The sequence below is a fragment of the Plectropomus leopardus genome, chromosome 17, assembly GCF_008729295.1.
Source record: "Plectropomus leopardus isolate mb chromosome 17, YSFRI_Pleo_2.0, whole genome shotgun sequence".
In the NCBI taxonomy this organism is placed as follows: Eukaryota; Metazoa; Chordata; class Actinopteri; order Perciformes; family Serranidae; genus Plectropomus; species Plectropomus leopardus.
The window spans coordinates 13,698,147-13,829,466 of NC_056479.1; the positions used below are offsets into that span (position 1 = coordinate 13,698,147).

The 131,320-nt window shown below is 39.4% G+C and overlaps 3 protein-coding genes across 4 annotated transcripts; 2 read left to right on the plus strand and 1 right to left on the minus strand.

Annotated features, from left to right (window-relative positions):
- Positions 1-12,195: 12,195 nt before the first annotated feature.
- Positions 12,196-27,590, minus strand: usp31 (ubiquitin specific peptidase 31). The gene is made up of 16 exons (XM_042505379.1): positions 26,440-27,590; positions 25,752-25,886; positions 25,288-25,382; positions 25,103-25,195; positions 24,379-24,514; positions 23,586-23,733; positions 23,306-23,486; positions 23,100-23,211; positions 22,757-22,851; positions 21,692-21,769; positions 20,590-20,719; positions 20,047-20,166; positions 19,005-19,230; positions 18,730-18,888; positions 17,912-18,064; positions 12,196-16,533 (listed from the first exon to the last, which is right to left on the minus strand). Exons 1-16 carry the CDS (start codon positions 26,962-26,964, stop codon positions 15,047-15,049), a joined length of 3,873 nt encoding a protein of 1,290 aa, XP_042361313.1. The 5' UTR covers positions 26,965-27,590; the 3' UTR covers positions 12,196-15,046.
- A 7,315-nt stretch (positions 27,591-34,905) lies between these two features.
- On the plus strand, positions 34,906-77,603 carry baiap3 (BAI1 associated protein 3). The gene is made up of 34 exons (XM_042505409.1): positions 34,906-35,043; positions 45,068-45,210; positions 54,592-54,679; positions 56,293-56,376; positions 56,551-56,658; positions 57,126-57,185; positions 59,004-59,070; positions 60,146-60,359; positions 60,585-60,629; positions 61,779-61,856; positions 62,597-62,702; positions 62,856-62,963; positions 63,054-63,146; positions 63,985-64,088; positions 64,179-64,296; positions 64,473-64,597; positions 65,999-66,089; positions 66,266-66,322; positions 67,137-67,234; positions 67,345-67,396; positions 67,513-67,664; positions 67,804-67,927; positions 68,859-68,999; positions 69,133-69,228; positions 69,493-69,708; positions 70,683-70,751; positions 70,845-70,924; positions 73,108-73,216; positions 73,740-73,811; positions 75,748-75,831; positions 76,143-76,263; positions 76,699-76,822; positions 76,904-77,109; positions 77,300-77,603. The coding sequence occupies exons 2-34, from the start codon at positions 45,077-45,079 to the stop codon at positions 77,401-77,403; spliced, it is 3,528 nt and encodes a 1,175-aa protein (XP_042361343.1). The 5' UTR covers positions 34,906-35,043; positions 45,068-45,076; the 3' UTR covers positions 77,404-77,603.
- Positions 77,604-115,810: 38,207 nt separating this feature from the next.
- On the plus strand, positions 115,811-128,032 carry gpr146 (G protein-coupled receptor 146). 2 transcript variants are annotated; one of them, XM_042505200.1, is made up of 2 exons: positions 115,811-116,068; positions 122,436-128,032. In XM_042505200.1, the coding sequence occupies exon 2, from the start codon at positions 122,479-122,481 to the stop codon at positions 123,478-123,480; it is 1,002 nt and encodes a 333-aa protein (XP_042361134.1). In that variant the 5' UTR covers positions 115,811-116,068; positions 122,436-122,478; the 3' UTR covers positions 123,481-128,032. The 2 variants fall into 2 exon arrangements, with proteins under 2 accessions (XP_042361134.1, XP_042361133.1); XM_042505199.1 differs by having other exon boundaries at positions 122,439-128,032.
- The last annotated feature ends 3,288 nt before the right edge of the window (positions 128,033-131,320 follow it).

Below are 131,320 nucleotides of genomic sequence, written 5' to 3' on the forward strand. Positions count from 1 at the left end.
ATAGACAGCATGCTGGCATCATGGAATCAAAAGAGGCTTGACGGGCACGACATTTAACACAACAGCGTCGGCATCTAGTGTGACATAAAACATATACACATCAGCAGCTTTTTATATAATATGTCATCAAAATGTCACATTCGTCCTGTCCATGGTCCCATGCTGCCGGCTGTCCTGTTCAGACATCGTTTTAGAACTGTTACTACCTCCTATTGCAGTTCAAAGGCAAGACAAATCTGCCCCCCCATTCCGCAATCAGACCAAATGTACAGGACGGTGAGGTGCCAAAATGATGCAATATTACCGCCTTGAACAGGCAATGTAATACTAAAAATATATATATATAAAATACCAAATACAAAATAATAATAAAATAAAAATTAATATTTGCTATCCTCACTCAGTAAAATCCGTTTGCAGCAGCCCCACTTAGGTGCACGCAGGGAGGTTTCTAGGATTTGAGGATATTTGGATCTTAGCCCAGATCTCTGTGGGTGGCCTGGCTATTTTGTTTTTAGAAACATGTTCTATTTTGATGCTTTTTTATAGACTCTGGCACCTTATTTACATTCAAAGAAGAAGAAAATCCTGGTTATTTTCATTGTGACTTGGTTGGGCCACCAAACACCCTATGGTGGGCCAAATTTGGCCCACGGTCTTTAAGTTTAATATCACTGCTGTAAGCCTCGAAAATATCTCCATGCAGTTGTATTTGAGTGTCTTTTTACAAAATCCCTGTAAGAAACTCCAGTGTGTGCTTTGTTGCCAGATAAGCAGGCTTGGAATCACAGACAAGGTCACTTGTTGTTATTATCATCATTTTGTTTACTTTATTTCAGCAGGATAATCCACTCAGCGCTGTACTGTAGCTACAGCTGCATTTGTCCAGGTAGTTGAACAAACACGTACACAGGTTCACAAACATAATCTTCATGTTATATTGGTGTTCCATAAATGTATGTATATATACAGTGTACATACAGCATATGCAAATGGAGCACCCAGGTATTGACCTGGTCACTGATAGGTCCAGGCATGTTTTATCCCACTTTGATGGAAATGTTGCCAAACACTGGATTGCATGTCACCTGAATAACTGAAAATACACAGAAGACATCAGTGGAAATATATTGAATAAAGGTTCATTACCACCTGTCTGATTCTGATCCTGCAACTGTAACAAAACAGAATGGGATATTTAATACATACTGCATGCTCTTGTTGTAAAACAACTGGAATTCAAAGTCATGCCAACACACTGACACACACTGTTGAATTTAAAATATTACACCATAGCTTGGTTTAAAATAATTTGTTTGTATTCTGCAGTATCTTTTGAATATTTATTAATATTATTTTGATATTAGATAATTGCCAATTATTAGATAATGTCACATCATGAAAACATAATGGCTAGTGTTCAGGCAAAAGTGTTAGCATTATACTTTTCTGCACCACCAATATGTTACAGTTGTATATTCCATATGAATCATATCAACATTTCTGAGGCGACATAATGTTTGAACTGATTTCTGTCATGAGGAGGTGAAAGGGATGGTGGATGATGTGTCACCTAAGCCTGATGCATGCCAAGCTACAAACCACTGCACACAACTTTTCAACCTCATAGTTTGTTTTTGGCGACCCTGTGCAGTATTTCCAGTGGTGTTTGTGGCAAAGTTATGTCTCACCCTTGAGCTGCCCTATGGGGCAAACAGCACTCCACCACTGATCCACAATAAACACAAAAACACCTTAAAATCAATTAAATCCATCGGATTTATTAACATGAGACATGCAAATGAGACAATCAAATCCCAGGCTGAGAGACAGCAAAGCCAGCAGTCCCAACAAACAGAAGCGTCTCTCCTCTGCTGCTGGAGCAGGAGCTCATCAGTACCTCCTTCCCAGTCGTTAAGCATTGCAGCTCGTTAGATGATGCAGCACACCTGTGCAGAGCTGCAGGAGAGGTGACAGCCATAACATTATAATGTAGATATGGCAGAAAGTAGGCCAGGAAAGGCACACACTTGTTCGAAATCACTATTGCATTATTTCACTAGATGCTTTTACAGCAAGTTTCATTTCATAGGTAAACTATGCTATCAGGAAAGATCACTATTGAAACCTGGTTATGGATGAGGTTTTTATACCTCAGCACTCAGGTCTAGTCTGTTCCTCCACCCAGGGTCCTCATCTGATGGTGGTATGCAGGTCTTGCTGTCACCACTGCTGACAAACCTCAGACTGGACACACAGTCACACAAATCTTCTTATGGTTGAAATACAAACTATTCAACTTTCCTGTAGACCCTTCAGGGTTTTCTAGTTAAGCAAGCTATCAGTCAATGTAACATAAATTACATGTAACTTCTACTAATACAGTTCCAAGTTAATGTTGCTCAGTCTAGCATAAATCTAATAAGAGGGCATAAACTCTGTAAGCAAACAAACACCAATAAGGGTTTTAATTTAATGTAAATGCAATGGAAGGAGGCTACATAAAAGAGTCATGTCAGGCCTACTTATGCATTAAATTTTAAAACTTACCAGTGAGTGAGCCACATGATCATTGAAAATGAATGGGGCTCAGCATTGAAACTATCCGAGCCACGTTACTTCCACATTCCACAATTACAACAGGTTTCTATGGAAATGTCGTAACTCTCTATGCACATTCTATTGTATTTGTTACATTGTGATATTACCAAGATACACAAGTAAACACTGAAACTCAAATAAGCTGTTTCAGGCAGCTTTGGAGCAGTGCCCTCTGAGGGAGACAGAGCTCCCTTTGGCTTGGACTTGGGGCTTTATTAGGAGACCTTTAACAAGCACAAAAATCCTATACAAAACAATACATAAATAAAAATCCAAAAATCCAAAAAGCATATATAATCAAGTGATGAAGTGCTGTAATATAACACTACTAAAGTTACTATCTAACATTACCAGCACAATCAATAAGGTTGCATAACTTTATTTACCTATGTATATGTTCTGTTTGTGATGCCAACTGAATAATGTTTGCTTTGTGGTCATTAGGTTGCCCTAGTTAGAGCAAATAATGTTACATTTCACAATAATTTCACAAAGTTAATTTATTCTGTGTGAGCACTGCAGCCATGACACAATGTCTTAGCCCTCTGCAAGCAGTGTTAACTTAGCTGACGTTACTTGTATCACCATGTCAGGCTATGCAGATAAAAACTTGTCACTGACACACACATGGATAGAGACTGACTGTTAATGAAAACTTATTGTGTTTTGTTATTGGGAACCTTTTTGTTAATATTTGTTAAGTCCTTTGTTAATATTCTTGACCCACTTTTGGCGAACATCTTGGTCCCCTGCAAACCCAGGGAATATCTGTAGATTGTACGGTCTCAGACAGAAGCACTCTTCATGAAATAAAGCCATGTGAATTTCACATTCTTCTTTTTTTTTTTCCAGAGTCGAAGTTTGCCAGTACCGCTGGAACAGCCAAGGACTGCACTGTTTCTTCCCAAACTCCTAGACATGTTTTCAAAAGTAATGTTACACAGAAAGTAAAAGTAGCCAGTTGTTCACTTTTGTGTCATTGAGTAATGGTGACTTGTTTACATCCGGTACTTTCCCATTCATCTATACAGCCATAACAGGCACCGAACCTCACATCACAGCATTTTCCAGCAGCTTTTGTGTCACCAAATGTGGGTGTTTTAAGCCAAAACATGAACCTTTCCTAACCATAACCAAGTTATTTTTATGCCTAATCCTGACTGCAAACTTCACCACAGTGTTTTTGAGACCAGCAGTCCCCTCAACAGAGGCTTCTCTCTTCTGCTGCTGGCACAGGAGCTCGTTAGCAGCTCCTTACCAGGCCAGGTGCACCTCACCAAGCAATGCGCATCGTTAGACAATGCGGCACACCTGGGCAGAGCTGCAGGGGACCGAAGAGGGACAACAGTCGGGAAAAATATACAGCTGTAACAGGCCCCAAACCTGAGTGTTTTTACCAACACATCTTAGTGATTTCCAGGAGCTTTTATGCCACCAAATGTGGGTGTTTTAAGCCAAAACATGATCCTTTCCTTACCAGAACTAAGAAATGTTTAAGCCTAACTGCACCATCACTACAGTGTTTTTAGAATTGTTAAGTCTGAATGTACCCACTGCAAAATAATGTACAAATGTAACGTGTTTTGCCACAAGAGTCCAATGGAGATGCATAGACAGATGCAGTTAAAAGTAGTCCTTGGCTTCCTGAAATTTTGGATATAATTTGTCACAGTGAAGCCATTCACATCACAGTCCCACCATTCCTGTTTACGACTCCACATCAACACACGTTTCCATACAAAAGTAGCAGCCAGTGCTTCACAAAAAAGCCATAATTGTAAATGTGGCTTGTCTCCGCCTCATCCTTGACCTTGTTTTCATCTGCTCACTAATTTTCTAACTTCCACTACACATCAACTTATGAATTGAACCATAAACGCTGACTTCAGTGGTCTCCATGTTTACTTTCGTACGAAGATGTGGTGTTTGTAACATCTTTGTCACTGTTCTTTTGCACATGCAGGTCAGTCCAGAGCTGTGCCTACATTTATTGACCACATTAAAAAAACAATGTGAAAACCAAAACCAAAACAAAAAAATATCTGAGCAATAAATCTAAATTGAACCCTTAGGCTTGCATGTAAATGAGGCCAATGACGATTGATGCAATCAATTCCATTTTCAGTAACAAGATACTTGCTGAAATCTTGTGAAAGAAAAGTAGCCTAATATTTTTTGGAACAGATACATTTCACCTCTCTAAAAGTATAAGACGACCATGAAACAGTGTTTAGACCCCCAACACACACACACACACACACACATATGTAGAACCTAAAATGAAGCATGACCCCACCACACAAATATTAACTCCTAAAATGGCTATTGTTGATATGGAACAAATAACTTTTTTTCTTATGAAAGTGTTATTTTCATGAGACAAAAAAAAAATAAAAATCCGTGCAACACCGTAACAGCATTGTGATTGGATGTCTGTGTGTGTGCACATCTATATTAAAATCAACTCACCGTACGGATAGCTCTGATCACAATCAGGAGGAGTGACGATTTCTCTCAGTGCTAATCTTGGTGTATTTGCTTTGTCTGAAATACTAGATAAAGGAGGAAAGGAAATGACAGCAGGGAATAATAAAAAATCAATAAAGAAAACAAGGAACAAAAAAAAAGGAAGTAAAAAAAGATTGCATTTTCTTTGAAATTTCACTCATCCTCAACCACTGATGGGTCCCCAGGTGCTTAGATCTGAGTCTGCAGGTACTGAGTACCATTCAGCAGTCCTGGTGACGGGGGGGGGGGGGGGGCATGGCCTACAGCCAAACGACCACACAAACATACACATACACTCTTTACTGAGAGATACACCACATCTGCAGCAGCCCCACCTCCACCCCACTCCGCTGGTGCCTTGGATCACTGCTCTTGTTGTCCAACACTGTTCCGCCTGGGAAAGATCTCAACTATCAATCTCCAAGCTGTCAGCCACACTGACCTGTCGGACCCCGGACGAATCCCGCAATAGAAATCAAACACTCCCTTCCTCTCTGTAGTGAAAGTGTGTTGCTGTCTTGTCCTGCTTTGAACATTAGCCTGTGAAGGTTGATTGAGTGGTGTAGGGAGAAAAAAAAGGCATAACAAACAAGCAGTGTGAAAGTGAATGTGAAATGAAGCTCAGCAGCAGACAGAAGAAAAACAGGCAACTAATTGGCTGATACAAGGAGGAACATGACAAAGTAATACTGATAGCGAGGGAGCTGATTTAACAACAGATCTGGTATTTGGTACATTAAATCCCACTTTACAATAAATGTCAAAAACAACTAAATTGTACAGCATTCATGAGCTTTATCGCCAAGAATCGCCCTGCTTATAGGAAGATTCTTCAAGAAAATTATGTCAAAAAATCTGGCTGCACTTGAACACACCTTCCTCTTTATGGATTAAAATGATTTACAGTCAAGAGGCTCACTGCTGCCATTATTCTTATCTTATGTGTGAGACCTCAGTAGCTGTGAGGCCTACACACTCCATAATCTGTTGTTACAGACAGGTTCATGTTGGTGACCTTTAGCTGTGCCAGCACATGCATATTATGCTTAGGGTCTTGCACCTCTCTGCTAGTACCTCTCCGTCTCTGTCTTCCGCTGGTTCTCCCCTTGAATTCCAACCGCTTTTTCCTGCCTCCCAAAATCAATGATTATTGATTTTTCTGCACTCTCTGGGGTGGAGTCAAAAGAGGGGACAAAGGAGATAAAACCACAGGCGAATTGCTAAAGTAACTCCACTGTACCGTGGGGGGACTGATATTATCGTGAGAGAGGAGTCAGATGCTAGTTTTAAAGCACCACTGGAGAATGAGAGGAGATGGCATCCTCTGCTTACCAGGAAATTTCAAATGATTCATGAGGTGGATCTCAGCCAAGAGCTGACTGGCTGCGCTGTTTTATGGCATAAACCAACGTGCTGATACAGAGATAGAGAGAGAGCAGGACTAAAACTTTTGTTCAACAGCTGCTTTAAGATGATCCGTTGAGTGGAATCAGCAGGGTGGTGGGAGGTGAGGACAGATGCTACAGCATTTTTAATATGTTTGCCAGATGATCTGGTTATGTACTTACAATATTATCTCCTGCATTAGACTGATCTAAAAATAAAAAAGTTAGACAGCTGTCCATATTTAATGAGGAAGAAATTATTCTGGCCTCTAAAAGGTCTTTTTTTTAAGTTGGAATTCATCCTATAGTGCTAAAATGACGATAAATAATGAATTAGTTTATCTGAAGAAAAACACTGATGACTTCTTAATCGCTGTTTGACAGTAGTGGAAAGTAATTCAGTACAGTTACTCAATTACTGTACGTCATTGCTTCTTTAAGATACTGAGTGTTTCAGTTTTATGCCACTTTGACTAATTACTCCAATACATTTCAGGGGGAAAATAGTACATCTGTCTGACAGTTGGAGTTACCAGATACAACTAAGATTTTTCTATGCAAAACACAACATAATTTCAGAAACTGTGATGTATCACTATTGATGAAAGTGCCTAACAATTCAATTGATTAAATTTGCTCCAGCTCGACAAGACATCAAAAATAAAAACCCACATGTATAAAGAAATCTCACTGATAAATTTTACTGGTAAACATTTACTGATAATACTTACTACCTGACTAGCAGAGACGTGATTAGGGCCTGGCTGCTATAGCCACAAGACTTTTATCTTTAGGCAAGGGTCCTAGCTGGCACCAGACGTCAATATGAGGTCAGAAAGACGTTGGGGTCAAAACCCTAGATACACCCCTGTAATTTAATTACTTAAGTGAAGATGATGAGGGATTTTTCCACCACTGCTGATTAACATTTAGGTCACAGTTTGCAAATGTTTGCTGGCTGAAGCTTCAAAATAAGTAACTGAAAGACATTGTGTCAAGTGACAAGTGCTGCACTAATCACTTGTCATGACAGTCTTTCTTTTTTGACGTTTTAGTGCGATGTTCAATTATTAAAAAATTAAATGTTGATGAATCATCGTTGCTTAAAGCTGGTTGTTACAAACAGTCCAGGAATTTGCTTTAAACAGGGCGCTGTGTTGTTTCTCATCACTTTTTATCTCCAGCCTGATTGAAAGAAATCTATCTTGTCTGATTGTTTATTAAAAACATTATGAATCTAAAATTCACTTTTTTCAATCGAATAAGTGAATTTTTCACTGTCTTCGCAGCAGTACGTGCTGCATGACAAGTGGACGCCCCTCTGAGTAAAAACTGAGCCCAGACATGCTTGCATCTGCACATCCCTGCTCCTGCCCTCTCTATATTCTGCAGCCAGGAAAAGCTTGAAATAATAATCCTGCCCAGAAATTTAGAGGCACTCATGTATTGCACAGCCTTAAGGTCCCACATAATACACAGTCTCTGCAGCAGCGAGACAATGAGCAGTAGATTTCTTTCTCATACACAGGATAAAAGGGGAATCTTTGAACATTAAAAATAAAAACACCTTCAAAATGTATCTCACACTGCTACGGTACAACTTCTGACAGCCGAGAGAACACAAACGCTTTTATGGAGACAGACTGTGGACAGTCTTGCAGATCTGAGCCCACTGTTGAGTGGTTACACTCGTTACTGGCTCAAGGTGAGATTACAGGGCTTTTCTGACATGAATCAATATTTAATTGTTGAATCGCAACATCCTAAGCTTTGTGTAATTTTAATATGAATTCACGAATTATTTTTAATGCTGCATCAGTGGGCCTCTATAAACCAATGAAATCCACCAGCTACATGTATTATGGAGTAATGCTTAGGGAGAATTTGTTAGAGAAACGCTCCCTCTAGTGTTGGAACAAATACACCCACACATTACAAGACACCACTAGAAGTTTCAAAATTTTTAATCTGATTTTTCAGTTTGTACTTGCATGGGTAAACCAACAAAGTATATACACATTTGTCCTTTTGAAGAAATAAAAAAAAAGCATTAAAAGTGCATACATGTTAACAAAAAGGAGAAATAAATTAACACAGAAGACTATGACACAGTCTAATGAACTACTGAATGTCAAAACACTTTGCTCAACTCTTAAAAAAAAATACAAAAATGAATTTTAAAAAAAGTGAAGAGGTAAATGCTGGAACAGAGGCTTGAAAATATAAAACAAAATGTAGCGCCTCGTGAACCAAGTACAAGGAATACAGTAAAAGAGCCTTAATACATGAAAAATCTCAATAAATGCAACACTGTATTTTACAAAATGCACTGTGAATTAAAAAACAAAAGACATAAAGGTCAAAGGGGAGACGTGCTACACATTTTGCACTGTAGTGTTCTTTGTAAGCTTAAAAAAACATTAAAATGAGACTCGTGACATTCATTCATTACACAGCTCCTTGGTTTCATCCAGAGGAAGATACAAACTATCCAGCTATAACAATTTGTTTTGCTTAAGGCTTCTGAAAAGTTTCAGTATCATCTGTTCGTAGTGTTTACATCAAGGGTTTACATAAGTCCAAAAACAATTTAAACCCAGACTCACATGTTGAAGTTACTTATTTTGAGTCCTTCAATATAAAGGACAACACACAGCTGTATTGTTGTACAATATCTGCATAATCTTAAGTCTGTGGCTCAAATGGTGGATTTTGGTATCTTTGTTTCAGTGGTTATTGCAACTTTGATTCAGTGATAAAATTACACAAAAATGTTGCAGACAATGTCAGTAATTAATGGTTTCACCTTTAAAAAGTGGAACTTTTTGTGACTCTGTTAACAACAAAACAGCCGTGTCACAACATTAACTCAATGCAGGATTCTCTAATCTTAATTTATGCTATATGCACTTTAACAGCTATAGTGATGTTTTATACCTACTTCACCAGTCAGCAGAAAAAATGCCTTCAAACTACAGTAGGTAACTTTCAGAAAAAAAAAACAAACAAACTTTTTTCATATTTGTCCAAGTGTCACTATATCCTGACAGCGGTACATGAGCAAGATAATTACTGCCCTAATGACACTGACAAGAATCCACTGCGCCTGAACAAAAAAATAACAATCAGAGCCAGGAGAAGTCTCTAACGCAGTGTCAATCTCGAGCACAACAAATTACATAGCAAAAAAACAAACAACAAAAAACCCTGAAAAGACAGGCAGCAAAAATGCTTTCACTTTCACAGAGGAGGACCGTCATGTTGTCTTTGCTGTGAGTTAGAGTCTCTTTAGCTCTGATTGGTTGTTTTTGTTCAGGTGCAGTGGATTATTGAAAATGCCATCAGCGGCATTAGGAAGAGCTAAAAAAAACATGATTTTTTTCAGCAGATTATCTGTTTTATGCACTACTGTCAAGATATAGTAACAGTTTCAGAAAATTCTGCAAAAAAAGCATTACTTTATGACAGTTACCCAATGTAACTTTAAAAGCTTGTTTGGAAGAAAGATGTCATCTGTTTCCTGTTAACCTGCCTGTTTCAAATAATTTTAAAAAAAAAAGAAAATCATGATTGCAATGAGCGATGTGGCATATATATTACAAAATGAACTGAACATTTACATTTTAATGTCATTGTTCATTATATACTGTTATATAAAACTACAAATTTACTATCTTTCTTTATTGCATTTAACTATATATATATATTTATTCGAGTTGCCTTTATATTAATGACTGGCCACATCTTTGATGCAGCTGAGGGGATTTCAACAAGGGTTCACAAACTGTTATCACTGAAATAATGGAAGGCTTTTTCACAATACATACATACATACATACATGAGGCTATTTAGTAACCACATAAAGATTATCGCATCCATAGTGTTATCTCTGCTGGTGTACAACAGTAAATATTAAACATCTTGTCAAAAACAAAAGTAACTGTAACCTACCAGTTTGGTAGGAGCACCCAGAGAGCACAGATCAGCAGAATTACAAAACAAAATACCGTGGAAAAAAATAAAGATATATAAACATTATGTGGCAGAATGCTTAAAGAAATTATGGCATTAAATAGTTGGTTGTTTTTTTTTTTTAAGTTGAATGCTTTTAACTCTACAGATGAAGTGTTTTGTCATTTACAATTTCTAAATATTGGAATGGTGTGCAAATTAAGCAATGGAATATAACAGCCATGCTCTGCTTTCTATTTTACACAGCTGCAGACTCTTGCATAGTTAATGAAATACATGCATTAGCGTTTTCATGCAATACTGCATTCCTTAATCATTCCCAACTCTGTACATTGACAACAAATCAAAAACACAGACAATAACTGCAGTGGAGAAAGCTAGAGAGGAAAATTAATTCTGTAAAGATGCTGATTTTTTTTCTTACATTTTACATGGATTTTTGACATCTTGTTTCAACAGGTATGTATTTGGATTGATATACTGTATATGGTGTACAGTACGTCTCTGGTCTTTAATGGCCCTTTGAGCTCTCAAAAGTTAGCCATGTTGCACTTTTTTGGTAAGGAAACCTCAGTTTCCTTAGTCCCACTGATGAGAGATGGTTATTGCTCTAGGCCTACTAAAACTAAAAAAGTCATCAGGGTTTTTACAACAGAATTTAGACTGTACAACACCGCCAAACTGCTCCTAAATAAACACAGTGTAATGAACCATCATGTTTCCTCTATATCTCACATACTGTAAAAACAAATGTGTACTGTAGGCAATGTGGTGCTGTAAAAACAGTTGTTATGCATGAATAAAGAATGGCTAGTAAACAAGGAAATGGGCTGCAGCTTACAGCTTTAAGTTCTGTACAGAAAAAGAATTCTGTCATTAGCCTAATAAAAAGTTTGGCTGATGATACAATATGATCCAAAATTATGACCATATTCAAATATCTTTAGCAATATACAGAACGACTACCATTATATACTGATGCTTGTTTACAATGTCCCCAAAACTAAATAAAAATGTCAAAAATTCTGATGCACTGGGTTTTGGCTACATGAATGGATCCGTAATCCAATAAATTTCTTATTTAGCGAGTGGAGGAATGGACAGACAAGTAAGTGTAATGGCATGCTCCAGCCTGAAAATGCACACAAGCCACTTCCAACTTAATTACAGACTTTGAAACAGGCAAACAAGACGGTGAAAGCCAAAATTACATAAAATTGTCCTGCCTTTATCCAAAGTGCCATGCACAGGTTCCTGATAGATTACAATGTTAAGTAGAAAAGAGCAGCTACAGGAATACCAACACGTTTTAACAGCAGTATGTTATTTTGATGGCCAGTGACAGTTTGAACACAGTAGCCACTGCATTTTGTTTCTGATGGTTGGACATTGAAAAGGTTCCACAAGGTTTTGGGAGAGTACGTTTGACTGCTGCTCAACTTACACAGCTACCGGTATGAGCAAACAAATACATTAAGAAGTAGGGATTTAAAAATCCAAATAAATATTAGAGAGCAAATTAAGATATATATTATATATAGTATAAATGCTTTTGAATCTGCTTTTGTTTATTTATGTTAAGTTTTTGTTAAAGGTAGTTTCATAAGTTCGTATAACTTACTATTGAATTGGTTATACAAACTCATGAAACTACCTTTAATAAAATGACTTTTAAATGGTGCCATTATTTCAATATATATATTTTTTGTTGCCATGGCACAAAAGAGAAGTAAATAACAACAAAAAACAAATAAACACAGGTATCAGCTATCAGCCAAATTGTTATTTTTAACATCTGCACGGCCTCAGAATTCCACAATCGGTGCATCCCCATTATTAAGTTTGCCATATGTTTTCTTTTGCTATTGCCCACTTTGTATTTGTTATTAATGTATTTGAGTTAAAAAATCTCACGGTATAGTCATTTTACCTTTCAAAAGTGGACTGATAAAGAGCTTGTTGTGAATCTCTGAGACAAATAATACAAATAATATCTCTGGTTATTTTGAGTACACTTCAACCCACTATCCAACTTTTTCATGTCACCACAAAAAGATGACACAGCTGTGTTGCAATGTCAGAAATTCAATGCCAGGCACATTAAGGCTGCTAATTTGCTCAAACCATGTACAGGCCATTTAAATAAGGTACATGCTATTTTAAATTGCATGGTATTTCCTCTGAAACCATCTGAGAACCAATGTAAACCTGGTAGATGCTACAGGGAAACAGTTGAGAGAAATACTGTAGATCTCTATGTAAAGTATTATATTAATGTTTTAAGTAAAACAACATACTAAAGGTTGGATGTTAATGGCATCTCCACATTCATTCAATAAAAACATACACCATGCTGGTATCTAATGTATGAATATTGCGATTACAGGTCAGGTACTTCTACAATGATAATGCAGATTGATCAAATCATCATCATGACCGCTGCATTGACAACATCCTACCTCTGCCTTTGCTTTCGTCATTTTACTGCAAAACAAATATACCAAGCATTGCCTGATAGTTGCGAAAGCCTACATATTTGAGCAAATCAAAGTCAATATAAATGGAATTCTGCGATAAATTAAATGGCTCATTATCAATTTTTCAGCCATATGAAGAAAGAAATGGCATTGTCTTCTCCAATGAGGTACCACAGGTTATGAGAATTGCTGCCAACAGTTTTCTGGCTCACTGAAGTGTGTGGTCACAGTTCTGAACATCAGCATTTGAAAATATGCTCATTTTAAGAAATATCAGTGCCAGAGGAGCATCGGTCTGTTACAGCACCAGGTGTTGGAAGGGGGTGATTTCCTAAAACGACCCCTAAAACATTGAGATGAATGTACCCTTTCACCATTACAAATCTAAGGCCTGAAACCACTTTAGGTTATGTGTGGAAATCATGACAACATATTTAAAAATGAGATAATTACATTGCTAAGTTAGTGTGTGTGTGTGTGTGTGTGTGCATATATATATATGACTGTTCTGGGAAAAAGAAAACTACTTTATCTACACAAAGTGCGAACAATACAACATTCCTACTCAGTGATGCATACAGTAGTAGACTACTATGTTGCCAAAGGCAATTATTTGTTTCCATGTACAGTATTGAAAGGCGCTTAAGATCATTTTCATCTTGCTCATGGAAAGGAAAAAAAAATGGATAATATTCTATATTTTGTCAATATCTGTACGGACACATATATATATATATACATATATATGGATTCATATACTTTGATTTTTAAAGGGTTTCATTCCAAAACACACTATCCCTTTGAGAAAAAAAAGCTTCAATAAGCATTTGATAAAATACATTTCTATTGAAAAAGTACTAGTATTAAACAAAAATAAAGATTTTAAATATTGGAAAACTTGTCTCAATGTGTGTACCGATTTCTTTCTCACCTCAAATAATTTTCGGTTTTGGTCCAGGTCCTGCTGTCACCTCTGCATTTCTATTCTTCTCATGTTCGTGATCTGGACGTCTCTTATTTGTCTTTTCAGCTTTGAATCTTAAACACTCTCAAGACATGAAAAATTAAATTATCAGCACATAAAGTCTACCAATGACATTTCCTCATGAGCTTTACACAAAGTAACCCTATTAACCAATTAATGAGGTGTTTGGCGATAAGAAAAGCAGGTTTTGCTCATCAATGGTCAATTTGATCGGCTTAAAACAATGAGAACTACTGCAGGCGCTTAGCCACTATTATTTCGGAATGAAACTCTTCTGTATGTGTGTGCATGTGTGTGAGCATCAAACCAGTTTTGGGTTTGTCCAGAGATCATTTTTTGATATTACGGTTCTGTTCTCACTGATGTTGGGTTTTAAATGCTTAGAGAGCAGCAGTGAGGTTTAAACCAGCTTAATTCCATCTGAATAATGATGAAGACTGTTATTCTACAAGACAAATTATGCACTGTTGGTGCATTTAAGGTGAAAAAGCTTCTTATCCCATTAATTTCTTTTAATGTATAAGCTGCTGCATTTTAAATGGTTTCGCCGGCAGGATGTTTTGCAAGCAAACTGAACTTACTGTTTGCAGCGTCTCAGAGATATCACAAGCCTCTTGTCTGAGGGACAGATAATTGGATTTCCAACATTCCAACAGGGAATTCTGTCAGCTGTCATATAAGCCTCCTGTACACACAATCAAACAGGTGTACAGCTGAATGCATATGGCACGCTCACGTACACACCGTGCCAGAAAACATCTAACGTGTCAAGCGATTGTCTCACACCCATCAAAACTATAACTAATGCTCAAAAGGTGTAATTGGGAATATTACGCACAGCTTTAAAAACTCAAACTGGCGGCATGCCAAGCAACTTTTTGGCACCCAAATATGCAGATGGTGTACAGTACTTTACTTTTATCCAGAACAGCTAAAATTATCCAAGCTGGCTGCCAATATTTGTAATTCAACGCCAGCGTATATATCTGATACCGGTGTACAAAAACCGTAACATCCAAAAATGTGTCTCTTTTCAAACACATCTGGCACTCACTGAAACTTAGGCACAAAGAAAATAGCTGCATTATGTAAGTTCACTGTAACTACTATGGATATATCATTGAGGCCTCTTTGTTGTACGTGCAGGAGATTGCATGCTTGATGACAGCTTTCGGGAAGATGCCATCCGTTCAAGAGGCTTCTTCCCGTTAGAGGGAGACTTGAGACTTACTTCAGAAGTGGAAGACTTGGACTTGCCAACGTTTAATAGAGTGCGACTGAGAGAACTGGGGGGCTTGGAAGACTCCTTTGTTTCGGTCTCCCCTCCATGAGTCTCTGTGGACGTCTGTGAAGACACAGCGTCTCCATTCTTTCCAGTATCACCACTGATGTCCTTGGTTTGTCCATTCTGCTTGCATGTCCTCTCTGAGGCCTTTTTTGCAAGCAAGGTGCTTTTTCCTAAATCAGCCGACCGGCGGCTTTCCCTTTGTCGGAGGGCACTCTTGAAGAAAGACAACCCTTTTTCCTCAGATTTGCTGCCGCGCTGCAGGTCTCTGGCGGATACGCTGGGCGAGCGCAGGCTAGTGACAGAAGAGCTGCTGCTGGAGCTCCTAACAGATCTCCTCTCAGGCCGGGTGCTGTCCCCACTTTTGGACAGCGAAGAGCGGGCTGCCAAGCTGCCTCGGAGACTGTCTACCAGGGGACTAGTGTGCATAGAATCTCTGCTGTAGCTCCTTTCTACCAGCCTTTTCCGTCCACTTGTGTTGTTTTTGTCAGTGATGCTGGAATTCTTCTTTGCAGTTGGCGAGGGAGAAGCTGAGGACTGAGGTGTGGAGACCACAAATGGCTTCCTTTGTGGCGTTGCATCTAGAGGTTTAGCTGCCTCCTTTGTTTTGGAGGGAGTTCCACAGGGTGTAGAGGTGCTTTTCTTGGCAGCTGCATTCTTTTCTTTAGTATTGCTCACTTTTTTGCCTTTCACAGGTGTACCGGAAGACGTCTCAACCGAGGAGGTCTTATGGGTTGAGCACAAGCGTTTTTTGGAGGTTTTCTCTTGCTCTGCTTTGCCTGAACTTTTTGTGGAGCCTGTGCTATCTGCCTTTGAAGTGAATCCTCCAATACTGCTCTTACGCTTCTGTTCTTTGGAGGGAGTAGCTTGAGCAGGTAAAATGTTTTGGTCTATAGCTGTGATCTGGTTGTTATTTTCAGTTGCCTCATTTTTGGTGCTCTTCTTTTCCACTGGAGTGGGAGCCCTGCAGTACATCATGTCTACGAACCTTTTGTTGTTGTCCTGGTCACTGTAGTTGCCCTCCATCATAGAAAGGGGAGTCCTGCTGCCAAAGTAGCGTTCATGTCTACTGTAGCTGCCAAAACAGGACGTGGAAACTTTGTCATCACAGGCCTCTCCTATCCTCTCTAGAGGAGGAGAGCATCGGGAGTCAAGGGAGAAACGTGAGGGTGAGTTGGATCTCATGTGCAGCTTCGCAGAGAGAGACCAAGAAGGCTTTATCCCACTGTCGCTGAAGGCTAATGGGCTAGCGATGGACGACCTGGAGGACAAGCTCTGACGCTGAATGCTCCTCACAAAAGGGCGGACAGAGAATCCTCCTAGAAAACAAGGAAATATTTTAGAAAGAAATGCATTTTTCATTAAAGACACAAAACTAGACTCAGGCCCTCAGGCACCTTTAAGCAGCTTTTTTATAATTGTTTTCAAGGAGAATGAAGCTTTTGGCTCGCTGCTTTTGCATTGTCCAGCACCTCATGTTTTTGCAGGGGCACCCTGAACACCTCAAGCTGAAAAATGTAAACTCAAAGCAGAGAAGCCCAACGTCTTTTGCATATTTTGTCATTGTCCAATCGGATGAATTTGCATGTTGCAGGTTGCAGAACACACGTCTGATCAGGCCATTAAAGTGCTGATGGAGGCCTTGAATTAATCAAAAACAACAGCTGTATAGTGCTAGTGTGTTCATGTACTTTCATAGACTACAAAAGCCAAAAAAGTACATTTACCAACTACATTTTGGAATTTATGAAAAGCTTAAGTTAAGTGTGTAAATAAATGTAATAAATTAGTAAATAATGACTATAAATAATGAAACAATCCCCTGTATTATGATAAGTATCAATGCAACAAAAAATGCGCAGGCACTCAAACAAGTAATAAAAAACTGGTTAAAACTGGTTATAAAACATTACATAATGGGGAAGCATTATCCATGAGATCTGTGAAAGTGGTAGTTAAATACCAGTTTGCCTGGCCAACATTTTTGGGAACTATGCTGACCCTGTATTCTGGAGGGTTAAACATAACCTACATTTATATTAACCACAAACAGCAGCCCAAGCCAACATCTGTCTCAATTTGGATTTACCCAGTATGTGCGGTTTCCCACAGAACAGAGCTCTGTCAAGCATGTTTTTGTGCTCGTTCCAGTCAGATGTGACACATGTCGTGTCACGTTCTGCCTCATTCCTGCAACATACTCCCTCTTCAAAAAAAAAAAAATGATGTAATTTTGAAGTTGCTGTTTGTGAGTTCAGGTGGGAGAGTTCCTGACTGTAAAGAGCTCTGGGAAACTTTTGTGGTATCTTTTGATTCCAATGGAAATATTGTCAATGCGTGTTGCATGAAGGTTTGTGTTGCTCATTTTGAAAGGTGGAATACAAAGCTGTCCCTTTGAAGCCATTTTCATTTGTCATTTTGGTTTGCAACTGATGGTTTTCCACATGTGTTCTGTTTTATATTGGTTTTGGTCTAAACTTTAAAGAGTTTAGTGTCATATCTTGTGGGTGGATGTACTTTCCAATGGCCTTATTCTAACATGTTTTGCTTCTATAGGGATTAAAATGAAAAGCCAACTCTGCTTTTGTTAGAACTGTGACTATGACAGGAGATGCTGTGTTGGAGGACAGGAAAAATGTAAAATGGATTGATTCAAAATCAAATAAATTAAAAAAAGAAGCACAAGGTTTATCTTACCATCATCTTCACTGCGTTCTCCTGGAAACTCTACTGACTCGGCCAGTGATGCCAGAGAGGTGCGTCTGGATGAGGCTCCAGAAGCCAAGCTAGCAGGCCTACTGCCAGGTAACCGGTTGACCCAGTGGTCACACAGGGATGAACTGGTAGAACCTGCGTGAAACACCAAAAAAAAAACCCTCTAGTTTCTCTCAAAGATTCAGAGCCAAAGTGAGACATGCTACCTACTAATTTTCCTCAATTAAAATGGCAATTTCCCAAATAGGTCTGACCTGACCTTGGAACATGCACATTATAATCAAAATGCTGAAAAACCAGGGTAAGGCTATTCACCAAGCGGTCCTGTTCAGTTCAGTTCAATACACATAAGAAGAGTTATTAACAGAGCCGCTCTATTCCGTTCCATTTTTCCTTCATGGCTCTGCTAATGTACCTATCCGACTGATCAGATAGACAGGATCTTCACTCTTGCTTGTCAAGGACTCAATACACCAACACGCTATTCTTTATATCCTGTCAACTGCATCAGAGACTCTAAACAATAGAGTTTAAGGGCAGGTCTATACGGGTTATGCACAGGTCCTAAGGGTACTATACCAAAAATGCTAAGTGGAAACACTGTTTAATTAAAATGATTGCATTGGTCGTGTTTCACATCCCCTCCAGTATTCAACAACACCCCAAACCTTCTGTCTCAGTGGAACTGTGGCTCATGCAAATATTGCAATAAAACTACACTTTATTTTGACTTTAGTACAATATGACTTGAAATGTAAATACAGCAGATAAATTAAAGACAGTAGGAAATGAATACTGACCGGCAACAGAGCTGTTGGCTGACCAGGAGGGAATAACTGTCCTCCGCTGGTAGAACAGAATGTAGGCCGTCTGCTGACACACGTCATCGTCAGCTACTGGTGAAACCTCACTGTCGTCAAAGCAGTACCACTGACCATCAATGGAGTTCTTACAGTACGCTGTGAGTGCAAAGGGAATGGATCAAAACGGATGACGAGCACGTAACCGTACAGTCTAATTCTATATCATGACAATTCTCACATATAACTCTTTGAACTGGAACGGTTGTTTTTACCGGTGTAGTGGCCTCCGTGCATGTTCCCATGGTGGTTACACACAGCATATAGGTCATACAGGTAGTCATCAGGGTTTCTTCCCAGGCCATATGGGCGTCTCCATGGCGACCAATGTGAAGGTAAACTCCAGCTACTCTGGCTTCTCTTCACCACATGAGGTGCCATGTCCATGCCCATCAGTGGAAACCTCACCATGTTCTGCATTTTCACCCTCCGGTCCCCCTCCTGAAACAGAGGCCAAGATAAACAGATCAGCATTTGAAGAACGAGTCCGTCCAAACTATCAGTCGCAGCTTATAGCATTTGTGGTAGAGTGATACGTTATCCGTAGAGTTTCAGTTTATTTGTTTCATGAAAAATACACAGTGGTTACATCTATTACTAAGGATTTTTAACAGCTTTATTAGTTGTTTGGAACACTAGCTAGTTCTTTTAGTAAATTCAAGATTGATTTAGTCAAACATTCAAAGAATGCGTGCTTCAGAAAATACCATGAAATATCTTAAGAAACACCCCAAAAAAGGGCGGCTGATTGTTTGTTGTTTCAATATTGTTGCCGCCATGATATCCGAGTTCCAGAATCAATAAGAAATATTTTTTTCTAAACCTTACAGTGCCTTGAGAAAAAGAAATATAAATAAATGAAGCCATAGATCTTAAATTGTAATTGTTGTGTAAACACGAGCGTCCATACAATAACTTTGAGAAAATAAATAAGACAGTTAGAACTATCTGACCAAAGAAAAAAATAAACAAAACTACAAATTTGGCTAGGTATTTGATGCCAGATTTTTTTTGGATAATCAGTGCTAAAAACATATTTTAGTCAATGCTAATAAGAAGTTTTGACATTCACACCCATCCGTTATCCTACGTACCTTATTTTTAAAATCTGAATGCTCAGAATTCCAACATCAAGTCCAAAACAAACAAAAAGAAAAGCATCAACTTGATGCAAAAAAAACAAGAGTGATTCTTTCTCTTGATACTCAGAAAGTAGATATAGTTCCATATTTTCTTAGTATGGTTGAGCTGAAATACCTGTCTGAACCTCTTGAGATGCAGTATGAGTACATCCGGCAGCGTCCACAGGCTGAGCTTAATGCGGCCCTGCTGCAGCTGCTTGCAGTGGGGACAGCGCCAGGCGTCGTCTGGGGCCAGCTGAAACACACACAGCCCAGGCAGCAACCATCAAGGACAAGCTCCAACCACACTGCTTATAAAACAGGCCTCACACAGGATAAGGCCCAGAGTTTTTCTCCCTATTCTCCTGCAGAGCAATCGCAGGCAAGTCAAACCACAATGTGTATGTAGGCCCGTGCTCAGTTTATTCCAAACATAGCATTAGGAGTCAAATACAAAAAAAAACCACAGAGTGAAAGCCTTTTTGTACTTTAGCAGAGGAATGATAGACCAGTGTGGAGGAGACAAACGTGAGGTTATACTTCAAAATATACTTACCGCTGTCGTTCCAAGGCAAGTCTTATTTATTTTCTAATGTCAAACTACTGACTTTGCAGTAACTGACTGTGTAATGGTAGATTTGTGTGTGTATAGGTGCACCAGCTATGTACAGTATGTTACCTGCTCCTCCTTAGTGTAAAGCTGAAAGCACTGAGCGAGGGTGCAGGCCTGCGGCTGATGATGCTGTTCCCTGTGCAGATACACACTCTCAGCGTCAGGAATGTACTCCTCCTCAGTGTGTCCAAACAAACTGTGGGAACACGAAGCAAAGTTCATTTACTCAACAGCACAGTCATGTAGGGATCATGAGATGTTCCTTGAGATTTTGGTCAAACTGCTTCCAAAATGTTTTTATTTTAATATTATTCACACAGTTGTTGTAATCCTTCAACTCATCACAGTAATCCAGTTTTTCTTTGATGTAATATTTGGCATAAAATACTCCTATTGTAATTTGTAAGTAACTATTGGATCTTGCCCAGGGGTGCAGCAGTATTGAAAAAAACTTGGAACAGCTTCACAAACAACACCTACACAAATATTAAGGACAGGTTTGAGAGTAATCATTCAACGTCTTGCAAGAATTTTCCATGTTTCTCAAAGACTGTTACTAAAACCTGGGAAGCTGATGAACTACATATGACTTCTAAATAGGATGTGACTTCTATTTGACCAGCAAAGGGTGTGTATATGTGTCTGTGTGTGTTAACCACACACAGTATATAGCTTAAGTAAGGAAATAAGAGCAGATGTGTTGTTGATTGTGTCGGCGGACCTTCAGACTCTTGTGTTTACTTGTGGTTTAAAACCACATCTGTTTCAAATTAAGCACATTTGTAAAAAGATTAAGCAGGTTTATTTTGCACAAAAATAGCAAATAATATGATGAATACCAAACGCACCAACATTCAAGTCCTGTAAAAAAGCCCCCATTATGTTAAAATAATAAAATTACAGTGAATTTCTCATTTGAGGTCATGTCTACAAGGTTGATTATTAAAGTGAATGGTTTAACCCATTCTTCTTTATATAAACACCATGGTTTAATGTCGTCTGAAGTATGCAATCTAGCTTTGTGAAATCCAACATATTGTTTCCAATGACAATTACAGCAAACAAATGTCAAAACCTGGCTCCTTTCCATTCTGTGCAGAATAAACACGCTGTAGATAAAAATCAACAGACCACAGAAGTCTAGCAAATATTAATCTGTTTCACTCACTAGTCCTTGGTCTCTTTGTCCCACTCTACCACAATCTTCACATGTGGTGGCCCTCCTTGTCCACAGGACTTGTATGCTCTATGGTGGAAACAAAAATAGTGAATCAAATCAAATACGTCAGCAGGTGAAATTTACACATTGGTTTTATTCATGTCGCTGTAGGCTGGTGTGAAAAGCTTTTTCTGGGCGAAGCTGTATGCCACATAATCCCTGTGCGATAACATGCTATTTTAAAAAATGTGGTCAGTGTGAAGGAAATGTCTGTAGATGGTAGTTCAATTCAATATTGTAACTCAAATCATTTAATCATCTCAAAAAGCAGACATAAGTTAAAAGGTGAAACATGTTTCTGCAGTTATAAAACTATGTGCAAAACAGACAATATTCAGAAGAAAATCTAGTTGTCATGACAGAACCTTCTGATCAATCCCAGTAATGCCCGAACAACTTTGATTCATGCACTTCTATTGAGCAATAATGTGTGACTTGTTTTGTTGTTGCAAAATAATGTAGGTAAAAAGCCAAACGTGCTAAACTGGCATTTTAACAAACAGTCAAAATCATGTTTGGGCATGTCACCTCTGCAGGCCTATGAGAGGAGGAGAACTAATGGGGCATGTGTGCAAATAAAACATTAACAAGACAGATGTAAATTTAACGTCACGGCATTACCTTAGATCATGTGTCTTTACCTTTGTGTGCATTATGTAGGCTACATGCAGTGCTTGTTTCGAAGAGGTGAAGATAAAAATGGAAACATGGAAAATCTCTTCCAAACATTTGATTCACCTAGCTTAATTTAAATCTTATTGACTAGTTTATCCAGCTTTTCAACATGAATGGCTGTGAGAGGACCTATTATGTCAGTAGGCTGAGATTTATATAACCACATACTGTTTGCACAGATACATGCTGCATTTAAAACAGGCGCATCTGTGTGATTGCAAGACTTAAAAAATCACAAATTAACATATCATTCCATTTTAACTGCAACATACATAGTTGGTTATAAGAGTCTGTCCTAATTAAGCAGCAAACATATGTTGCATGAAAGGCAGAACTGACCTTTCCACAGTTGGGTGACACAGTGGTCGTTCATCTTGAGGAAGGAGGTAGGTGATACCAACAACGCCGACCACCCGAAGACTGAAAGGTCCAACCTATACAGAGACAGCACCATCAGTACCGCTGTGAGACAAGTACATCCAGCTTTTTGACAAGGTGTTATCAGAAAAACAAACGGGCTGCCAATTAATAATTCCACAAAAACGTCACTAATCTAATTTCCCTTACTCTGGAGGCTCAAACACATTTTTTAACCATCTGTCTGTCCAATATTTGAACCGGCTTGCTGTGTGCCGCATAAACTTATTTACTTTACAGACAAACTGCTTGTTATTCTTCCTACCTGAATGTAGACCCCTGGTCTCAAAAGATGACGCATTTTCTCCAGGATCTCTTTCTGTAGAGCATCCCAGGTCACAGTGCGCTCCATGTACAGTACAAAAGGTAGTCCAAACCTAAACAAGAAAAGAAATAATGTGTATTTTTGTTAGCTATTAATTTGTCCATTAAGTTAACATCACAGAACACAGAATGTTGTGATTATGGTACCTCTTTCCTTGGTGGCCGGTGCAAGCCCTGTTACACACCAGAAGGATCATTTTTTCTGGTCCCAGGTTTTTATTGGGTGATGCAGTTAAAGGAGTCAGGGCCCCCTGCATGAAAGACGGAGTCCTGCTGATTTCTGTCCCGTACTTCAAGTTGTTATGATTAAGGTTTGCCAGAAGACTACCTGTGAAAGATACAAACAAGTATTCTATAAATTCCCCTCTTTTCACTTACAGCAAAAAAACGTGGAGTATTTATAAAAAAAACACAAAGCGTGGTTTACCTCTTTTTGTGCGTATGTTTTCCAGTTTGAAGGTCTCTGGTGTCTCAAAGGCAAATATGGAATCGCTCTCTTGAATGATGTCAAGATCATCGTCATCATCACAAAATGAACGATGGAAACCGTCATAGTACATCTCAGTCAAAACGAACTGAAAGAGAAGAAAAGAGCACATTTTAAAATTTCTATCACTACTGCTAATACGTTTCTTTAAATGTTTTATACCGTTATTGTAAAAATAAGTCATTACGATATCACTTTAGGCCTCCTTTACATTTACTCTTGTGACATTGTTATTCTGCCAACTTAATCAATAGCCTCTTTTATTACAACCTGATCAAGGTGGGAATGTTGTGATGTTATTCTTCTTTCCCATTTTGTATAAAATATACGATCACAGAATGGGGGGAATAATGTGGTTCCCCTGTTAAGATGGCAGCAGAGGTAGTAACTGATGCTGTTGTGTTAAACATTATACCTCTTTTGCTTCTAACTACACTAGAGCAGCATTATGTCAGCATTGTTTTTTTAAAAAAAAGCCAATCTGACATTATGGCAGATTTTTTTTTTTTTGCAAAATCTGATTAAAAAAGCTAATGTTAACACTCAGTTGCTGCAGCCTGAAGGACAACTGTGTTAAAAATATCCTTCTCTGTGTATTGAAGCCACTTCATAAAAGACCTGAGTTTATGAAACATTACTGTTCAGACGCAGGCCTGGCTTTAGCTAACATTGTGTGACTGTAACATAGTCTGACTGTGTCAGACCCTGAGCTGATAAGAGACAGGAATAGCACCTGGTCCATTGGGATCTTGGTCTCACGTGACACAGCATCTCTGAGGCGGTAGACAGTGCTGTTGAGAGGAACAGCGACTCCGATCCTCATGCAGTGAGAGTACTTCCCCTGATAGACCACTGTCACATACAAGGGCCTGGCAAAACAAATAAACAGTTAAAACAAATACACATTATGCTATACTTTAACACACTACGCGTGCAGGGTTTCTCAGCCCTTGGTTTACAATTATTATAAAGTGAAAATATGTTCGATTATTTCCCCCTCTTTACACTAAATGACATGTATTTTTCCAGTATGAAGGAACACACTGTTTTGTCTGAAACTCCAGACTCCCCTCTCACCTGTTTGCTAATTCGCCTACACCCTCAACCCCCCCCACACGCCCCAAACACACCAGGTTACATTCCTTCTTCTGTAACAACACATCTCTCGTAAACTTGTCAACACACACACAGTTCAGTGAAACAGTGTCATCATCCCTTTTCGAAGAACTTAAAAACATTGTGCTTGCATACATGGTAGAAAAACAGGCAGAACAACATTTTTGTAAACTCTTTAAAAGGATGTTTTGTACCTGGAAACATTTACTTTAGTTATGCACAAGTTACTTATGTATGAATCTTGTCAATCAGTAATAACTAATCATGAACATGTAAAAACCTGCCAGCACCAGTAACTGATCACGCTTCCTGCTGTAGCACAGCTCAAGAAAGTAACTCACCGTGTGTGTGGCAGTGGGATTGGTAAGGAGATGCAGAGGAAGGGATCAAATGTATTGCTTTGCTTTTGACAATGTGGGCAAGTAAGAGATGACCTGTGGAGAAAAAAAAGTTCTTACATAAAGTGAAAAGATCATTTGGCCATACTAGGAAAAACATGGAAGACTAACTGGACATAAAAGTCTACCTGTACTGAGCCTGGAACAGTTCTTGTACAAATGACCCAGCAGAGAGGGGAGGAGAGGGCCCCTCTAAACTCTGGTCGTCTTCTTCAATAGGTGGCTGAATGAACACAAACTGGTTTTATTCAACAGATTAATTAATAAGTCGTAAATAATACAAGTTTATCAGGGTTCATGAGCTATTGTGAAAGCCACACAGGCTGCTGGTGTTAGTAACTAGTTCATGGGAATCAAACGGGAACAAGATCAGGCAAGCCCAGCTTTAGCAGGACTGTTAATGCAACCTAAGTGGAAGATGCACTGAGTGACCAAAATCAATTAAACAACTGCATGTTATAATGCAATGTAGCAAAACAACCCTGCAAGGACTATATGTGGCTGAGCAAAAAAAAAAAAAAGTGAAACTTGTCACATGCAACCATTGCTCTTTCATAAAAAACACCAACCACAACGAGCCGTCTGAACACACCTTTATAGCAGGTCTGCTGTTGGGGTTGGTTGTGTTGAGGTCCTCGTGTACTCTGTCCAGCAGCCACAGCAGAAACTCCTGAGCATCGTGCTGAGCGTTCCCTTTGAACTGGGTGGCATTTTTTGACACAGCATTCTGCAACCAACAGCATGATGGTCCAAAGGTTACGATGCATGCAAGGTCAAAATCTCAACACCGTTTATCCTTCAGTGAACTTAATTGTGTTGGCCATGAAGTTTCATTAACTGATAAAAAAGTGGGGGTGGGGGTGTTGCAATATTTTTATGTCTAGAAATATCATAGACACAAAGACCAAATATTGATTTTTTTTATTTACTATGTATTAAACAAACTTCTTATTACTTAAAATAAATGCTCACAATGTTTTTTTGTGGGCATAATCTGCCGTTTAAAAAACCTCAATAAAAATTGTATTGTGACTTCAGTATTGTGATAATAGTACTGAAGCAATAGTACTGTACTTATGTTAGTGTACAATTTTTAAACTCCATGTGCCATATATATATATGTTTTTTTTTAAATTTTATTTTACTTTTAAACATTGTTATTACTAGACAGCTTTATGTAGCAGTGATTTGAGTCAGTACTGGCATTTTCAACATGCTTGGCAAGGTAATTTTGTTCCCACAGACTGCACAAGTAGGATACATATTGACAATGAATTTACCTTAAAATCCCTGCTATGCTGTGGAGTGTACTCAAACGTCCATAAAGCCCGCACAAGTCCTGACAGCTGCTCTGTAACTTCTCCTTTGGCCAGAGGACCCTTCTTCTGCAGAAGTACGCCATTTGTCTTTGGTTTGTCCTCATCCAGGTCCTCGCCTTTGTAGTGCTCCAAAACGAGGTACTCAGCAAAGAGTTCAGTGTTGCTGAGACACTGCAGAATTGCATTCATGAAGCAGGTATTCCCGTGGTTTTTAAGACCTGACACTCCAGGAACTCTCTCTCCAGACAGAAACCCAGCGAGGTCCCCGTCTTCCATGGGCACAGCTTTACTCCCAGATTTAAACGTGGAAAATCCTCCATCATCTTTGTCATCTTCTGTTTGCACTTCAGAGCCAAAGTGGGATAACGCTGTGAGTGTCCTCAGGACTCTGCTCATAAAACTGCCCACAGAGCGCACAGAGCCTCGCCTGAACAGCTTTTTGCTGAAGCTCGGCTTCTTGTCCTTGGTTGCGGCTTTGCAAGACATGATTTCTCTTTCACAGGCGTCACAACTCAGACAAATGTGTGATAAGCAGCCATCTCACTGGCTGCTATCTGCTGCTCCATGTTAAAACTTGCACACAGCAATAGTTGCTGGCAGCTTCAAGTGTGTTAGCTGACCTTAGCTAGTAATATCATTTTCACTGAGGTGTCCTCCTTTAAAGCATGCAACTGTAACTTTGATGTTTGTCAAATAACGTTAGCATGCCGTGCACTACAACCTTGCCTAAAATATTGGCTAATGCCAATTAGCTAATGGGTCAATAACATTAGCATCGCTAATGTCAACTGTTGGAGTCGCTTAGTTACTCCAGAGTTACCTTGCTTTTGCGGTTCACTGCCCCGCAGCAATGAATCACCCTCGGTTGTGCTGAGAGCGAAGACAGCAGTGTGAGCTAAATTAGCTAACGCTGGCGCTAGCTACAATAACAACAAGAGCAGCAGAAACAGCAACAGTCCTTTTTGGCGGAGATGTCCATGTCCAACAGAAACTGAACGTCCGCCATGGGTTGCAGGTAGTGGCAGTCAAATTAGATAGTGTGTCCGGAATTTAGTAAACCTCACATTTGTCACAATTTCGGAGGCACATTTGGGCTAAGCTACTAAACAGCAGAATCGTTTTACTTCTATTTCTTCTTCGTCTTCTCCTTGTTCGTGTTGGCAGCTGGTGAGCTGGTTTACAGCCACATGACCGCCACCTACTGGCCTGGAGTAGGAGCAGCAGCCTGGCAGTGAAAAATAATTCTGGTAACCCTGTTTGTTTTTCGTAGGTAAATTCAGACCTTGACTTCCATTTTAACTGCCAATGAGGCTATTGCACATACTGACATATAAAGACATGCTCACCTTTAGTAATGGCTAAAGGCTACTTTAGGAAATCGCAGCACCTGCTCACCAAAATCAGGACAAATTTTAATATCCTATCCACAAAAAATAATCCTAAAAATCTAAACTATTATACATACAGATAGCCCCCTGAATATTGTCTTATTTTCAGCTGCAGGTATAAAACATGAGGTTGATACTGGTGGAAGTATGGGCCTTGGGTTGAAACCCCTTAAAAAAACACTGAGCATGCCTGTTTTCCAGGTGTATCCTTGCCCTGGGACTTTTAACTGTTCGTGTATCACTCCGCTGTACAGCTGTTTTAAATAGTTAATTCGGCCTTCATTAACCGTCTGTAGCATTAACATTACTGTAGCCTTGTGTCACAGACTGCTCTGGAGGCCCAATGTTTGTCCCTCTGAAGTGTCCCTCTGGAGTGTCCCTCTAGAGTGTCCCTCTGGAGTGTCCCTATGGTAGGAAAAGTTGTGGAGGGAACTTCCTCTCTCTGGGGGGGCTCGTGCAGGTGTGGGAGTTCTGGTTTAGCAAAGTAAAAGGACAGCTGTTGTCGTTGGAGCTGCCACATCGTCTTCCATCCCGTTTATTGTTTTAGTAGTTGTCCATTTTAGGCGAAGCTGGGACACTCAGTTACATTGGTCGCAGCAGTATTCTTCAACACGCCGTGAGGACCTGTCTGTGGCTGTGTGGAGCCGTTAGCCATGCTGTTGTTTTTAGCTTAGCTGCTTCAGTATAGCTAGCTGGCTAACCCCAGCATGGTGCTTCAGAACTGTGCAAAACTACATTACGAAGATGTGGCGCAGAGACAAGGACCCTTTTAAACCTGGCACGGAGATTTGACCTGCCTTCTCCGGCCATGAGGGGTACCAGTTTCCTCAGCTGGATGAAGCAGCTGGAGGATACCGAGACCTCTGTAAGTCAAGAGAGACACACAATATACAGTAGTCTGCTGTGGTTAACTGACTATTATTTCACTGGAAACACACCGATAAAAGTACATGATACTACGCAGCTGCCCTGCGCATAACATGCAGAGCTAACTAACACAAAGTACCTACTTCTAAGGAAAAAGTTTTGTGTTGCTAGGCAACAGCGGTAACTTCCAGCGGTTGCGGAACTGTATATGTTGGCGGAGCAAAAAAACAAAACCTAGCGTATTACCAGCAATACGTCCATTATTACCAGTCACCTATGAGTGACTGTTAAAATTGTGTTTATTGTGCTCTCCATATCCTTGTAAACTGGCCTTTGTAGTATGTCTGCTGTAGTGCCCCTGGAGGCCAAACTTTACTCTGACTCGCCTCATCATTATTGGAATTTATTTCATTTAAACTGGAAAGAAAATTATAATTTAAATGCGCCACTACAAATTCTAAGTGCCTGTAGCTGCTCAATATACAACTTTGTAGGACATTTATTTCTGATTTTCATATCCTGTACATGGGGGTTGTGACTCACTCTAAATAGTTGTTGGTGCTTTTTGCTGGGTTTTTTTTTTTTTTTTTTTAACTTTATAGCTAAATCTGCATCCCTTTTTATAGACTCAAATTACCTCATATTCTGCATGAGTTGACTAGAAAAGGTATTCATGAAAGATCTGATATTAAATCAAGGATAGCCATTCATTCCAGTCATTTTGTTACTGTACTTTGTCAGTTCACTCTTCTGCCTGAGGGAGGCACAATGAGTCTAAATATCAAGTAGATGTACCCCAGAAGTTAGTGTGTGCGTGTGTGTGTGCTCGCAATATGTGTGTATTTGTATTTGTCTTAAGCGACTGACATAGTGATGAAGTTTAAATGCACTACTCTATCAACATGTCCACGTCTTTATCTTAAGTTCTTAAGTGAGAAACAAATGAAATAAAGTGGACTTGAGAGGGAGAGTGGAGCCACTGTGAGTCAGGAGCTAATGCATAGACGTATTTTACTCAATATGAATCATCCTTTTGAAAAGACAGTTTTCCTTTCCAGGTGGGTGGGTGGAGAAGATGAATAAAGAAATACATTTAGATATAGCACTTGTCTTTTATGAGCTACTTAAGGTCTGGCATCGTATTGAAACTGTAATGTCAAAATATTATGTGGGGTGAGTAATATCAGTTTTACTCCTCGTCATTACAGTATAGCTGATATGAATTTAGTGATTGAAAAATAAAGGATTAAGGAAATTGTCATTCTAAACCTTAGGGAAGAGCGACCACGTTTTAAGTTTAACATATAAGTTACAAAGTTTAATTCCCTGGGAGCTCCGGTTCCAGTGACTTTCACCTTCTGCAGTATGTTTGCAAAAATCAGGTGTGCCTGGTGCTAAAACAATATGTGATGAAGATACTGTAAGCATGGGTGGATTATGAGATAGTGGGATCCTGGGCACAGATATGCAAAAGGCCCCATCACCCCCCCGCAGGAGCAAGACACACAACTTTGTAGTTGTTATGCATCCTTTTGTGGTTTTGTGTCCCTCTAAAGTAATTTTATGTCTTTTTTGGTCAATTTGTGTCTCTTTGAGGTTGTTTTGCGTTTTTTTGTCAATATCTTGTGTCTGCAGTTCATTTGCACCTCTTTGTGGTCTTTTTTGTGTCTAGTGATTTTGGGCTCCTTTTTTGGTCGGTAATTTAAGTGACATTTTGCATTAGAAGGCCTGGGGGGCCCTTGGGCCTGTGCCCAGTTGGCCTCTTCAGTAATCGATCCATTGATACAAATTCTTGTAAATACGTCTATAATGTCAAGATGTTCATGATAGCTGCTGTTGTATCAATATTTGTTCTGTGTTAAGTCATCAGAAGCCAGCTTGAGTGTGTGAGGTTGAACTAAAGTGTGACGCTCGTCATGTCAATACCCTTCACATTTTCCTGGAGATAGTAGGTTTTGACTTTTGAGTGACAATTGTTTTGTGTTGTGCTGATGAGCTGCTTGTTCTCACTGATGAAGAGATCTGGATACTTTAAACACTAAGTAACACTGATTGACACACAATTTTATTGTGTAGAGATGAACCACCATCACATGTCGTTGTGGGAGTGCTCTAACAGTCTTGGCATACACACCGAGATCAATACAGGTCGAAGAAAATTGGATTGATGCGTGACAGTGGTTTGTGTGTCTCAAAATCAAACCATATGCATTTGTGCTGTGCATCACAGAAAGCTCCATGACAGTGTGTGCCAAATACTGAGGGTTCAGCACATATTCACTACTCACTACTGGGTGGCTGATGTACACACATGTCAAACCATCTGTCGTTTATGTGCTGTCACTTTTAAAGACTTTGAAACAGCTTTGTGCCACTCATCATTAAATAAAGTGGGTCAAATCTGAGTGGGAGTGCTGGAAACATGTTGCTGCCTCCATTGTGCTGTTTGCAAGTTTGGGGCTGAACTCTGATTTGAAAGGTGGGATCAGCAGTTGCCCTGTCTTGATTTGTAATCTGAGCGATAAATGCTGATGAACGTGCCGCTGGGAAGTATGCAATGTCAGTGTGGCTGCAAAGTCAATCAAAACATAAAAGCCAGACAGCAACAGATGTAACTACTCACAGTGTAATAACTGCACGTAATGTAATAATTTAAATGCAATGAAAGCTCACAATGTAAAAAAAACATAACTTAATAACAGTTTTGTGCACATTGTAATGAGTTGTTACATGATGAGAAAATGATTATATATAAACAAAGCAAACATTTTTTGAATAATAGATTTAGCACATATTGTAATAATTTTGAAAAAGAGGACTCTCCTTGTCTTCTTAAAGTGTCACAGCCCTGCTAGTTTTATGTGGCACTAGTAAAACTTTTAATTAACAGCAGCTAAACTTTGTCTGTTTGGCTATATTTTCATCAATCAGTAAATGGAACAATTTTTTTCACATGCTAAGAATCACCCAGGATACTAAATTCGGCATCATCACTGAATACGTCCCTGGATATCTTGTAGTGCTGAGTCCTGGTTTTGCATTCTTCTTCTTCTTCTATTCTAACAAAAAATGGTACAATATCACAAGACATAAACGCAAACACAAGTTAAAAAAACCAAAATAACATTTTCCAATGTATTTGCCATAATTGCTAATAATGTCACTCATATAGGACTTTATTCAGATTGAGTCTGTTTTTCCTTCACGTGTTATTTGCCATCAATACAAGCAGTTGGGGCCAGCTGGGGAAGTCCTCTAATGATGTGTCCATGGAAACAAGGCAAGGGGTCACATGTGTCTTATCACTCAGCACAAAGCCTTCTGTTCATTTTCTTGTTGAAATTTTCAAAATTATGTCAAAACACATCAAAATCAGAGAGGAGTCTTGCTTTTCTCTTTCCTCATTAGTGAATTAGAGACAGTTTCTGATGTTGTTCTCCAGACTCTGTTTTCGGTGTTACTTCCCCCTCGTTCCCAGCTCAGGAGGCACTCACAATCAGTCATAAGAGAAAATTCCCTCTCTTTAACATCCATTTGTGAGAAAACACCAAATAAAGTTAAAAAATGAACAACTGAAGCCCTTAACATCTTCAAATATCCAATCAGGATCAAGTATCAAGCTGTAAAACAATGGATGTAGGACTAATTTTGAACACTTAACTACAGCTATTATCTCCTTGGATGTGTTTATGTTTCCCGATGTATAGCTGAAGTGTTGCTGAGTGTGAATGAGCTCCAAAATGGCTTTTTAAACCTTTCTAGCAGTTTAATGTTTGCAGTGAGGACTTGCAGTCAATTATTTCCAAATAACAGATCAGATCTGATTTTATGTTACCGAGGCATAAAAATCAAATTTCACTCTCTCAAACTGATTTAATGGAATTGTCCCGCATGACATAATGAAAGCATCAGAACTGGCTCTTAGATTACTGTAGGAAAACAATGATAAAAAGGAAACTCCCTAATCGTAGGATGCCGATAAGCTTTGACTTTGTTGATGCTGCCGAGGGGCTCCATTGGTGAATTGTCAGTACTGTATACGCTACAAGCTGGTGCCTGACAGCAGCTCCTGTTATAATGGCCATGTGTGAAATAATTTCTCCGCTTAGAGAGAGGCACCTCGACCCTACAACCGTATAATTAATGTTCCTGTGTCTATTTAAAGCTTTTGTGCACATATCCTTCCGTGTATGTGTCCTCATGTGCAAACAGAGGAGTTAGAAAACGCCTGACGTGTCCGACAATACAAAGGCTTTAAAGTGCTGGTAATCATCCGCTCAGCCTTATTATGTGCTGTATATATTACTGTTACAGTGTCTTTCAACCAAGCACAGACACAGTATTGGAGTCAATTTAGCATAAAGGACATTATGTTTTATTTTCAATATGTACAAATGAATCTCATGCCTAAGAATCTATTGATCACTAGGAAATTATGTAACACAGAACACAGTTCATGGTAGACCTATACAGTGAAACAGCAGGCTTTTGGGGAGTGACTCTTGTTCCTCTAATCTGTTTATTTTTAATAGAAACACACATGATTTAACTGACATTATGTGTGGCTATGTAGTGCCATAGGCTATATGTATAATTTTTAATGTGGAATTGAAAAACAAAACATTAAGCTCTGTGAAGGAGAGGAGGGGCCTATATTTTGGCTACTCTTGCTTTTAATCATCGTTAATATGAAAAAGTAAGAATATAAGATTTTATTGAGACATTATCATAAATGGGATTTTTTTTTCTGTTATAGGGACAGACACTTAGACCTCATGACCACTATGTGAAGTCTGCTATAGCCTTCTGTTCCTGTGAGTATTTTAATATTAAAATCTTATCAAAGTGTCATATTAAAGCATTGGATGAGCTCATTAGGCAGAACAAAGTAAAAGTAGGCTGCATGAATCCCCATCTGGTTGAGAGATGAACCTGCTCCTTCCTTCGCTGAGGGGATTTTTCTCGGCGACATCCCTCAGCAACAGTCAAGTGTTGCCTTCAGGTGCACTTCGTAAAATTCTACTTTTCATTTATTTCAAGTGCCTTGTTTTGGATGTTGGTCTAATTAACTCTATCATGGAAACCAGGCATGAAAAGCAAAATTCCTATCAATGTGATTTAATGACACCTAAAATTACCACGTAGTTTATCTGAATTTCATACTTTTATTTTATTTACACTAAAGAAGATGTTTTCCATGTTTTTACTTGATGTTAACAAGTACCTTCAAATATCAACATTGAGAACTGAGACAAAATGGACAGAATGGAAACTTTGTGCTCTGTGAGAAATGCAGTATAAAATTTTGAAAAATTGCTTCCCTTGTCAAAGGAAAATTACCTGTAACTGATTTTGTTTTAGGTTTAATTTTACCATGTAATATACCTACACATGAAAAAGACATAGGCCTACGATTTTGCGTTATGTAGCCTATTTGTAGTTAAAAAAAATGCTCTTATTATTTACCATGTGGTAACAAGTTCTTATCAAAAAAAAAAAAAAAAAAAAAAAAAAAAAAAAAAAAAAAAAAAAAAAAAAAAAACAATGACTTATGTATACAAGATATTATATATTTAATCTTATATTTTATGTATATTATTTTTTTTATAATATGTTGGGATTTTATGGACTCTGTAGCTTTGTGTTTCTTTTTGCTTTTTGTCACATTGAACTGTCATACATTTATATAACCTCCATTTACACTGAACAATCAGACTATAGGGAATAAAACATAAGTGAAGCGAGTTTAATTATGTGCACTGACAAACAGCACATTTACAAATTAGCTTGATCATGTCATTAAAAAATGTAAAAACAGCAACAAGTAGGACACACACAAGTATACAACTAACAATGTGAAATATGGATTTAACAATCAGTCACGCCTCCCTCATGTCAGGACTAAAGGTTTTCTTAAAAAAAAAAAAAAAAAAAAAGACAAAAAAATCACATTCCCCGTGTTGCATTTTGTCTCACCTTTTTTGGTTTTTCTCGTCCGTTAACTCGTAAATGTAATTTTTCCGACAGTAGTCGAGAGCAGTGAAGTATCTCCGCACTTCCTATGTCCATATTTGGGTGAGCACCGGTGGAGCGTGAGCTCAGGAAGCATTTCGAAGGACTAAAATGATCTTTTGTCTGTCGTCTATCGCAAGAAAAATATTCAAACGTTGTTTTCACCGAAGTTGATTGCGTCTCATTCCCAGAAGAAAAACAGCGTCCTGCTGCAGCGACCAGAGCTTTATTTCACAGGAACTCTGACTCACACAGCCGCAAAAAACATTTCAGACTAGAAAACTGTCAGGAGACACAGGTGAGCTGGATTTTTTTGTATTATTTTACGGCATGAAAATGACCTGTTGGGGTTAGATTAATTAAGGCAAAAAGATGCATCAGCTGTACTAACTCACAGTGCCATTATTAGGGAGGCTGCTTGATTTGCACCTGTTGATCTGAATTTCCTGTAGTTGAAAATCACTTAAAATGAGCCTTTTATTGAGGATAAAGTTCTGTTGATTCCCAGATAATATCAGCGCATTAATGATGAATTATGAGCTTAAATCTGTTCCACTCGTTTTGTGAGGGGGAAGATGACAAAATGCTGCACTGTCTGCCAATATGGCCAAAAGTTCCCCTTCTGTTCACTCTAAATATCTCAAACACAATGTTGAAAACCTGATCAATTGCTCAAGTTGTCTCCACACAGATTTAAGTAAACAAGCATTTTGGAAATCCACTTCTTTAAAATGTTACACAATGTTAGCTTTACCAAAACTTGACAGTTGGATAAGGTGGCATGGTTTTATTACTCATTTATTGTTTTGCCATTTTGTGTCTTTTTGTGACAACAACTCTCTTGTTACGCATCTATTACTCTGCACCTTTCAAAAGCTAGAAACGCCTCACACGCATCAAGAATCAAAACACATACAGGTGTAACAGAGCAGCATCACATCAGATAAAGAGACGGCATGAAGTTGCCACTGAATAAATGTTATCCTTAATGCTTTTTTTTGCACATTTGTGAGCTTGTGTCGGGAAATGTGTTTTATACACTAGTCTCCAAGTGTCATGGAAGTAAAGGGAGTTTTAGACCTCTTGAAAATGTGTTTTTAACCCCTTCAGCAAGTGAAACATATTATGGTTGCTGACCTTCATACTGTGCATAAATACATTTTGTGGTTTGGAGACGCTCCTGGGGTGAGCTCGCTCTCTCACACACCCAAAGACATTTCAGCTAGAATTAAATTTTTCCCCCAGTGACAGCAGCAGCAATTCTGAGCCTGTACTTTACCTGTGCTTTTAATATTGACAATGACTACATGTCTAGCAGATTAAAAGTGTAATAATAAAGTATTGCACTTCATTATTCATCAACTGTGTGAATAACAGTCTTATGGAAAGAAGCAGAACAAAATTATTGTGAATGTGTGGGTTTCTCCTCTTTTCTTAAGAAACTGCCAGGTGCAGGTCATAACTCCACTCTAGACTAATCATTATGAGTCCATTAGTCATGAAATTATAATTTCCTCTTAATATTATACAGTACAACTGTGGTCAGAAACCTGACTATAAATAACCGCTTCCCTAGTGTTTCCCTTCTGCCGCACATTCAAAGAGACATCATAAAAGGCTTATGGTAATCATTTACCAATACAGTCCTCAGTTGTTGTGTTCAGAAGTGTGGCGTTAATTATAGTAATTTTTCTGACTTCAGTGCTTCACTTGTGTTGTATAGCACAGCGTCTTGATGCAGACTGACATTTGTGCAAGTATGGAAGTGGCATTATTGCCTCTACATAAAGACTCAATGGCTGCTATTTTGGACAGCAGTGTTACTGCTGGAGTGAGTGTTTTTCAGGGTGACAAAGGATGCATTATCCATGGTACAATGCGTAAGCATTTATGCCATTGTTTGAATTTTTATATTTTGTGCGTGGCTGTCAATGATTTGTGGCTGTGGTGGAGTCAGACGCCTTTTTACAAAAGCTCACAGCCGTCAGTTCCTGGGATTTTCTCTGGCAATCAATTTCCAAGCCAAGAGCTCGTCATGTGCCTTGACAACACAGACACACCGGGAGCTTCTGGGAATAGCAGACTTGATGCTCTGTGCTTCTTTGGGACCACGGCACTGGCTGGGTTATAGATTATGTGTTATCTACAGGTGCATACAGTGATGTCCACACTTTTCACACATCCAACCCACTGGAAGGCTTGTTAAAGATTTGACATGGAACTGGCAGCTTGATCTCATACTGTATGTCCCTGAGAGCCAGTCACATAATAACATTGATGGCCAATGATGAGGCTCTCCCGTAAAGGTCATGATAGTCATGCTTTTTAACATCAGCGCTCCGGAATAATCTCTTTAATGTTATGATTTGAATGTGCTTCCCCTCTGGCTGATGGGAATTAAGTTCAGAATATGTTCATCTTTTTTTTTATTCAGTTACTTGAACTGTCTATGTCTTCATTAAAGGAGATGGTTAATATTTCCCTTTCATTTTGGTGACTTCAGGAAAGGACAAAATGAAATGCAAGCTCCTAATTAGGGATGCATAATATTGGATTTCCGATAATATAGATTTTAAATAATATTTTCCAACTAAATGACAAAAATCTATGCACATGTTTTTTCCCAGCTAATCTCAGGGATATCAAGTCTGTGGCTAAATTAACTTATTAAATTATAATATTATTATGCCAACTCTTATCGTGGTGGCCTACTGATAGCAGATGCAGACATAAAATACAATGCATTTAAAAACGCACATATTCACAGGGAAAAATAAAGCCCCTTTCCCACTAGACAAAAACCACTAAAGGCTCATTTATGCTCAGTGTTAGACAGAAAGACGGACAGAGCCGTTTGTTTGCACTTTGCATTCATTTTGTCCGTATTTGTGCAGGCTTTCTGAAAGCTTACAGACGAAAGGGAGCAGTACCTAACACTTCCTAACATCTGACTTTTGTTTTAATGGGAAAAGTCAGCGTTCACTCCTGAAACAGATAACTCTACAGTAGTCATGGGTATGTATCGGCTCCAGCTCCAATTGGCTCTGATCAACAAAAACGGAACTACAAATCCTGGGGGGCATGTGATACAGTGATGTGGTGCCACATACTACCTCCATCTCCATCCAGGCATTGTTCAAAATCTAGTCGCGACTGAGTGAGATACAAAAAAATTTGGTAGTTAACACCACCATTTTCACTGGCCTCCATGCTGCTTTCTGCTATTTACTAAACTGACCCATCTGTGATATCAAATGTTACACACAAGAAAAAAAACAAAACAAATAAATCATCTCCTGCAGGGCTGTTTACTGCTCACGTCCACTGGCAATAGGAAAGGGTCTTTCCGTGTTAAAAAAAAAAAAAAAAAAAAAAAGGCAAAACTCCTTTTTTGGTGGAAAAAAGTATGATACAACTTAGGTTACATGTTAAACATGCCTTACTGCTTTTCAAGCAAAACTATCAAACTGATCTGACTTTAACAGGCTTGGTTGATTTGATACAATCATGACAATTGCTACAAATTTGAGCTAATTTGACTTATTTGAATTCTATTAAAACTTAATCTTGGCCTGTCATATTGCAGAAATGTAAACTTTGGGCCTGCTGATGATGTTTTGATTTTATCCTGGATCCCTACTCCTAATAACATTGATTGTAAGACAAAGACGTGTAGAAAATAATAATCCCCGTCTCCTCTCTCTCTCTTTCTCTCTTGCTCTCTTGCTCTCTCTCTCTCTGGCACCCCATTTGAAACACAAACACTCTAAAAGATGACGCTTTCACGCTCAGACAGACATTTGGAGAAGTGGTCAACAACCAAAGACTAATGGCTTAGAAAGGTGCGTTATTGAAACACCACAAAGACTAATCTTGAAGCATCCATTCACAGCTGCATATAACCAAGTGGTATTGAGCACACTGTAGACCTTGTTACTGCTTTGATGTATAACTGTAGTCTCTCTTGCTGTGTTTTGTCTGACTAGGAAACATTTCACAGGAAAGAATTGGGAAGTAACAACGGTAGTTATGTGTAAGGCCATGAGTCACATTCAAATATAATCCATGACTCTGGACTGAATGACACTTTAGGGGCAGAGATTGCCTGCTGTGACTGTTGATTGTTAGTATGAACTGTATATATGATGTTGTTCATGTTTTACTGCATTAAGGTGTACACATTAAAGCATCAAGGGTTCATTTTTTCAGCCTTTGTAGAATTTCATTTACCTGTGTTTACCAGCTCCTTTTCCTCTGCTGTTACCATAGAGACACTCCATCCCTATCAGCAAGGCGCCTTTGGCTGCTGGGCACATTGGCTCTCACAGGAGAGAGACACTGGTGAGCAAGTGTTTGCCTGGCACGACTTCGGCACCAATGTAGCGAGAAAGGCATTTACTTGGCTTTGACAGTGTTTCCTTGGCAGCCGGGGCCCCACCGGCGGTGGCACGTCGACCCGTTTTGTCACTATAGGTTGACGGCTGAGACAGAGTGAAATCCAGTTGGGAGAGATCCACTCCCATAATTGAAATGAGTTCACCTGGGAGACAGCTGCTCTGCGGTGCCTGTTAGCTGTCAACAATCCGTGCTTACCAGCCTGCATGTGGTGGATATGATGTGATGCCTGAGCAGTTTTTTATGTAAAAAAACAAACATTTTCCTTGTTTACCACATCGAGAAAACATGCCTTTGGTATTCACCAAGAGAGCATGGCTATGTTAAATACAAGTTACACAGAAAGAAGGGCACAAAATAGTGAACACTTTCTCACCTTAAAGCTGTAGCTGAAGATGGTCAGTGACAATATGCACATAAAACCTGGAGACCTGAGCATTGGGACTTTCCTGTACTGGCATAAAATTTATAATATGGATAAGAAATAAAACGGCCAAATTCAAATAACTAACAAAATTTGATTACCCTTTGCAGGAATACACTGGTGTTTGTATAAAAATAAAATCATTCATTTTTATCCTTATTTTCTTTAAAAAATGTTTTCTTTTCCACTTATTTTATTACAATCTAATACATTGAGAAGTAAAAAAAGTAGAACCTCACAGTAGAACTGTATATTAGATGTGACGAATGAGGCAACAAAGCATTCTTAGAAGGAACAATTTAAAGGAATACTTCACCTGCAAAATAACCATTATATATCAATAGCTCACCACATGTTGTGTTGCATGGTCTCACACATTTATTTGTGGCAGTCCACCGTGATTAAAACATCTGCCTCCACAAATAGATTTAGTGGTTTTGGAGCTGGATCATTCATTAGGAGAAGGGATGTTCTGATCAAGTTCTTTTGCCCTCAACCCAGTGTATATGCTTGACAGTTTAATAACCCTGCAATGCAATACAAGAAAATGACACTTAACCGTTCATTCTGCTGGGACCAAAAGATACATTCACTTTCACGAGCTGCTTCTCTCATCCATCCATCTGATCAGCTCTGAACAGATAGACAGATCAATTATCCTCTCTGCGAGTCACAAACTGTTGCTAATGAGAAAAATAACTCATAAAGAGTTCTGCCTGCATTCTGTTCACAGATATGCAAAAACCTCTGAATTTAGAGAGGGGACACAGAATGGCCACAACACGTACACTAAAATTTTGTGAAAAACATGGTTGAATTCGTAAACAAAGCTTTGTTTGTCTTACATGGTACAAAAAAAGAGACCAAACAAGGCGAACATTCAAGGAACTGAAGTAAATGGGGACCATGTTTAACAACAGCAAAGTCAACTTACACAGCTCCTGCAGTATGTCTTGTTTATCCCACCGTCTGCTCAGTACTTGTGAGAAAAATGTTTTCTTCACAGATTCAACGTACTATTATATATTATAATAGCTTGAATGCATGAATAACGATCATATTCCTTTTCTAAGAGATAAAAACAGCCACTCTTTGCAGTTTACCCTGCTGTTTCTTTTTCCTGCTGGTTAATGCATGTATCTAAACGCAGTCATTACATTTGCTTATGTATGACATATTTGCAGTGCAGTCATATTGGAGATTGACAGCAGAAAGTATCAATAATTCTGGGATTCAGTCAGACTCCAAACAGCAAGCGCTTTCTTGAGTAAAAGCTTGGGAGGATAAATCAATCATGCAAGAGGCTGCTACACACAGCAGCCCCAATAGATGCTAAAGCAATACTACAAGACATGTCACTGTGTTGACAGCAGGCAAGCTGAATGCTAATACAACCACCATCTTTGATTGAAAATAGGAAGGTAACGCATTATTACTCTGGCACATGCCCAAGAATTGGAGAGGTGCCACCAATAGAAGGCTGTAAGAACAAGAACTTCTGCAGAAGTGAAATCAATGTGCTGTCAAATAAACTTAAACGCGTGGTTTTCCAGTGCATCGGTCTGGCATTACAGGAGAATCAAAAACTTATTTAATCATATGATATTCATGTTTTTTTTCTTTGTGCCTCAAATTTAAGACATGTTTCCTTGCATTAGACAAAGAATTTGTTGACTTTGGAAACATCTTGGCAAGAGTGCTTTCAAGGGGATTCATGCAGCAACATTCTTTTAGATTTATTATATATTTTGTCTTTCTGTTTTCTGTAAATAGGAAAAAATAAGACCAGTCATTTACAGTTGCAGCTGCTATAATAGGTGCTCTTGTTAGCCTCCTTAGGTCCGCTCGGCCTGACAAAACTTGTAGGTACACTCAAATTAATGGTGGCTGAAATACACTAGAATTTTTGCATATAGAAAGCATAAATAGTCTTCTATCACAGACTTTTTTGCTCTGTGATAGTCACCAGCGGCTTAACCGTTCGGCAACTGCAGACCAGATTTCACTGCATAATGTGTTGTACCCCACTGATTTAACGTGATATGGTGGTGTGATTTCAATCTCTTTGGAAGTGAGCAAATACTTTGGCAAATGCCCAAAATTTTGAGAGCTGTTTCACAATGAAACAGCAGCTATAAGGTACGAAGAAGTATAAGCAATACATAATAAAAAAAGTTATTACAAATATAAAGATATTAAAATATTAAAATGTTAGATAATAAAAACCAAGTTGCCAAGTATGATTAAAACATAGGGTACAAATACAGTAACATAAATAAAATAAAATTGCAATGAGCCAACAAAAACAGTCTAGAAAAGAAAATATATATATAAAATATCTTGGTAAAAGTGTAATCCACTCGTAAAATCTTCTCTCACCTAAGAGAGGAACCAAAATAAGACAATACGGGGGAATCCCAGAAATGCACAGGTTCTAAAAAATAAGAATATATCATGAATATGAACAAAACTAAATGGAAATGTATTCAAACATCACATCCTACATGGCACCCAGTGATGGTATCTGACAGAGAAGGAGCAACGACACTTCAGTCTAATAGAGTAAAGTGTGAATGCTTCAAGTGGATAACAGGTGTCAGCCTCCTGGATCGATAGCATGCTGTCCTTTGGCTCAGTCCAATGATGCAACTTGTACCACAAATTTCTGGCTTACTCCGAACTGGAAAGCTCACCACACGGCTGCTCTCTGTGCAATTGGCCTGGAGCGCCGAGTGATATCAGTCATGCGGGTAAATATGTTTCATTTTCTGGATCTAGTGGATGTAAGCACTGTAATTCAAAATGGGCAACCTTCAGCAGTGCCATAAAAGAGAAAAAAAATCCCCATTGCTAGTAAAATGAGCAGCTCAAATCTCTTCCCACAGGCGCATTGAGCTAATTGTCCTCTATTACACTTTGTTAAAAACAGTGACTATTGTGTCTTTTGCTGGATGGAGAATTAGGAGCTCCCAGCCCTGCGGTTCACTGCTTCTTTTTCGCACAGATGTACAGACATCGGCTGTCAACTATTGAAAAGAGTGTCTGACTGTCTGAGTCTGTCTGGCTGTCTTCTGGAACAACTTTTCCATCAATCAAAGCTTCTCTCTTGTGTCCTTGTCGTTCTTCTTTTTTTTTTTCTCAAGTCTTTTCTTCCTTCACTGTCATTCATCTTAAGACATCCAGGTGGAGCCGGTATCACAGCAGCTCTCATCACAGTTAGCATGCAGTAAATTGGACAAGAGGGGACAAAGGGATTAGATGCTATTAAAGAGAATCTTTGATTTTACAATAAGCTCTTCCTCAGTTGCTAGGCATATGTGTGAGCATCCTCGAGTGTTCTGCTGAAGGAACTCGTGACATTTATGTGATTAATGGACTTGCAATCAGTTCATTTAAATGCTTTTTTAACTTGAAATGAATAGAGAAATGAAACATCCTGGACTGTTAACAGTCTTGGCTTGAAATGTTGTGTTGCATTGGAAAGATATGGCAGCTAATAAATGTATTCTGTTCCTGTGAGGGATTTGTGACTGACTTAAGTATTGAACTGCAGGTATTTATAGACGCCCAGCCTTCTCTCGACATTAAAAGGATGAACTCCTAATAAAGGGTAGATATACAGCAGATGTGATGAAGTTCATTGTCTGACTTTTGTTATTAAAAAGGTTAAAAAAAAAAAAAGGGAACCCACCTGAAAATAATATTTTAACTTCAATTATGTGGCCCTTGAGTAAATCAAATGTAGTTATATATTCCCATTTATCTGTTTTCTTTAACACAAAACAGAAGACAGTTTATATTTTTGCCTCCTGTGCCTACAGACTCAGCTTTGATCATCATTAATAGGATAAAATTTAGCTGATTTATAAAAGCTAATGCAAAGAAACTGTCAAGTTTGCTTACTTTACCTTTTTGTGTGGGAAAAATGCAGACATGCACAGTTTCATTAAATATCCTTTAACAGAACAGTTCATTTTCTTCCTGAGCTCTTCTACTGCAGGGAGCACTGACTGTGCACAATATTGTCATGAGGTCATATAATTCGGTTATACTTTAAAGACGCCATGAAGCCAAAATGAAAGTTCACTTTATGGCCCTGAGAAAGACCCACTCAGTCTCAGTGAATTGCTTAGCAACACAGTGGCAGTCTCTCGGAGGTCGCCAGATAGGCTCATTTTTCTGAATTCATGTTTCACAGTCACGACAACCAAAGTTTACCTTTCTCTGCAAATGCTGAGACAACTTCCCTGCTTTTATTGAACCTTATCAATGTGAAAAGCTGTTATGTGCTGAAATGTATGGGATTTTTAAGGTAGTAATGGTAATAGTAGTAAAGGAATTTGACTCAGGCATTATGTTTAATAAGCAAATATTACATAAAAATGTATGTACTATTTGCTTATTAAACATAATGGCTGAGTCAAATTCCTTCTAAAAATATTTATAGTTTATGCTATTAAAAATCAACCTTCTTTACAGTAAACATATTTATTAACCAGACTTTTTGGCCTGTATTAACTAATAAAAACAACAATTTAAAAAAAAAATTTGGAAATTAAAGAAAATGTTTTATTGCAAATGGTTTCTTATTATAAGTTGTTGTTTTTTTTTCATAAAATGCACTGATTGGTCAAAGAGCATGGGATATGTAATTACTTTTGGGATAACACTTTGGCATGTTGTTTTATTGAGTTAAATTGTTGTATACTCATATACTGATAAATATGAATCTACATTAATCAGTTATCTAACTGAGCTCAGCATAAAGGCTGGAAACAGCTAACCTGACTGTCCAAAGTAAACCCACCTTCTGTTTTTCTCGCTTGTTTTTTACAAGCTTTTCTTTTCTTAAAGTTCTAATGTCTAATTCTAGTTTTAACTGAGTTGTTTTAGCAACATATTCTTGGTCTAGTTATTAGATCCTTTAGATCCTTTGTAGTTATTAGATTCTGTGTTTATCCTCAGAGGCTCTGGGTCTACAATAAAGACATTCAAGGGAATCATTTCTAAACATAGCTTTTACTTAGCTCTGTTTTCTTGCCATTTAATTTAAGAGATACAACAGTTTTTATGACATTGTTGTTATGAGACTCCTGTGACTTTCAGCTCTGCAAGGCTTCTTAATTTGCATATTTTGTACAAAGTGGGATCCCAAAAATAAAAGTCGACTGACTCTGAACTGACCAAACCAAAAGGTGGGAGATAAATTGCAAACCCTGCAGCGTCAGTCCGACTCGGACAGAAATAGAACACACCTTCTGCAGAGGAAGAGTATAATTATGTTAAAAGAGCAAGGGGGTGATCAAGCAGCTGATTAGACCAAAAGAATCCCCGGGGCTAGTTATATTTCTGGAAACAACTGGTTTTATAAATATGATCCCACAGCGGATATTAAAGGCACATATTTTGAGTTCCCTCTTTGGGTAAGAGGTTGTGAATGTAACAAAAACACTGACAAACATTTCAGTGCCTTGATGTTTGCTTTTTGTGTCTGTTCTGGCAGTGAGAGATCATGACAACCCTGCTGGACCTTAAGAGTAGTGTGCTGAGGCAAGTGCAGAGGAGCCAGTCGCTTAGGAGCCGAAGGGAGCCGCCGCCCACCGCCAGCAGCCCTCTCACACACAGTCCTGACCCCTTACCTCGCAGGTAAGTCACTGGTGTGCAGACATACACGCTACTGCAAGTACTGTCGCTGGTCTCCGGTTATTACATTTTGCAGATGTGACATTTGTGAATTTTGGTGCTGTTTCATTTAACGTTGTTAATATTTTCCCTGGTTCCATTATTTTTTTTTTACTTTGCAGCCATTTAGAGTTTAACAGATGAACATGTATTGACTGAATTGAAATCCTTCTTATTGGCAGAAGCCTGTTGCGTCGTTATAATATTAAAAGTAAAGTTGTGATGCACTTTGAGCTTTTGCTTTAAGATTACCAACTGCGTCGCTGTCTGACACAAATTAAGCCTCACTTGAGTTTGAGCAAGAAGTGGGAGGCAGGTTATTCATTAATATATCACACTTTCTAACTATAGTTAATATTTGTTTGATTGTTACCGCTTAGTACAAGTAATAGCTTCTCTAATGAGAGTCTGTTTTTGGATAAAATTAAATTGCAGTGTAGCTCAGACACATAACAGCCTTTTGAGGACAGCGGCACAAGCTCATAAGAAATAATTCATGTCTGTTATTCATTTGTTTTCGGCTGGCCATCCAGCCGAAGCCACAGGTCATTATTTCTTGTCAACACAATGTTTTAATGTGTTTGGCATTTATTAGTTGTGACTTGCTGTGAGCAGGGAATGCACAAGCTGCCTCTCCCCCAAGGACACATCAACCACACTATTACATGCACAGTCAGGCTCTGAGGGTGTCACAAATACTGCTTTCTTATGTATCCGATCAAGCCACATGGTTCCGGTGTCCACATGTCTCCTGTGACGTGTAGCACAGCACTGTTTTTAGATGTGTGATAAAGATATCTCGCCGCATCATCAAGCAGGAGAACACATCACCTTATTTTTTAGTTTGTGTACAAATGTACTCTGTGTCTGTTGGGTGACAGGATGGATGGCTGTGTGTGTTTACTGTATGTACATACAGCATGTGCGAATGTATCTAATTGCTATATCATTGCAACTGGACTTTTTGAAATTCCATTTGTAACAGATTGCGCTATAGGGCTGCTATGAAATCCCGTTTTCATGCCGCTTTTGCATTTTTACACAGAACTAAACAATGGTGGCATCATGGCTCTCTGAGATTTAGGACATCATGCCAGCATCACAGAAGCAAAAAAAGGCATGACGGGCAATACATTTAACATTTAACACAACAGAGACAGTCTCTAGTGTAATACATGTCGGTCAGCAGCGCTTTCTAAACAATAACAATGGCATAACATGGCAATAAAGATTGTTTACCATCTCTGTTATATGGTGTCTGATCTCATCCTCTAATCGAAGGTTGAGGTGCTCCAGAATTCATTGTTTTCCCTGTGTGTGGACATTCAAGGCTCCTGTTCTTCTTTGAGTTATCTGCTAACTGCTGCTAGCTGCTTTTTTAATATCCAACGGTGTGTTGCAAGCATAAGACATCCTTACAATGTCACACTCGTCCTGCCCATGATACCCTTTTTCCATAGACCATAGACCATTTGGTGCTGTTACTACCTCCATAGCCAGCTTAAAGGTGAGACATTTTTTTGTAATAATGCTGTGTAATGTCTTGATTAATGTCTTAAATCTTACTGAATTTTGTACCTTAATTTTGTCTGATCCCTCCAAAGGTTTATTTCATTTTTGTTGTTGTTCTTGTTTTTGGTCTGCCTCATAGCAACAAATAAAGTAGCACAGGTAAATTTAGTCATCTGGGTGTTTTTTTTTTTTCAGTCTTGTTTTGATACCTCATCTGAAGCCAAAAGTAATAGTATGAACCTGAGGTTTCTATAGCAACCTAAACACATGCTGCTGCCATTCTGTGAACTTATACTTGTACTGACGACCGTGTCTATTTTTAACATGGAAGATAACCTCAGATGCTTTGTTGGACACTAATCAATTTGTATCTGGAAGAATAAAAACCCTCCATTTTTTTTGGGGGGGGGGATGTAATGATGCTTCATCAATATGATCATTTTTAATTATATTCGTAATGCAGTTTAATGTAAAATCTGCACCAGAATGACCTTATTTGTGTTCTTAATTAAAGCGTGATTTGAAATGTCAGTAACTCACCTTTTTCCTCATTTCCCATGCCAGCTCCCTGCTGTTACACCCTTCCCACTGAGTCTCAGCCGTACCCTCAGCGCTCATCATTAGAGGCAGGCTGTTGATCTTTGTTATTCATTCAGACTGCTGCTGGTCTGCCTGAACTCTCACTTTAATTGAGAAATTGCAAATGAGGCCGGGTAGATTTGGGCTGCTCCATCCCCACTTGTTGACCCAGTAGTACTGTTGGCTGTCAGAGCTGGGCTCTCAGAGCAGAGACCAGCACATTGCAGGTGAACTTTTTAATTCAGTTGAGCAAATTATGTTTTTGCTTCCATGTGAGCTGATTTTTAAGGCTGTGGAAAAACACAAGACACTGTCAGAAATGAGCTTGACTGGGCGTTATGGAATTATATTTAAATTTATATTATTGTTCGCTTATTTTCACCATTCTTTTTCATCTCTGGCAACAGCAGTGGACTTCATATTTCACACTTGACTTCACTGTGTTTTGAATCGTGAGCTCACCGCAGTGTCATTAATGGATTTGACTCCTCGGTGACATTGTACAGAGGCTCTCATTTTTTAATTAATGCAGAATAACTCATCAATTTAGAATGGCATTAAATGGAAAACTCTAATGTGCATTACAATTACAGTAATTAATGACAGGCTATAAGTTTACGGGGTAAGGCTGGTGTAATTATGTGTTTTTCTTATTGTCACCAAATCTAAAAAAAAAAAAACCAAAGCACCAAAACTAACAATGTTTTATTTTTCTCTTAATATTTTTCTGATCTCCCCTGCCTGCTTGTTGCACTCAGCCTAAAGCCCGTTTGATCCTGACCATAAAGCAACGGGTGCACACTCTGTAGCTAAACCTAGGGACTGAAACATCCCCAGAAGTACACTGCACACAAACCGACAAAAAAACAAAAACAACAGCAACATAAAAAAATGTACAAATTAAAAAAAAAACTGCTCGACTATAAGGAATCTTAATTGACAGAGGTGTCTCTTACTGATGATTAGAGCCCTCAGCTTTCAGGGGGCAGCCCTAGTATCCACTCTCTAATGAAGTCCTAAACCCCTGTTTAGGAACCACTGCCAAGAGAGCATTTACAGCATAAAAATAGTTTTTAATGGGGCGTTTCCACCATCAGGTTGGTTCAGTTCAGATCAGATCAGTTGAGAACACTTTTTTTTTTTGCAATGCCACTGTGAAAAGTTATGTATGGTACCTTCAGTACCTTTGAAACCCTCCCCATTTTTAATCACCCCTCTGCTTGGGGCATCTAGCACACAGATCCGCTTCTATATGGTGGAGCTAGAAACGCTACACACTGTTCATTGGTCAGGGAAGAATCAAGAACTCTGTGCTCATGGCTAAGCCGCGCCTGGTTTAACCAATGTTCATACCGTGACAAGTTTTTCAAACACTAGTAAACCATAACCATAAAATGAGTGGTTTGCTGCCTTAGCAGCACCTGTAGACTGAGGAAAAAATAATTTATTCACTGGACCAAGTGCTGGCAACTTCAAGAACATTTACTTGAAATTTTACTCCATGCATGAGTTGACAAAGTAAATCTATCAACACACTTTAAATTTTTATATAAATATTATATAATTTTATACCATTCCATCTGTTTTTATTGAGTGGATCTTGAAAGGTTTAAAAATGTTATATTAATTGCAACCAGATTATGTGAACAGCATATATTCTAATCCTAATTTGGTGAAAAAAATGTGTCAGAGTTTAGTTTCTGTGCGCACCAGCAGCATTAATCCCCAGCTCTTTCCTGTAAAGAAGTCAGTGTACCAACCTATTCATTTATATCCCATTGAGAGAAACTCCTACTCCTTCCTGCAGCCCTGTTCTGCAGACTTCAGTGCTTTATTACCAGTGAACAAGGAATATGACGTGTGCCGCTGGACGGAGCAGCGTGTGACAACAACCCTGCCCAAACTCTCTGCGGTGGAAACTCTAAACAGATCCAGGGTCTGGGTACCTGTGTGTGGGTGTTACTTTTGGTCCCAAAGGAACTATACAGAAAGCTGCTGGAAATACAGCTTCTGAAGTAAAGTGCCTGTGTTCATTGTATTGAAGGAAAATTTAACAATGTGGCTAATCAATGTGTTTTTACTATTTTTGGGACAACAATTAGAGCTCACAGAGGAATAATATCTATCTATATATGTCTATATACGTATATACAAATCTATATTTATCTGCTGGCTTCTTGTCAGCAGTATGAGCTCGTTGTTGGTTTTGGTCTGTTCTTGGACCTTAATACATGCAGTTATGGACATACTATAGAACCCCTAAGGAGGGTATATCTACAATACTAAAAATGGAACAATATAACCTCATACTGTCAGATATGCAAGAGAGATTTTCTATTAAGCTCAGCAATGCTTGAGCCATAGTGTAATAATACTGCACAGTACTATAGTGTCTGATGAATAGGAACATAAATCACTGTTCACTGTTCAAGCATCATCTGCCTTGTATTCAGGCATCATGTAAGAGCTTTATCTTATAGTTGCCCTTTCCCTGTTTTCAAATGCATCAAATCCTCAGTCAGCTATTGACCTACACCGTGAGAAAGTCTAAACCGTGAATCACCATTGTGAAGCGCCCAAGAGGACCCAAGTTGAAAATAATTTCACACCAGGCTTCTGCGCTGTCTGTCAGTAGTTCTAGCTGCGAGACTGCCGTTTCTTTCACAAGTTATGAAATGCAGAGATTCTGCGATCATATCTCCTCGTTAGACTCTTTTCACCTGTAATGTTTTGTTCCTTAATCAGATGTGTAATCAAAGTAAAACAAACACGTCTTTTGTGTAGTATTGAGGAGGGGATCCTTGTCATGGAGATCCTCTGTTATGATAGGAGCTGCCGGCTAATATTATGCACTGACAACCGTGATGAATCAGATTAAAAAATCTGCTTATTTTATTAGAATGCATACAGACGTCACATCATCTTTCATGCTGCAGACAACAGTGATGTCTGCACTATTAATTACCATGTATGCACTGCCATATTATATTGAAGTGAGCAGTTGCTGTCACCTTCACGCTTGCAATTAGTTACATTTAAACACATATCCTTGCAAATGGAAGAGGTTCAGTGTTTTTAATCATGTTTTCCTTCTGATTTACTCTCCAGACATGAAACCATAATTGAATGAATTCTGAAAATAAATTAGAAAAAAATGACAGTAAAAAAAATTGACCTGTTTCCTAGCAACATCAAATCAATTTGTTATTCTGGTGTTGTGTGTGTGCATGTATGTGAGAGAAAGAAAAAAGTTGAAAGATATCGGCAACGTTTTTTTTGGGGAGGGGAGTCAATCATGATTGACTGGATTTGCATCACTTGGACATTATTTCTGCTCATGAACACATTGCCCCAAAGCTCAAAACAAAAGATCCCACAATGTTTGGACAAATCCTCAAACTGACTGACAGAGGATGGGACAGATTTCTGGATGAGAGGATGCCCTGGACAATTGAAGATAGATGTGGAAAGAACTGAGTGTCTCATAGCACAAGTATTACAATCAAATTAAGCTTATTTGTACTATGTATGCAAATGAAAACTGTAAGCTCCAAAAACAACAAAGCCTCCCATCGCCTGTCAGTAGAACAGGCTTTGTTTGCAGAGTCATTCACAGATTGAAGACTCGGTTTGTGGTTTCAAGCTTTCAAACACTGACTGAGAGCTTTCGGATCAAAATAACAACTCAGTTTTTGATCAGTAATATGGCAAAATCAACGAACACACCAGTGAGGCTGATAAATAAAAGCCTGACTTTGTTGGCAAGTTATTTAAATGCTAACAAATGAGATGATAATCTCTTCAACAATTAACCTATGTTGATTGTCAAGGATTCAAGTAACTCATTTCTGATGGTTAAGGTACCCAAAAGGCACAGCACTTCAAGTTTATAAAATGTGAATATTTGCTGATTTTCATTAACATGGGCTCTACAGAGTCATCGTGGGCATTTTGTTTCCTGTCATTATGGTCCAAATTGTTATGCTATTAGTCAAGGAAATAATTGTCACATTAAAACAAGAACTCTGTGTGAGGCCCACTGAGTTTCCCCTCAAATAGTCCCTATCCAGACAGATAATTAATGGACTAATGTTTACCACATTATACATAAGACCACAAATCCATATAACATTAGCAAGCTGCTGAGCAACCTCAAGCCCTATTTTCCACACTATAGACTGTATATAAAGATGCGCAATATGTCCCCACTGAAATGAAAATAAAATATCCCAGATACAGCTGCTGCCATCTTGCGCGATGATGTCATTTTGAGCCAGAGTCTGCACAGTAGCAATATCCACCGTGGGGGAGTTCCCGCCAAAACACCCATCTTACCAATCGCAGGAGCCCCATTGAATGTGAGGGCATGGATTGGCTGTCACAGATGTCATTCATGGCAGAAACTCTCCTTTTGGTGGAATCAAATACTGTATCTCATTAAAATCAGATTTATCATAAAAACGATCACTTGAATAAACATCAGGGTGATGAGAACTACTTTCAGTGACAGAAACCCTCTTTTAAAAATGTATTTACTGTGTACTTTGAGGTTTTGGTCAGTCCTATGTCCCATTTGCTAACATGGAGGGGCTGGCTATACTACAGCTAGACATCAGGGGATGTTTGAGATTGAAAAGCTACACGTTGGGAATTGTTATGTTGTCCATCTTTATATACAGTCTATGGTCCACGCTGGCAGCAAATAAACTAGCAACCAGCTATGACATTGCTACATGACACCAATTGGAACACAGGATTTCATTGATCAAACATAAATTTCCACAGGCGGAAATCTGTTAAAATCGAGGTCCGTCAGAATATTTTTTTTTCCAAACAATGACCTGCATGGGGGAGCAAGCACTCATAAGAACTCACAAAATCAGTTTTTATAAATTTCAGAGTGATTTTTCTATACTTTTTTGTGACTTTTTTTCCCCCTTTGGAATGAAAAATGATGTGTAATATGAAATGGCTTTAACTTCAGCTTCAGTTCATTTAGACTTTACATTACCCAGGAAGTCTGTAAACTGTGAAGGAACAACAATATAAAAGATGCACAATGTTACATGTAAACACACACACACACACACACACACACACACACACACACACACAGGTGATAATGTCGCTATGACAACAGGTTGTGGTTAGTAATTAACAAAAAAACTGATAATATAACTGTCACAGTATTGGGGTATTACATTTCTTATTCCCCATTAGTTGTTACTGCAGTTAGAACTACTTTTTCCAGTTTCTGCACAGAGTTATCTAGCCTACTTGTCAAGATGGTTAAAAAACAGTCAGTGGTTCAGGTTTCTGGCAAATAAATTGGAAGACATCACAGTGAACCAAAAAAAAGGGTGTGTTTTCAGCCTGGATGTGAAAGTATCAGCCAGTGCAGAAACATCAGTACTTCTGTTATATAATCCAACTTCTTAAATCCTGTGAGAGCTCTAGCAGCAGCTTTCTGAACGACTTAAAAACCTTGTGTTACTGCCTTACGCCTGGAACACACTGCATGCGTGACCAGCACATGACGATAACCTCGCCAAACTGCCGTGGCTTGCACGCTTGTGTTGTCCACACTGTTAGCGTAATTGGTGCAGCGCTGCTGCAGAGCTGCCTGCTGTCATAACTACTGTATTTACACAATTAAAAGCACATTGTCCACTCACTTATGAAGCAGTGCAAGCTACTGCATTGCTAACAACACAGTCCTGCAAAAGTTTCACTGTGGAATGCCTTGACAGAAATTTGGTTGGAGGGCTTTTATTTTGAAACGGAAACAAGGAAGTTTGAGTAAAACATACACATTTGTTTTTCCTCATGTCTGTGTTAGATAAAGACATTTAAATCATAGTAAAATGTGGTATAGAGTTAATATAATTATCAAAAGACCATTTTCACTGTATTTGCTGAGAATGCGTGTGCCATGTGGAAAAGATGTGCCGCAGCTGAGCAGCAGGTGAGATGTATCTAAGCATCACTGCTCACGCGAGCAGTGTGGCTGCTCTAATCTGTTAACGTGATACCCCCCAGGATCCAGAACAACAGGATCTGCGATGCTCATACGACGCTTACGCACTGCTCACACATGCTATTTGTTCTTGGCATTAGGTGGGTCGGAAAAGAATGCAGAATGAATTGCACAGCTTTCAATTCAGGATATTGAAAGAATAATGAAAATAGGTGAACTAATCTACATGACTTTGGTGTGGAATAACTTTTATTCAAAAGAGGACCCTATTATGTATATAGCATTGGTAAAATCTTCCAACCATTTTAACTAAAGAAATCCATCTTTTAAGTTGTACTGAAACCTGACCAACTCTCTCAGCATGGCTTCCATTAGCTCTCATCAATACCTCAGGGGTTTGCCATCCGCTCCCCCACCATGGCGAGAGTCAGTGGGTGCTGGGATGGGCTGCGAGACGCCTGCTGTGATGTGATGACGCTAATAAAGGCACATGACAGGGCCTCTGTGTATGGCTTCTCTGTATAATGTGACGGGGTTGGCTGAGACACGAGGAAGGAGACAGAAGCTGGGAGGTGTGGGAGCTGTGGGGGTGAGGAGTTACAAGCAGACGGCATGGCTGATCGCAACGGTTCTGCTACAGCTCACATCAGAGCAGCTGCCTGCCTGGCGAGGAAGACACCCAGTGTGAGATTTGGGAGGTGTGAAGGTGGTGGTGGGGGGGGATTCCCAAGGTGTTCAGCCAGCTACTCCCTCTGTAAATGTGCCTGTATCACCATGACAACTGGGGCCGGCAGGAGTCCGGGGATTCACTCACACCTGGAGGGAACAGACAACATCATTTGCATTTTGCACACAGCCCTGCTCATCATAGTAGATTAACACGATTTATGCAGAGTGTAGACATGCTGGATCGCTGAGAGCTGTGGTCCAGACCTGCTCTGCTTTTTAGTGCATGAGATAAGTCGACATTTGCTTGCTAATGAGGCGGTGAACTGCAGGTGATGGAGTCCAGTAGTTCAACATTAAAAGGAAACAGATCATGTTTATGGACAGACGCTTCTCAGAGTGTCTGTAAACAGGATGCAGTGTGATTCCACCAATGTCACCAAATCCCACTGTTTTTCATTACGATCCAGAAATATTCCGATGACATGATGTATCTGTTTACAATAATACAACATGTATTTCACCACATTTTTTCTTCAAAATTAACATATTTTCCAAGTATTTCATTGTTATTTTTAGATCTTCAATCTGCTTCGTCTTCTTCTTGGCAGGGTGTCCGAGGAGAGCGTGGAGTTCTTTGAGCGTGTGAATGCCATTCTTCAGAAACAGGGGAACATGCTGCGGGCTGCCCAGGCTGAGGTAACCTCCACCCAACGTCCACCTTTTCCGTCTGTCACACCCTTGAAGAGTGTTCGTGTTGAGCGTAGGCCTCAGCGCTGTCACTCAGGGCAATATGACGTATATAGACAGAAGGGCTGGGTTAGGTTGGGTGCTCAGAAGACTGAAAGCTCAGCTGTGACAAGCTGCTGTCAGTGGTTATGTTCAGCTCCGTCTGCTGCAAATGCTAATAAGGCAATGGTGTTGAATTAACATCTTTGCTGAGAGCAATTGATGTCTTTTCTAAATTGCTATAAGACTGGAGGGAGAAAAATGGGCAGCAAGCAAAGAGTCAACACATAAGAAACATATACACTTCATATCATAATTGGCAAGACATAATATCCTCTAAGAAGTAAAATATTGGTCTGTTTACTTATTGTGGATGTCGGAATCTCGAACGTGTCCTATGATTTTGGTTGGTGCACTATAGATAAAGTGGCCATAAATGCAGCAAGCAGCACTGACATTACTTTATCATGGTTATTCTATGCTCGTATTCACTGATGGATTTCTTGATGGGGCTGGGAACCCAGAGTTTCAAGGGAACCCCCTGGTCAACTGCAAAATGGAACTCAACTTTTACACAAGCAGACCTCAAGAGATACAAATAAATTATACCAATTTACCTTGAAGACAGAAAAAAAGACTTGAAAAAAGAGACAAAAACCACTACAAAGACTGGCAGAGGACCTACAAAGAGATACAAAATGACCAAAAAAGAAAAAAGACATAAGTATTCCTTAAAGAGACACAACAAGACTACAAAGACATGCTAAGGAACTACCGAGAAACAAGATAAGTACAAAGAGACACATATACCATAAAGAGACACACAATGACTTCAAAGGGACAAAAATGGCCACAGAGACATGCAAAGGGACACACAACAACCCAAAAAGTCCCTTAAAGAGACAAAATTACTGCAAAGGGACGAAACAAATATCACTCACAGAGTCACAACATGACCATAAAGCATGACATAACCACAAAAAGACGCACACCAACTACAGCTTGTCTTGCTCTTTGTAGGAGGAGTGGTGGGGCCTTTTTAGATCTGTGCCAAGGGGTCATTCATCTCATTATGCGCCCATGCTCCACCTCATTTCAAAGGGAAATATTAAATTTTCACTACACTACATTTATTTGAAGGCTGTACTAGCCAGTTATACTTACCAGATTCATATTTAACATGACAAAACATATGATACACTCATAAAACCAAATGTACTTAAAACCAGTGGTTGCCTTTTTAGCATGTGATCCCTCACAAAAAATGAGGTTGGTCACATTTTGTCACATTTTGTATGACCTTGGGTTGTTACCAGTCTCACCAAAGAGTGATTTACCCCTTAAATGGTTCCCTTCAAATACATTTTTTGAGGGGACAAAAAGCAAAGGTTAGTCCAAAAAATATCTACAAACTTGTTATTTTTTCTGTTCTGCCCTATTCAATACTTAATCTCACTATGCCTAGATTTATCTTGTTACCCTTTGGAGGGGATCCATCCTTAAATTTGGAACCACTTGACTGAACTACCATACTTCCAAGAGACGCTAGAAAGGTAGTCTGAACTTTTTCTGACCCCTCACAGTGCCAAAGAGGGGCCTGCACAGTGCCGCCGCCGCAGGAGCATGTGGACCAGGCCTTTATTCCCGACAGAATCAGAAGGACAGAGGTGCGTCAGCTCAGCTTCCCTGTTTTCATCAGATTTTCAGCAGGGATTAAATTTTAAAAGTCACGATAGCACACCCCCTCCCTGCCTTTGATGTGCAGCAAAGCAGAAAGCATGAAGGAACATGAGCTTTTATTTTTGAAGGGCTGTTATTAAGTGGAGTGTGTTTTCGTGTAGCTGGACCTGCTTTATGAGGAAGCTGTGTACACGGTGGTCAACCGAGTGGGAGTGCCATCATCCGAACACGTGAAAAGTGATGAAGAGCTGTTTGCTTACTTGCTAAAGGTATCTATTAATCAATCCATCCAAGTATGCATCCATCCATGCATCTATCCACACCTCTATTTTCTGAGCTCTATTAAATCTCTGTTAGTAACACTGCTGTTAGCTTCATCAAGAGTGTTATTTGTTGTGAGCAGGCTGTAAGAATCTGAGCAGATGCTCTTGGCTCAAACCTGATTAAACATCAAAGCCCAGTCACACTGTGTACTGATATTCAGCTGTGATATTACATCCATTCAGATGAAATCGTGTCAAGGGTTGTAGCGTCTTTTATGTCAGGTGTGGGCGTCTTATTTTTTTTTTCACGTTGTGTTTTGTTGCCAGCTGGTCAGGTGCTGGTTTATATTATGTATATATACAATTTCTGTTGTGTTGGAGTGGATAGTGGTGCAATTTGAATTGTAACAAAAAACTTGTGTTTCTAGAATATATATTCTGTTGCATTTTTACTGTCTGATCATCTCTCCAAGGTCTTTGATATGGGTGAGGAGGAACATGATATCACTCTACAAAAAGTTCAAGAATCCAAGGTGAGACTCTTCATACACAAGTCCATTCAAATGTTGCCATGACAATATCCATCAGATATACTGTGGCAGTGAAAGCTGGCATCAGTTTTCTACACTCAAGGGGAAACATTTACCCTGATCATTAAATATTCAGTGATTGCTAATATAATATTATGACATTACTGACTATATACAACATATCATTGAAAGTTGAAGTTTTATGTATAAGTTTAAGTAGTTGTAATGTAAAATCATAGGTCACAGGTCATTTTGTCCAGTAGAACTGAGTGGAAGCTTTATGACCAGTGGTCCTGTCAGAGATGGCCAAAGGGGTGGTCGTAGCCACCCTGACACAATTGCTTCAGTGAGAGTGTTTTGCTGGGCGGAAAAACATCCTGGCACCCACTTTACTGGTGTTTACCAGCCTATATGTGCTTATACTGCTCATCAGCATTAGAAAATTGTCTCATCTCATCTGGTCAATGAAAAACAAAACCTACATTTCGTCATAGTTTTTATTATCAACAATCTATTTTTAGTTTATCAACATCTCGTCTTAGTCATGGAAAAATCTTTACATGATTTTTGTTACCAAAATAAACAGATGTATATACAGATACATATCACTTTAAATCAGGATTGTTGTGGAACTCAAAATTTTAACTTTTTTTAGTACCAGACAATTACACTCAATAACTTTCATGTTATATAGGTATGTGATTTCTTAACTCTCATACTGACCTAGTTTTCAAGTAACCCATATTCATACAACAGCAAAATAGAATTGCTGAAATTGTGGTATGGCCTTTGGTTTTGGTGTGCCACCCCAAGATTTTCAGTGGCCCCATCTGGTCACCTCTATGAAAAATGTCTTGGGGCACTACTGATCATGCCACAGAGATCCAGAAATAACAGAAAAAGAACAGAATATTGAAGGCACACAACAATATTTGAGCGAATTTTAGCTTTTTTACTGAATATTTTCGAATGCATGCTGTACTATTTTAGACTGTCGTGTATTTTTCCAACTGTTCAACACAGCCTTAAGTTCCATCACAATGATTTTATGATGACAATCTAAAAATGTGAAGAGTCTCCTAATTATTGTCATATTGTATGAAGAAGTAAATGGACACAAACTGGTTTCTGAACAATAGAAAAAGATACTTCCAAATGTCCAACATACAACAACAACGACATAAAATATAGATTACAAAAGTAAATGTGCTAAAACGTGAAAATCTCTGGCTGAGTTCTTAGGGGTGTTAAAACATTAAAAACATAACAAAATGAACTTTTTTTACAAAGTGCAGATCATTTAGAAATCCGCAGTTGAGCAGCCCCAGGTTATGTTTCAGTGCATTTGCTGATATTTTCTCATGCCCATAGTTTGAACAGCAATAGTGGTCAAAGCATAGAAGCTGTTGAAGCGCACTGATGCCCTTGAAGACTTGAGAGATGCTAAGACCTAAAAGCCCCACTCCGCATGATTGTATATCTTTCTCTTGACTGCCACAGACCTTTCAAATACCTCTTTTAAGAACTGTGAGCTGTTATAATAGACTGCTGAAAATGCTGTGAGTGAAAATATTTTGCCGTTTAACTAATCTCTACAGTTATTTTGCCTTTAGTGAAACATATGTTTTTCCACCTGCAACTCACAAAGCCAGTACATAAAATATCTGATGATGCATGCAGGATGTGATTTCTCACATTATTACTCTAGAGTGAATGCCGATGTTTGTTTTAAATGGAGATACAGGAGTCAAGTTATGTGAAATACTGTAATGTACTCAACACATAACCTTGATTTGTTCACATTTTACTTTTTTCTCACAGAGAGCCAGTTTTTCCTTGAGAGTTTCTGTCATGAAAGCAAAGAGTCTGATGGCCAAGGATGCAAATGGTGAGACATCTTAAGCATTAAATAACTCTTAACTTTTTTTATTAAAAAAAAAAAAGGTATGACTTTTGGTGCAGGTTTGATCAGAAGTGCTGATGCAATGCATGATGGGTAGAATCCTGTCCGACCTGCTCAAGACTTTTCATGCTGTTATCACCCCTCAGAAGCTGAATAAATTACAGTAAAGCTTGACATTTCACATACAGATGTGAATGTTGAGCCTTGTATTCTAATTGAGTAAGACATACATCACTGATGTGAATATCTTGTATGCATACCTTTTTCTTTGCATCTCTTCATGTATGCACAGTATGCATGTAATTATTTAAAAGCACCCTAATAGGAGAGGCTTGTTATTTGAATAGTATTTCTTTATTGTAAGATGGGAATATGGTTGTGGTGGACATGCTATTCCTAATATTTCTATTAAAAGAAATAATCAGACATATGCAGTCATAGTGATAGAGCTGGGTGATATGGAGAAAATCAAATATGCAAATACCTTGATAGCTATATTGCACCGATATTGTAGGCTGAGTATCGGTGCTGTCACAAAAATATTTACACAATAAGATTTCTGATACATGATCAGTTATGTGGCTATAATGACTGAATTAGTAAATGCAAATAGTAAAACAGCTAGAACAGTTCGGTAAGTTCATAAAATTGCATGAATTTACTACAATGCAGCCTTTAAAACCAGGAGAAGACAACATTTACAATATTACGGTATCTAAGATTTAAGATGATATCTAGCCTCATGTCATGATATCAGTATTATATAGATTTAGTGCCCAACCCTACATAGCAGAGGTTTGGACCCAAGTCACTTGCTATTGAGTCAGACGTGTCACAAATTAGATGACTTTAGACTTTAGACTTTCCACATTAAGCAATATTTATCTCAGACAAGCCCACTGACTTCTAGTTGCACCTATTATGCTGACGAGCACTTTCCGAAAACAAGACACTTAATTCTCTAATTTTTCCCTCTACTTGCTGTTGTAACGGTATCATTAGGGTGACATTAACAGTTTGTGCGATAACCGTTTCTATGCGTCACCCCATGGCCTGCCAGGTTACAGTGACCCCTACTGCATGCTGGGAATCCTGCTGGGCCAGAGCCCGCGGGAGATGGAGGAGAAGAAGGAGAGAAAGTTCAGCTTCAGGAAGCGGCGGGAGAAGCTGGAGAAACGCTCAAGCACTAAGGAGGTGTTACCTGCCAGGAGTATCCAGGTGACTGAGGTCAAACCAGAGACTCTCAACCCAGTGTGGGACGAGCACTTTGTGTTGTGAGTACAGCAGTTTGACCTTCAGCAGAACATGGTGATATGTGTGACATGCAGGATTCACAGTTTCATTTGTTTCACAGTGAAGCCCAGAGCTGTTAGTAATGTGACCAGTGCAACAGAGTGTCATCTCTGTGAAAGAACCACTAAAACATTGATGTGTTTATTATCAGTATTTACTCATGGAGATTAATGACTTTCGTGTTTTTGGTTGATTTTTTTTCACAGTGAGATAGAGGATGTTCACAATGACCTCTTACATCTTGACATATGGTAAGTTTAGTACACCTTCAATTCCTTAAATGTCATCATGAGACACAAAGAAGGATTTTTCGATTGATTGTCATTATATGTAATTTGATTGGGGCAAATTTGCTCCTACCTGCGATTTGGCGTCTCATCTGCAGTAATGTGGGTTTTGCGCCAAACCATCGTGGTGAAGAAGGAGCTGAGCTAGAAGACAAAGCTCTCATTATACCAGTCCATCTACTTTACGACCCTCACCTGTGGTCATGAGTTTTTGGTAGTGACCGAAAGAATGAGATGGCAGATACAAGTGGCCAGAATGAATTTCCTCCATATAGTGGAGGTAGGTTGAGGAACTCTCCTGTTAGAGAGCACATCCAACTGGTAGGAGGCCCCAGGGTAGACCCAGAACATGCAGGAGGGATTATATATCTTATCTGGCCTGGGAATGCCTTGGAGGAGGAGCTGGACAACATTGCTGGGGAGGGAGAGGGATGTTTGGAGTACTTTGCTCAGCCTGCTACTCCACAACCCAAAAAACTGAAATGGAAATGGATGGATGGATGGATAACTTTGCTTTAATCTTAGATTAGTTTTTGTTCTTATTTTGTTGCATCACAAACAAAAGACATACATGCAGAAAAAGAAAGACTATAGCTATATTTAGCTGTAATATTTGTCAAAACCCTTTGAAATCAACAACCTATTTACCAAAATCTCTATTTTTCAACATTTTTTTAACTTTTACAATCACCAAGCAAACAGAATAGATATCATAGTTTGGTTGAAAAAGATGATTGATTTTGGTTATACTTGACAATTTTATCCATTATATCCTTCAGTAAGAATACTATCAGTACACAGATTTAGTTGCCTTTTGAGCTCAGTTCTGAACTGTAAACTTTTACCCATTTAATTTTTAACAACCTAGAAGACTGTGAGGCATGTTGAAGAGATATTTTGAAGGGTCGTTATTCTGCTCTTAAAGGAACTTTTCTCGCCCATGGGAGTCTTGATTCCAATAACGGTCAGGTACTGTGGACTAATGCTTTTCTTGAGTGTTGCTTGATTGTAGATCTCCTTCTATTCTGAGTTCTGCTGATTGCTGTTCAAAGATAATGTTCCTGTTGGAAATGAGAGGTTGTAATAACCTCTGAATTCTCCTCTTTTCTTCAGGGATCATGACGATGATGTGTCGGTTGCTGAGGCCTGCAAGAAACTCAATGAAGTCAGCGGACTTCGAGGGATGGGCAGGTACAGCAAACTGCGCTGTGCAATCCTGATTAATGTAGTGAAGTGTAATGATGTCTTATATACTCGTTATGTAATAAATGCTGAATATCCATTCAGCATTCTTATTAGTTCTCAATCACAAATTGCAATTTTGTGCACAATTAATAGAAGTCAGTAATTAATTTAATCATCCAGTTGGCATTTTGTCAGTCAATAGATAAGTCATTCAACCTGCCAATCAGAGGGTATTTTTCATTTGAATGAAGCCAAAAGTTGCAGTAAATGAATATTAGTTGAAAAATACTGACACCATCCTGCTTGTTAATTTCAGGGGGTCACTTTGCAAACAACAAAGTGACCCCGTGAAATTGACATTTCAACCGTAAAGATGGATTGACATACAGAAAGCCCAGTCCAATAACGTGGTGCACACAGAGAGCACAGAGAGTTCAACCAGGGCCATGGAGAGACTAATAAATAGCAGACAAGTCTAATGAACACCTAAAAATGTCAATTATAACCAAGGGACAAAAGGACTGAAATCCTGTGAAGGAAAATGTGTACCATTTGGAGCAAAATTTGGAGTAGGATAATGGCCAACTTTCAACAGGAAATGAAACTCTGACAATGCTCTAATTGTAAGTCACAGTGGATAAAACAGTTAGTTAAATGCCTAAACATTAAAATTGTTAGATTATAGGTGTCACAGTTCACTTAAATATGAGTTCAAACTGTGACAAAACTTTGCTTTTTCTTGTCAGGTATTTTAAGCAGATAGCTAAGTCAGTGCGTGCCAATGGATCTGCATCATCAGGCTCTGAGGAGAATGCCGATGACTTCCTTGGTTGCATCAACATCCCTTTGAATGTGAGTGTTCAAAACAAACTCTCACCAGTCAGAGGCGTCTAGCTACAGTGACAAATCAAAAACAACCACAGACAGATTCTCAGAAGGATACAGTGCGAAGGATTTCCCTGGAAGTATGTCAGTGTTTTAATGTGCCTGGTTTCCTTCTTGCAGGAGATCCCAGTCGTCGGTTATGATACTTGGTTTAAGCTGGAGCCCCGATCGAGTACGTCTAAAGTTCAGGGAGAATGTCACCTGATATTGAAGCTCTTCACCAGCCAGGTCTGTGAATTCAGTGTACAGTATACATTTCATCTTGAATGTGTCGGATGTGAAGGATTACAACTTCTATGCTCTCTTTGTTTCATTCAGAGAGACACAACTTTGTCTAAGAAAGAATCAAATGTCTCCGTTCACAAAAAACTGCTGAGTCAGATTGTGGAGTATGAGCATGCACATGTTAAGGTGAGTTTCTTGTGGACATTTATTCAAAGCTACCTGTATGAGAAACACAAAACCACAGTTTAACATATTGTAATACTAATTACATTTACATACTTTATGTATTGTCCATTAGTTTATAGCAGTGTTTATATTTTGTATTATTAGTTGAATGTATGCTATTTTGTGAAACCAAGCAGCAATCCCAGGGCTGAAAAATTAAGTCAATGCAGAAGTGCCAAAAATTGCAGTCAGTTCCTTAAATGGCCACTTGAGGGTGACTCCAAAACAGAGTCAATTTTATTTATAGAGCCCATTATAACAAAACATGGTTTGCCTCAGAGGGCTTTACAGTATATGACATCCCTCTGCCCTTAGACCCAAACATCACTCAAAGAAAAACTCCCGAAAAAGAACCCCTGTAACGGGAAAAAAAGGAAAAAATCTCAGGAAGAACGGCAGAGGATGAATTTGGAGTATGTTGATTTTTATGGCTAATAACTCACCCGTTTAAATATTATATACATTTTGTTTTTTATGGTTTAAAGCCTGTTTTTTGCTAGTGAAAATTTGGATTAGCATTTTCACAGTGAACCACAGATTCTAATGCACAGTGCTAAGCTTAGCAGCTAGCCTTAGGGTTAGCTCCAATCTCTTGGCCAATTATGGTCACTTCAAGCTCCAGAAATCCAAGATAGCTACAGTCACAACGCCACATTTTAGGCTACAAAGCAGGAGTTCACAAACAAGTGAGTGACGTCACCGTGGCTATGTCCATTATATTAGTTTATGTGTGAAACAAACTGAAGTTTTTTACGTTTTTTCTTAATCTGACATGGTAATCTACGATATATAATTCTAGAGGGAGCCCTACAACTGGAACGGGCAGGTTTGTCCTGCAGCATGGACTGTATTGACTCACCATGCTGTGCAAACTGATCTGTCACCTCTCCAACAGGCCGTTATGTAAGTATTAACGGATAAATAAAATTGATCAAATCAAATATGAAAGCTTAAGCATCAGGTAAGATTTGCATGTTTTGTTTTTTAACCCAGTCGCTGGCAGTGCTACAGCAGCCACCATCGGACTCAGAGGGTGTGCTACTCCCTGCTGCTGCGCCTCCTGAGGACCATCGATGCAGAGTGGGACCCCACCGCTGTGCGGGGAGACCTGGTAGGATTTTCCGCCATCAGCCTCTCTTTAGAAAACTAAAATCTCTCATCATCTGGAAAAAGTCACCTCATTAGCTGAGCTCTTCACTGACATACATTAAGGGTTTTTGGTTCAGCCAAAAATGTCTCACAGCCAGTGTACTTGAAGCTATAACTGAGGGCCCTTCCTGTGTCCAGGAGAGGCAGCTGTCAGACAGCTTCAGGCTGTACACAGAGCACTGCCTGTGCCTGATGAAGAACATGCGTCAGGTTTTCCCCTGCACCAGCGCCGCTGCCATTACACGCTACGAGCTCATGCTGAGGTAAAGTCACACTGCCATCACATCACATCAAAAACTCGCCTGTGCTACCATACCAGGTACACGCTCCACCTCTCAACCCAGCAGACACAGAGAGACGTCAACCAGTCAGTCATGCTCTGTTCAAGAAGCAGCATTGGGCTCCTTAAACAGAAATATCTTAATCATTTGTCATTATTCATTTCAATTTTTAACATTTGTTCCTGACCACAGTTTTTGTTGCGTTAAACTTTAAAGGGTCAGTTTAAAAAAAAAAGAAAATACATATTTTATCCTCTTACCTGTAGTGTTATTTATCAATCTAGATTGACTTGGTGTGAGTTGGAGATATCAGCCGTAGAGATGTATGCCTTCTCACGAATGTTATGAAACTAGATGGCACTCGGCATGTGGTGCTCAAAGCGCAAAAAAGATTGAAAAAAGATAATCCACAGACCTCGTTGTGAGCGGTTTCATGTAGGCACTATTTACTTTCTAACGAACTACACCTGTTACCTTATCACCAGAAAAAAGCGCGTATCTACTCACAGACAAATAAGCCGACCTCCTTGGTTGAGCTGTAATCTTAGCTAGCTTACTGGTGCTAAGTGAACTAGCAGTAGATGCGTGCTTCCTTATGCGCTGTGATACGTTTCACAGGTGTAGTTCCGTAGAAATAAAAGTCATAAGCACAACTTACATACCTTACATAACATTTACTATTACTTATCTGATATTATGCTTTCAATCCAATGGTCAGATCAGTGAAATGAAGATGATATATTTAGATGTTGATTTTTATATTGCTTGTTGAACTTTTAGCTTGAGGAAAACACCAAAGCATAAGCATTCATCCTATGGAAAACATGAATATCCACATTCAGTTTCATGGAAATCGAGGCATTAATGTAGACACACAACCGATTTCATTAAGAAGATGTTTTAACCAAAAAACATGTGTCCATAAAATCATGAGAAACAATCAAGACCATGGGTATACCTATATTTTACTTTTTGATGGCAATCTGGCTGGTATTGCTGAGGTATTCTGCTCTAAAGGTAGCGACATTGAGGTACCATCACACAAAAAGAAGTCCAGCTATGCCCAGTAATCAACAGCTCAAGGAAGATCTTTTCTACACCTCTCAGAAACACACACACACACACACACACACACACACACACACACACACTCACACACAGACAGAGTGACTCAGCTAACAGTTAAAGTTGCATCTCTCCTCTCCTGCAAAGACAGCTCCGGATCCTGTATACAATTAGAGCGGAAATAATTTAGTAAAATTGAAGGTTTTGTGTCTCTTTGATATTTTATATTCTATGAACAATATGATATGGAACCAGCATATACGTGACCTGAAAGCCACCTTGTATTGTAATTGGCTTTTTCCTGTCTGTGAATGCCAGGGGGATTGGCTACATGCAAAACATGCGGGCCTTTAAGACTGTTTGTCCTCTTCGAAATGAACTGCATTTGGACATCACTACTGCTGTCAAGGTAACAATGAAATTGCAATCTAAAAAAAAAAATTCACTGAAAGGTACCCATGTGTATGCTTGTATTACATAAAAGCAGCGAAAAGGACAGGGCTGACATGATTCACATTTCTGCCAACCACGGAGTGCAGGAAATTAATTAAATATTCTCCTTAATTTGTGTTATCATTTCAACAGAAAGGAACTGCGGAGTGGTACGAGAGCTTAATTGCGCGATATAAACCAGAGGAAGGGGTATGTTTATATTTATTAAAGAAATACTTCATGCTAAAAATGACCATTTGTATATTTGTTACTCACCCTGTGTCATGTTGAATTTGTAAAGAAAGTTTCTTGCATGCCTCCACAGTGATGAAGGTAGCCCAAAACAGAAGAAATTCTTGATGAATTGAAGTAAAATGTGGCAGCATTTGACAGAAGCAAAACTATATCAAAACATCCAGTAAGTGACAGGAATTGGGTGAAAGTTAACAGCAGAACTCCTGGCTCATGAACAAGCTGGGAGGCAGAATTTCAACTGAATGCATGAGGAGAGTTTAAATGGTAAAAGGTGTGCTACTTTTCCGTATGCGCAAGTGTTTTCTTAACACCCCCCTTTTTAAAACAAATTTTCAGGGCATTGTCTTTTTGCAGAGTTGCCTATTGACTTGTCCCTCGTGTTTTTGAAAGATATCAAACCAATTCGCTCAGCTTTTAAAGGGTCAAATCGCTTGTGAAAGCCATCTGAATGCAGCATTAGAAAACTGTTGTCAACCCAGTTTTCAAAGTTAAATAGTAATGTTTTAGCAAAAATTCATGTGTTTGGTAAGCACCTAGCGTGCAACTGAATAAATTAGGTTTAAAGAAAATATACTGCACAAGTTGCCTTAGAGATTGTTCACGAATAATCCAATGTAGTTTTGCTGTTGCTAAACATAAATCGCTATGACTTCTATTCATTCATTTATTTATTGCATCATTCGCTGTGGAGGAATGCAAGAAAAACAAAGTTTTCTTCATTAGCTTGAAGGGACATATTGATATCTGTCATGTTGTATTCACAATGTAGACTCTGGAGGAGCAGCTGAAAAAGCTGGTTCAGGTAGTTGATGCCGCATGTGCAGATGTACAGAGAGCCCAGAACATTTACAACAAACTCTTCTACAGGTAAAAAATCAACACTGAATATCTCATCAAGAAGAAAGCTAGCACAGAAACATTGATTCCGATCATTGTTGTTGGGCTGACGACATCTCATCCTTTGTTTGTTCTCACAGTGCGGTGAAAGTAGATTTCTTCAGCATATCATACAGACAGTTGGAGAAACAGGTATGTCATTTCAAATGCAACACAAAGTCCTTGTAAACAAGTCTTACAGAGCCGTTTTGTGTCTTGTTGACTTTGATACAGGTACTTGAACACAGTGAAATTCTTTTATCCTTCAGGTAGCCGACGATGTAAATGTAGCGATGGAGCGGGTTTGTGGGACTCTGGAGCAGGAGAGCTCAAGGCTGACTCAGACAATGGGAGAGACCATCTTTGAGCTCTTCATGTCCTTGAAAATCCTCAAAGGCTTTCGGGAGTTTCTTCCTCTCAAGTTGGTTTTCAGTTCAGCTCTCATGACAATTCATATAGCAGCGTAAAAGGTTCTGACTGATGGTTGTTTGAAGTGACAGTGAGGAGATGAGAATACAGCCTTTTCCTCTGCTTTTGTATTTGTGTTCTTCTCTAACTAGGGATGCCAAAATGTTGGCCCTGACAGGCTTTCATAACTGGTTCAAGTCCTCAATTCATAAGTGGCTGCAGATCGTTCATGACAGATCCTGTGACAGAATCCGTAAAGCAGTGGAAACAGACAAGGTGAGAGGTTATTATAATGTAGTTGTTAATTGATATTTCATTGTATGTTTGATCAAATAAAAGATCAATAAAGTAGTTCTACAAAATCCAAGTTAAAGCATTGATTAATACATCGATTAACCATCCATACACATACAGATCCTTTGTATGTAAAATGTCATTTTCTTTGTAATATCCTAATTTTGGTTATTTTTGCTTGTTTTTTCATTTGTTTGTTTGTTTTTTTTAAGCAATGTACGATGTTGCATTCACACACTCATCTAAAGTCAGCAGGTCGTGTACCAAAATTGTTGCTGTCTTTTCAAGTTGTTTTTCCAGCATCAGGAGGCGTTCACCTGAATTTTCACAAATGGGAATTCATATTCCAACACAGCATGAATGCAGCATAAATAAGCAGTTACAAACATATGTATTTATTGCCTTAAAACAACTATAGGTGGTTGGTTGTACAGCATTTACTAACTGTAAATACATGTGGTTAATCTGGATTGAAAAAAATGCTTTTTAACAACTCCAAAGCATGTTATTAAGTATTTATTAACAGTTAATCCACAGGCCGATTAAAGCTATTACTGTAAATGAGTTTAAGACTATGTTACATTGTGTTATTGAGCATTCATTAGGTCTTTATTCACTGGTCATAGATGGGTCATAGGAGTTGTAGTTCTTGACAAATGCATTAATAAACACAGCATTGTCTTTACAGCTGCATACAGCTATGTATTAGTGTGTTTATTGTGCGGTATAATGCATTGATTAATTGTTAACATAATCCTTATAAATGCTTAATAGGGGATTGAATTTTTGCACTGCTTAGCTTCTTAAAAAAACACATAAATTGCATCGTCATTAATTAGTCCTGGAAAACATGTTTCCTGTTTTATTCGTACGCTATGCGTGTTACATGTGTTTTTATGTGTTTTGTGAGCAGCTCGAGCCTGTGCAGCAGGCCAAACACAGCTCCTCAGCAGTAGAGGTGACAACATGCTTCAGCCAGGTACGCGAGATCTGGCTCCAGTTGGCCTGGCCAGACTCTGCGGGGGCCTTCATCTTTGTCACTCGTTTGACAGACGTAAGTGCTGCTTTCAGTGTTGCCACTTCTGAACGAATAGAAACAGCCTTACATACATACACACAGGAGTAAATAAAGATTTTACCATGTTATTCTGTAAAAAAAAAAGGCACTGGTGTTCTATCCATCACAGAATTTCTGCAGCGAGGCTGTGTGCTACTCAGAGATGATAACACGCAAGATTGAGAGGAACCAGCTGGGCCGAGACCACAAGAGCTTCACAGTGCAGGTAACGCCTGTAGCAGGATAGAACAAAGGGAGGGCATGGAGTGACGTGGGTAAATGTAAATTTCAACAAGTGTTCTTCCTGGCAACACAAAGAGCTCAGCAGGAGATGTTTGCACTCAAAAAAAGCAATTGCCTCTTGTCGTTGTCAATCATTGACACTGGCATCCCGTCCCTCCACCTCTCTGTAGCCCTGCTTCTTTTCCTTCTTTGTTTCTCCACCTCCTCCCTCTGTTTCTCCTCTTTGCTCCTCCTCGCTTTTTGCTAGCTGTGCATCGCCCTGAATAACACAGAGCACGTGCGCATTTTCCTGGGTCACCTGCCCCGTGACCTGGACTGGCAAGGTGTAGAGCGGGCCATGGAGGAGTCCTGTGGGATGGAGGGGAAGGAACAGGTTTGCAAGGCTCTAAATGGACAGCTGTTCAACATGGACCTGGACTTGCAGAGAGAAGCCAAACGTCTCATCACACTGCTCACCGACAAGGTGCGGGGCCCAACACACAATTGCCTACAGATATGCATTCTACTTGATAGTATGAGACATGGTACACATATAAAGTAACCACCTAAAACCTCACTTCAGTTGGCAAGGTGATGTTTCTACTAGCAGTTATTTAATGGAGTAGGTTCAAAGAACACTAATATTCAGGGAAAAGTGCGCGTGCATCATTAAATAGTCCGACCTATGCTTGTGAACGCAAATTCTCATAAACCCCTTAAAGAAATTTCAAATGTCTGGTTGGACTCAAAGATTAACTGACTAGATTTTATTGGTAACAGGTCAAATGTCAAGGTCAGTCTGACCTCATCCATCTCATCCTTATACAGCTCAACAGCACCTTTAGGTCATTTCTTCAAATTTGGCACAAATGTTCACATGGGCTCAAGAAAGAAATGATAAGATTTTGGTGGTCAAAGGTCAAGGTCACTGTGACCTTGCATCTCTCTCATTTTTGTGAATGTGATATCTCAAGAAGGCCTTGAGGAAATTTCTTCAAATTTTGCAAAAACATCCACTTGGAAGTTTTTGCCATAACTCAACAATTCATACGCTAATTCTGACAACATTTCACAATAGCCTATTGAAAGCATTTAGACAAGATAGCATAGATGTAAACTGTAACTGTTCATGAAGTACAACCATGAGGCAGCAATTCTGGGTTTATTAGATTTTGAAGAGGTGACATAATGAAGTTGTTTGTTTTTTGTGAAGTTTGCATCAAATTTGGCCATAATGGGAGTCAGTTATCCAGTAAAATATGTTCTCCATTGTGACTCAGTGTTGCTGTTGTGGAGTTCAAAGGACTTGCATGGAAAAAAATGCACTGCACTATTTTGTATATGTAAACCATAAGCAAAATTTTGAAACTGTTTGTATCTTTATATGCATTATGTGCATAATTCTGTACCAACTGTATGCACCTGCATGCACACGTATGAGAGAATTTTTCCCTGCAGATGCTGCCTGAGCTGCGGAGGTACATCCAGCACATCAGCCTCTCTCCAGACTCCATCAACAATGATGATGTAAGGCCTAGTAGTGGTTCTCTACAGCATTAATTATTGGTGTTTCAGCCTCAGTATGTAGGTAAAGTATGTTAATGTGACTTTTTTTTCCAGGCTGTGTCTCCACTCATGAAGTACTTACAAGACACCATGGTCATCCTCACTGACAACCTTGTCAAGGGGAATCTGACTAGGTAATTACTTTCTCCTTCTCTCTCCTTGCTAGAAATATGACTTCATTTATTTTCTGTTTGACAGGGACAATGCAAATTCATTTTAATAACTATTCTGATAATTGAACCACATTCTGCCTAATTGCTCATCTCCATCTGGTGGGCCTGTGCAGCTGATGATAAAAGAAAACATTTAGTACATAATTAAGAAACACAAATAAGACAAAATTCACAACATAAACTCACAAAACATGTAGCATGTCATACAAAAATAGTTAAAATAGGTGCAGCAAACCATTAAAGCCACTGTAGCACCTCCCACTGATAGTCATTCAGTTTTTGACATTAAGATTGAAGTATTATTTGACGAGCTAGCTCAAAACTGCATCACCTCAGCAAAGGACCCCTGTCCAGTCGGTTGCCAACTGTTTGCATGCATACAACACTACATCGTAAGCATGGGTGTAATTATGGCAGAGAAGGTGTGGTTGTCCATACCACTTTTCTGTTTTTTTCTATAATTGTCCCCAACTCTAATTTTAATTACATATGCAATTAAATATTGCATATGTATGTATGTATAATTAAATATTAAATACAATTTTCAGCAGCTCTACAAAAGGTTAACTCCCTCGTTTTCGCACTGGATAAGAAATTGTTTCTGGTGTCCATAGGATACTGTAGCCTTTAGAGTTTGAACTACAGTGTGGCGTTTTTCCTCTGACCAGTAGATCTATGTCGCTGTGTGTGCTCTCCACCAAAAAGCTGAAGGAAGCAGCTGTGAGCTTCACTTTATCAGAGGTGGTAGAGTGTTCTCATTTGGTTTTGATTTTCTTTCTCCAGGGAAGAGCAGTGCACAGCAGCTTCCATAAACTTTGTCTTGTCTAGAGATACGAGTCCCAAATGGATTTCTGTGTAACAAATGATCCGAAGGGGATACTACCATATTTTTCAAAATATTACAACTTCATTTTCAAAATCTCACAGATATATTACAGATATGTGTTTTACAAGTGCAGAAAGTTTTTTAACATGAGTCAAAACCTTGCTGAAACACACATGGGCTGTTTAAATCAAGGAGTTTGTAAATGAATTAAAATTATACATGTATAATTCATATGAAAAGGCTCCACATGCACATTTAAAGAGGTTACTTTGCCAAACAAAGGACACAAAAGATAAGGGAGTAAAGTCTACATCTAAGTCATGCCTACACATGTGGTGACTCAGCAAGGATAACATTAAACAAAAAAAAGTTATTACAGAAGAAGAAACATTTTAAAGTAATCCAGAATGCCTGAGAGCGTCACTGCAGAATACTCTATTGTATTTATATATTTTGAATATTTTTGTGTTTCCCTTTACATAAATGAAATTTGTCCCCCCTCAGTGAAACTAAACCAATGTCATCAGCATACACATGACTTGAAAACCAGGATGGAAAATGGTGGATTTCTCTCTCTGCGCCTGGGAGAGAATCACAAGCAAAAGAGTTCAACTATCTCAGTATCTTGTTCAAAAATCAGGATAAAGCTTAGAATGGAGCTGCTGCTCATTTGTGCCAAAAAGGGCCAGTTGAGGTGGTTTGGGCATCTGATCAGGATACCACCTCAATGCCTCCCATTAGAGGTTTTCCAGACATGTCCAACTGGTAAGAGGCCCCAGGAAGACCCAAAATGCACTGGAGTGATTACAAATCTCATCTAGCCTGGGAATACCTTGGGATCCCCATGGAGGAGCTGGAAAATGCTGTTATGGAGAGGAAGGTCTAGAATACCTTCCTCATACTGTTGCCCCCACAACCCAGCCTATGATTAGTGAATAAAAAAGGCTAGATGGATGGGCTGGGACAAATGTTTGCACACCCAAAATAATATATCAATTTGTATAAAAATGAAGACATATATCGGCATATCCATGTTAATTTACATAACCATACTCAAGGTTTTCTGAAAAATAAGGTTGGGTTTTTTTTCAATAGTACCAATTGAAAATGGTGGCACCTCAGCAAATAAGAAGCTGTGATTTAGTTTTCTTTGCCATGAGAACAAATACTGCTTAGACATGTTTTGTGTTACAACTTACAATTATCAAGCTATTATCTGTGAAAACATTCACAAGGCTAAGTGAGGGTACAGGGGTGTTATTGAAAGATCTGGTAAACAAAAATGTGTGGGTGTCTCATTGTGTCTATTGCCTTGTAGAGTTCTCCAAAGCATGTGGGAGCTGCTCCTGCGGATGATCTTGGATGCTGTTGCAGAAAACAGAGGCGTTCAGGTTGAGTTTTACAACCGCTTCCAGTACACAGTGGAGGTTAGAGACTACATTTTATCACACTTTACTTTTTCATAGTTATTTCCAGTCTGGCAAAAAAAGTCTGCTCAGAAGGACATGTGTCAACTCTGTACAAATAATCATCGCTACTGTTCTCATCATCCTTTAATTAGCTCTCTGTGCTTGCTGTCGTGCAATCATCAGCATACATTAGATATTTATGAAGCCGCGAAGTCGCTAGGTATTAGTTCAGTGCCAAAGTGAGTTCCCTCTTGAATGACAATGTGGGAGCTGTTGTATATTCTGATGCCAGTTTAACCAGCTGGCAGTGGACGTGACAGATATGCATGAAAAGTCACGGCATGCTACTCATGAGAGCCGACTTTGGAGTTTGGCAGACAGATATCATGTTTGCCTGCCAGAGGTTTCATGCTGTTTGTGTGAACAACACAGTCTTTCTACTGTGATGAGACTTCATTCTATTAAAATTAGCGGGATGAATGTGATGAGTCCCAGCTAGCAAGTTCTATTTATACATATTTGTTTTTCTTAATTGCTGTAGACCCTGCTGCAGTTCTTCCATGCAAAGGGAGAGGGTCTTTCCTTGGAAGACATGAAGAGTGGAGACTACAAGGTAGGGCTGCTTGCTTGCCTAAGGTGTTTTTTCGAAAACTGCCATGCACCAAATGTCCTTTTGAGCACTATTAATGCTGCTATTAACGCAATTGGCAATACTATTACTAACTGTATAAAATAATGCATGTAGCCACCGTGATATCACCCATTTGTTTGTGGACTTCTGAAGCCCAGAGTTTGGCATTTTGGCTGTCACCTTCTTGGATTTTTGGAGCCTGAAGTGACCACATTTGGACGTGACGGTGGAGGTAGCACTCTGCGTTTGCAACAATTTAATTAACTGAGATAATACTAATGCCAATGTCAACTTTTGCTCGTGAAAAACAGGCTTAAAACTCATAGAATAAAATGGACCTACCAGGAAAACTGAATATTTGACTTCTTGGCCTTTTAGTACAACCAGACGCTGAATGCTACTCTTTAGATGACCAAAAGAATACAATTAACTTTCATAAACTGAAAACACACTGGAATAGCGACAGCTATGGCTATGCCTAGGTTACACCATGGTAACATTACAAAACCAACATAGTATGAATCAGCAGAAAAAAAGCAGACAAGGACTGACTAGTGCCAATGGTGTGGGACACACAATTAAAAACAGACACTCACCAAAGGCCTAACTCTGGCCAACTGTCAGCTTGATGTAATGGAGCCCTTAAGTTTTGTCTAGTCTTAGACCCATTTCAAAGCTTCTTCTTTTTCTTTAATCCAAAATTATGGAAAAATCTATCGACCAGCAACTTTATCTCTCCAAAAGCAAGTATGGAATATTCAAAGCTTCTCAATCTGCCTTTAGGGACAACAAAACACTAAATCAGCTCTATTAAAAGTTCAAATGATATGCTGGTTGCAGCAGACTTTGCTTTTCTAATACTTTAAGACCTTGACACAGTCAATCATGAACTGTTTGTGCAGGGAATGCTTTCGTTTCCTTTCCCCCTTTACCTGCAGGGTTCCTTGGGGTTCTGTTGTCGTGCTTCCCCTGTTCTCTCTATATTTGCTCCCACTTTGCAGACAATACCAAGCCATACCTCTTGCTAAAAAGCCACAGCCCTTGATCCCTGTGGCCTCTTTTTGAATGTCACCAGGACATTAATGACTGGATGTCCAAAAACTTAATCCTAAACAAACTGAAAACTGAGGTGGTTTTTTTCAGAATCCTGCAGCTTTCTGTGTGAGAAACTCGGCCCACTGTTATCCTTTGTGAAACCTCACGCAAAATAGCCATACAATGATATTTGATTCTGGGTTTAAACTTGACAAACAGATCAATTCCATGGTAAGAGGCAGCTTTTTCCTACTGTAATCGAGGTAAAATCCTGTGAAAAAGTAATCCATTCGTTTATTCATATTCGCTCTTACTCCTTGGACATGGGAGTCGGTCAGTCTTCACACAATGTGAAGAAAACTGTTCCACTTAACTGGTTCCTGTAGACATGAGTATATTTCACCCACACTTCCCTCCCTACCCTGGCTCCTTGTCAGTTTTAAAGTTTATTTTAAGACTTAACTATTTGTCTATAAAGCACTTACTGGATTGCTTCATCTCACTTTATTTGACCTTTTAATGCCCAAAACCCATCTGGATCACTCGAGTCTTTGACTAGTCATTACTGATTGTCCCTCAGGATTAGGGGAAGCACAGAGAGGGACACATCAAAACCACAGCTCTAGGCTTACCTCTTTTCTTTTGTTTTTGAGTACTTATGTTGCCACTGCTAATTGGCCTTTTATAATAGTTGGTTTTTTTTTTTTTTGATTGTTTTTTGTTTCTGCATTGAATTTATCTAGGTCTCTGACTGGGTACATGCAGGATTTTGTTGCCTGCCCTGTTTTTAGTTTCCCTATGTTTGTAAAGTACTTTGGTAAGCTTGTGTTGTTTTAAATGCAAAAAAAATCGACTTTTTCCTTTTCTGACTGTGCTGCTTTAGGTCGTGGATGAGGAGCTGAGGCTGAATAAATGTTCCTCCTTTGAGCTGATTGAACAGTACTATCTGGAGAAGATTTCCCTACAGGTGTGTTTCAACTTACCAGGCTGACACTTTCATTTTAGCCCTAAGGTACACAGAGGCGTATTGATTGGTTGGCACAATACTCTGTCTTCTGTTGTTTTATCTCTGATTGAAAATCTCCTGGAGTCCTGAAAAACAAGATGCTGTCAGATGATGCAGCATGTAGACTGATATACGCTTTGAGTAATTCCTTCACCTTGGTTCTGCTTTTGGAAACTCAAAATGAGTTGTGCTTTTATATTGTATTATAATATTGTTGTAATGTTACTTCACTTTTACATGTTAAGAATAATAATATGTCTTTAATGTTTCAGAAAACACTCAAACACACCCGTTATGGCCGGATTAGTGTGAAGTGCTACTACGATGCTCCGGAGCAGAGACTGACGGTGGAGATTCTGCACGCTGCAGATATCCTTGCTCTGGATGCTAACGGTAAAAGTTTGAATGCAAGTTGTTGTTTTAAAGAGTAACTAAGCCTTCACGTTTGGCTTGAGTCCCTCCTCACTTCAGTGTGAAAAAAGTCAGTGGTTGGTTGGTGAGAGGGCTGCAGCGATGCAGCAACAGGGAGCTGTGTTGGTGATGAAAGTAGACTCCTGCTACTAGGATCAGCCAATAGCAAAATTCAATGGCAATAGCCAGGTTTCAGCCTTCAGAGGGCAGTCACTATGCATGTTTATAGCATAGTATGTAGAATTGTATTACTTTGCGCTCAAATGTCAAAAGTTGGACCTGAATCAATCAACCATCATACTGAATACCCATATATATTGCTTTAAGCTAAAAAAAAAAAAAAAAAGAAAAAGTGGTTTGTGGGTTTAGTTACTATTGAAAATTGAGTCTTCACTCACTTTATTGTGTCCTCTTTAGGACTGAGTGACCCGTTTGTGATAGTGGAAATCTGTCCTCACCATCTGTTCCCTATGGCCAAGAGTCAACGCACGCAGGTGAAACTTAAGACCCTGCACCCAGTATTCGACGAACTCTTTTACTTGTGAGTACTGTTTTCTCTTCCTTCTTGTATTCATGCATTCCCTGATTGCAGCCTGATTCGTTTGGATCTTGTGTCTTCCAGCCACGTCAGTCCAGAACAGTACAGACACAGGTTTGCTTGTTTGACCTTCACTGTGATGGACTACGACTGGCTTTCCACCAACGACTTCGCCGGGGAAGCCGTGGCACCTCTCAGCGACTTCTGCTGGCCAGGGAGGCCGAACGCCTCAGCCGCCGGCAAAAGCGTCCAGCCTGTCATTCTCCACCTGTCTCGCAGCAAACCCAGTGGTACATATAGCTCCAGGCTGTATCAAGCTCTTTGTTTTACACAAACATAATATTGGCTTCTTGGGAGACCAGAGGGATGTAGGTCTGGGTTTCCAATTACTTCTCCTATACAACATAAAAAGCCATTCAATCTGGGGATATTTGTGTCAGGTGTCGGATCTTCTCTCATCTGTTTACTTTCCCCCTCCAGAAAAGCCAATCATGAGGATGCTGGATGCTCGCATCGGAGACAGGGAGGCTCAGGAGTTTGTCCGCAGGCTGAAGGAGATTGAGAAGTCAATGGAGGAGGAGTAAAAGCTGTCAGCGCTGCCCGTGTTGGTGTTTTCTGACCACGTCTTGCGACATGTGCTTTTGTACTGGTACGATGTTTACAATATTTGAATTTTTTTTCCAATGTTATTGTTTGTTCAGTAATTATACCAAAATGAAAACATAAAAAAGGAAAACAGTGACGCTTATCACTGTTTTCTAACTGGGAGATGAACTTCCTGTCACTGTGCAACCCTATGCTGTCTCAGTACAACTATATTTTAGAAATGAGTGGATAGTTAATCCTAAATGTTACTAGTCTATATTTTTTGTAATTAGGTAATTGTTATCTTTGTTGTATAATCTTTGATATGATAGATTCAGAACTATTTTGTGGAAGTAGCTTATGTATCCAATAGTATTCAGTCAAAGTCTAAAACTATACCTCACATTAGTTGCAGGGGACTTTAACAGGTATCGAGACTTTTCACATTCTCCGAGGAGAAAAAGATTGCATGAAAGCCTATTTCGGATGTGAAAGCTTGAACCCCTATTGGTTTTCCTGATCATACAGTGGCTTACCAACAAACAGCTATGAATAAAAATACCTGTATCATGAAGGAAATCATGACAGACACACATAGCTTTGGGGGATTGCCCTTTCTGAGACCAGGTGTTTTAAGTTCAGTCAGACAGCTCAGCAGCAGGGAGGCCTAACACTCCCCCGAGGCACGCGCTACAGCTCGAGTTCATTCGACTTTTCAGATTGCTCTTCACAAAGCTCACGATGGGTCATTGAAGAGGCCAAAAACCTTGTAGAGGGAGGACAAATTCTTTTTTATGCAGTTCCTTCTTGCTGCCTGACACCAGCGAGCCAAAATCACTGGACAAATTTCTGTGGTAGTTTTTAAGTTGTACAAAGTCAGAACATTGACAGAAACAAATTAATGTGTCATATGTAGAGGAGGAAAATATGTTGAATAGTGAACAAGTTCATTTGGAGAAATGAAATCCAAATGAGAAAATAACTGACTTTTGTAATGTTCCATTAAATTTGAATCTGTGTTGTCTACTTTACAGATAATGAGCATCTAATCCATATGTTAGCAACTGAAGCTTAATCATATAGCGTTGCATGAGCCACCTTAAAATAATAAGTATTTTTGGATGTTATCATCAGAACATCGATAACACTTCAATGTCTATCAGCTGCTATTTAGCTTATCACAAAGACTTAAAACCATGGTAAATGGCTAGCTTATCTAACGGTAACAACTGAAACTAAGAGCACCTCTAAAGTTCAGTGTTAAAACGTTTTGTAATAACGACACATTAACTAGATTAAAAAAAATTAAATTAAAACAAGTGCATTCACTTGAGAAAAAAAAACTTTACTAATTTTCTAAATTAACAAGACAATTACCTCAGATATTTGCAAAAAGTTGTTTTTTCTTCTCATTTCCAGAATAACCAAGACAATAATCTTATGTATTCTTTGGAATTAACAAGATTATTATCTTGTTAAGATTCTACAGGATTTTGCCCCCTCAGTGGTACCAAAAAGTGAAATTTTGTGAACTAGCCCATAGACTAGAAGTGATTGTTCCCAGGCAAGAAATAGTCAGGCACGCAACCCCCATAAAACCACAACACTCCCCTATTCAGTTTTATACAAAAGTTTCGTTTAAGTTACAAGTTAAAGAGCCAGTGTGTAGGAGTCAGGGGCATCTATTGGCAGAAATTGTATAGAATATTCATAACTTCGTTTTTATCAATTTATAATCACCTGAAAATAAGAATCATTTCGTTTTTGTATCTTAGAACAAACTGTCCGTATCTACAACATATGATTCCTGATAGTCATTTGTGTTTTTAAGCTGGTCGCAAAGTTCTGCTACATGTTTTGCACACAAGAGAAGTTTCCTTTACCTCTAAATGCCACTAAATCCCATTAACTAGAGTTTTTAAGTTATTTCATTTTGAAAAAAAATATTTTCTCAAGAACACATTCCAACCAAACAAACTGAACAAGTTTCATATTTTTTTTTTCACTTATAATGTTCAAATTGATGATGAAATATGATTCACTTCAGCACCTACTGTGGGAGCAGAGCCCGTGTTCAGAACCATTCATACTTTTATGGTTTAGGGAATAGACCAGGAGCGCCTGATGCCTGATAACTGAAATGAAAAACAAAATAAAAAAACACTCAGATGTCCCCACAGATAACACAGTGTGTGGCACAGTGTGTGGCCAGATGGTAGCTAATTGCAGCTAATGAGCTCATGTAGTGTTCAGAAAGTTCTGGAAACAGCCATTAAACATGGCAAGTCTTTTGTTATCCCAACTTAAAATCGATGCAGGCTTATTACATGTCTTATGAAAGGACCAAAAATTGAGTTTTAATCAGTGTGGCGCTTAATCTCTGGTGTTTAAGAGAAAGGAAAAGCATAATGAACCTGTGCAGTGGCATAATTATACCTGAGGGTAAGGACAGACCTCACTGCCTGCAGCAACTTTCAATGGCCTGACAGGCGTAATTCAACACCGGCTCTCTCCAGTCCTCCAAAGATATGTGTCTGTAACTGAAAGGTTAGTAGCTTAAAATTTTGCAGAAAAAAATAAGGATCAAACTACCTGGAATCCAACTTGTGAAAAATAAATTATTATGCAGTTAAAGCATTACAAAACAACTCAAGAAAAGCACAAATTCTGATATCAGCTTAATAACAGAATAGCCTAGTTTTACTCAAGTAGCGGTGGCCTAGAAAGCTAAAATTACTGTAGCAAGTCTAAGGGCCCAGTTTCATGGACAGGATTTCAATTAAATTTTAAAATTGTATTAATTAAATAAAGGAAAATATGCTTAATGATGCCCTTTGGTTCAGTATTTCCCAACTAGTCCAGCCAGGGGGTCAAGATTTCTCCCTAGTCATAGGTTCAAGGTCCACACATGAGATAAATTACCAAATATTCAGTTTTATTTCATAAAATGTAAACATCACGCTGGCTTAGAACACAAAGAAATCAAACATATTGGACGATTCAACAGATAAGGTACTTCAAATGAAAAGCTCTGTGCCGGAAATACACTGTACTTCAAAATAAAGTGTGTTTTTTACAAACTTGAAAGTAGCGGTCCATTCTAAGTTGATATGCAACCCAGTTTTGGACCGCGACCCACAAGTTAGGAACCACTGTTTTCATTAATGGTTAACCATTTACATTATGCACGTCAATGAGTGCTGCCATTTTTTGTGACATGAGATAAATGCCTCTTTATAAGGTCAGGGCAGATGGATTTGCCCCGAGTTTACAAGTAGTGACTCGGACTTTCAGTTGTATCCAATGTACTTTTCTTGTAGGAGGGCGGAAATTTGATTTCCCAGTAGCCTGGAAGGCAGCAAAAACCCTGGACTGACGTGCTTAATTTCAGTCAGCTGTGTCAGTCCTCTAGTGAGTGTGTGTTTGTGTGTGTGTGTGTGTGTGTGTGTGGGAGAGAGTTTTTGTGAGTCAAACCTTTTGGCATGTCTACACTGTTTTACAATTAATCTGACCTTCAAAAGTAGAGGTTTAATTTAAGACCCTTTCATTCCTGGAGGAATGAATATTGTGACTATTGTAATTCTGGATATAATTTAGGTTTTATTCCTGTCCATGATGCTGGTCCTTACTGTCACAAATGTAGCTTTGAGTTTACAACTGGTAACTGTATAATAAGGCACTTCTAGGCATTTGGAAAAGTGCACGCTAGGTAAACTCCTACTCAAAAACACCCAACAAAAACAAAACAAAATGGGTATCATGATGTTGAGCCTCTGTTTGCATGTTTAAAAAAGATTTTAGTAGTAAACACAAATCAGGCCTCTAGGAGTTGTTTATGAATGTTGCCAGTTAAAATGTGGCTCTTTTATTGTATCTTAATGACAAGACAACAGGATCATAAAATAGACGTGTGGTGAAGAAACACTGAAAAACACCGTAGCAAGTACCGAGAACTTAGCACCAAAATCTTCACACCGACAGCATTTTGTTAGTGATGTAACTTAACAGTAGCTGCTTGTGTAGTGCTTTGTCGTTACTCTGTGGAGTTGTGAGGATGAAGCACGCAAAAACTATATCTATGCCTGGAGAGTGCACTGCATCACAGGGACCGTTCAGGTGATCAAGAAGCCTGCCTCAACAGGAGCGAGGAATCCTTTCAGTCCATCTGAACAGCACTTGCCTTCATGTTATATTTTTGTTTGTAAAATATCACAAGCAACGTTTGTGTTCTCAGTTGTTGTCATAGGCATTAGGCGAAGACCCAGTGCAAAGAGAGACAAAGTCCACATAGAGGGGAGAGTGGTGGACGCATGGGTCAAACAAACACGGACTTTCATCCAGTAGTTTTTGTTAGTGTTCCATGTGAATCCAAAAGTCAGTGTTGAGTTGTCTACATCATATACGTAACAAACATACCTATTTTAACCCAAATCGTGATCTTTTCCGAAACTCAACCAAGTACATTTGTTGTCTGAACCTAACCGAAATCATTTCACGATGTTAACCACGTTTACAATTGCAACTGTTTACAGTCAGAAATTTCACTTTTGTGTTGATCTCCTGCAACCGATAGGGGCGCTAATTTCTTATACGGATTGTAGGTCGTAAACCAGTAATACTCAACTTATGACCCCCGGGCCAGACAGGGTACCGGATGGCCTGCAGTGTATTTTTCTGATTCATAATGAAAATAAATTGATATGCACTTGGTATTTTTTTTTTTACTTTGAATGTAAAATAAGGGCCAAAGTGCATTAAAAAGCATCACAACTGAGACTGTTTATCAAAAAAGGGGCCAGGGGAGGATCCCCCCCAGCCCCCTATCGTAGGTCTGGGCCTAAGCCCCCTATGTCTTCAGACTTCACTAACACCCCTGCATACAGCTGACCTGTGCAGGGCTACTGCAACTGAATTTGCTTCTTGGGAAAGATGGGTGAGGACAGCAAACTTCAAAGGATTGAAAAAAGGCAGTTAATTTATTATATTGAAAAATATTATTACATGTTTATTAACTGGCCTCCTGTCATTTTTGCAAAAGTGGCGCCCTGAACAACCATTATTTAGTCAAATGGAGCTAATATTATGAAATTAATGTTAATTCTAAAGTCCTGATAAAACTTTATTTACATCTTTCTAGCACCGTTAGACATTCAATGATTTTAACAAGGACGGTTTTAAATTGATTTTTTTTTTTTTTTTCAGATTTTTTGCGTAGAAAGCACAATGTCTTTCCTTATTCGATACAATTGTCTGTTCAGTCACAGTATTGTAGACGTGCCTATGTTGCCTTTAAACAGGCTATCTGGTCAGTATTTGTTGAGTAAATGGATTTATTCTGGTAATTTTGAAATTCTGAAATTCAGTCTTCAGATGTTCAGTGAAGTCAGTTGTATTATTCGTATTTGTTTCCTACAAAGTGCATTTCATAACCCTAACCCTCCTAGTTTTGCAGGATGTAATGCGAGAAAAGTCAAAGGATATCAAGACTGTGACATAAGAGAATATCATCATGATTTAGTTTCCGTCAGTGCTGGACATACTTTATTTAAGGTATTAATATAGAAATATTTATTGAATTGAGTAATTTGGTTTATCGTCTGCCGTCCAAATTGAAAGGCAACAGCTAGTTAAATGCATTTGCAAGAAGCAAAACACTTTCAATTTGTTATTGTAAAAGTGAATTATTTGTCCTTGAATTGTAAATGCCTGTGTTGCTGTTTACTGGATTATACCTTTGGGAGATGTCTATGACCTTGAATAAAGATTGTATTTAAATTTGAGCTTTGTGCATTCACTAACATGAGCATTTGAAAATGTAGCATAGATATATGATTAATAGTTTTATGCCACTGTCTGACACCGAGCTGTCTCTCCACACTTCATCTTTCCGACGATGTCATCATTCGCCCAATCAGTCCCCCGTGTTCCTGCCCCCAGTACTGTCTCTCCGTCTCTCCTCGACCTTTAATATTACCTCACCCCTGCAGCCGCTACCTGGAGATCAAACACATCCTGTCACACCAGAGCGAGCTTCGAGAAAAATAGTAAGAAACAGGAGTCTTTATTATGTCCAGAGATCAGAGGGCCAGAGGACTCACACCGACACAATCATTTTACTGTCCTTGTTCCTCAAAGAGCTGCTGTGATAGTGGATTAGACAAAGATATCTCATAGCTGGAGGATACAAGAATACCAGTGTCTGTGCACGCTTGTACTCAACTGAATCGTAGTCGATACATTTTAATTTAAAAGGGTATTGAATTGTGTGCTGGTGCAGGTGTTGAGAGGACCTTGTCATCTATTGCAGACATCGTGCCCTCTAGTCAGCGACTTCACACACTACATCCATTTCTGCACCTGACAGCACTCTGCTGCTGTAACATCTCTGAGCAGCTGGGAGCCTCATGTAAGTTAATAATACTCTCACTGGTTACCTCACATCTATTTGGATCGTAAAATACAAGCTGCACTCAGATAAAATTCACATGCGTGAGAGACATCATGTTTTCGTTTGAGACTTTTGATTGTCACCACTAGATGTCCTCGTAATTTTACAAATCTTTTCCTGAGCTCTAGTTATGTTGGTATACATAAAGTCCTCTGACTCATTACAGCATTGCCACTCAGCCATGGCAGCACAGAGCAGCTAATCGAGACTCTGTCCCCAGATAGCCTCGTAAAGGTGGAGTAAGCGATTCTGAAGACAGATTGTTTTTAACTCAATACCCAAACAAATACACCCAACCTATCAGTGCTCCCAAACCACTTTGTTTGTTTTCCATTTAAGGCTCATTTAGGCTGGATGTTAAATACATAATACAGACACAAACTGTGCCTTCTGTCTGTACTCTGCACTAGATTCACTGAATGCACCTGTAGGGCTTGTAATCGTCACCATCATCATCTGCAGTGGCAGAAAGCTACATACATTCATTCAAGTACTGTACTTCAAGTACACTTTTGAGGTACTTTACTAGAGCAGTCAATACAAAATATAACCAATGATAAGCAAAGAAATTATTAGACATACAAGTTAAGGCTCTATTGAACCCTGGGTGTATATTCCAACTAACAGTATATAAAGTGATCAAAATTAGCCCCACCTTTACCATCTGCAACAATTAAAAGTGATGTTTACATTAATGCATTAGTAACTACAATTTCATCAGACAATGCACATTACTCTGAATGTGCCATTCTGCATAACTACTTTTAGCTTTTGTACTTAAAGTCGATTTTGATGCTTATATTTTTGTATTTTGCTTTTTTTTTTTGAAAATGCATGATTTTTACTTGTAACAGAGTATTTCGCTACTGTGATTTTGCTACTAATTCTTTAACACAAATCAGCTTGCGTTACAACTATTATCCAGCATATTGTGGCTCTACTACAGCTTGAATAAAGAAGCAACTATGACAAATCTTGCCATACATATGGACAAAGTGCATCTATGTATTTTGATTAATCTTCAAAACTGCTGCAGAAAGCAGCTTTTATTGTCCATTTCTGATTAAATAATCACTACAATTGAAAAGTGAAACCTTTCAACAGTAAAAGGTACTCAATTTCTACATGTTTTAGTGGTGTGAGAGGTCGCAGTGAGCCTCCCTTATCAGGTGTTCTTTAAGTTTTGGCAGCAGGCAAAAGAGGTGGGAGCCTTCAGCTGGTGCTGATCCCCAGGAATGTTGGCAGAGTGTCTGCGTTGCTGCTGCTCCTCTGCTGGCTCTGGCAGATACATTTAACAGCGCTGTGATCCCGTGGTGTCTTATCTCCCCTCAAACAACCCTAATCCTCCCCACACAAATGTTACACTGCAGAGCCCGTCCCCTCCCGCTGGAGTAGCTCAACCTGGAGCCCCCACACAGACACCCCTTCCACTTTTTTTTTCTATCAAAGATTTTAGATTACACACCTGCAGATTCCCCGACGTGGCGCTGCGTGGCTCTCCTTTGAAGACCACAGGTTTAGTCATGGCCCTCCCCAGATGCATTTGAGGGGAGATCATTAATCCTACCTAACCAAGCTATCGTGTGAACAGCATGCTTGCGTACCTGCATGTGCTTGCTTGCATGCATAAGGTTATTTTAAGTGTCTTCGGAAAATTTCAAAGAATGGAAGGAATGAAAACTTCTGATGCACTTAAACAGAAACTTCCTTCTTTGGAATCTGATTACGTCAGATGCCCCATATAGCAAATATCTGCTCCTGCTGAGGCCTGAGAAATTTCCATCGCAATAAACAGGGTTTGTACAGACAGGGGTGAGGCAAAATTCATACATTTTCAATAATTTTTTTTAAGCACTCATTTTTATTTCCAAGGATGGAGTTTTTTCTCTACTGCGCAAATTCGTAAATGGAACAATTACCTGCTGTGTATTTACTGCCAAATTACAGCTCAAAACTGCTCCGGTGTGAGCGATTTGCAGGCTAGCAAAACATCCTGGTGCTGATTATTGGCATTTACCAGTTGGCGCTCATATGACATTAGCAAATACTTCCAGCCGCAGCTGTTTGTGTTTTCAAGGTATTCCACAACTTATATTTCTGAGTGTGAAATTCAAGCACCTCAAGCACCTTGTACAAAACCCGAATAAAGGAAGGTTTCTCGCAGACTAAGTACATAAACACCTGTTGTATGCAGGTGCATCCTTTGCTGAGGCGTCAGCATAATTAGGCACCGCTAAAGTCTCTGAAGCAATTGTGATGAGGCCGGGGTGAGGAGAGGCCGACACAGCAAGTCCTTTGTGGCTTCAGGGGCCTCTGTCGGTGTGAGCCGAGATAATATTGGACAGCTTGCCTCTCAGGAATGCAATTGGGACAGTGCTTGGGCCAAAGCCAGAGACTACACTGAGCCTTTTGACAGAACCCATCACAAAATCATCCCCGCAGCTTCGCACAGAGCAGCTGATGTCCACACAGTGAGGTCCAGTCCCACTCCATGGACATGCAGCTTTGACACACTCTGGTAAGGCTTACCTCACTGTAAAACCAGAAAGTGCTTGAGGGCTCCTTTCTACAATCCAGCAGGCCTTGGTTAACAAAATTATCCACAATTCAAGGTTACCCTAAGAAGGAGGAATGACGGGGGAAATCCAGACCCCTGTTAAAAAGAGTTGGTGAGAACAAGTTAAGACCTACATAGCTCAGTAGCAATCATTGTGTCTAGTTGTGCCTTGAACTGAACGGTGAACCTTTTGCTTCCAATAATAACTATTTCCAAATGTTTTCATATGATTTAACCCAACAAAAATATGATTTTGCTAATATACTTAGACTGAATAAGAAACGTTCAACTATATGTAAAATGTGGGTCTCACTTTAGAGACCACAGAAAATAAAAAAAAAAAATTAGTTCAAATACTGTGAGGGTTCAGAGTTTAGGGCAAAGGGTGAAAAGTGGCAACATACATAGCTGACTAGTGAAGTCATTGTAAGACATTTATGCTTTAGCCTTCACAAGTAGTTCTTCTAAGGTCCAATAGATGCTGGCACCAAGAAACCAAAAGGAGTTGCTCTCTGAAAATGTTTTTACATCCTTTAGATTGCTTATTGCAATGCAATCCAGTAAACATTGCTGCATATTAAAGATGCAGTTCACCCCAAATTAAATAAATACATAATATTCCTTTTACCTGTAGTGCTATTTATCAATCTAGATTTTTTTTGTTGTGTTGTTTAGATATTAGCCATAGAGATGTCTGCCTTCTCACAAAAATAATGTAACTAGATAACACTAGACTAAACTCAACAGCAAAGTCATTTTAAAAACCATGATCTGATTACTCATGACAATCCACAGATATTGGTTTGAACACTTTCATGTAGGAACTATTTTCTTACTTTCAAACTACACACGGCAACCGTATCACAGTGCAGGCAGAAGAGTGCACCGACTGCTAACTCACATAAAACCACTGAGCTAACTAATGTTACAGCTCAGGAGGACGCCATCAATGTTTACGTCTTGTGCACAAGCACAAGCCCCTAGTTCATGGGTAGATGCACGCTTCCTTCTCCACAGTAATATTGTTGGCGAGTGTTCTTGACTAACTAGGTCATGATTTCTGGAAAGAGATGTTCCCTGTTGAGTTTTTCGTATGTATATTTTTGGCACTTTGAGCACCACAAGCCTAATGCCATCTAGTTCCATTATATTTGAGAGAAGGCAAACATCTCTACGAACGATATCTCCAACATTCGGCAGCTCACACCAGCACTACAGGCAAGAAATAGGTATTTTGATTCGGGGATGAACAGTCCTTAACAGTATATGCCCACCGTCAAACATAATTTTTGTGTTGTTTTCAGTCTTCATCCACAGTTACATCATGTTAAATAGCCCCTGGAAACTGCAGTAATAATGAACTTCTTTCCCATTCTTCCCTGAAGAGAGATATTTTATGAACAAACTTGCAGGCACCCCACAGTTTAGCTCCTCCCCTGCTGGTGCACCTGCAAAGTTTGGCTCCGAGCCTTAACTGCAGCTCTCTGTGCACGCTGTCCTTATCTTCCACACAGTTAAGTTGCTGTAGTTCATATAAGAATCGGTTATCCACATAGAGGAGGTTCATATTATTAGTTGTGACAGCTGTACAAAGTAGATGATACACAGCAAACAAATGCAATGTCTCGGTACATAAAGACCAGTCTGTGCTGTGCAAACTTATGACCCAAGGGGTTATCACGTGAAGAACATCTGATATCCTTATGTCTTTGAAATATACGCCCAGAGGTGGTGCTCTGTTTCCTCTACGGATAACTAATCATCCTGTTTGTGAACTGACTCTCTTTCTAGTCGACGATGAATGACTGAGTCATCGCAGAGAGGGAGGTTCCATGAAAACAGAGCGTGAAAAGCAGAAAGAATAGCACATGGTGGAAACTGGCCAGCACCATAGTTTGATGTCTGAGGAGGATGTTCATTTTGGGATTTAAATGAAAACAGAACCAGGATTTTTTTTTCCTTTACTCAGGGCTCTGTGAAGAAGTCATTATTGTGGTGGGGCCTGTCCTCATGAATCCTCTGTTTATCCACTCAGTTCGGCGAGCACACCAACTGTGGTTCTTTCAGTCAATCCTAAACACGCACATCCATCCCCGGCTATTTCTGCAACAGCACAAATGACTTATATACTTCCTTTGCAGAGTGCACTCACAAACAAATCACAATGGTGGAAAAAATTTGAGGAGCAGAATTTTGGCTCAAGTTCAATGACACCATGGTGCCTTCATTGTGTTTTCAGTGATTACAGGATTGGAAAAGGGTATAAGACGTCATTCAACAGCCCTCCTGGTATTCTCTTCTGTCTATGGAAAGACTGTATGTACTTTCAGACTTTATTTTCTCTTGGCAGTTTATTTTATGTGTGTAAGGGGAGACTAACTGTTCCTGACTTGGCTGGGGCTGTTAACATGAACCTTTACCTACCTGGAAACACACTTTTGTTGCCACATAGTGAGAGCGGACTTTACATGCAAGATTTCCTCAATTTGCATTTGGTCCACACAGGAGCTATAAAACTGTTGACAACTTTCTGTTGAAGTCTGAGATAAAAAAAAAATAAAATAGTGTGAGACTGTGCAAAAAGGCGTAGGTTTTGTGTCATGGGGGGACATACATTAAATGGGGGGTTGGGGTTCTCCACTTGGAAATTTTAAGCAACAAACACTAAATTTTGTGGATTCTGGTGAATTTTTATTTATCAATTTGTGCCTTTTTTGCTTCAATTTAAGGTGGAAGGCGCCTTAATTTAATCAAAAATAAAAGTCCTATGGTACTTTCATGTTTTTATTGGGGAGAACAAATGCATATGTTCTAAATATTGAGGGGAACGTGTCCTACAAACTACAGTATGCAGCAAATCTCAGTCTTAAATATGATACTGCAAGAAAAAAAGCAGGTGATTATAATATCACATAAAATACAGGAAGGATGACTGAAAGTTGTTGAGAGCTGCATAAAAGGATTAATCTCCTCACAAGGTCTTTCTTGAACCTAGTCACTATATTTTATCAAAACATAAATAAAAATAAAGAGCACTCTAAGTGCCGTAAAATTGGAGTATTACGAATCTGCTGCGCTTTTATGCACACTGTTTGCTTGGCACCGCACAAGTAAAATGGCTGACTTTGAGGACAACTGTATTTAGGAGAACATGCCAGTAATCTGGCCTTGATAAAACAGTTCAAACAGAATAATTTTCCTCCAGCACTGCGTGTATTTTTCATCACATTAGTCAGAGTCTGACACAGTTTTACTTTTACTACCAACACGAAAGCAAACGTAAACCTTTCTGTGTTTTTGTTGTAATACAACTTTCTTCTCTCCCTAAAAGAAAAGCATCGAGAGTATCCACTCTAATTACACACGGAGTGTGTGAAGGTCACAAAAGGTGAAGATTGTAGCAGAGGGAGAAGACTTGAATCCACTGCTAATCAAATTACGTTCACCACTGCCTCGATGACCGGGTGACATTAAAGATGACATTTTGACCAGGGCTGTTTAGTCCTATTGTCATTTGTTCCTTGTCACTGTTGGCCTTTTCAAAGGCACAAAATAACAGAGCCAAAGTCTGAACTCTTCAAAGTAGCAGCCATGCCACCCAAAGTCAGTATTAATTGAATCTGAAGGACCACCACCCTAGTATTTATCTCTGAATGGCCTGTGTATTCTTCTCTCTTGGCTAATATCCTCCGGTGCAAAGCCCTTTTTCATCCCCTGGCTGACTGTGGTCGCAGTAATCTTCAGTTCATTTCCTATTGCAGCTCTCCAAAGCGGGGCGTCCGAGGGTCAAGTGGTCAGCGGCAGAGCCAAAGTGTCCACAGCTCTGTCTTTGAAGTCTTTGATGGCCACTAACTAACAAAGACGACTGTATCCATGGCCACCAGCGGTGAAAGGGGGAGAATGTGACCAGTTGCCACAGATAAAATCTGCCGGTTCATTTCAAGGTCAGCAGACTTTTCACACTTCCCAAACTTTGTTGAACAAGAAACACATCCTGTGCCAGACCGCTGCAGCACCTTCAGAAACCACTGTTATAATTCCTGCAGGAGACCTGGGCCTCTGAAGCAGACTTAGACAAAATGTGCTTCCTCTCTTGCTCTTTTTGAGCTTTTGTGTTGGCTGCAAATATTTCAAAATGTATGTGAGTGCTGTATGGAGTCTTTCAGTGCCAACTATTCAGTTTTTTTGGAGGATTTCCACTGAAAGATATCCTCCCACCTTTCATTACTCGCATTAATTGGATATGAGACATTGTAAAAAGGATGTAATGTATGAAATTTTCGCTGCACTTCATTAAAAGCCTCCACAGTCAAAGTTCACAGGGTGGGAGGTACAGCTGTATGTAGCACTCTCTGTCTTTCTCCTAACTGGACACTCACATGAAGGCTGTGGGAAAGGAACGTAGGAATCCTCCCAAAAGGGACTAAGGGTGAGAAACACAAATCTAAAGAGAGCCTCTGTGGTCACGGGGCCTGTGGGTACAGTGTGTGAGTCTGAGGAACAGTGTATAATGTCGGCCCCGCTCTCATGCCCCCAGACCCTCACATAAGTCACATTGGCTCTCCCTGACAAAGCCTCTGTCCGGCCAGAACACCACTGCTCCCCCTCCCCCCTCCTGCAGTACATCAGCAGTGCTGTGCACAGCGCACACTGGAAGTACAGGGGGTCTGGGATGGGGTGTTGGCACTTTCAAGTTGTGTTTTTTCAGGACAGCCAGGAGCAGCTGTTAAAATGTTATCCCATTCTGTCCGAGCACACAATGTTTCATAACTGCCTCAGCTGTTCAATGTTTTGTTTCACTGTCACCTGTGATCTTGAATTTAACTTTGAGAGCTCATTTACGCTTTTAGACATGAACATGACACATTATCAGAGCGGGTGACAACTGAGTCCCTGCATGCAAACCCCCTGACAACCTGTTTGGATGTCGATTCTCGTATATTTTAGTCCTTGGAAGCCCATAGTTGTAAAATTGCAACATAAATTGTAACATAGCAACATTTTTGGTGAAAAAAAAAAGACATAACACATTCCAAGTTTAAAGAACACCCACCACCTGTCTCATTTGGACCAATTTCAAAATTTTTCCAAGTAAATATTTGACCTGTAGTATTTTTTTCCCTTAATACTTAAGTCGTTCACTGACAGAAAACTTTCATAACAAAAGAAAAAGTAAAGCATAATTTAGAGGACTTTGTTTCAGTGTTGTCAAAACAAAACTCTTGGTTTCAATGCGCGTCACATACTTACACAAAAGGAACCCATCATGGAGTCATAATATGACTCAAACTCAAATTCTTCATATGTAACTTTATTGAAATTGCAGAAGACTCATGTAATAATATTCCAATTTTGCAATTTAAAGAAATAATAATTACAATAACAAGTCATCATAGCATGGGTCACATGTGCAGTTTAAGTTCATTTACCTGTAACAAACAGTTTCACATCAATAAAATTATTTTCAGTTATCCTTGCCTAATAATCTATAGCCTGGGTCTTCAACAGGGGGTCCACAAACCTTACAGACTACTACAGAGGCCAAAATATATATATTACATAATTAAGATAGTATTAGCAAAGATAAACTGGCCAATTCAGCAAAAAAGAAAATGACAGGCCTTCTGTATTCACGTGAGCTAGCTAATGCTAATTCACAGCGTGACACTTATCCATAACAGCAGGGTGAACATTTGTGTTCTGTTGAAATATATTGGCCAATTAACTGTATTTTGCCAAGTGTGCGGTTATTCTTGTGAGCAATAATGGTTCATTTTGTAACTTTTTGAGCAAAAGTGTAATACTGCCCACCTTAAAAACTACCGGTAAGTAAGTAAGTGCAGAGGTTAAGGCTGATGCATCTAGCCATGCTGCATCTGCTGCTGACTTAGCAGCTACAGGCTGGTGCAAACGAGAGAAGATGTGTTCCTGTGCTTCCTTTCCCTCATTTACCAGCTACACACCTGCCCTGCATCAGCCTCGATAGTCTTTCCCTGCTCCTCAGTTTCTCTCAGCCAATCAGCTCCCTGCTTGTTCTTCTGCCTCATCACCTTATTTCCCCTCACCTGAGCTTCTCTGCCCTTTTCTCCACCTGCACTTCATCCCCTCATCAGTCATCAGTTTGTATATAAGTCCTGGTCTCTTGTTCAGTGTTTGTTAGTTCCTTGTTTTGGTTCTGTGTTTTTCTGTTTCTTGAGTTAAGAGGTGATCTGTTTGAGTTCCAGTTGTCTGCTGTCTCTTGCATTGGTGTCTACCTAATTACATGACAGTAGCTAAGACCCACTAATGAACTGTTTCACAAGACCCAAAAAGTTATTTAAAATATGTCAGAGCCTTGCTAAAAACAGTTCTTAAGGGAGAAAAAATGCATAAATGAAACCAATGCTGCGGCTTCAGAGGGCTGGCATAGACCAAACCATATTTTTTTCCATTTCTGTTACATTTTTCTTTTTCATTTTCCATTGTAATGGCCACCAACATTTCTTACTTGTTTTGAAATGAGTCCACATGAGCCAAAAGCAAATTGAGGGCCATCAAAAGTAATCCTTTAAATAGTTCTGTTGTTTCCAGCACATTCCTTTTACCTAAATACACATCCTTGCCTAAACATATATAACCACTTAGCCACTTGAATAAACAATAGTAGCCACTTAGAAATAAAAACGTTAACTCCCTTCTCAGTGTTATGAATGTCTCTGCAGTCTCGTCTTAAACACTGTTGTGGGCGAGTGTGTCAGAATAACAAAGATGCCACTGCAGGGAGGGACAAACAAATTGAAGGTGACAGTTTACTGCAAAGCAAGCCATACGGCCCTCAACATGCCACAATCCTCTACAGAAGCCAGGCTTTAGCCAGAATCCCACATTCAGCCTCTTTAGTCTGCTCAAAGCCTGATGGATGTCGTCGTTGAGTCGTTGGGACCACCATGGCAGCTGCCAACACTCACAGTCTGCTCCCATCAGCTCCCACACAGCAAGTAAACTCTGCGGCCATTGTGGGTTAGCACTGCAGTGCGTTTTTGTATCATGTGGACATCATGTGGTGAGCTTTTCAAAAGAACCTGCCATCCTGTATTCCTGCAGAACAGTAGCTCAGCGCGCCCCCACCTCCCTTTGCAAAAGATCCAGGAGCTAATGCTCGGTAATTCGAGGGTACACTTGCTCTGGATGAAAAGAAGGGAATATTGCGAGGCTGTGTGCCAGCTTGCAGTGAGGTGACATCTCACTCTTGTGTCGCCTTGTACTTGTTTGTTCTCACTGGTGAGCTTGATGAAGACATTTTACTGCAGGGCTGGTTCAATTGAACTGTTTACACAACACCATCTGTCCCAAATTCCTTTTGCTAACATGCAAACAAATTGGATGCCTCTGTTCTGAGCAAAAAAAAAAAAAAAAAAAAAAGGCTGCCCACAATGAAATAAATTAAAACCTAAATTACATATTCAGACTTGAAGGTTCTCCTTGAAGTTCACAGAAACAGATAGAAACACATGTTGATCAATCAGCACTTGCTTGTACAGTAAATGAAGCTTTCCCTGCGCCTTACCACAGAACAGTGTGGAAGCACTCTTGTCCCTGAGATGCATGTTATTAAAACTGGCCTTTTGACAAGCACGCATGAAATGAGTGCACGTAAACGCAAGCACCGCCCCTCTGGTTCTAATCAGGGTTATGTTGCTTGTTTGGCAAGCGCCATCTGCACCCCCAAAGGGGTGAAACTCAATCCAGATGCCTGCTATTTGGCAACACCAGCACTGTCTCATCCTATACTCCTCAATGGCTTTGACAATATGTCGATCTCCCCTTAGAGAAGAAGAGCAAATGTATGCGTCTTGACTTTGGTGGAAGTTCATTAAAATGATCTGATTTCAAAATCTGAGAAATCAGGCAAAATACATCAGCATGGGCCCAGAAAAAGGGGGAGCTGGTAGAAATCTGTTTTATGGTCAAAAGAGAACTTACTAATTTGTAGTGTAAATGCTACATTTCTAAAATGTAATGTAATTAGTTTTTACTAAGTAAAAACCTGAAATCTTAAGACTGAATTATCTATAAGGTAATCTTTTACAACTTTAATTTTCAGCTTGAACTCAAGGTATTGATCCCTCCTGTTGCTAGATGGGGTTAAACAATCACGGTTTGCATGCATATCAAACCTTTTATGGAAAATACCACACAGATAATCAGTGCATGAGCAGACAGACTGTACTTTATCAGATGGAGTGCATTCACCCAGCCACACACACACACACACACACACACACACACACACGCACGCGCACACACACACACCACACACACACACACACACACACACACACACACACACTGCCTCCCTTTCGCTCAAATCCTAGAAACAAACCTTAGTTGTTATACAACAGCAAAATCCTGCAGTCTGCCCCAGAATGCATTGCTCTCTTTGAAGTGAGGAATGATGGGTTCATCTCAGGAAGACCCCCAGCTGTAAAACCACGCTGCCTGTCTGTCTGTTTATCTATCTGTATATCTGTCTTTCCCAAATCTTTCTCCTCAATCATATATGTGTGCTCTTAGCAGATGCAGATGTCTGTATGCAGAATAAAGGTCAGGTTACATTGGAGTAGCTCAGGTTTTGACTTCTCCATAAATGTCTTGTATTTATTAGCAAATGGATATCCAAAAACCTCTAAACAGTCAAATATATGACTTAAGTTAAGTTACTCTCAGTCACAGTATAGAAAGAAACCCGTTTGCAAAAGTGCACCAGTTTTTTTGGTTTATATTTGCACCACTCACTATTTATAAAATAATCGATGTCATAAATCTCTGCCCATGTGGTGCAGTGGCTGAATTACAGTGTAGTGTACACAGTTTAAAGAGCCATACATCAAACTCTGCACCAAGCCAAAACCAGTAAACAAGCCATTAGACATAATGAGGTATTATTTATGGTAGGTCCAATTCTGGAGAGGAGAAATGCCAATGTAATGACATCAGATATTAATGGGATGGAAACACTTTTCATGACGTTAAAATCCATCAGCCAAACCTCAGAAGTGCAACGATGTAAACAGACATAGTTTTGAGCAATTTGTGATAAAAGCAGGTCGACAGCAAACTTTTGACTTTCAGTTATGGGAGCAGAGCAAAGATTTTCAAATTTGGATTGAACATATGGCGATTAGCAGCTTAAAGTCAAACTCAACATTTTGTTTCTGCAAGCAGTTTCATACAGACACCACTTGAGAATGAAAAAAAAGATTATTGTGGCCGTACTTACAGATTGCCAATTGGTTGGTGAATGACAAGAAGACATTTACTTCCTAGGGTGAAATTGTTGCTGTCCAAATATTTAAAGTACAAGACACAAAACAGTACAAAACTTACAGTATATACCTACAACCCCTGTGACTCGCCATTGTGTTAACTGAATGTTATGTAATTTACATATGCTCTTCATGCACTGCCATATTCAGGTCATGTAAACTACTTATTAAAAAAGTTGATTTTTTTTCTAAACATAGCGAAGTTCAATTTTGTCATGAGGTTGGGAATTCTAACTTTATTGAATGGGGATTGAATCGCTTTTGCAGCCAGTCTCAAGTGGCCATTCCAGGAACTGCAGTTTTTTGCACTTCCACATCGCTTTATTTTTAAGCCCTTACTTGAGTCACATTTTACATATCACAGGATTTTTTTGCCACTGCTTTTTTTCCATTCATATTAAAATCTTTTTTTCGGAAAGTGACACATTACCTACAGTAATATGATCCGGATACTTTTCTCCATTTTGTTTGTCCTTGATAGTCATATATGTTCTGATAAAGAATCTATTGTATAACACATACATAAACTGCTGTTTGGAGACAGTATGGATGACTCTCTACCCACCACTGCATTATAAATCATCTTTTTTTTTGTCCGTCAGTGTTTTTACTTGTGTAGCATACTTGCTTTGAATTTAATGTATCCAGGTGTAGAGACAGAAAATGCCCCAAAGCGTTCCAAATATAATGATACCTTTTCTCCCTGTGAGTCCCACTAGAGTCCATTAACCTCATATAGCTTCAGCTGAATGATATATAGCTATATATTGCCACTATAAGATTTATTGAGATGTAATTCACACATAGTGACTGATGGATTTTCCCAATCATACTGCAAACAGTAGGTGCAGCAAGATAAAAGTTACCCGTGGAGGCGTAAAAAACGAAAACACAGTGGTACATCAATGAGTGACTCTCTGCGTGCTATTTAATGCCACATACTATGGCTGACTGGACCATTATATACAGGAGATGTCAGGTCTAATCACGTCATCTCTCTGTGTGATCAAGTCAGGTACAAGTGACTTCAGGCTTCTACATCTAATAAGCAGCATGCATCCTGCATTGCCACTGGAATAGCAGCCATAGATTTTTGGGGGGCAGACAAAAGCTGCCTTGTGTGTAGCAGCAGAGGAATGCTCAAGAAAGTCCATGCCTGCTCCCTGGACTTACTCTTATCTGATTGAAAGCTCAGGGAGGCCCATGCATACATTCAGGCTTTCTTACACAAACTGGTTAAGCCCGAGGTCTCCTGCACAGCTGCAGCGGAGCGAGTTCAAGATGTCACTCGGACGAACCCAGGAGAACTTATGGTGACGGTTTTCTCGCAGTCAATCTGTCTTTGTGTTCATGGACAGAGCTGGGGCATGTTCTTTGTTTTCCCTGCAGTCATGTGTTTTTGGGGTGTGAAGGAAATGTGGCTGATGTAAGAAAAACTGTGTAATGACACCCTTGTGGTTCAGTGATCTTACCCAAGGTCCTCCATGTGTTGGCTATAAACACAGAGTCCCACCTCTACATGACCTCACTATGCTCACACAGCTCACCCCTCTACCACCTTAAATACATAAATAATGTGCACATGAGGAACATAAGGACAGTGGATTATGCTCTAACAATGTCTTGATTCCAGCTCTCTGTGGGAAACAGAGGCGGGTATATCCAACGCTCTGTCATCTGCTAAAGTCTGCATGTCTCTAAAAAATCCTGTGTGGTGAATGTAGACCTCCCATAAAACAACACTTCCAGACAAGGGCGACCACCTCAGCTCTACCTCCACGCAAACCTCCCACAATGCATTAAAAAGGCCAATAAACAGGGCTGCTGGCAGGCAAAGAGTAGGGAATGTCCAGGAAGTAGAGAGAGGACGGTGATATGTGATGGAAGCAGACAGACACGGCCCGTAGATTTGTCAGGCGATTACCTCTGTTTAATGTTATATTCATTATTGCTTTTTTTTTTTCAGGGAGCATGGCAGTGAAAGTCAGAGGGAGAGATATTTGAGATGTTTATAAATAGGAGAGCTGGAGCCTGCACATCTGATAAGCGAAGGCCTCGAACAAAGCACCAAACACGAGAACAATAGAGAGAGGGAGGGCTTTGGGAGGGATGGGGGCCTAGAGAGGGGCCGCTGAAAGGCCCACAGTGCAGCAGGACAGAGAAAGAGGGAGGCAACCCAGCGCCATGCTGACAGCACCACTCTGAAAACAGCACAGCAAATGTGTTTTGCCTTCATCTTTCACCAGTTCACAGATCAGCTGCTCCATTTTGCTATTCAAACATGCTGTGACAACAAAATCAAGAAATTTAACCAAGAGAAAATAAACTCATTGAGAAACTACTTTTGGGGGAGAAATGTCTTTAGATCAATGAATGAAATGAGTTTTTCAATATGTCAGCTTGTTCTGACATGAAGCTCCGCCAAATTCTATTAAAGAGTTATACATACATAAATGTATACAATACATACATTTATACCAAACCACTAATTGAAAGAAATCAAACCAATTTGCTCCAGTTTCAAAGAGTTAAATGCTTGTTTAAGGCATCTGAAAGCAGTACAAGAAAATTGATGTTGACAGTTTATTTTTCAAATTAACCAAATGGACTGTCAGATTTGAGGCTGGACTTTCTCATTGGTGGAGGGTGTACAGGTTCAGCCTGGCCCTTAGGTCCAATCAAGGACCCAACGTCATTGGTTGAGTTCTTCAGAGGATCCTGTCTCCGAATTAGGACACAGCTTACATCTTTAATCATGCATGTGACCCATTAAAGCAAAAAAACAAAACATTCAGTATTCCCCTGAGCCACTATGTGTAATAAAGTGATGATGTGCATGATTCCCTCCAGTTCAATCACAAGTTAGTGTGTGGGATTTGAGACAGAACAAACACAAACTGCATTTGGCTGCTGTATGTCTAAGACACAATTATGACATAATGCAGAAAAAAAAAACCTCTTTACTGTTGATTAAGCAGTATTTTATATTGTTTGAATATTTACAAAAGTTTTGTTTCTCATTTACAAACTGTTTATTTGTGCACAATAGATAAATGTGTAGGATCTGAAACAGTGCCCTTTCCTTATTGTGTTTTACTTTGTCCAGACCTCCATCATTGTGGCTAGAGGCGTGGTAACAAAAGATTAACCCTGCAGTTATGACAATGATTTAATAGCACAACAAAACAAAGCCAGTGAAGCTCATATTGTTTTTCCTTCTGTTTATGTCCTCATGTGACTCAGAGCAGCATTGCGTACTTTGTAAAGAGGCTAATGATTAATCTTTTGAAACCATTTAGGCAGAAATCCACCTCATCCCTAATGAATACACATTATTATTGTTATTATTCATATTTTCACATCTATTCATCTTCCTCCCTCTACTTTAAGTGCTGCATTTCTCTCTATAATAATCAGTTTTGACAAAGACATTTGAGGAAAAACACATTTAAAAAATATCAAATACTTTTTTGAACGCCCCAAAAAAATCTGCATAAAAGTGCAACCCAATGTTTCACTGTCGCAAGCTGGAGTGGGTGGTACGACCCCTGAGACATCACGCACACAGCAGATGTTTTAATTTGAGTCTTTTTTGTGTACTAATATGGCCCTTTAGCTTCCCACTGTACTGAGAGATTTCAGGTGGCCAGTCAAGCATATAATTTGAATCAGAGCAAGATCAATGGACTTCATGCGCGTGTCGTTTCATATTCTCTGAGCTCCGCAGCGCCATATAGCATAACCCCAGAGGGAGAAATGGTACTCTTTGAACTTAAGAGGAACATTAGTGCAGGAATGTGGATTATTAGTGTTTGAAGCTGGTTGTATAAAAATGCAGCCCACTGTATATTTTGTGGCTGGAGAAAACTTGGTTTTCGAGAGAAAGTTCAAGGAAATGAATTTGAAACTAAAAGCATCTTCCTCCTCACACATGAACTGTGCTATCAGGTGCATTGTGCTTTATAAAATAACTGTATTCTTTGCAAACAAGATGGTACCACAACTATGGTTAAGCAAGTAATGGACAAGATGGCAGCAGAAAAAAACCCCTCTTTTTTCCATTTTAATCCATTTCAGGTGGTTGCAAAAGTACTATTTGGACACCTGCCAGAAAATTATTATAATTTTTCATGGCTTTGGTGCATTCAAGTTTGTTTTTATCTAACAGGTTTTATGCCTCCACGTGCTGGCAGGGGTTGATGAGTGGAAATAAGTGACATAAATATGTAATTTCAAGCCACATTGGCATACATCTGTGATCACAGTTGAGGTCTCTTTGTTGTATGTTATATTTTGCCAATCTAGAAATCATGAGTTGCTCTTGCTGCATAAACACTTTCAAGCCAACATATACCTTATGTGACTGCGAAACATGTGGTCCTATTCTGCGGCTTTGTTTTCTACAAATGACTGGTGGAAGTTATATTCCCTGCTGGCTGCCATTTGGTACACCACAAGGGTGTAGAAAGATAAATCTTGCAGAAATTGTGCTTTTTTTTTTTTTTTTTTGCCTGATCTGGTGGTGAAGCTACAACATGAGCCACAACCACAAGAAGAAGGTGAAGAGCATTTTTACATATGGATGTCATATGGAGTGCAACAACACAAAATTGTTGCAGAAATCCACGATGAGTGGATTCAAGTGAAGGACACCACTTCTCAAAAACTGAAATCAGCAGGTGTTAGAAACATTTTTGCAGCAGTTAAAAATAACGACAAGCTAAATCACTTTTTCTTGCAGTACTTGACATATCAACACATTGCTGGACATATTATATATTCTCCAAACCTGAAAACACAGAAAATGAAACTGTATCCATTTTATCATATCCATGTTATTACACTATTGGGGTTAGAGGACATTGACTGAATGTTTAACTGCATATTTTTTTTCCATCAGATTATGTATTAACTAAGAACCAGGAACAATATATTTATTTATACACATATTTACGAACGCTTTTTTGTATGATGATGCATTTATTTATTGGTATTTATTGACATGTAACTTGTTCATGTGATTGGTCACGACTGTTCACACACATATTTAAGATGGCATCTCACATTATAACTCTAGTGTGATGGAGAGCGGTTGTGCTTGAAACATCCTTTCACTTTTTATGCATTAAATAAGTGATAACTGAAGCCCTTCAGTGTGCAAATCTATGTTTGGTTCAGCACCTGCTCCAAGTTTGGATTGGATGTGCGTGCATTCTGCTTCTGCATTTTAATTGTTACCATCCAGTGATTAAGGAATAGTTTGACATTTTGGAAAGTGATGTTTGGAAGTGATGTTTGATTTGGAACCAAGAGTTAAATTAGAAAATTGACGCCAGCAGCAGTTTAGCTTAGCTTAGCACTTAGACACTGAGATACAGCTAGCCTGGCTCTGTTTACCAGAGCAACATATTCTCCCAACTCATCCAACACGGCATCTCGGTCAGTGGCCCTATGCGTCAAACTCTAGGCACCACTCAAACGTCAGTTTTGTATTAGTTTTCATTCGCTTAGATGCATCATGATCTCTATAAACAGCTTTAAGCATATGTTTGCAGGTTCTGTAAGCATGGGATAAGATTTTAGTTTCAGAAGAATTCTGCTGTCCATTTGTCACATCTGAGCCAGCTTTGGTGAGCTCAGGGAGAGCAAAAGATTTGAAATGTATCGGTCGTATTGGAATCTTTCTCATATCGACTTAACTTTGACATCATTGCCCCTAAAGGATCATTGTCAGACCAAAAAGTAATGGGTTCAGAGAATGCATGCATACTGTCTTTTCAAAGAAATCTTTTGTCGATACAAAAAAAGTTTATGCTAATTACAAACTGTCATTTCAAGATAAACTTCCTTAGGCTCAGCCAACAAAATTGCTTGATTATGTTTAGAAATACAAGATCATGGTTTGGGTTAACTTTATATCGACCTTTGGTTTCAAAAACTTGGTTTTGACAACCTCTTTTATGTTATTTAGCCATTTGTCAACAACTGACTTTCTTTAAGAAATGTCAGAGCTTGAAAATTGAGGTATTACGCAATAAATCAGCATACCTCTCAAAATGCTGAACTATTCCTTTACGTCAAACTTTTTCCTACCCTTTAGCTTTTTTTTCATAATATTTGCTTGGGCATAGAAACAAACAAGAAGGCCCCTCTCAGAGTGGTCCAGGCAGCAGACAAGCCTTATTGGTCACACTGTTATCTGATGAAGGGGCCCCAAAGCCATCTCATCAAGCTTGGTAGTGGCAAAGAAGGCTTATGGGAGGTGAGAGAGAAAAACGAGAAAGCTGGGGATGTTCTGCTCCATTAAGAGCTGCAGAGGAAGGTATATATATCCACCATGAAGGCTGCTGCCAACTGTCCTTTGCCTTTAAATCTCAACCGCTTTGATCCCAAAATGCAACACAGACAGCTTTAAATGTTTAAACAAACACAAATACTCAAAGATCAATGACTCACGATCAATAATTCTTAAAAGAAATGACATACGGTCGGATGTGTTCTGAATGGGACATGTTAATATCAGTGAGTCACTGAGAGCCTTAATGAAGGTGGGAGTTAGGACATTGTTTTGTGCCAAAAGTTTTCAGACTGAGCTGAAGCAGAAATGGTTCTGGTTCCTGGAAGAAAAGAATAGATCAAGACTAGATTGTTTATTCAGAGTGAAGGCTTCTCAACTCCTGTGTTTTCTCATCTCTGCTCCACTAGAACTCCAAAAGACCTTTTGACGTCAGGTTTCCCCAGACACTCACTCAGATTCCTAAGTGTAACTAAATCACCCCAAAGGTCATGTGCATCTATCAACCTGAAGATATATGTCCTGTTTATTGCCCATAAAGATCATTAGCATTTCCTCCCCTGCTGTCTTCCGTTCCCTTGTACAAACATCCACGCCATTTCAATTCTCCACACTCGGAGAGTCTGGCCTGATTCACTGAGAGGAGCTCAAACAGCCATGCAGCAGAGACAAGCTCATGCACAGATCGAGAGTCATAAAAGTCGAGGTCCATAGGTTCTTTGTTCTCCATTCAAAGAGTTCCTGTCACTTCCTTTCTCTCTTCCAGTCGGTCCCCGCGCAGTTCCTGTCATTCTCTGGCTCAGTTATTCTAAAAATGTTTTCAGAGGCAATAGGCCTGAACTTCCTTCGCACATGCACAATAAAAAGACACTACTGCTTAAAAAAAATAAATGAGAGAGTATTTATTTTCAATAACCATAAAAAATTGGAACCCAAACTGACTTCTTTATGGTTGCATGTTCATACAACAGGTCTGGAATAATTTATTACCATGATACTTGGGTGATGATTCGACTGGGATTCAATATCATGATTTGTTTGACTAGAACATGGGAAAATTAAATCATACACTTCTAGAGACTGTATATCCGAAGACGTAATTCCCCCAAAAACTGCAAATCTCATGTTAGTCTGTCTTTCTGTCTTTTAATTTTAACAGCATCTTTACTACCTAAAATAAGTAAATGTGTTTTTATGAACGTGTTTTAGCAATTTTATTCCAGTGAGGTAATTTGTCACCTTGCTCTGTGGTGCCATATTAAATAAATATATTTTTGTAGACAGCAGAATGAATAAAAATAAATACATTTTTATGTAAACTTAAACTACTACATTTAGCTGTCACTGCTCATCAAGCTTATAATGTTTCCAATTAGAGGCAGATGCCACAATATCAACACTGACCACCACGTATTTCTTTCTTCTTTTTTTTTTTAAAGTATTTAAGATACGTAAAATCGTGTTTTGTTTTGGAGCTGTACTCAGGACATGGACAGGACAAGGACATTCACTCAGCCCCTCTCCACACTCTGGCTTGCCCTCTGTTTGGGCCAAAAGTGAGACAAGAAATAGCTAGTTAGCCACCCAGTAGGCGAAAGCTCCAGAAAAAGACTTAGCGGTCGGGTTCACAGCAGGCTGGGTCTAATCTGTGTAACGGCAGCAACACAAAGTTTGCTGATCCAGCAGGGAGTTAACACAGAAAGTTAATGTTGTACCTGTTTCTTGAAACAGATATGACATCACCTTGCTCATAGATTACTACAATAAAAGCCGAAACTTTTTTCCAGTTCTGCATTTGGATTATATTGATTCAGGCTTTAAAAATCAACTTTTAGTGGTCACTAGCCAGTCCTTTGTCTGCAAGCTGCTCAGAAATGAACTCAAAACATAAGAATTTATTAATGATGAATATTTAGGACAGTCTGTCAGTCTAAGTCTACAAACAGAATTCATCTATAGAAGGGAGATGTGGTAAATGGTCTGTACTTGTATCGCACTTCTAGTCTTACTGACCACTCAAAGCGCTTTCATACTACATTGTCACATTCACACACACATTTACAAACTGGTGGCCAAGGCTACCGTACAAGGTGCCACCTGCTACTCAGTAATCATTCACACACACACACTCACACTCCGATGACACGGCATTGGTAGCAATTTAGGGTTCAGTATCTTGCCCAAGGATACTTCGACATGTTAGCCGGAGGAGCCGGGGATCAAACCGCAGACCTTCTGATTAGAGGACAACCCGCTCTACCTCTGAGCTGATATCAAATTATATACGGTAGATTACGGATTTGTGGCACAAACAAGTGGTATTATCATTTTTTTCCACAATTACCTCCACAGCTGCTAAGTTCTGATTTCGTAGAGAACATCAACAGGCTCTCCAGAACATAAAGCCAGCCTCTCTTGTCATCATCTCTCATACAAGATTTTCCTGTTGCACGCTGATTTTAAAAGGGGCTTCTAGCTTATCTGTTCCTGGAAGGCATCCGGGAAGTGCAGCAGAAGTTACTTCATCTGACAACATGAATGGAGAGCACTTTTAATGAGATAAGCTCTGCACTTAAATGAGCAGTCAGCATAGACTTCCAGCCCTGACTGTGATTACAGATGATGGATTTCATTAAAAAGTAATGAGCATGTTCTATGTACACTCCTCGTCCTTCCATTAATAGGCTTACGAGCTGACAGCAATACACTGTATGCTTCTGCATGATGAGTGGGGCTGAAAAACATCAGCTGACTGGAGGTTGGTTGTTGCGCTGGCTGACAGCCAGGGGCTCTTCTTTATGCTTCACCTCCATTTTCAGACTAAATAAGCATATCTTGCAAATAGAACAACACAGAGAATATAGCAGAGACAGTTTATTGCGAAATGTACAGTACAAAAAGAAATACTGTACACACACACATGCACACACACACATACACACTCAGGCAGTTGCTGTAGTGGATGGTAGACCACAGGGTGTAGGCAGACAGCCAGCGAGTCAAAATGAGGCCCAAAGTAACCACTCTGAAATGAACGCTTTAGAGGACAGCCAAACCACGACATCAAACACACAGACACACATGGAGAGTGAGAGGGAAGAGACACTGAATCCAAACAGTTGTTAGTGATGTTGTGTGCGGACGAAGGCCTCCAAGAAAAAAAAAAGTTTGGAAGGACAGCAATTTCTCCTGACCGCTCCACTTTCCGATTCATTGGGAAAGTCTTTGAGGAAAAGTGTTTTGAGAAAAAGAGCGAAGAAAACAATGCAGCCTGCGCCAAAAACAAAACTCTGGGTCAACAAAGGAATGAGAACAGACAGCTTTGAACCGACTTTGCTGCAGGGTTTTGTATCTGTGCTCCTATCTTTGGGTTAGTCTCATGATAGGAAGTAGTTTAACAAAATCAAACGTTACAAGAGCAGGAGGTAATCAGCTTTGTGCCGTGCACTGAGTAGAGCCGCAGAGGCTCTGACCTTAATTAATACTCACATTTTTTTTTAGCAAGTACCCTTGTTTAGGCTTGTTTAACTATTTGAAACCTGAGCAGATTGGTATGATTTCTTTTGAAAACTTGGGTTAAAAGGCAGCGAGAAACTTGGCAAGAAGTGTCCCACAAATTGCAAGAAATTAGTAAACGGTGACAATAAAAAGAACTGAAAATTGATCATTTTAGTTTTTTTAAGGGAGAAACTAAACGAAAAAAATCAAAAATGTCCATAAAAGTATGTTTTTGTATTATAATTATATATTGCTACAGATGCGTTTTTTTTGTTGTTGTTGTTTTTTTCAGAACTTTTACATTAATGTTCTGGTTTTGTTTTTACCTTTCTTTCCACTTCTTTCTTTCTTTTATCTTTCTTTTTTGTTCTTTCTTTTCCGGTCATATTCTTATAACTTTTTATTATTTTCTTGCAAATTTTTGGACCATGTCTTGTTAAGTTGCTCATTGCCCTCTCCCCATGTTTTTGCAAGAATACAACCCAATTTGCTTAGGTTTCTTAGGGTTAAAAGCTGAATATAGAATAGGTTAGGTCAGGTTAAATGTTCCAAAAGCTCCATAAAATCCCCCCAAAATATTTCCGATTCACATACCACAAATGTGAGATCACTGTTTTTATCTCCAAAGATGAAAAAAACATTACTACCTTTCTGTGATGACATAACTTATTTGGATTATGCAGGGTTCCAACACTTGCAAAGCCTATGATAAACGTAGCAGAGTGTTTCATATATTTCTCCAGGACTTTTTTTTTTTTTTTTTAAATGTCGGTATGTTGAGATATTTCTTTCCAGGAGACATTTATCATCTGACATTTTCCAACCAAGTCTTTGTCCACAGGGATTGTTTTCTGTAAATAGAAACTGTCACCAGCTAACAGTGGCTGCTATGGGGACTTGAAATATGACCACAGTCACTGAAAGGACATAAACACAACTTGGCAGCTTCACCTGCACAGAAGCAATTGTCTGAGCCAGCAGGGGTACCAGCACATTTAGGAGTAGTTTCTCAGGCCCAAACAAGGATTTCTTTCTGTATGAGACGATTATTAAATGGTAGCCAAGAATTACACTGACTCATTGTTCAGCAAACATACCTTTGATATTGTATTAATACAAACATGTTTTGTGTCTTTTCCCCAGAAACACCTTCTGAAACTATTTGCTTATGAATGCTTGGATGTCTGTGAAGCTATAAACCCCAAACAATTGTAGCCACTGAAAAAAAAAGGACAAACACTTTCAGATGATACAATCGTTCTGTCAGCTCCCCCAAAATCCTTGAGGGAGAATCGTGTTTCTCTGAAAGCTTTCATGCCGTTCCAGAGAGTTTGGAGTTCCTGCTGTCTGCAGTCCATGAGCTCCCTGAACTGTGAGGTCAGTGGGAGGGAAAGGTGGTTCAGGGTTGGAGCCAAAGCCAGAGGCAGGCCAGAGGCCAGAGCATTATGAAACACACAAACACACAGCTGTGTGTGGACAGCCTCCCACTGTTCTTGCCGATCCACCACAACAGGCCGCTAATCCCTCTTAGATCTGCTCATCAGGGCCAGACAGTGCCCATCCAGTGGCGCTGCCGCATCTGGTGGAACCAAACAGCGGAATAATCTTGGTTTACGGCCACAGTAGAATGGAGCAGGGGGCCCGTGAGGCGGTTGTTCTGCGCCCCCACCCCCTAACCCGGATCCCCTGCTACCCTACTACTCCTTGCTGTCCCTCTGAGAGGAAAAAAAACATCAAAAAAGGAAAGATGTCAGGAAGATGTCAAGAGAACATGCGTATGACTTGCTAAAGTTTGTAGTTGGACCAAGTTGTTTTATAATAAACTGATCATGAAAACTGTAACTGAAATGTACGTTTTTGTCTGACTTAAGTGAAATAATTAACTAATACTGAAAAAATATGGTAATAATTGACATGGACATTTTCGACCATGATGGAATTAAATTAAATAAGTAAGAACACCTTAAATAAAACAATGTAATCACTCAATATCGCACAACTTTTTGACTGGGTTTATTGAACTTAATTAACCTTTTCAAGGTCAAAGAAAATCATGTTGGTTGTACTAAACTAATAGGGTGGTCAGATTGTAAGAAACTTATATGTGTTTATTCAATATTCCGGAGTTAGAGCTACATAATTTTTTCTCTTTTAAAGTTGATTCAATGGATTTTTTTTTAGAGTTTATGTAAAAATAATCCTCAAGTAAGACATATCAACCAAGGTCAACTGATGCCGTTTGTGTCCAACTTACATGTATTATTCCATTATAAAATAAAATACAAAAACAAAATTAAATAACAACACAAGACAACAAAAAGGACACTTATACAATAAAAGTAAATTCATATCTAGATTAGGTGCAAGAAAATTTGTATGGCCACCCCCGACTTTGCAACTCTAATAAAAATAGCTGAATAGTTTACTGTGACTTTACCCACATGTACTGGGCAGTGTGATTGTGTTTGATCTCTTGTATTTTGATCATATGTGTAAGGGGGAGGACAATTCTTGCCAAGTTGTTCATTATGTTCCCATGTTTTTGTTAGAAATCAAACCAAATTTCTTAGTTTTCAGAAGTTTAAATGCAAGTGAAAGGTGTTTGAATGCAGCACAAGAAAAGTGATCTGTCTTTCCAGGTGTCAAAAGGTTAAACTAATAAGTTTCAGCAATGCAGTTCTATAAATGATCCTTTCATACAAAAAAGTACCAACAGAAAGACGTTTGTTGCCCTTAACCAATAACTTATGAGCAACCCAAAAACATGGCGTTGATGTGAACAACACTCCAAATAATGACAGTGATAATGTTGATGAGTGCATCTAGGTGATCCAAAAATCCCAGTGATGATCAATGTACCAGAGAGAGATGGAGCACATGATCATGGGGCTATTTAATGATTCACATTCCTAATTGAGGTCACCCCAATTTACTGGATTTACACTAAAAGCTTCATGCAAGCTGACCTGATTCGGGCTCCTTTTCTGTGACAAAAGGCAACAAATAAATTTCCCTTGAGAGACAGAGAAAATCCATGGAACGTGCCATAAAACTACTGTTTAAGCATACGGCTGAAGTGGATGTTATTGAAAAGGATACATTACATGGTTGACCTGAGGTCAGCGCTCATTCCTTCACTGGGGACAAGCTAACAGCAGAGCGCTCGGTGGAAACAGCTGCCTGCATGTTTTTTTCTCCCTGCACTTGAACACCACCTCATTTACCCTGCATCCCCTTTTTTTTTTTTACACACGCCTATTACCAAAACACGAACAGTCCTCCTCACTTACTCCAGGAATGTTACAAAGCTATGCAGGCCTCTCAGCAGCTATGTACCACAGGAGATAATATCTACATGCTGATGTCTGCAGGGTCAAGGTCACTCATGATTTACGCAATAATAGGACTTGGGTCACACTGTGTTTGTGGGATAGCCCACCAAAGAAAGCACATTGCGTTAGTTTAATAAAAAAAAATATCAAAGTGACATTGTAAAAGCATGTTAATTCACACAGAACCACCCATTTCAGATGTTTTTACTTTATTTCTAGGCGTTAATAGTGGATATCAGCATTATAGATACAGAAGGCTTCCACTACACCACCTAGTAGGTTCAGAATGCCTTTATCACCTTATTACATGGCTGTTAGCAAAAAATAATTTTTCGACAATGAGGGTAATGTGGTTATGATTAGTTACAAAAGTCACTTAGTTATAGGTAAGAAAAAATCATATTTTAAACACACAAGTTTAGCGGCACAAAAGCAGCTGGAAACACAGTGACAATCACTGAAATCACCCATGTTTGGGGGCAAAAACTCTGCTAAAATGTCTGGCTTCTACAAAACAATTAATATTAGGGGCACAGATGTTGCTGGAAACATCGTCGCTGGAAATGTGTCGCTAATGAACAAACAGTGTTGTTGTTGGCCTTAAGTGGTCCGCAGTTTGACAGCCATCTCACCTGGATCCACTGAGGTATTACATATATTGAGACCCATGACCCCACAGTGATAGAATGGGACCCAACTTGGACCTGACTGACCAGAATAAAACGCGGACATGAGTCCGTTTAGGTTGTGAGTTATGTCTCTATTTCTAAGCTCTGTGTAGACCCATTAAGACGTTAGTGCAGGGACAGCAAACACACCTCAGCCAGCCTCCATTCACCTGTAAGACATAGAGTGGAATAAGAAAAAGAAATAAAAAAACTCTTTTGACATGCTCATCAAGACCTAGTCAAAAGTGGTACCTATGCATTTTAAGACTCCAACCTACAAATGAAAAAAGGAACCAATACATTGTACCTATTTAATGAAACAGCCTCTGTGGTACAAATAAGAACTGCAGGATGTCCTGAATTAAGCTGCAGAAAACTCATCTTTACCTTGATTTAACAAGTCATGCACATCTGAAAGGTAAACATGAATAGCATCTGTAAAGCATTGAATAAAGTTCGGTAACTTTTAAAGTCTAACTTTTCTGTATAAGGGTAGTAATAAGGTATACTGAGGGAGCCCAAATTGGAACCCTGAGGCACACCAATGGAAAGTTGCAGCAGTATTAAGTTTCCTCTGCAGTTGGTTGTGGCATCATTTCAGCCAGGCACACACAAACATTTGGTCATGTGTGTGCATGTGTGAGTGTGTCTACCTGACTGTCCGCAGCTAATTTTGCAAACTGCTGGACAATCAACCTGATATTTTGTGTGCATATTTAGGACTGTATGGTCAAAGATGTCTTGTTTTTGCGATGATTCCAAATTGATGAAAGACCTGTTTTACTGATTGTTTTATATTGTCATTGACTGCGGATTCTTCACTTCTCTTAGCCAACTGCTAGAAGCTGCACGTTTTCCAACCATTGGCTCAGCTAAAAAACTTTGTCAGGCTCAAAAGCTGACATCCAAATTTCTTGAAAAAATCATGTCATGTCTAACCACTTGACAGGTTCTTCATGATTATTAGTACAGAGGCAATGTTTTGGAAGCTTACCAAAACAATATTTTTTTAGACAGGACGAAGTAGCTCCAGTTTAGCAGATGTGTTATTTGCCATCCTCTGCCAGTGTACATGAGAAAAAACATAAAGGAGGGCTGTGGGCCAGGACAAGGCAAAAATCATTACAGCTCATAATATTGTTTGGCTTCCAAAGCCTAAAGGTTAATTAATTGTTGGGAAGATGTGGAAGGAGACAGACAGATGGGAGGGAAATATCAAAATTCATCATCCAAAATCTTTCCAAAGCATCATTCATCCCAGCAGTGAAAAACACACAGACACCAGCTTAGCAGACAGGCTTATGTAGCGTTATATTAATCCCGGCTTCACTGCTATTCCAACGCCATCATTTGTATGTATATGCATGCACCTACTATTCAAAAATTTAAATACTTTTATTTATATTCACATTTCCATAATCATAAAAGTTAATGATACATACACATGAACTGCCTCCCCATGCAGCCCATGGTGACACAAACACATCTTGCTACATGGGAAGCCTTTTTCCTGGAAGCTGTCTGACAGGATGACAGTCCCCAGTGTGGTGCCGAATCAGTCGTGATGGCAAAATAAAAACAAGCTTCAGGCTTCAAACTGATGTTTATACTATGAACTTGTTTTGGATTATCATGGGAGCTTACTGTATGTAAGTCTTGCTCTCCTGCTATCAACATTTTACGTGGCTCTCCACTTGTTTTTTATGAGTTTAGGTGTGTGCAATCACATTATGCATTGCATTTTAGACGGATTTTCTGTAATTAAAACATGTGTTTTGAATAAGACCTAAATTAAACTTCTGTTAAAAGGCAGAAGTCTTCGTGCAGTCTAAATCTACATATTAATGTAGCGTGCAGAATCCCAAGTCAGCCATCTGTGTGAATTGGAAATGTTGACTTGATAGTGAGTAGGAGGAGCTCTTCCACCCTCATTTATCCACTTCCTCCCTGCAATCTAAAAATGAGGAGGCGTCCCAGCCACTGGACTCTGGTGCCTGGTCTGCAACACACCATAATCCACCACAGACTTAATGAGCTTAATGTGCACTCCCAGGCCTCTGAGCTTGAAGGCATGTGCGCTGCATGCACTGTAATGCTGTGTTGCACTGTTATACTATGTTGCACTGTTTGCCTCTGTGCATTTTTAATTTGCCACATAAAGCATTTTAAAAAGTCAGACATTCAAAGGGTGAGGTGTGTCTGCTACAGTGATTGGTCATGTCTTTCTGACAGCATCATCTCCTTGTACAGTAACAGCTCAAGAATGGTGGCAGTGCGAGAAAAGACATGTTCAACAGTCATAATCTTATGGAATATTTCAATGTGCCCGCAGACACTGTGGTTTAATCATTACCATTAGACTCACATTACGTGTCTGTGACCATCTGGTGCCAAAGTGACTGTGCAAACAGCTGACATGCATCCGGGGCTGACTGAGGCCGAGCGTAGACTCTCATTTGTAAACAAGCCATATGTCGTCATGCAGCCTAAAGTCTTTAGGGGAAAGTAAATGCAGACCAGAGCCTTGCAGTGGTGCTGAGGCTTCCAAGAATAGGAACAGATTTCAGAGCTTGATTGGGGATAAACTGTGATTTAGTTCTCAGACCCACGGTCCAGTCTGCCCCTAATGCTAACACTCACTTTCTCCCCTTCTGCAATAAGTGACCACATCACAGACACTGCCACGCAAAACATTATTAATCAAGGGTTGTGATGTTATTTAAACATGCAATCAAGAAATAAAAAAGAGCTTGTGTTATTCCTGTGGCACAAAAATATCGGGTACACTGAAAAATATAAACCTTAAGAAGGTAGAAGTAGAAGTACTGTGGCTAATACAGGAATTTAATTAAATAAAATGGGTTAGCTGAATACATATTTGGATTCACCAAAGTGTTATCTTCTCATTTAATGCATGTAATAAGTGATCAAGATTTATTTGCATGAATCTAATTAGAAAAAAAGTGATTTTTTTTATTGCTCTAACTTTAAAGTGTGCGTTAACGTATACAGTAGAGTTAATCTGACTAATGTTGTGGCACTCTGAGGATTGTATGTGAGGGATTATTGCATTAACACCCAACTTTCGCACACACGGGACACAGACTGAGACTGATTCAATCTCCTCTGTCAAATTAAATATTATATACACCATTTAATGTAAAAATCCATGACAAAAATGACTGAAATGTGGGATACTTTGTGTTTTTTCGTTTTACATTTGTATATCATACAGTCTGAATGGTAAGGGACTTTAAATATCTCATCTGATAAGTGAACACTGTAAACAACATAATTACTGGAACAACTAATCTGTCTCCTGGGTGATGCTTTCGCACGAATGTGGAATCTGGGCTTCCGTGCAGAGAGACAAGTCAGAAATGAAGGCAGACTTGCAATGAATGAGAATTATGTGTACTTCATTTGGTAGTCAAACTGCATTGCATTTGTTGCTGTTTTGTCTGATTTGCCTCGACTGCATTCTGGCTTTTGTCTTGCAGTGGCCGTACTGTATATATCTTTCTGCACAGACTCATAGATCTAATGCAGATATGGATACATAAGTCACTGGCCTAGTTATGTTAAAATATTAGTCAGTGAAAATGCATTGTTGTAATCATTGTTTTTATATCATATCCTCAAGAACCATCATTGACACACTTCAGTGAATAGGTGAATATTTCCCCACTTCTCTGCTGGAAATACTCCTCTTTAGGCATGCTTGCTTCTGATTTGGCTCTATCATTTCTGCAGCTGTGGAAAGTGTAGCGCTTGACATTTAAGACTCACTCCTGAGATGTAGACCTCCTTTTTGCATCAGTGATCGCTATAGCACATGCAAAAGGAAAGACTGTATGTTTCCATTGCGCTAATCTCCTATTACTGCCATGTTGTGACAGCTGATCTTATGAGGTTTTTCTTCTTATCCTGGAATGTGCATTTATACTTTTTTTTGGTAAAAAAAACTTAATCCTTTGAAACCTTAGCAAATTGACTTGATATCTTTCAAAAACATAAGAGGGGGCAATGAACTTGTCAAGGACAACAAATTAGAAAAAATAACAATAAAATCACCCAGAAAAATAAAGTTAAAAACAAATACAAACAAGGAAATGACCAGAAATATTGCTTTAAAAAGGGGAAGAAAGGACACTTAATGATAATTTTCCAATCTCTCTTTCTCGCTCTTCTTTTTTAACATTAATTTTCAGGTTATTATCTTATCATCTTTTACCAAATTACTTGCAATTTGCTCATTGCCTTTCCCCATGTTTTTGAAGGGAGTTAAACCTTTTTTGAAACCCTCAGGTTTCAAATGTTTAAATACTTGTAAAAGGCATTTGAACGTAACACAAGACAAACTGATGTCCATCCAGGTTTCAAAGGGTTAATGTCTTTTCAAATGTCATTTTTGGCAGAGTTCTCTGCTCTTATTTGTCTCATTAGATTCAATCAGTGAACTGAGTTACAGTTTCCTGAAGGCTCAGTTATCAAATTGGACACATATATTCTCAAACTTAATAGCTCTGTGGTTACACATATCACTGACGGAGGAGGAGGCTCACAGCTGAATCAATTAGACTGAACAGGACTCTGGTTCCCCTTGAATATAAGATCAGTGAAATGTGCTGCTCTTGAATTATTCCATCCCAATATTTCTGCTTCAGTTCTTTCATAGTGGCACAAGAGACTTATGTTCAGCACTCCTACGCACTCTTTGCAAAGCTTGAGTGTGCTCACTGAGCCATGGCAAGGCATTTTGTTTTGAAACTGTGCATTCCAGAAATCTTTCACTACTGTTTTTCATTTTTATTGCCGGCCTAGAACTAATCCATTGCTCACGAGGAGAGTTGAAGGGGCACGGAGACATTTAGAGTTTAATGAAATATCTGCTTCCCGGTTCCTGTAACACTGTGAACCTCAGGGTTTCTCTTTTGGGCTTTCGTGGCTGTATCCCTCCTCTCCCTCTGGCGCTGAGCAGGAAATTGAGGGATGGATCTGTACATGGTGAAGCACTGATTAAGACCTGATGTTGCCATACTGCATGTGCCATGTTATCTCCGACCCAAGGATGGAGCTTAGCATGATCAAATAATGTTTTATAGGTTTCCAGTAACAATAAAACTGAACTTGCTATCTATGACTCATCAGCACCCACTAAAAGTTGTGGTAATACTCAACTGTAATGATCATATATCACTCTAGGGCCTTGAAATAATTGCAGTTTATTTGGGTTGTTAAAATACATATGGTCTCAGGCTTTGCAAAATGCATCATGAATAATGTTGCATTAACCAGCATAGCAAGAAACCAGAAAATATATATATACAAATATTTGGTCATAAAACACAACAGCTTTTAGGTATTGTATTAAAAAACAGTTGAGTTATGAAGTAACTCATGTGTATGTACTATCAGAGTAGTTCAAAGAAGACACATTTAATACATCATCCAATTATCTGCTGTGCAACATTGTTCTCCATGTCAGGATTATGATATGTGATATAAACTGTGGAGAATGTACATCATAATCCTTAATCTTCTTAGCGAACTTCAGTTGCCTAATTAGAGACTCCATTCAACAGAACACAAAGGCATTGCATCACACCAACATACTGTATTTATTACGGGATTTGTCAAAGTTATAATCAAATCTGCTTTATTACAAACTGCTTTTTATTATCCTCATGTGTTCAACTGAATAGAAAGCCACCATTATTCTTTCTCTGGGACTGAGCATTCAGGTTAAAGGTTATATAAATAATTTGATTGTATTTCCATCTTTGCAAGTTTTGTGTAAAAGGAATTAAAAGCCAGTCCCAGATAGACGCCTGTCCCAAATATAAACCCGTTGAGTTCAGTGTTGAAGCTTCATGGTAAAACTGTCCCTTTAAGCCAGACTTGAACAAATGTAAACCTTTCCTGTAAGGTTAAGTAGAGTTAGGGAAAGGTTTGGTTAAGGCTTAGCTATTAGGAAACACAAAATAATGGAGAAACACCCAACAAAAATAAAAAATCACTGCGCTGCACTAAACCTCACCACCATAGGAAGTGACTAAGGCTGTATTTACGTACTAACCACTATTCTAATAAACTGCTACATATTATTGTACTTTTGTGTATGTGTTTTATGTATGTCTGTGTGTGTTCCCCTCGCTCTCCCTCGCGCCCCACCTCCCTGCCCTCTGTCCAATCAGAGCAGAGAACGTCCATTCGGGCCTCGCGACCGTAGAGCAGCAACAGCAGAGGAGACAGTGGGGGAGGGTCACGTGTGTACACACTGTAGGGCTCAGCAGCACTCCAGCAGTAGTAAAGTCTGTTACGGACAGCCCCTTTTCAGAACAAGCCTCGTCCGAAAAGTTAATAGGTGCAGTAAGTCTTCACTGTAACGCAGGAAAGCGGTTCTTTTTGCTTTTCTTTAGGTTTTTAGTGCGCGCGAGAAGCGAGTATTTCGGGACGTGTGTTTGTGAAATGAAACAACTGAGAAATGCCAATGGAAATGCTACATCCAAACCCAATGCCTCCGTAGGTTTGTCACCGAGCCAAATCTATACGATTCCGGTGAGTTGTCCTGTCTTTTGTTTTCCTTTCGGTCTATTAATGAGATGTATCTGCCTTGAATGTTCACCTTAGAGAGATAGAAAAGTGAATTTGCCCCGTTGAGGGTGGCTAGAAGCGAAAGTGAGTAGCTGTGCCAACAATAGCCGCAGAAATCGTAGAATAATGGCAAAGCCGTGACAGCTATCCACGCTTTGATCTGTGCAGTCAAGTGTGATGGAGAGACACAGTGTCCGCAATAATAGAAAAAAACACGATGGGCTTGTTCGTTCCTCTTCTCCTTGTTTAGCTGTGGTAGATACACAGTTTTAACGACGCGTTTATATATGGAAAACAACACCTGAGGAGGTTTCCCACGCGATCAGCTTTCTCAAGTGCTGTGTAAAAAAAGTTATCATTTAATCAGAGGTCTCTTAAGCTCATTTAATGGTGATTTTTAAAAAAGTAATTTTAAAGTCGTGTTTCAGGGCATGAATAATAGTTTCTATCTTGTTGACATCTGCCATCAAAGGCAAACGGATGTCATAGTGAGTCTGTTAATTCAGCTATATGCAATGTTTATAACTGACAGACTACAAGATGAAGGCCGCCTTGCTGACTGGATCTGGAGTGAATCTAGGCTACTTATATATGTCCTTAAATCCCAGACCATGTATGAGTAATAACTGCTTTTTTCACGTTTGTGTAGATTAATCATTCATAAAATAGATGACCATAACTCCACACTGGGACATCAATATATTCTTCTAGTTTTCAGATTTCTTTTGATTCAGTTGTTTCAACACAGCTTGCTTTGATAAATGATACCAAGACTGATTGATCAGCTGTTAAAGCAACTATTTAATAACAGATATTGACAGATCTTCCCCTTAGTTACTAATTATGTACCACTAATTATAGGCAACAACCAGGAGGATGAGTCGATGCTACTTCCTGACAAAGTAGTTCTGCTCACCACATAAAATGCTTCTTGAGGTGCAGGCTTTGCACTTGTTGTGGTCAACGTCTTCCATGTGACTGAAGGGACATTGGGCATGTGTGCCATGGCTTAATGGCAGTAAGCCTGCTTTGTGCTGACCATTGAACTTTGACTTTGTTGATGCCCGTCACAGTTCAACACGTTGCCAAAAGGACACAGAGGAGGCTGTCTTGACTGGCTGTGACCTGCACCAGATCAGAATCTCTTACACTAGAACTTGGAATGAGGCAATGCTGTTTTTTTCAAAACAATTTGGACATTGTTCGACACCCTCTGTGCAGATTTGGACCTTTTGTTTTTTCTGCGATTAGCCCGTCACAACTTGTAGATTAACAGATTAACAAGAAGGAGGCTAGGCAGGTAGATAATCGACCTATTTGTACAGTTTGCCAAAAACCGTGTCGTTTGTGAGGAACCCATTCAAAAACAAGATATCCTCCCAACAAAAACAATTCCAGCACTGTGACTCAATTCTTTGGGGACTAATGATGTTTTGGGGGGAAATGTTCTGAGTTATGTAAAACCCTTCCACAGGAATGGAGTCAATTGCAAGTACTTAAATCACCTCTGAGAGTTTAGTAATTTTAATTTGCAAAATGTTATGCAGCATTAGCATGCACCTGAAGTCAGATCCCTCATTAATATTCTCAGTTAATGGGCTGCTTTCCAAGAATAAAAGACAACTGAGAAACACACAAGAACCAGAATAGATCTGGGTACTTTGTTAAATGAACGATTTACATTTTAATGGCCTTTCATTCTGTAAGTAGTTTGGTTCAGTGGGAAGTTACTTGAAATTGTACGCTTTTAATTGCTCGAAAATTCTGTGCATGAAATGGCATTGTGCTACACTTCCCCTCTGACATTGCACAGTCACAGCAAGTGTTTGCTGAGAAATGTGTGTCATGCAACCTTATTTCCCTTCTGTAGTATTTCTGTTGCTTCTCCACAGCACGTTGCTGCAGACGCAAGTAGCAAATCATGTGACATCACTCAGTGCTTTCTGAGAAGAGCCTGTAAATTCCAGTAAGGATATATGAGGGGTGTGGGCCCAGTATGTCACACTACTCCCATCAGCCCGCGAGATCTGGCTTTAAAACGCTGAGATGTCAAGCACGTGGGCGTCACTCTTACGAGATCATGTTTGGTGGGGCTGAAGCATGCTGAAGCACGGTCCTTCCCTCTGGGAATATTTAACTTAATAACTTCTGACATAGAGTAGGGCAAAAAGTTCAGACAGGGCTTAACCAAGTCTGCGAGTGCAATCAAAGTCGTGCAAGAAGAACTCTGACAAGAGCTCAGGCTATTCTTACTTAACCGTGTAATTTTACGTGTGGCACCTTTACGGGAAGCAGGTGGCAAGAAGCCACCTTTCTGCTGCTTTTATTCTTACATACTCACAAACATACTCATCTGAACAAGTGAACAGTGCATTTCTGGCCTTTTCTAAACCAAACAATGTCACTTCCATTTTTGGTTTTCTCAGAATCTGACATGGACTTCAAAATGAAATGTTCATTATTACTCTGAATTTAAAAAAAAGACAGGTCATATAGTATGCGTTGGAGCAGACATTTTCTTTCGCCTCACTTTGTCCCTAAGCTGATTGAAAAACAAGATTTCATTATCATGTTCTGCTGGCAAGATGTGCAGCTATTAAGTATAATAACACCAAATATGAAAACCATATTGTTTTGTATGGGTTATAGTAAGTGAATGTGTTTTACTTCATGCAGTTACTTGGAATGAATGCAGACGAGACTAATTGGTCCCTAATACTGCAGTAACTGGCATTTTCTTTTCTATTCGTGCGGCACTTGATTGGTTTGCCCTACTTTAACAAGAGTGAAATCCTGTGGGTGTGATATTAAAAAAAGAGCCTGATGGTCCAGCATGAATTGAAATATAGGAACATAATAAGGGTGTAACTCTACACTGAAGTCACAGTTTGATTCATATCTCGTTCAGGACTTATCGTGCAAATTTGGTAAAATGAAAAAAAACAACAACATAAGAATATGTTTCTTTATATTTATTTTGAATGTACAGTAACATTAGAGCAAGTACCAAAGTAAGACACAATCCTCCTGACAGAGACTGAGGCAGAATTTGGCCCAATCGCAACTTTGGTCACTCATTTTCATTATATGAATAAGAAACATTTCAAATGTTTCTGTACAAAAAGTGAACAAACCCTTTCCCCAAAGGCAACAGGCCACGCTAGTCTATAGAAGTGAAAAGCATCTCTTATGCTATTAAACTGAAAACACCAAAATACTCTGAATAATGAATAAAATGAATCCACTGGGAGAAGTGCTTCAACCTGCTGACAACTTTAAAACATTTAAAGCACCAAAATCGTATCATCCCAGTGACCGGCACATCTGGGTGATACCAATGAATGTGTTAGCATGTTTGATGCCTATTCCAGTCAAAAACCCAACAACAGCGGAGACGTGCTGACACACCGCCCTCATCGTGTACAACTCTCATTCTGCTGCTGTTGTAGCTAAACCGGAAACCTCAGGTGGATCTTCAAGCTCCGCCGAGCTCCGTGACTGACTCCCATGCCAATCCACGTGTATTAACGGCATGATATGAACCAAAAATACCAACGAAGACGTACCCAGACTCTAGATAAGTGCAGGGTTTCCACCGCAGACAGAACTCAAATGCAACATTCTTAGCTCCACCTTTTAGTACTGGAGCTATGTGCTCGGTACCCCATGCAGAGGGATGACGAAAACTCAGGACGGTTCCAAAGGTGCTAAAGGTACCATCCACAACTTTTCACAATGGAAACGCAAAAAAAAAAAAAATGCTGGCAAACTCAACTGAACCGTATCGACCTGCTGGTGAACGTCCCAACACTGTCTACGGACTAACAGGAAACAACATAATTTCAAAGAAACCCTTTCAGTAATTAAACACCAGTACACTGCAAATCCGTTTATGCAGAATGTTAGTTTCCCTCCAGCTCTCAGAAGCAGTAGTTTGAGCCAAAGTGGTAATGAAAGGGTGGCTAAAATGTCTGTACACAGCAGGTGCTAATGAATAGGGACAGCCAGCCACAATGCAGCGTCTTCTCTTTAATAATCACTAACTTCTCTTTAAAGTCATTTTCTCCTAAAGTGATCAGAGGTTGGTGAAGGGTAACAAACATCTTCCAATCTACAACACATTCAGAGAAGAACACATGATCCATGGGAGAAGACCATAGATAATTATGTACTTGTGTCAAGGTCTGTTTTCGTAAATGAGTCACCTCGCTGCTTATGTTAGAGAACCGTGTTTACAGGAGGTCTGACCAGTGTTTCTGTCTTGGTGAGGACAGGTTGTTTTTGTTAAGAGTAACTTTACACTTTCTTCCTCCTGTTCCTGGTCCAGTCCAGCTCTGAGCGCCAGCCTCAACTGTAGTCTCATTACAGTCAGTTGGAGTAGTATAGGGGAGGGACTGAGTCCTTGTGTGTGTATATGCGTCTGTGTCTGAGGCTTAGGGCCAAAACAGCCCCTCTGTAGTGGTGTTACGTAAGTGAACGGAAGAATGTTTCCCTTTTACTGGCATCGTCACTCATTCTCCTGAAAAGAAAACTGCCTTCCTAAACTTTCGTTCCATGGTATTTTCGTGGAAGAGGTTTCCAGAGAATCATGCACAGATTACAACATGTAATTGTGATATTTATAAGTTTATTTGCTCTTCAGAGAATCGCTTATTTTAGCAGTTTGGGGAAGGAAGCCAAACTTAACTGCCAAATTATCACTGAGGGAATAAAATACAGTAAACTAGAGTGACTTCTCAGTGCAATCCTGTGATAGCCTTATGATCTTCCATTTACATGAATAATTTATTTAAAAGGACCTGAGTTAATTATGCAAGACAGCATTACACAAGCTTTTTCAAAACTTGCAGCCCTGTCATGCTTGATCCCAAACTCTCCGGACATGCGCGTGGTCATCCTATTTGACCTTGCCCCGAACTCCAACCCCACAACTCGATCCCTGCTGACCCTTCGCCAGAGCCTGCTTCACATTTCGCTCTTTATAAATCTACCCATCATCACGTGCCCAGCCCCCAGTCAACCTGAACAGAGGGGTGCATGTGCGTCACTCAGAGTAGTAACTCCAAAAGCGGGCTGTAAAGTGTCAGGCAAGAGAAGTTCTTTATCTGGCTGCTTGACCATGTGAAAAGCACAAGGGCAGCACCGCACAGGCAGCCAGGCCCCCTGCATGTGACTGCGATAGAGAAAGAGAGGCAGAGCACGAAAGGAAAAGCTTGCAGAGGCGTCAAACACTTGCTCTAGTCAGTGTGGCTCTCAAAGAGGAGAGCTAGTGGGTTTTGAAGCCGAGCTAGCGAATGAAACATATTGTGAGGCGTTTGTATTCAGCCAGTCAGATGCAGTGAAGTGAAATTAACAGTGTTACCCAGGGCATAATAGCTTGTGCCGTGGCTGGCGTGTTTCTGTGTCAAGGCCTTGTTTGCTCCTCTAGCCAGCGCAGAAACCAGTAACAGAGAGGGCTGAATTTTACTCACTGAGGAAAAAAACAACAGAATGTGGTTTTGGTTTGTGTGACTTCCTCAAAATGTAAAACTCCTCGCCAAAAACATACAGAATCTGTTAGCTCTAGTCGGCTGCACCATCACTACTTCAGTAATATAATTTAACATGGTGATAAGGGACTAATATCATCTGGGATTTTCAGCTTAAACTTGTTAAAGTTGCATCACGGCCAGGCAAAACACAAAACACACACAGGCTTGCATGTGAATTCAGGCATAAAAAATAAAAACTGAATGATTGTGGTATTGCTTCACTTACTGTTTGTTCCTCTTAGTGTACTAACTGCCAATTTTGTTGTTGTTTTTTGTGTGTGTGTTGAAATTATCTTCCTCCTCCTCTGTTTGTTTTAATCCTTGTGCAGTTTTCAGTTATTTCTCTTCAGCTACATCCCCATCATCAAAGTTGTCATATTCAACCAAATAGGTTAAGAAATGTTGAAGATGTAGTAGTATATATTTGCAGATATAATAACTACTGAATGTTTTCATTAGGCTAAAATCTCCTGAAAATAAGAATTGTCTTGTTTTTGTTACCTTAGAAAGAGCTGTTTATATCTACATTGGGAGTGAGTTCTTATCTGCTGAGTCATGTCAAAAAACAATGATAATATACATAGTGCAACCTTTTAAACATATTCTATTGATGGTGATTGCATTCACATGTTTTTAAACTTTAAATCAAATACCTTATGGAAGTACCAGTAGTTCTATTACTATAATCAGTATTTGATTTTCACTGACATATTCAGCTCTTTTTAGTGGTAATCAATAACAACTAAACTACATTTAATATCTGTGCTGAGACTAACTTCTGTCTCCCACCTCTCTGCCAGCAGTTGACTTGTTGAGAGACTTGACCTGTGTCAGAGCCCAGCGATGTGGCTCTGCACGGATTACAATGAGACTGACACCAACGTGGACTTTCGGCTCTGCCAGGACTTTGGCCTCATCCTGTCGGTCTTCTCCCTCATCTACCTCCTAGTGTGTTTCCCACTGGGGCTATGCTACAATGTGCTGCTGGTCGTGGTCAACCTCTCCAACAAGGTGTCCATGACCATGCCGGATGTTTATTTCGTCAACATGGCCATTGCGGGCCTTGTGCTCAACCTGGTGGCACCCGTGGAGCTGCTAAGCTCCACCTTCACCCGCTGGCATGCGTGGGAGTACAACAACGAGGTCTACATCACTTTGCTCATCCTCTTCAACATCTCCTCTTTGGTCATCATGTATTCCACCACGCTTCTCAGTCTGGACTACTATATCGAGCGGGCGCTGCCTCGTACGTACATGTCCAGTGTTTATAACACCAAGCATGTATGTGGGTTCATCTGGGGCGGCGCGGTGCTCACCAGCTTCTCCTCGCTGCTCTTCTATGTGTGCAACCACATCTCCACGAAGATGGTCGAGTGCTCAAAAATGCAGAACAAGGAGGCAGCTGACGCCATCATGATGTTCATCGGCTACGTGGTTCCAGCTGTGGCAGTTCTTTATGCCTTTGTGCTCATTTTGCGCATTCGGAAGGAGTCTACACCTCTGGACCAGGACTCGGCTCGCTTGGACCCTTCTATCCACAGGCTGCTGCTAGCATCAGTCTGTGTACAGTTTGTACTGTGGACTCCATACTACATGACCCTGTTGGTGCACACTGTAGCCGGTGCACCAGGGTACATAAGCAATGTACATTACTTACCTACATATTATTTTTTGAGATGTGTGTCTAAACTGCTGGCTTTCTCCAGCAGCTTTGCGATGCCTCTCATGTACAGGCAGATGAACAAAAACTTCTCCAACAAGCTCCAGCGGCTGCTCAGGAGGCTGCACTGCAGAGATCAGTCCTGCCCTCATGAACGCTCAACAGTGCAGCAAGTGGTGACGTGAGATCCCGTTCCCCCTGGGAGATTACCTAGCCCCTCCCACTCCCCTTTTCAACCTCTTGGCATAGCCGGCACTTATCTCCCCCCTATGGAGCAAGTATCTGACTGGGCTCCCTCCCTGCTCTGGACTGTGTTAAGAGCGACGTAGCTAACTGTGGAATTTCCTGTCACCTTCCAGAACTTGATCTGATCTATCCAGTTCTGCAGTGAGAGGACAAACCAAGCAAAAACCACTAAGTGCTGTTATTTTTTGTCACTGAGTGAAGCTCTCCACTAAGACACTTGAGCTTCTAGTTTGAGGGCGGTAAATTGGCACAATCAGCTGATAACTACTCAGTGCACTGTTTTCTCTGAGTTTCACACAGACAGTAATGAAATATCTGTCCACAAGCACTATAACCATGGCAGTGTGTTCAGCTGTCCTGATACGGGTGTGTTGTAAATATTCTGCTGAAAGCGTACAAGTTTGGTCATGCACGACTACTTAAGTTTCACTGTTGAGCTATATTATACTACTAGAAACAATTTAAATTCCCAACAAGAATCATTCATAAATGGTTCATGATGCCTTCCCCTGACACACAAGCAAAGCAAGTAAGTTCATTTTAATCAAGTGAAGCCAAGTTATGTTGTTTCTTCAGAGAAAACTACGGTGGCTGAGATGTTTTGTATGAACTGCATATCCTAACACTTTGTAAAAAACGTGAGCATCAACAGATGTTGTCAATTAAATTGCCCGACTAATACTGCATTTATATTAATCATGTTTATGCACTCTGCCATCTAATGTTAGGCTATTATGAAGATAGCTCTGCAGAAACATGAGCATTACGTCATTTAGCTAATGGTAGTCAGTCAGATGAAGTCAGCTAAGCTGTATGTGTGCATGAAGACATTTGGTAAGTGTTGCTTGGCAGAAATTATGGAGCCACTTTTCAATTTATCCTTCAGCAGAAGGTTTAAGTCGTCTCCATGGTACATTAATCAGACCCGTTTTCATAAATATGTAGATATAAAGACATTTGACAACGTTGTTCATTTGTGACAATCACATTGTGATAATAATCACAGTTAGCTGGTGAACAATATTTCACTTACATCTCAAATGGGAAAGAACGCTAATATTCAGCGGCTTTTGCATTTGAGCTGTGGCTTTTGCATTTGTGTTTTCTTTTATTGTGGTTGTGTTTTCTGTATTTGGGAGGTGTTTTTCCAGTTTGTTCGAAACGTCTCAGCCACCGTAAAAAACGACACATCCTGCAATGATGGACAGATGTTTGATAGTATATCAACAGTCCACCACAGCCAATGAACTTGCAGTGTTTGTCTCTGCAAAGTTACATTTTGCGCTGCCAATGAACATCAGTATTTTACTGCCCTCAAACTAGAGGCCGAAATCACTTGAATGAAAAAACAGCTCGACCTTTCAAGAGTTGAATTTTCCTTTGACTTAAATGTGCTGAAAACGATTCCTCATTATCAGAGTAAATCATCTTTACGTTATAAATATTAAGTACAATATTAATGGTCTCTTAATTTCAAAAGCTATTATCTTCTTCAACACTAGTGCTGCCCTGTAGCTAGATGCACATAAGTGCTGATATGAAGAGACATTTTCATTTCACTTTAATAAATTTAGTAGTGAGGTTTTGCTAAACTCACAGGCATAAAGAGATTATTCTGAGTCAAGCGCTACAGGAAATACAGAATAAATGAATATACATCCACACCACTTTTAAGTCACACAGATTAACATGGAATCCTGATATAAAGCTTTTTTTCAGACATAACCGGTATACCTCTTGTGAGCTCTGCTGAAATCACATCACCTGCTGACCATAAGCAGTTCAACTCAACTCATTAAAAATCAACTCATTAATTTGAGAAGAGCGCCTCAGTCCAGTGTGGGATTTGTTAAGGAATTATGCATGGAGAGCTTCACATGGGGTCAGTGAAGACCCCACAGGGTCACAGAGAGGGCCCCGAGGAGGTGGCATGTACATTCCCTGACTTGTATAAGTGGTTGAGAGGTTTGTCCAGTGGGAATCAGGAAACCTCACTGGGTCACTGTAGAGGCAATATCAAAAACTTTCACAAAGTCTAAATGACTCACCTGCCGAGCACCTGCAAACAGCATGTGTGAAGCAGATTTTGAACTGTAATGCTGCTCATATCCAGTCAGGTAATCTGCACATTATTGGTGAAGCTGCTTTGCTTTCTTGCCTGCCACTTAGTGAACAGACTAATAGTGATGAACCCCACTTATAAAAAGAAAAAAATATATATTAAAAAACAACTTGTTTTTGCATGAGGTCTGTTGCATCACTGCATTAGTGTAGTTTTTTATTCGCTTTTTTTCAGTTCGAGGGCCAGTTCGTTGTCCTGTGAACAGATGCAGCAGAGGGGTGGGGCTTTCACTTGAAGAGAAACTAAAGGTGGGCACACTGTTATATCACAATCACAGACGACAATAAAAGATAGTCGCTTTTATTTGTTTACAATTTTAATTTACACTTTCTAATGCTAAAATCTTTAAGCTATTTCCACAAGTGTGCCTGGCTTTCACTGTAAACATTTAAAGGATTGCCAGATGTAGTAACCGAGTTTAATGCTTTTCATACATGTTATATGACTCATACTGTATTTTTTTCAGCATCTCGTGACAAGGAATATTTTGGTCTACAATTAAGGTTTGAAACAGTGTCCAACATTTTAATTTCCGCTGCATAGCCCCACCCTCGTTATGTGTTTCTACAATCAATCAGTGAGAAGTACTGTTTATTTTCAACTGAGGCTGTGTGTTTACATTATGTGCGGCCCCATTTTTATTTTTTTTTAAATCGTACCGTGACACAGTTAATCATTATTTGAACTCAGTTCAAAGTCCCAGTGCTTACTGTTCATTTAAGACTGGAAGGCAAACAGTAGGTTCAGATGATAAGCAGTTTCAATCTAAGCTTGTGACGGTCTGACGGGGGAAATTTAGGCAATGTCTGTGAAGGTGGTGTCCTTTTTCAGCTCCAGATTTGTGCACTATATACTGTTAGAGATTGCAGTTACCAAAACTCCAACTTTTATTTAATCATTAGGTGCTACAAAGATACTTGGATTATAGTAAATTGAATGTGTTCTGATTATGTGACAGTTGACAATGTTGGGGGTTTTTTTTAACGTTTGATCGGGTTAGACTCGATGTCAGCTGTCAATTACTTTCATTGATTTCATGAAGAGGCATGAACAAAACTTAAATTAAAATATTGATTTAAATTTCAGTCTAGATCTGAATCTGCACCAGACTACCAAAAAATGAATGACAACTGTGCTTATTTTTGGAGAATAACTATGTAAGACTATGTATGACTAATTTTACTACATTGCTGCAATGCCAATTGTAGCAAAACACCATCATATTTTGCATGATTTTATGGAGTTTGTATGTGCATGTGCCATCGTAATTTGGTTGCAATTACACAAAGAAGGCGTCACTTTTAACACCAACAGTCTATTAGTTTCCTGATGCTGCTTTCACATGGAATCAGGGAGACGATAGATTGCAAAGGATGAAGGATGGATGAAGGATGATAAAATCAGGTGAGGCCGGCAGATACCTGCAACATAAACAGTAGACGGCATTGTCATTCAAAGTTAATTTTAACCGTTTACCGTCCTCCTTGATGGACTTTACAACCGCATGTTGTGTGACTCCTTCACACAAGGTGGAAATATGGACAAATGGGATAATTATGATAATACTGGACATTACTAGTGAAATACAATCAATAACAATAAATTAATTGAAATTACATTTTATTCCATGCTTTGTAAATAATACGGCATCACCATGGCAACATATCATTTTAACCGCTCTTTCGTCAAGAACGTTTGTTTTTTCCCATGCCTTCCGGAGGGTTTTGTCCATCTTTCGTGACTGTCTGCCTGATTCCATGTGAATGTAGCATTAACATTTCACTAAACCCATTCATTATTTTTTTTATATCTTGCTAAAAAAGAGACAGGACCTAAAACAAACTCCTTGGCGAACGTAATAATTAGCAATCAACCACAAATGGGCTGCCTGCACGACGCACATGACTGACAAATAAAGCTTGATCAAATTCAAAATCACACCCCGACTCAGATTACTGCTCAGGTCTGAGTTTGGTTTATTATTTCAGAGGGGCCATAATTTCCCATCAGTGTGAAGACGTCTGAGTGATAATCACCGAGTTCAGTTAAATTTGCTGAAACACACACCCTCAAATTTCTCGCATGTCGAATGTATGCAGATGCATTTTTAGCTATTTGAACGGCAAAACCTCAAAAGTCCAGATGAATCCACTTTCAGATGTGATGCTTTTGTGACTGTGTATGCAAGTGTATATGTATAATACAAAATGATGTGTATATATTGTATGTGAGAGATTTACAGGAAGATACCATGCTCTTTCAAAAACACAGTATTATTTTCTGAGAGATATATTTAGATTCTGTAAGTAATCTACTCTATTGTCAACTGAGTCAAAGACTGATTAAACAATAAACTAACATGGATATCACGGCTCTGTCTTATCTCGATGAAATCTGATAATATTTAGAATGAAAAATATGCTGAAACATCTGCTGTGCAGTCTGTTGTCATAAGGCCAAACTTCTTTGTTCTTGTCTTTGGAACTGATGCTTTGTTTCCAAACTTGTTCCTTGAAATGGAAAAATCCTTTTTTTTTTTTACATTTGAAAAAGACTGGTTGCTTGACTCAAGTTTTGCTTTTATCTACAATTCAAGTGAAAACATTTAGTGTTAATTCTAGCTCTTCAACCCTGTGATCAGCTCAGGATGAATGGCAGGTTGTGGAGGTTCATCCCTCCCTCTGAGCTGCACTGACAGTCAGGGCGAGGAGGGATGCCACAGCGCTCTCCTCCTGCTCGCCACACCGCTAACAGCAGATTGCTTGTGGCGAGACCCTTCAACCACACCACTCAGACTGGGGAAAATAGCAACGTTCCAGGCATTCTGGGAATTGTTTTGTCTTCTGTGGGTCTGACAGGCCAATAGTGCTGCCATTTTCAATGAAAACAATGTTGTGTAGGCCTAATCTGATGACAACGCTGCACACAGAGAGCTGCCTGCAAGTAGGAGCTTGAAAAAAAAAGTGCTTCAAAAGGAAGTTAACAGGGTGGAGATGACTAAGCGATCAAGCACTCTGTGGAAATCTGACTTCATAATTAGATGGGTTGCCATTAAAGCTCAACAACTGAGGTAAGGTGCCATAGAGCAGGAAGGAGTAATAAAAAATCATCAGCTGCTGTTGCTGTTAGAGTCAACAAAAGCATTTGATTGCACAATTGCGTGTATTTTCATCATCTTTAGAGCCAAAACAGAGAGCATACATAAGAGGTCCAGCAGCAGGAGGAGGGAGGAGGTCTTGAATAATATGGACTGCATCTGGAAATGATATGATAATGGAGTGAATTGAACGTGGTTGTCTTGGTTGTCATGGTTGCCATTTCCCTTTCATCCAAGGAGGGGGATTTCACAGGGCTTCACCTCTGTTAGCTCACGCAAACAACACAAAAGAAAACAAAACATCAGTCAGTGAAGCAGTCAATGTTGGTAACGTCTGTATATATGTGCTATTTTTCTTTTGAAAAGAGCCACAAGCTAATGATGCAACAGGGTCTGATTGTTCTAATATGTAATACAGCTGGAAAAAGGATGATATAGTCTGAATATACTGGTCTAGCAAAAGGGTAATCGACCAATAGAAGTGATAGTATTACAGTAATAACAGGCATTTAAGGCTACTTTATTGTCTAGACTGTCTAATTGAGTGTGTTACATGAATGACATTAACAACCCTTTAATTCAGCTCATCCCAGTTACAATCCTATTCAGGATATGGTGACACAGAGAAATTGGGTTATTCATATATATATATATATATCTTTCAAAGTACTCCAGCTAGCACAGTCAGGTTTTTCATAAACAGAATATGGTGTTTATATGTTAGACACTTAAAACCTGATCATAAACAGGTTATTCATTCTAAACACACAATGCTGTGTGAAAGGCTGTTTCATGGCAGGGAGCAGTTGCAAGGCAACTAGCAGTGGAGACTCCAGAGCCAGGCTAGGTGTTTCCCACTATTACCAGTCTTTGTGATAAGCTAAGCTAACTGGCTGCTGGCAGTAGTCTTACATTTGACAAACATATCTGAGTAGGAAGGAGACATTGCTGTTGAGTTTCCACAAGCTGAGTGCAATCTAGTTACATTTCGTTGGAGAGAAGGCAAACGCCTCTACGGCCGATATCTCAAACACTCAGCAACTCACACCTAAACATCCTAGACTGATAAGCAGCACTACAGGTTAGAGGAAAAATATGTTTTTTTTTATTTTTGGTTGAATTGCCCCTTTAAAAAAGAACCAAGTGTGAAAGTAAAGGTTTGTGGTGTTTTCATTACGTTGCACTGAGTGAAAGTAGGAAAAGCTCTTAACTGTGCAAGCATCTGCCTGGGAATGGGGCTAACGCTGACAAAGCACAGTTTTTAATGTGCTACATTAGTCTTAATGTTGTTTTTCTCCTTTAGAGGTTCAGCCAGACCAAAAGTATTAAGAGTCAACTTCAGCCGAACGTACAGCGTTGAACATCAGACCACCTATGTAGCCAGAACATTTGGCTTGTGGCTTCAAATGTTTTATCTGGCTGTCAACCAGATTTCACACACACACACACCCTCAGACCGCCGTTGTTTTCCTTAATATGGGTCACGTTGGGCTGCAGAAGTCGAGACGAGAACGAGGCGAGACAGGTTACAGTTAGTGTTTTAGAAATCTGTCTCACACTGTGATCCAGGGTGCCAGAAAGAATAAAAGCGCTGAAACAGGAAGAGAGTAAAAGTGTCAGACCCCTTGAGACTGAGGAATATTCAGCTGATAATGGAAAAGAAACCAAACAGATTGGTTGGAAATTTTGAAAGTACACACTGAAAAGAGATCCTGGGGAAGTGATACAAGGCAAATATGTAACAATGAGATCAAACAGAAAAGACCAAATGATTGAAAGCTACCTTTTGATCCCAAGTTAAAGCAGTAACACTGATAAAACAGGTACAGCATGTTTGAACATTTTGTCCTGCATCTTAAACACACTGAACAGCTATTTCTCCAGTTTTCACCATATGGATCTTGGAACAGAGTAAAGACTTCAGGAAGAAGCCTTCATCTTTGATCCACCACATCACTACAGCTCTGGGGAGACAAGTGGACCGGGGCAGATGCTTTAAAAACAACCCACCCTTCCTCCCTTGCCAGTCCTTTTATGTTTTTTCTCTTCGCTTTTCCTCTTCAGAAATGGGAGAATTTAAAAAAAAATACACTAACAATAAAATTCCAGCATCAGCTAAATATCAAACATGGCCCTCGAAGCAGTGCAGTGGACTGGGCAGGATGTTCCACTCAGAGGTTGTGGTTGTGGCTTTGGGAGATGTTGGATGGAGCCTGAGGCACATCAGACTGGTAAGTGGAGGCAGATGATGGTGTTGTAACCCCCTCCCCTCCTCTAGACCTCCCACTTTCACTCCCCCAACCACAAGCCGTTAAACCCCACAACTTGCCGTTAACAGCACTGGTAATGTTGTCTTGTTGATTAGATGTCACTGGGTGGAAAGTATTGTGTGTGTGTGTGTGTGTGTGGAGGGGGGGTCTTACACGGGGATAGCCACTTTTTCATAAAAAAAAAAAAAGTTAGTTTAGTAAGTAGTTTTTACAGTTCTGGTATGATTTCATGGCTATCATAATAAAAAGACTGAGGCCAAAACAAATGTTGGATTCTCCTTGCAATTCAC

What these genes read in the sequence shown, in the direction of transcription:
- usp31 (XM_042505379.1), bottom strand. Translation starts at nt 26,964, where the DNA reads ATGTCTTGCAAAGCCGCAACCAAGGACAAGAAGCCGAGCTTCAGCAAA. An exon ending in CCAAGATCCCAATGGACCAG is followed by an intron (nt 23,734 to 24,378) that starts GTGCTATTCCTG and finishes CTTCTCTTTCAG; the next exon opens with TTCGTTTTGACTGAGATGTA. An exon ending in ATCTCAAGAGGTTCAGACAG is followed by an intron (nt 19,231 to 20,046) that starts GTATTTCAGCTC and finishes CCTCTGTTTCAG; the next exon opens with GAGGGGGACCGGAGGGTGAA.
- baiap3 (XM_042505409.1), top strand. Translation starts at nt 45,077, where the DNA reads ATGACAACCCTGCTGGACCTTAAGAGTAGTGTGCTGAGGCAAGTGCAG. An exon ending in GCATCAACATCCCTTTGAAT is followed by an intron (nt 62,703 to 62,855) that starts GTGAGTGTTCAA and finishes TCCTTCTTGCAG; the next exon opens with GAGATCCCAGTCGTCGGTTA. An exon ending in TTGTCACTCGTTTGACAGAC is followed by an intron (nt 69,000 to 69,132) that starts GTAAGTGCTGCT and finishes TATCCATCACAG; the next exon opens with AATTTCTGCAGCGAGGCTGT.
- gpr146 (XM_042505200.1), top strand. Translation starts at nt 122,479, where the DNA reads ATGTGGCTCTGCACGGATTACAATGAGACTGACACCAACGTGGACTTT.